Raw genomic sequence first — 144179 nt, 5'->3', positions numbered from 1 at the left:
AAATGCAAAATTCGCCTTGGAGATTTCAACCAATCCACTTTACTAGATTGAGGAAACTCTAACTATTGTTATTTGGAACCTTTAACCTTTTTTGGTGACGTAGAGTACGCGTAGAGAGGTTGGGTTTAGTGTGTCGGTCGAGTCTCGGTGTCCTCTGTCCTCCCATACCAAAATAAACATAGGTCATCATGGAACAAAAAAAAAATGTACCGAAAATTTTCTAAGTTCAGCGTTAAAAAAAATCTTAAATTGCAAATATCTCGAAAATAGTAAGAGCTATCGAAAAAATATATCGAAAAACACCCCCATACGGCATCGATTTTGGAGGTGTAGAATACGTATACCAAGTTTTGGTGGTCCTGGGGTCAAGGGGTAAGAAGTTAGCCCACCCCCTTCCAAAAACTTTGATCACTCGTAACTTTTGAACGAATAGTCGTAGAGAGGTCGGGTTTAGTGCGTCGGTCGAGTCTCGGTGTCCGCACATCGTTCGCGAGAGGTTTACAAAGGTCACGATATATAAACATGGTCCCGGACTTGGAAAATTACGATAAGGTGCACTCATCCTTGAAGGATGAGAGGATGAGAGTGCATCTTTCACTCATGACTTGATGAAACATCGTCAGCGCAATAAATGAGGTGCGGAACGTGGAGAGAAAGTGAGTTTTTGAGGTTTTTGTGGTCGTTTGGTCAAGAAATCAGGGTTGTCGTGGGAGTCACGTTTGTGATACTACTAACCTATGCTCGGAAATCCAAAATAGCGACCGGAAGTGGGGTTATCTTGGAAACGGTAAGACTTAGGAGAAACCTGTTTGCGGATTCATCACGTACGCCTATAAGTGAGAAAAAGTATGAATAGAACCTATGCTCGGAAATCCAAAATGGCGACCGGAAGTGGGGTTATCTTGGAAACGGTAAGACTTAGGAAAAATCTGTTTGGTGATTCATCATGTACACCTATATGTGAGAAAAAGTATGAATAGAACCTATGATCGGAAATCCAAAATGGCGACCGGAAGTGGGGTTATCTTGGAAACGGTAAGACTTAGGAAAAATCTGTTTGGTGATTCATCATGTACACCTATATGTAAGTAAAATATGAATAGAACCTATGATCGGAAATCCAAAATGGCGACCAGAAGTGGGGTTATCTTGGAAACGGTAAGACTTAGGAAAAATCTGTTTGCGAATTCGACGACTGCAAGATCAAAAATATTTATCTCAAGAAAAAAAAGAATAGGTTAAGTTATATCACGTAAGATCGTGGCAAGTGTGAGGTGGGAAAAAAGGGAAATTTTACTAAAACATCGCTAAACGCTAAAACATCGACAAAAAATTGTCACAATATGTCAAAAACTGATATTTAATTGATAAAAAAAGAGGCTAAGAGACAATACCTACTAAGTGTGAGTTAGAAACGAGTGGGAAAAAAGGGAAATTTTACTAAAACATCGCTAAACGCAAAAACATCGACAAAAAATTTTCAAAATATGTCAAAAACTGATATTCGATTGGTAAAAAACAGAGGCTACAAATGCATACCTACAAAGTGTGACTTTGAAACAACCCAATTACACTACTATTATCTGAGTTCAAACTCATACTTGGTACGAGGCCTATTATTTTTATTAATTTAAGCACAATGGTAAACCTATTTTGATGATGTTTTTGTCGATTTTATACTATTGCAAATCTGTGTTTTTTCATTTCATACTTGGTACGAGTGTCATAATTTTTTCGAGTTAAAGTACGTAACACCCACGCACACCCATACACACCCACACCTACACCTACACCCACGCACACCCTCACCTACGCCTATTGCAAATCTGTGATTTTTCACCTCATACTTGGTACGAGGCCTATTGTTTTTCTTAATTTAACCACAGTGGAAAACCTGTATTTACGATGTTTTTGTTGATTTTATACTATTGCAAATCTGTGATTTTTTTCATCTCGTATTTCGTACGAGTGTCTTAATTTCTTACGAGTTAAATTGCGTAACATTACATAATATTGTATTGCCCCTATATTAATCTCCCTTTATTGTATTTTTATAAGGGTAAACTATTGCATCACGCTTATGCAACAGGCTATTACATAACACTACGCAACATTACAATGGTACAGAAGGTAAATTGTTGCATCATGTTTCTGCAAACAGGTTATTACGTAATATTATAACATGGATCATATTCAACATGGTTTTTGCCCTTAGAGACCTGCACAAGACCTTGAGCAGACCCGTTCGCGAAACATCGCTCCTAAAATGCCAAGCAACCTGTGCAACACCCTCGCTTGAGCAGCTTGTATGCCCACCTGCCTAGATCGTTCCTGGCAGGCATTGTAGACCCGCCGGGTACCCGCAGTCTTACGATACCTAGTAGGTCTCAGATCGTTCTTTCCATCAACTGCAGGCCACTCCCTCTGCATGACGTACTTGCTTCGAGTAGAAACTGCACAGGTCGCACACCTGTCTGAAGTGACCTGCAATAGATTTCCACTATTTAGAAAGGGAACTCAAAGCCACATCGCCAATGAAATAAGATTTAAAAATGTTGCTACTTTTGCCCCTACACACATTGAAATAGGTTTTCCGTGGTATGGGCTTCATAAGAATATGTCGTAAACAACCAATAATTCAGGGCACTACTGGAACATGTCACGTTCGACGCCGAGGTCGCGAGTAGAGCCACACACTGTTCTACTGCGAACACCAGAGCCGTAGCCAGGTAGGGTCCAGGAGCATTGCCGTTTATCCCCCCCCCCTTCTGAAGTTTGGTAAACTACTTTGTAAAATTTGTTTACAGTGACGAGAGAAAATATAGACTGCAGATATTATTTTACTCAAAACTTGATACAGGTTAAATTCACAGAATACAAAGAACAGATAGGCGTAAAATGATTTCATTTGATTTACGAACCGAAGTCAAACTAGCAGGTAGTAATTAGAAATCTTTTCTCGGCTTCAGCTATGAATGGAAAGATATTGAAAATATATTGTAAGTATTTGAACAATATTTCTAGATTTTCTGTGTCCTATATTAACTTAATGATTAGGCTACACACACAACACATACATATAATTTACTTTTATATAATGCTATTAAACCTTTGAAAATTGACTTGGTTTATGAAGCCCTCCCTGATAACCCATGAGCGCCCCCCCACCCCCGCAAATCAATTCTGGCTACGGGCCTGCAGAGGCGCAACCACGAATTTTAATTTGTAGGGGCAAGTACCTGGATAAACATGCCAACAACAATAACAATAATAGTAATAAAGTAACATCAATGGCATTTTTATTCTCATAAATCATGCAAAAAGGGGGTGGGTAGAAGTCGGTTCTAACGCATTTGTGTTGAAACAAAGGATTTGAAATATTTTTTTAACACCTTAATTTCACATTAGCTAATAATGGAAAACAAGCACACAAACTGTTTTCGAAACGAAGAAAGTGCATGATAAATGCATTCCGAATGTTCATATGTCATGTAAAATTTTCATGTACAATATTTTCTTTTCACATATGCAACATGGAGCGACATAAAATAAGAAAATACATATGCAACATGTTAACACTAAATTGTGTACGTATTCAAAGTTGTTTTATTGCATATTTAAATACATTACATAATCAATTAATCAATCTTATAACAAACCAACATTGATAGCAATGTTGGCATTGGGCCGCCATGACATTCTCTGTTTTAAAACGTTTTTCATTTAGATCGTTCGGCTCCCAGGGCCGACCTCAGCTACCACCTAGCTACGTCATTGAACTTGATGAGACTGTATAATATATTATAATATATTTCTACTTTCATAAAATTTGAAATCAAGGGATTGCAATTGCCCCTCCGTTCCCCTCTGCAGGTGCCCTTTGCCGTCTGGAAGGAATAATACAAGAAAAATATGAAAACTAATTCCATCTTCAGTATCCTTTAGCCTGGTTTTTCTTGTACTTTAATGTTTCAAGAGTGGTAATTTGTAACGTAATATTAGAAATAATCTCCTGTAAATTTTCTACAAGTTTCAATTCAGAACTCTGAGTAGCAAGATCGTGTACTTGACTTCTGATTTCTGTAAATAATGCATGTAGTTTGTTAATTATTTGATTGTTGGGGAGACTAGCAACAGTTTTTCTGATTTGCGCAAATTCTTCTTGAATATTTTTCATATCCTCAGATTTTAAAATTCGATGTACTGCTCTTCTCATAGCTTTGATTTCCTGAGAAGTAGGCAAAGCAGGTACAGTATTTTGAAGTGTGGTAACAGTTAATTTTATAGCATCGAGTTCTGTTGCATCAGATGCATTTTTCAAAATTTCTTGCAGTTGCGTTATGTCATCCTGCGTAGGTGTAGACTGTTGCGGTGTCTCTAATTTACTCTGAATGTCGTCAATAAGATGATGGAAATGCGATAATTCTGATTCAGTATTCAAGCTTCAAAGCTTAGTAACTTGCTGTTGAACTATAGCTAGAATATCAGTAATGCCAGGCAGTTTCGATTCCAGAATTTCCTGTACACTTGTTAGCTCATTTCTCATAGTTGCCATAGTATCTTCTATGTGAGCTATGGTACCGTGTATCTTCCCAAAATCTTCATAAGTCTCCAACTGTAATTTGATGCTGGCAACGCTCCGAGCAATAGCATTTAATTCAGAAGATGAAGGTAAATTACTGATAAAATCTTCCAATGCCTGTAGTTTCGATAGAACTTCTGTTATAGCTGTATGCAGTTCATCTGTCTGTAATTCAGATTTGATACTTTGCAATGTAGGAACTTCGAAAGAATGAAACTGTTCTTGCAATTTAGCAATACTAGCATTTACCTGCTCATATGCTTCTTGAGTTTTGATATTCTGGATGATAGTTTTCACTTCAGTACGAATACTATTTGCCTGTTCATTTAATTGCTGTTTCAGCTGTTCGGTATTCGTTCTCTGGATTTGTCTAAATTTATCAAGTTCTTTTTTTAAGTTGGCAATATTCTCTTCTAAGTTCTGAAGATTATCTATTGCAGCTAAATTAGTATATTTCTCAAGCAAAGATTTAAGTTCTCCATCAATTTTTACTATAGGATCAATCAGTTGAGTTTGATGATTTGTAATCTCTGATTGAATATTTAGATTTAGCGAATTCTGTAATATGAGTAAATCTGATTTCAGTTTCTTTAGAGGTACATCTAAACTAGCAATCTCGCTGGAATTATCTGGAATCTCCTGTCGCCTTCTATTACCAAATATATCTATGTTTTCTTTTTTTTGTTTTTAGGTGTTTTATATATTAATAAGAAGATAGATTATTCTTATTTCTATAAACAGAGAAATCAATTTATCATACTCTGCAATTATCTCAGCATACAAAAATTCACCAGCTTCCACATCATAAGACGTATCAGGAAGTAATGTACTATGTTTAACTCTATACAAATTTCGACCTATGTGCTAAACTGCCGCATTGGGTGGTGAAATGTTTATTTGAATTTTCCCACTAACAGGTAACTTATATGACGATAAGTTATTATTAAATACAAGTAAGTGCTTTCCAGTATCCTATTCAACATGAGACCAAATACTATTCAAGTGAACAAGAAGTAACCCTTTCAATTGATGATAAATTTCTCTAAATACATCCATGTTTACTGGAATTCTCTCTACAGGCTGATTATGTTGTTGCTTTTTAAACCCAAAAATATTCATGACGTTATATTTTATATTAGCTATTTTTTTATTATATATAAAATATATATTTGTACTAAGTATAAAAAAATAATAAGTACATATAGTAAAAAAATATCACCCTGTGCTTAGCACATGAAAAAAATGTATAGAGAAGCAATGCAACAACACATCCGTACTCTTCAACTGATCTCGCAAAACTGACTAATCTGTCACGTCACATCTTATTATGACAGGTTAGTATTTTATTGAGTTTCAGTTTTGTATGACTATGCCTCAGTATGTTTGGTCTTTAGTGTTATTTTTCATGTTGGTATATATTGTAAAATGTCAAGAAAATGTCAGACTCTGCAACTGTCGCAGAGTATTTTGGTGTGGTATTTACATTCAAATAATGTAATGCAAAAAACCTTTTAAGTAACCTAAAAACATCTGAGACAAAAAGCTAACCAGAAGACACCACTTCAGATACAAGTCATCATGACATTACGTAATAACCTGTTTGCATGATGCAAACAGGTTAATTTCTGTACCATTGTAATATAGCGTAATGTTATGTAATAGCCTGTTGCATAAGCGCGATGCAATAGTTTACACTTATAAAATACAATAAAGGGAGATTAATATAGGGGCATCAAAATATTATGTAATGTTACGCAATTAAACTCGTAAGAAATTAAGACACTCGTACGAAATACGAGATGAAAAAAATCACAGATTTGCAATAGTATAAAATCAACAAAAACATCGTAAAAATAGGTTTTCCACTGTGGTTAAATTAATAAAAACAATAGACTTCGTACCAAGTATGAAGTGAAAAATCACAGATTTGCAATAGTCGTAGGTGTGGGTGTGCGTGGGTGTAGGTGGGTGTGCGTGGGTGTAGGTGTGGGTGTGCGTTGGTGTGCGTGGGTGTAGGTGTGGGTGTGCATGGGTGTGCGTGGGTGTTACGTACTTTAACTCGAAAAAAATTATGACACTCGTACCAAGTATGAGATGAAAAAACACAGATTTGCAATAGTATAAAATCGACAAAAACATCATCGAAATAGGTTTACCATTGTGCTTAAATTAATAAAAATAATAGGCCTCGTACCAAGTATGAGTTTGAACTCACAAAATATATGTACTTATTGGTTTTACAAATTGTACCTATAGTTGCATCTATTAGTTATAAGTGCAATAAAATGCCCTTACACTTTCTTGATCTTGATGTACCTTTCAATAACATTACATAATAATTCCAATTTTGTAGTAAAGTGTTTATTTCATAAAAATCGCTCGCATATGTTTTTCTGTTTGTCTGAAAAATACATGACAAGTTGGTCTTAAACTTAAAATTACCAATGCAAACGGTAGAGCAGAATTTACATTTAAATAATTTTAATTAAGTCTGGTCTATTGTTCCTGAATCTATGATTCTAATTTAGGCGTCTACTATGTTATTTGCATAAGCTAAACAAGACTAAATTGTGAATATCCAATGTAAATATAAACTGTTTATAAATATCAAGTGATTTTATAATTTTATGAAGACTCCCACATCAGACATCAAGTACCAAGTATGAGTTTGAACTCCCAAAATATATGTACTTCAATAAATCGGATCTTTGAAAATATACTTCCAAACAAACATTTCTCCTGAAATTAGATGAATGAAGTGTGAAATGTTAATAGTCAGTAGTTCCACTTTTAAGTTTCAAGCACATTTACATACGACGCACTCAAATTCTTGGGGCGTAATCTCATTCCATACTTCGGAGATCTGTTCATGAAGTTCCTAGACATTTCTTGGCTGCCGTCTGGCTACACAAAGACCAATGGTATTCCATAGGTTTTTTTATAGTATTCAGGTCCGGACTTTGTGCTGGCCAAGGCAACAATGGGAGTTCCCTCGCTTGAATCCAAGCCATTGTTGATGCTGACGTGTGGCAAGTCGCGTTGTCCTGCTGGGAGACGAAGTACCCGTTGTGGAGCTTCTGGGCGAACGGGACCACGTTATATTTCATTGTTTCGATCTATTCTCGTGAATCCATGGAGCCAGGAATGAATCTCAAAATCCCGGTCCCAGCAGCAGACATGAATCCCCAGATCATGACTGATTGACACCCACCCTGAACAGCTTGCACGAGACAATCGGGGAGAAGTTTATCGGTTGCTGTTCTCCGAACCCTCACTTTTCGGGCGGTGTACAGCACGAATCTCGATTCATCACTGAAAAGGACCTTACCCCAATGTACCATGGACCAGTTTCTCATAGTTTTGCACCACATCACAAGATTTCTCTTATGTAAATTGTTGAGCAATGGCTTTTTGAGAGGAGCGTAAGACGCAAGTCTACATTCTCCCAGACGACGCGAAAAGGTCATCCTAGAGACCTTTTTATTAGTGGAATCTTCAAATTCCCGCATTATTGCTTGGAAGAGAGGTTTTACGGTTATTTTTTGCCACTCTCGCGATAATCCGGTTCTCGCGTACAGACGTTACCCTGGAACGGCCGCAACGTGGTTTATCAACCACTGTACCTTGCTGCTTGAATTTTGTTTATTTGTTCGCCACGAAGGTTTCACTCACATTCAATGCGACTGCAATTTCTCTATGAGACCTATTGCATCTGTACATACCAATTATTTTCCATTTCACGGCCACGGGCACACATTTTTCAACATTATCACGGAGCTTGGGATTCAAACAACCTGTTTATTTCAAGCGTAAGGAAAACAGGTTTGGACTTGCACAATACTACTACTCGAGATGTGCCTTTCTGCGCCATCTATTGACACACATTTCAACTAATGACTGATAAAATTTGTTCGCTCCAGCGCAGCCGCTGAAGAAAATATTTTTATCTGAAGATCTCTCAGTTTTCGCTGTATTTTTTTTAAAATTTTGCGAATGTTAGAAAAAAAAATACAAAACACGATAATTTTTTTTGCATTTTTCTTGCGCCAAAACCTTCGTACATGTTCCACAATAGTGCAAAACTTAGTACTGTCTTAACGACGTCGGTTATGTGTCTACACATTTATCTGTACTTCAAAATGCTGGATTTTTCAGTTAAGAAATTTGATATTCACACTTTCATATCTCAAGAACCACAAGACGGATACCAACATTTTTTCGGCAATATATGCCTCACACACTATATTACTTCCATACAATTTCACTCCATATTTGTACGAAAAACTTTCAGTCAGGATTAATTTGTATGAAAAAAGTTGGTGATCTGAAACTTTTGGTAGGGACTGTATATATATTCTTCATTGTTCTCTAAAAAATGGGTATGTTTTCCACTACAATCAGGTCCTTTTGATCTAACTTATAACGTCATAGCAGAATTAGTAGAATTTTGTTTGTATCATTCCATATCTTCTTCTTTCTTAGCATTTTATATTTTAACCGTTTCTCCCAGGCACTTCTTTCTTCCTCAGTGTTCTAGCTAATGTCTAATCCTTTTCTTGATCATTCCCAGCACAATCTCTTTTCACCAACTTTTCACAATAATGTTTCATTTCATACCTTGCCCATTTCATACGTAACTTTCCACTACAAAGTTATTTCTAATCGTTCTAGCATGTTTCCTTCGGCATCATGCAATCCAACACTCTCTATTTTAGTTTTTCTTTCAAACGTCAGCAAGGTCATCTGCGTATTTTTAAAGTATTTGGTAAATTACGCATTTTACTTCAGTTTAGACAAAGTTTGTAAATTTGTCAAGAGATGGCGCTGATGTCTCAATTTTATAAATTAGTTACGGTATTTGTCATAATTTTTCGTCGAATATCTACATATTTGTTTGTTAAATTGTTAATAAAAACAGCAAGGGGATTTTATTTTTATCCATTTGAAAATATTTATGATAGGGATCTTTGAGAATCGGAAATGGTGATGAATCAGGTTGCTATTCTGTAGATGTCAACCGAAACAGGGGGAAATTAATCCAGCACGAGATCAAGTAGTAATCCCGCTGTGGTGGCCTTTTAAAGCAGACGAAAACTTTAGTTTTAGCGCTGAAAGCAGTGGAGGGCAATTGATGCGAAGATGTCGAACAGTTCGAGATGTGTAGGAGTAACGATTACAGTGATTGAGATTTCGTGTAGCGGCATAGTCTGCTTAAGCAGTTACGACGTCCGTCTTTACTTCAAGGTAAGATGTTAGCATTTGCTCTTACAGATACCAGGGTAGGTCAAGAAATGGAAAGTTAAAAGGAAGTCATGGTTTTCGTCGTTGCAAGAATTCCGTTTTTCGTCATGAAATACAATTTTCCATCGACCGCAAGTCATATTTGTAAGGTTGGAACATGAAAAAGGACCTGTTCTACATAAACTTGACATTGCTTTATGTTATTTATGATAATTACTTCTAAGTAAAGTTCAGTGTAAAAATAACTATCTTCGGGCGAAACATGTCCGTGTGCTTTATGTGTTTAAATGCATGCACTTAGTATGTAGTTGCATAGTGTATTGCAAGTGGTTGGAAAGAAAACTTTTATATGCTACATGTTGGAAAGTAAAGAATTTTTACAAATGGCTGGATCAGTATCGAAAGTTTGGTATTACAATGCTAATATTATAAAAATCAAGAAACAAATACAGTTAAATTTTAACTCATAAGACGAAAACTTTGAATGCCATTTTCAGGAAAATGTATATCTAAAGACAGGAAACAGCTTTGTACTAAAATTTTGAAAACGAGAATGATCATAATATTTGAATATGAATAATAGGTCAACTTTTGTGTATAATGCGTAAAATTAAAACAAAAACTTCTCAGGCTGAGTATATTTTTTCTCGTTCAAAACAAAGTACAAAAAATAAAATAATTTTCTGTAAAATAAAATCATGTGAAATATATCAGATTTCAAATCTTCGGACCAAGTCTGAAGAGCGTTCAGCTGGTTGTTAATGTGATGAGGATATAAAAATCAATGGTTCGGAACCGTCAAGGGCAAGAAATTAGAATAAATTAGTTGTGTCATCCTGTTTGTAAATATGGAATGTAATGTGAGTGAGGGTGAAATATTTAGTACAAATATAATACGAAGTTGATTTAAAAAGTAAGGTAACAAGACCTCTCATGGACAAACTTTAATTCACAGACAGATGTATGATACACAGTAGTATGGCATTGATACACATTACTATTCAACCATGGTTGTCCAAACATTTATTCAAACGGCACACCAAGGCATGGAGAAATCTGCGTCAAATCCCTTAAGCCACATCATGACGGTTTGCTGAACTGCCGTATGGCTTGTGAATCGCCTTCAACCCAGATGGTTCTTCAATAGTTCGAAAAGATGAAAATCACTTTGTTCCAGGTCGGGGTTTTAGGGAGGATGGTCAAGTACCTTCCACCGGAAACGCCATAACAATTAACGCGTACTGTTGGCTCAGTATTGTCGGGCATTGTCGTGCAGCAACACACCGTTGGTTGAGAGAAGTCCAGGTCGTTTTCTGCGAAGTGACTCCCGCAACCGCCTCAGTGTGTGACAATTGCTTCCACGCTCGACAATGTTTCCATGAGCATATCTTCCTACTGATATTGCGACGGTCTGACGCCATCTAACGCCTGTATGATAAAGCTGTGCTCTTCTGCTGTGAGCTTGGCGGAAAAATCGAAGAACATGATACTCGTAAGAGCTCTTTTTACCTTACGTTTAAATTACCCTCGTATGATACCATACGAGTTAACCATGTTAACCAAGGCAAAAGGGCATCAGCTTTAATCAAAATTACAGTTTTATATAAAGCGTACACTGCATTGTGGGACAGTGGAGCTGAATTCAACCACATGCTACTTAATGCTTGGATATCTCTCAGCGTTTATTTCGAAACTTAAATTGGAGCCTTCGACCAGTAGATTAGTTGGGCACTAAATTATTGATGCGTTCACTGACTGGTTTCATGAGCTTAAACTACAGGGATCGTGACGGTGAACGCTAGGAGTCAGACGGTAGAGCAAGGTTACGTTTTATGTTCCCCATACAATCTCACTAACAGGTCAGCGGCAGAGAGTGGAAAGATATCAAGGGATGTCGATTAAGTACATCATACCTCTCGGCCAAGCGGATGCTTTGTAGACGTCAGGCGAAAGAGCACGGAGTCCTGAGTTCGACGGCTCACGGTCTTCTTTCCAGTGGCAGGTGACGATGCACAAGCTGGTTTTGGAGAGATGGCCCTTGATAAGGCGTCCGAACGACGGTCTGACCGACGACTGTAGCTTATAAGCCATGGTACTGAAGCTGGTCAACTCGCATGTGTACTTTGCAGTTGCCGTTGGCGAAAGCGGTGTCTCGGAGTCCCGAGCCGGTGAAGAGACCTAATAGTGCATAAGAGGTCTACGCCAGGTAGCTGGTATCGCTCGCGAGGTATTTCTGAATTCTGAGAGCTGAGCGATCGACATCTAAATACTGAGAGATCAACCTTTAAATGTCGAGCGGTGAATACTGAAACAGAATTCAAGTGCCTACCTCTTTTAAGCTGCTGGCAAATACTTCCTACCTGCATGCTCAGCTCTTCCGTATTTGCCAGCCGATGACGGGTTTGAACCCGGTAATGATGGAGAATGCAGTGTCACCTGACGTCATGTGCTTCGCTATTTGTGGAATGTTGCCTTGTACATTGAATTGTAGCTTGGCCGAGTACCGATGTCTGGAGAGATTTCTTTACCTTTATACATAGTATCTCTTGAATCGATCCGCATTCTCCTGCTCTTTTTAGTATCCACGCTTCGCGTGGTTACCGATAACCTGGATAATGATTATAGGAGGAGAATTTATTTGATGCAAAAAAAATGTTACATAGGAGTATGACGTAAGGTACCTGTTGACCGATATTTTATTGTACCTTCACCGGTTGAGAAAAAGAAAAGGAAAGACATATTGCTGACATACACAAATTAAATTATTGCTTATGTTTGCACTGTCCTTTTACCGGTAATGTCTCTGTGCTAGTGGCACTGATTATATTTTGTTTTGGATTGTTTATTTGTATTCAGTCTGTTATGAATATACACGTCATAATTGTTCGTAATTCTACAGCAGCTTTCCTGTATATCATGCATAAGACTTTAGCAATGCCCAAATGTCATGATGAGAATTGCAACTCGAGAAACTGAAATTTATTGTTTAAAGCTTGGCTGCAGGAGTTAATAGGAATTATAATTTCTTGATCACACTCCGTGGTTCGAAGAACTCACACATTGTTGTTCGAAGCACTCATACATTGTTTTTCGAAGCATTCATGCATTGTTGTTCGAAGCAGTCATACATTGTTGCTTTGATTGAATGGCGTGATTATGTGAGACAAACACTGTGTGGCATAGATAGCTCAGGCGTCGCTTTGCTATAGGTGATGACAAGTAGCTGCAACTCGGTGCACTGATTGAAACACGGGCGGGGGGGATGGCAGTCCTGGCTTCGGTGATGCTGATATTGTTGTGGCCTGATTACTGATGGAATGAAATCTGTCCCTTAGCCGAGAGTTGCGGTGATTAGAGAAGGAGGATGTGAGAAATGTATTCTTTGTAGTAGATAGACTGTGGGGGGGGGTGACTTTCACTTTGAGGGTGTGAGTTTGGGGAGTTATTGAGGGGACTGGAGGAGCTTGATGTTTTGGGACTGCTATAGAGATTGTTTTGGAGGGTGGGGGGGTGTTACTAATGGGCGAGATAACGACGTCAGAGTTGCAATTATTGTTGGAATTTCGTATTCGTTAACCTTTCGAATGGGTTTTCTACAAGTACTGATTGTGTAAAATAAGTAAACAAGGATTATACTAAGCGTTAAAATGACAAATAAGGCAATGTGTAAATAAGGGGCAATATGACTGGGGGATAGGACGTAGAGTGATAATGCATTAGCTTTCTTTGGACATAAAATGATGGGATAGAATGAAATATTCGTTTTAACGATGATGAGCGGCTGAGGGGTGGGGTGTTGCAGAATAATTAATTTTCACTGTTATATTCTTACTTCTTTATTACTGATTTACTTGGTGACTTGTTGTAATGAATGAATAAATAGCACTAAAACAATCATAAGTTTATACACTATTGACATTTGTGCATAATGTTAGTGTCGTTAATGTTAATATTATTATTTATCACTTTTGATTTTTTATTATTTTACGTAATTTAACTCGAAAGAAATTATGACACTCGTACCAAGTGTGAGGTGAAAAAACACAGATTTGCAATAGTATAAAATCAACAAAAACCTCATCAAAATAGGTTTACCATTGTGGTTAAATTAATAAAAACAATAGGCCTCGTACCAAGTGTTACTTTGAACCCCCAAAATATATGTACTCGTACGAAGTATGAGACGAAAAATCACAGAGTTGCAATACTATAAAGTCAACAGAAACATCGTCAAAATAGGTTTTCCATTGTGCTTAAATTAATAAAAATAATAGGCCTCGTAACAAGTATTACTCTGAACATACATGATTACACTACTTATGCTTTTCCATACGTGGTTCTCAAGTAAGTAAGTAAGTTTTGTGAAGTAAGCATATACGTACGTGTTGCACGCTCTTTCAAACTAATTCGTATGAATCGCTAGTCTAAAACAATTCATCGTGCTTTCTGTGTCATTTGTTTTATGTCTTGCGCGTGTGTAAAAACTACTGTTTCTTGTAGCCAAGCTACAAGCGATGAGGGGGGGGGCGGTATTGAAGCATGTGCGACGTAAGTAACTATATATATATATATATATATATATATATATATATATTAATCTGCAGTGCTATTTGGGAAGTCTGTGTCAGAAGAATCACCTACGAAGCGAGGCTTGAGCCTAGCTATTGTAATTGTATCTACTTTCTCTCTATTTCGCCCATCCTTAAATGAAACCTTGTAAGAGTTCGCGTCCATCTTCTCGACGATTTTATCTCTAAATTTGTAATAGATGGCAAAAGCACGGGGTGTGTTTGGGGAGGGGTATTTTCTAAAATCTCAACATCTTGCCCGATCGCATATTCGGTTTGTTGGGTTATCCTATCAGAATATTTTTTCTGTTGTAAAAACCGGCTCTTTAAATTATCGTGCGCTAAGTTGCGAATTTCTTTTAACTGTACCAGCCGTTTTTAATTTCTAGGGGCCGTTGTTTATGGGGGAGATAGAATCACTTCGTTACATATTAAGTCACGATTATTTTAGGATAGTATGAAAATGTGGGGTGTTCGGGTTTATTCTGGCATATTATCCATGCTCTAACATGGTGGAAAAGTATCGTGACGAGTTGATTGATAGATCGATGAGAGTACTATCTTCTTTAAATCATGTCAAGTGGCCAGAGTTCATTGAAATAGCTCTGCATCTGTTAAATCACTCCATTTCGTCACAGACAACTTTCTCACGTTCCAAGTTTAGGTTAAATCACACAATGGAAACAGTAAGTACTGATTTCCTTGGAAAGACAACTATCTCTTTTTCTCTTTGAACTTAAAATTGATTATTGCTCCATAATTTGGTTTAAAATGCATGAGTGCTATGAGAGGGTATGATATACGAATACAAGTACAATATATTATAAATGACTTATTCTAAATATGAATCATGTGGGCAAATTCTGCAAACTTTCCTTATTTTTGTATGCGTATTCAGAAGTGTTCTACAGTGTAGTTTACATAAATTATGTTTTTTGTATGCTGCATTTTCAAAATATTCTAAGGCAATATAAAAAATTAATTTTCTGTAATACTGCCTTACTTGTGCACTTAAGTAATATATCTATGGTACCTAATTATGATAATTATAATCAGATTTTTTTTTACTTTCAGCATCCTTTGGTGGAACAATTGGCTTATTTACCGGCAGCAGCTTCATTTCTTTGGTGGAAATTTTGTTCTTCGTTGTGAGAGAAGCAACGCCATGGGAAAGGATAAGGAGATTCTTCAAAGCCTGTAGTAACTTCTTTCACGAATTAATAACCAGAGACAGAAGAAGGTTGAGACATCGAAGAATAGGCAGCAAGGGAGATAAAGTAATGGTGAAGAAACTTACCTACACTTCGGCACTCGATTCGGATGAAATAACAAGGTATACTGTCATCTGAAAAAAGTACTTGTTGTGTTACTTATTACGAAGATATCGTAGCATTCATATTGTGATGAAAACACCAAGTTGACATATTGTTGTGGCTCCAGCAAAATCAACTAATTCTTCTTTTTCATTAGTGACCATCAACTCAATGTAATCTATTCTATTATGGCACACAGGAAAATATAATGTTGGTGATGGAGTGTAGATGATGGGCTCCATAAATTCAGAGTTAGGCTTGAATGTTGCAATGATGCCAGTTTGTTTGTGAGTGCCTATGCCATTTGATTTGGTGATCATACCCTGGACCACATTACAGTGAATATTTAGAGTCTCTATGGCTAAGAATTTAGGTATATTAATAGCAGTGTGTTTTATGGCTGGTTCAAGTTTTGTGTTGTTCTCAAATCCTAACAGCTCTCCTATAGTACCCAGATCCACTGTTTCTGTAGCAGATACAATCTCTACTCTGTGAGTGACAGAATTTTGAGTTAAAACTATACCTCTGGGTAACTGAGCATTTAAAGTGGACAGATTATACTGCCCTGGAGTGATGACAATTTTTTGATCACCAACTGCAATTGTGTTGTTGTGGTGTGTAATATTAGGGATCAAGTACATGCCATAAAATGCTCTGAGAGCTATTGTTTTGGGATACACTATATCATCATGTAATCTAAGTTTCAATATTGAATTTTGGCTGGTGAGATGGAATACCCCCATGATGCTTCAGATACCACAGGGCTTTTTGAAAATCTTCAATTGATGGTTTATTTATTTGAGACAGATATCTAAGAACAGATAAACACAGATGTCCACAATTAACATCTTTGAAGTTTTGAACACGGGCATTATTGTAATAAAGATTAGTTGATTTTAGATATTTTACTAAATTTTCAGGTGGAACACCTCCAAATGAATCAAACATAAATGCCTCATTTTTTAAATATTTAAGATAACAAATCCAGTGAGTGCCCTGATTTTTGTACTTATCCAAACTAACTATGCCACACTCTTTGTTGAGTGGTTGTTCTGGTAAAAAATCAGACATGTACACACCTCTAAAACTTTTGATGTACAATGGCTTGATTAAAGCTTCAATATCTTGGATTGTAAGCGGCTCTTGTTTTTTTAAAACTTATTCATGGCTCTCTTAACACCTTTGCCTTGTTTTTCCATGGCCAGGTTGTGGTGCTTCAATTCATCTAATTCTGCCCTTTCTTCTTGGCATCTATTACTGTTTTTGCTATGGCAGCTGATCCCCCAGCCAAGCTCCCAACAGCCCCGAGAGCTGCTAAGATGGCCGGGATAGTAAATATAAATCCACCCACATGTGATTTTTTTCTAGATTGCTGTAATTTTTTTAATTGGGGGGTACTAAGTAACAATTTCATATCATGGCCCTTGGCAAGACAAGAATTTTTTTTCTTGCGCTGCTTTTTGGTTAAAAGACTATCAATAGTTTTAAGAGATTTAAGACCTGCATAAGGTATCTGATACATAACACCCTTGGCCTTCATCCTAGGTTTATTATATACATATTCACAACCCCCACCCCAGTTTTTGTTTGGTGTTCATAGCTATGGTGGTCCCCAATGCTGCTATTCTCTCACTTAAAGAAGCATCTTTGCTTACAAATCTACCAAATCCAGCCTCTTCTAATTTTTTTGTCTGCAACATGTCTCTTGTCAAGATCAGAATGTGTGTTGTATGCTATGTCATGGTCTCTAAAAGCAGCATCTAGGGGATTAACACCAGGATCACCTCTGTTTAATGTATGGTCCAATTTTGTACCGGGACCACAATACTGATAGCCTGGAATGTGTAGTTCAAATGGCAGCTTGTTTATGATGTCAATAACCAGCCCCCGACCCTCAGAGATATTCCAAAATTTAGGTGGTAGAGTATCAATAATTTTTATAAGATATCCAATCCCCTTAGTGTCATTCACTATAAAATTAGACAATTTTGTGCTTATCATGTCCATAATTCCAACCTTTTCATTGTAAAAATTGTGGTTGCCAGCATTTTCCTCCCCAGCTATCACCAGCAACCTATCTACAAGTTTACTGACATCATCAACCCACACAAATTCTTTAGGCAGGGTGTTGTATTGTTTGATTCCACTACCTGTCTTGATCTGTGACCATATGGGCTTGATTAAGTTGTTGTATTTTGCTCCACTGCTAGACTTGACTCCTTTTTGTGTGGGATCATTGTTCTGGTATAGAGCATCTGATTTTATTAATATTTCTTTGTAATGCTCATAATCTTGATCTGTATAGCTGCCAGGTCTCTTCCTAGTCATCAGTTCCCACAATCCAGGTGTGCCGGGATACTTAACAAAAGCACCTCTTTCTCCAAGATGAGATTCTGAATATACAATCAGATCATCTCCCATAAATGTTACTCTAAAATTGCCAATTCTATGTATGATGCTACCATCACGCTCTGTGTCAGCATATAAGCCAAAGACCTCATCATTGTTGTCTTTAGGTGTGCTTAAATATTTTTGAGCAAGAAGACCCAATTCAATAGGATCCTGAGTAGCTTCAATTCTTCGAGGAGCAACAGGACTAGGTGTATGAATACTAGAAAGTGGGGTGATTGGATAATCCAATATGTTCCTAGCAGCTACAGGTACAAGCTCTGTGATCAAATTTTGATTTTGCTCTGTAACAGTTTTGATATTTTTACCTAATTCACTAATAGCATCAATAATAGGCTGTTCTGTGCGCTTGTGTTGTTCATAGATTCCTCGGTTCTCTGATTTTCATCCCTTAAATCTTTTTAAAAGATAATCTCTTAATTTAAGATCATCAATGATTGGCCTTTTCATGGTTATTTATATATGTTTCAATGTCTAGAAAATTGTTAATTTTATTTCTGTATTTGCCACTATTGGGTTTCCTTGTCATATCAATTGTGACAAACCCATAGCTGTCCTGGTTCCAGCACGTACTGCAAAACTTAGAAAAATCATTGTAGCTCAAGTCCCCACCTACATATTCATCATGTATGTGTTTGAGGTTGGTATGATCTTGATGAAACACACATATAAAATTGCTGTTGTCTCGGATCAGCTGCTTCGGTATTTTAGAAAAAGTCTGTGCCAGGTAGAAGCAATCAATGTTTTTGTGCCGCCCCTGTGTAAAGAAATTTCTAACCTTGTTTTGATTATCCAGTATAATCTCATCAAACACAACAACAGAGTTATCAAGACAGTCATGGAGTGGCTTAACATCTGAGTCAAAAGTGGCTATATCCAGTCCATCATATACGTAGATTCATCAGATGCTGATATTTTAATTGTTCCAAGCTCTTAGAGAAAACATACAAGTGCCTGTTTTTCCAGTCTAACCAGTTGGGTGCCAATAAAAAATTATCAATCATTAGTGTAGTTTTACCACAAGCCGATGGCCCAACAATAAGACATCTAATATTATCAGGCAGTAACTTGCCATTTCTCTTAATCTGGTGTTCAGGTTCTGGCAGCCTCTTTATAACATCCCAGGTGTTCATAGTATCACTTTGTTTGCCTCGATCCAGCTGTGTTATGGAAGTCCTAGCCATTTGACATGTAACTTGTTGCCTTTTCTGCCGACGATTTTTTCTATGAGATATGTGTCAGGCTGCTTAGTTTTGCTTAGTTCTTCTTCATAAAACCTGCCTTTGAGAATTTCTCCTCGGTGATCTTTCATTATATATGTGTTAAGGGTCCCAGGTTTAATTTGAACCACTGTAAATAATTCAGTGCTCCAGTTTCTTGTAAAGCCTCTTTTGAATAAGTGCTTATATTTGCTGATTCTTACTTGATCACCAATCTTGTATTTGGCCTTTCTTGTTGTTGGCTGGTATCTAGGATAATAAACTGTGCTGATCAATTTTTGCTCATCAGATGAAGTTACCTCAGAGGGTTTCATGTTGATTGTGGAATGGACCGAGTTGTTATATTTATGTAGAAGTTCCGGAAGAATATTAAGCCATTTATAATTATCTTGGAGGGTAAATTATTTATACATATGATTTGTTAGGGTTTTGTTGAATCTCTCTACAATTGAGGCCTTGAGATCACTGTAACTCGAGTAATGTTGTATTGACTGGCTTTTAATAAATTGTTGGAACACAGAATTATAGAATTCTTTGCCATTATCTGTTTGCAAATAGCGCGGTGATCTTCCACTCTGATTGATGATTGTCCTGAAGGCTTCTGTAACACATTTTCCAGTCTTGGATTTGAGTGGCACAGCCCAGGCAAATTTTGAAAATGTATCTATGACAGTGAGTAGATACTTGTAGCCCTTGTTCATCTTGTCTAAGTTTTTCAGCTGTCCACTTGCCATCTCAACCAAGTCACACTGCCATAAATCATCTATGCCTTTTGTAACCACTGGCAGTCTCTTATAATTATGTCTGGCTTGTCTGTGTAATTCATCAACAATAATGTGTCTAGACATAGTATGTAAACAAGAATATTGCAACTATGGGGTGTTCAGCAGCTGATACTACAGGATTTTCTAAATACAGTTTGTGTCCTATTTGTATATTAAATTCCAGAGAGCCATCATCTTCAGCATAAGATGTTTCTAATGTATTCGGGTCTGTAAAATCCTCTAACTCTACACTGGTGATTTTTGCTTTGTTGTCAGCATTTGTTATTGATAAGGTAGGGTAGTGGTGTGCCTGTGGTTGTAGCCAATATTTGATCTTGATTGGTCTAAGTGTGCCCCCAACAAAAAAATGGTAATAAAATTGTGCAGGGGACAGCATATATATTTTGCCACCTGGTGTAAATGGTAAATTATATTCTTTGTTGGGGATACTGTACAATTCAAGAATTACTGTATGTTTAGGATTCTCGATTATGCCAGTTATTTCTTTTTCTGCTGTAAGCAATCTACTCTTTACAGATTCAAGGTGCTCATTGATAGTCCTAGCAACATCATCATGGCCTGGCTTGATTTTTATGTCCACAACAAGTTTTTTGTATTGTTGCACAATTTCTTGTAGCTGGGTGGCAAAAACAGACAAAGCATTTGCTTGATTGGATTCCATGCTTCCTAGCTGTTGCTTGATATTAGCTACAATTTGCTGTAAATTTTCAACAACTGCCAATTTTGAATTTTGAGCAGTAAGATCATGGACCTGTCTTCTGATATCCTCAAACAGGGCATGCAGTTCATTAATATGTTGATTGGTTGGTAGAGTGGCCACTGTCTGAGTAAGGTGTTTGATCTCTGTCTGGATATTCTTGATATCTTCTGATTTCAATATGCGATTCACAGCTCTCTTAATATTTTTAAGTTCCTGTGATGTAGGCAGATTTGATACAGTATTCTGCAAAGATTCAAGTGCCAATTTCACATTATTTAATTCAGAAGCATCAGCCACACTTTGCATAGCATCTTGAAGCAGGGTTATGTCTGCCAGAGTAGGTGTTGATTGTTGTAAAATTTCAAGCTTTGTTTGGATATCATCGATCAAGTGATGAAAATGAGATAGCTCAGATTCAGTGTTGAGGTTTTCAAGTTTTGTGATCTGTTGCTGGACACTGACAAGTGTGTCTACAATACCAGGAAGGTGAGATTCTAGAGATTCTTGTACATTTGACAGATCACTTTGCACTGCTGCTATTGTACCCTCAAGATGGGTTATGGTACTCTGAATTTTTCCAAAATCTTCATATGTCTCGAGATGCAGCTTAATGTTGGCAACACTCCGAGTTATTGCACTCAAAGCATCAGAAGATGGCAAGTTGTTCATAAAATTTTCAAGTGTCTCAATTTTTTCTTTAACCTCGGCTATGGCATTGCTCAGAGGGTCCAGATTAGGTATCTCCAGTGATTGAATCTGTTCCTTTAGAGTGGAAATCACTAGATCAAAATCTTCTTGTGATTTTATGCTTTTGACAATTGTTTGGAGCTGTGTCTGGACATTATTTATTTGCTCTTCCAATTGTTGTTTCAATTGCTCAGAGTTGGTAGCCTGAGTCTTAAATTTGGCTTGAAGAGCTGCAACAGCCTCCTCTAAATTTTGAAAATTATCCAATGTGGCCAGGTCAGTATATTTTTGAAGCAGCAATTTGAGTTCTGAGTCAATTTTAAGAAGAGGGTCCATGCATTGTGATTGTAAATTTGTAATTTCTAGTTGAAGACTGGCATTGAGTGTGGTTTGTAAAGCTTGTAAATCACTTCTTAATTTCTTGACTCTGACATCAAGCATCAGAATCTCATCACTGTGATATTCATGTCTTGTATGGCCAAATATATCATTAGGCATTTTGATTTAGTGGTTATTTATTATTGAATATCTAATTCTTAATTCTATAAAAAAAGGTATAAGCTTGTCATAGGATCCCGGGACCTCAATATATAAGCAGTCACCAGCAGAAACAGTATAAACAGTGCCAGAAATCATGTTTGAGTGCTTAATTCTATAAATATTTCTCCCTATTTAAATCTTGACATTACCCTCGGGAGTTGTAATAAATTGTAATTGACCACCTACAGGTAATTGGTAATGATTTATATTATTGTTAAATATGTACAATGTTTTACCTGTTTCATCATCAACATCTGTAAGTATGCTGTTCAGATGAATAATTAACAAAGCACTTAGTTTAGATATTATATCAGAAGAGGGTTGTGGTGTTGGCAGGTCCATAATAGCCTGTTTTTTGAACCCAAATAAGTTCATAGGCATGTTTATTTATTTCAAATCATGCTCTGTAATTGGGCATTGATTGCCATTTTTCAAATCACAATGACCCCATGGTAGAGTATGTATGCCACATGACAAAATGCATCTCTTATCATCATGTGGGTCCAGAGCAATTTTTCTTACAACATTTGTAGTCAACAAGTGATCCACACTCTGAATTCTGCATTCTGATGTTCTCATTAAACTCTGGGTTTTGAGACAATCTTCATAATCTTTAAATTGGAGCTCTTTGTCCACAGTTACTCTGCCAAGGCCCTTGGCTTTTTTGGCAACAGCACCACTACATGTTTCAAAACTGTACATCTTGGCCCTTAACCCAGCAAATGCCACAATAACATCACCAAGTGTCTCATCTTTTAACTTGCCAGGCACTTTTTTGTTGTGGGGTTGAATCTTTGTAAGTTCACTGGTATCAAAATATTCAAGCAATGCAGGCTGTGACATATCTTGATAAACATCTTCTGTCTGAATATCAAGAATAAAACTATCTGTGCCCATGTACATCAATTTTACACAATCTTTATAAAAAGGCTTCAACACATTATAATAGAGCTCCAGCATGTGTAATTTGGCCAATTCCAATATCACAGCCCCTACATAAATAGGCTTATCAAACTTAATCTTTGTTTTTTTCATGTTGAAGAGTGCCATATTTTCATCATAAATTCTTCTATAATTGAAATTAGGCTTTGCAATCAATTTTTTGCTCAGGCTGGGGTCAGTAATTATTTTAACATCAGTATATTTTCTGACATTTTCTATGGTTTGCCATACACAGAATTGACCATCAATTTAAACAAAGATTTATCAAATTGGCTCATTGCAGATGTTCGAAGCTCTGTGTTTGTATCAATATATGGTTTCAACCATCTTGAGTGCCTGAACCTCAAAACTTTGCCAACTATGGTCACTTGAACACCATGATTCATCAGGAACTGGAGGTTTTTGTAATATATGACATAACCCTGTTTTGGCTCTAGAGTCATCATCAATTTCTTCTGTTTAGTACCAGGTGAGCACTCAACCTCAGGAATTGGGGGCAGATCAGAAAATGTGTTGTGTAAATTATCTGGAATTGTCAGATCAACCTCTAAGAATAGGCCATAATTACTGTCATCAAAATCCTTAAGATCTTCAATATTGAAATCTTCAACCCACTCAAGCCCTGCATGTGGGAATTTATCCATCATAGCATAACCATACAGGCTATTGGCATCCACATACAGTATATAATTTGATGGCAGTGCTGGATCATAATTGAGAATATATTTTTTATTTGTTCTGGCATATCTCTCAGAACATTGCACCATGCCTCCTCTTATACATTGCTCCATAAACAGATACATGTCCTGATCCTGGATCAGATCCAATTGCATTTTAGTGTTTAAAAACATTGCAGACCATCCTAGGCCTGGTGCACTGTAAAAATACATTGGATCCAGTTTATAATTTTGCATGGAAGATTTTCTGAATGCCTGCAGTATATCGGCTAAGAGAGCCACATCAAGTTTTAAATATGCCTTGTGATAATCACCAAATGTCTGGCATTTTAAGTTGTTCCACATCAATTGGGCATGGTGATAATCTTCATCAGTGATTCCAGATGCTCTGAGTTTGCTGTAGAACTCTTGTTGTGGTGGCAGAGAACACTCATCAAATTTAGAAAAATCTGTAACATAGTCATATGGATATACACCCTTCCGCCTAATTAATTTCAGGTCCTGATTTGGAAACAAAGCACATGTGATTTTGAATTGATCATCAGATAATTGAGTGGCCAGTGTAGCCAGGCTAGCGGACAGAATTCTGTATGAATCAAGAAATCTTAAGTGAATAAAAACACCATTAACTTTAATTATCTTGCTAATAGCAATATATTTCTCATTATTTTCTGCTAAAATATTTAAATTCTGCTTGTCAAATCCCTCGTATCTGATCAAATGATGAAAATCATAATTGGATGCACCATGGCAAAATATGGGGACAAATTTTGGTCTCTGGATCTTAATATTACAGCTATTACACAGGGGCATTAAGAATTTACCATCTGTATGAGAATGGTGTTTCACCTTGATATTTGTATCTGAAAATTCAGAATCACATACCGGGCATTTTTCTGCATTGTTGAAATCTTCAATCTGTTTCTCTGTTAAAGGCAACATAAGTTTTGATTTTAATAAGACATTAGATGCTATGTCACGGCACTCATTTTCTATTCTATGTGCAAATTCTTTGATGGCATCTGGTCCCATGTATAAATATTCTTCACTAACAACACCATCCTGTACAACAACATAATAAAAACTAGAAGGTTTATGTAGTTGGTATGATGTAATTGAAGATTCATCAGGATCTGGGCTGCATAATGCAAGGGGTTTGAGGTTTGATTCAAAATCACAAACTATATATGCTGGGTGTTCCAACAAGGCTTCAAATTTTTTGAATTTGGCATTTTCACTTGGATTAGGCATTACCATATGAATAGGTTTATGGTTGCCACAGTATTTTAAATGTTCAATTAATTTGTTTTTAGCAATTTCTGCATTCTTTTCACGAACCCCATTTACCATTTTTTGACCATCAAATACAGTCAAACATCTTCTGCACAACTTGAATATTGTATTGGATTTGCCTTGTTGTTTTCTGACTAAAGCTTCAGGACTGTGTATCAGAGTATAATGATATGTGTCATCCCCTTCAATTAAGAGCAGATCAATCGGAACAGCAGAATCATCATCAAGTGTATTGATTCTGAGAGGTGCTATCAAGCAATTGCCACGGCCAGTAGAACAAATAAAAACATTAATAGATAATTGTTTACCATTGATATCCCTGGCCTTTTTTTCAAATTTATCAATATTCTGAACAGACATTGGATATTCTAAGCCCTCCATTGCATCATCAAAATCATGTTCATGATGTATATAATAATTTATTCTCTCTGGATGATCTAATGATGGAAACAAAGCAGCTAAAATACACCACAGAAAGCATTTCTCATCATTATTTTTTATGTTAACCACGGCTTTTTTGTTTTTAATATTGGCAGGTAATGGCAGATATGTAGAACCTTGTAATGGGCTGAATTCAGAAATATTAATATATAACTTGTGTGGAGATCCGAATAGGCTCCATCCTGACTCTTTTCCAGCAAATTCAGAGTGTTTAATATTCAATTGATCTATCAAACTGCTTATTATTTTGTCCGAATTAGCATTTGAATATATAGGTACAGTTTCTGTTATGTGGGGCTGTGTAAATTTTGTGCCATTTGGCTTCTTATATTGTGTAAACAATTTGAGGGACAGCTTATAAGAGCCATTTTGTGCATTTAGAATTGCCTGCACATCAGAATTTATACTGTTCAAAAATTTCTTAATATCACATTTTGGCTCTGATACAAACCGGTAATCCCTAAGTTGGCCAGCAAAACTGCTATGGATGGGTTCATAGCGTGGCTGCTTTGCCGGTCTAGCATTAACAGGTGTTTCAAGCTTCCTTTTCAGACCAGATGTAGATGGTTGTGGGGGCAATGTTGATAACTGTATAGAACAAGTACCCATATGTTTATATGTGAAATATTCCATGCTATATTTTCTATGGCATTTTGGACATATTTTTGTGGGAGTTCTGCATTTGTCTGGGTTACAATTCTTTTGATGCTTAGCCCAATTGGGGCTGGATATATTCTTATTGCATTGATTACAATATTTTTGATTTGGCATTTTTGTTGTTGGTTTATTATATAAAATTTCTTGGGGTTCAAATCAAAATTCTATGCTTAATAAAAAATATCAGTTAGGTTCAGCAGTGTGCTTTGTATACTTAGTGTGTGTGTGTGTGTGTATGTGTCTTAATATTTTTGGCTTTGGTATTTATATAAAATTTCTTGGGGTTCAAATCAAAACTCTATACTTAATAAACCTATGACAGGTTGTATAAAGCTGATAGCCTACATGCACAAAGTTAGAATAAGTACAGAAGCACTGCCCTAGCACAAAAGCAAGTCTACACAGGCATGTCCTAGAAAGGCAATGACCTAATACCATGTATCATGTAACAAACTGGGGCAGATATAAACCTTTTTTTCAATATATTACAAATATGTTTGATATGAATAATAAAAAATTCTGTATATTAAATCAAACAAACCTATAATTGAATTTATACAAATCTGCTATATTTCTGTGTTTAAAAAATATGAGGAGCACTGCAACAACACATCTGTACTCTTCAACAACTCTCACAATACTGGCTGATATGAAATGCAAAATCTCTTTATATAGCCTAAGCACGGACCGCATTGAAAACATCTGAAACAATAAGCCAATCAGAATATAACACATCATCACATTATGTCATAACCAACCAATCAGAAAACAACACATGCCTAATAATTTATTGCATAATATTGGATAATAATTTGTTGCACAACATGATGCAATAGAAATAAACCAGAAATAAGCCACAAGTGGACCGGAAGTGAACCGGAAGTATGCAAACCGGAAGTAAGTGGACCGGAAGTGGACCGGAAGTGGACCGGAAGTAAATATGTGTGGGTGGGTGTGGGTGTGTGTGGCTGGCTTTTTGGCTTAGTTTTAGGTGTAGCCAAAAAAATATCAAGAGGGGCATATTTTAAACAGGCTTATGGACAACAATCTCACAGATGTAGATTTTGTAAGTGTAGGCAAATCAATCTGAGGGGGGTCATACTTTCACGGGAAATTCCCGAAGGCATTTTTACAAAAATCTTGGATTAAACAGAGTACCACACTTGAGCAATAAGCTCATATGCACATCTTGAGCTAGTTTTAAGTGTAGCCAAATCAATCTGAGGGGGCTCATACTTTCTCGTCCCAGTAATATTATCAATTACACTACTCCCAAAAAAGCGATTGTATATAGAAAAGAGAATTTGGAATTCTCCTTCGATTTTACGTAACTAGAGAATATATTTTGAATAGTGTACATTATTCGGTTCCATTAGATATGAAATTACATGTTTACAAAGCAGATGTATCGCGAGCACATGTTACGTTCCCAGTCTTTATCACTCTTAATATACTTACTATTACTCCGGAGAACATAAGACTTTAGATCCTACTGCCACAAGACCTTTGTGTGTTCGTGCAGACGAGATCCTGTCAACACTTGCTGCTCATAGCGATCTGCCTAGCGTCTCACAACTTTTACTGTCTGTACATCCCAAAGGCAGAAACACCAATGGCCGAATACCAGAATAGGTTTTTAGAATTTCGTGCGCAGTACCTTAATTTTAACGAGTTTTATACAGGTGGGTCCAAGACGCTTAATCACTTAGTTGTGCCTTTATTGTGGACTCTCAAAGTTGCAGTTTCGTCCTACACCCTGTCTGTTCCTTCTACACGGTAGAAATGGGGTGTAAGAGATGACGTTCCACTTAGTACACCCAATTGTCAACCTCACTTCCACGTAATACACCCTGGGCTGCATGTTGCAGACGAACGAGGCTCTAGCGACTGGCTCTGGCCAGTATCATTCTGTGTATTGTCTTGTGTTTTGTTCTTGTGTGTGCTGAGTACCCCTTTGCAGCCTCAGCTTTTAATCGAGGTCAGGTTTATTTACGACGCGACATTACAGTTACGTTTATTGTAGTTCTGTTACCCTAAGCCAGAATATTTTAGTCTTCCAATGTTACAGTTATCTTTTTAGTTATATTTTAGTTAAGGGAAGGAGCTGGACCCTGTACGGAGTTTTAGCGTTCCATCATGAACGTTTGCATCTTAAATAAGGGATGTAACTTTCCTCTCCCAATTACTACTATTGATGGTAGAGACAGCCCTGAACGGGCCAGGTATTAATATATACGTAGATTAATATTAATACAAACTAATGGTTAGGTTTTACACTAAACTGAGCAACGCGAATGGCAGGAAAGGGTGAAGGATAGCTTACCCTGATCGGTTTAGGAAATAAACCAATAGCTCCTGCTTCACCAACGATTCCAAGCAAAAAGATCCCGTGTCGCTTTCATCACACCTTTTAATTCCTCGCTTGACCTCCCGTCACCTCTCGCCAAAGGCCAGTGGTCTTACCATTTCCTGTAAAAGTCTTATGCTACACATTTCCGAGCAGGATCTGGCAAGGTATGCCAGGGTCAATATTTCTTAAACCGAGTGGATTGCAAACAATTTCCCAAATTGAAATTGTAATAATTAAAAACTTAAATTGAACATTCTACCATTCCTCAAAATTTAAAATGTATTTTATTGCATGAAAAAAAAAGGTTACATAAAATGAAGTAATAATGTCGGAAACCCTTCACCTAAAAAATAAATTGGTTTAACAAAATTGAAGCTCAGGGCTTGACTGCAGATGGAAAGTCTTTTATTTTCTTTAGCCACACGCTGGAATAGTCTCTTGTAATCTATATACTGACGTTTGATCAACATGCGATAGCAAGTGTTGTTAATAGGCCAGCGGAGTCAGCGGGAAGTTCAACACATTGTATCGTAACTCGAGCCATATGCCAATGGCTCCTGCGTTTCACATAACAAAACGGAGAAATAAATAACGGCAACTTAGCTAGTGATGGCGTAAGCGGCGATATGTTCGCGGTCTTTCTTCTCATCTGGACGATAGTTCAACAGGCGAGAGAAAATGAACGTATTAAAGACCAATCTCCGCTTGGATTGCTCTGTATTGAAACGGATGCACTGAAGCCAATAAAATAAACAATACACTCAGTATTGATATCCACAACTACTCGAAGAAAAATGAGATAGATGAAGATTATATTTAAATTATCATTGGCGTTCGTAACACACTATGTAGAGGATATCGGGAAACACAAGACTACTCGTTGCATAACATTTAAAGTCAAAAGGCGGCGGCAAAACAGACACATGCAAATCCCGGAGTCCTGGGGTACGAGGCACTGTGCCGGAGAGGCATGTTAAATGTTCGATCTCAATTGCATCCGGTGTGGAAAGTTCTGGAATACAGTCCATCAGATGAAAACACATTGCCAGTGAGGAGGCGAACACAGGGCAATCCATGAAGAGCCACTCCAAGTAGCTTTAGCAAGCCCCAAAATATGCGTTGTCCAATGGCGGTCACTGGGGGAGGGGTTTATGACAGTCCTCCGAAAGTTCAAAGCACACGTCATTTCATATTTCAAGCACACATCTTTGCCGACACTGGAGAGAGATAAAAATGTTGCTGGTTGCATACGAGAACGGAACTGTACGTTGCCGTTTCATACGGTATGCAGGTGTCCAGGGGTTTCGACGCCTCAACTATTCCAAGAAGGGGAACACTAACATGACCACTGCTAGGGTGAAACTGTGCAGAGGTGGCCTGGCAGGTTGCATATCCACAGGGGTGGGGTGTCAACATATTTGGGTCGTTGACTGTACCCGGAAAGTTCCAATATGTCGTTAAGACATATTGTTGATCTGGCAGGACAAAGCAAAAGATGGAGGATGGACATGAAAGTTGCTCTTTTTAGGGGAGGTTAGAGCTGTTGGCGGTTTTGCTCTGTACCATTAGGTTTCCTCAATGTTCAGTCTATGTTCCGATCCTGGAATGTCACGTGAGGTAGGATATTCGTTGCTGCCTCACTGGTCCCAATTGTTGGTAGATAATAGGGAACAGGGGCGGAGACGACCAAGGGGATAGGTCGTACTGGTGGCAGTGAGCGTCGAGATCCATGACAGGAACAGGGGCGTCTTGAGGGAGGAAATCGCTGGAGATTTCAGATCTCGCATCAGTGACATACACTGCTGGTATCCAAAAGGAGGCTGTGTAGATCCTCTAGAGTCTGGAATTCCAGAAATCGAGATAACCTGTATTGCAACATATCCTTCGACGGCTAGCGTCCTTGTATGTAGGTCAGAAGTTCACTTCTGTTAGACCCCTAGTCACGTGGGCATCAAGGGGAAAGAAGCCGCTGACGCTGCAGCTAAGTCTGCTGATAAAGACGGCGACGTTCTCGTCCACCTTTTGCCAGCTAGGGACTTGCAGAATTTTTGTTTAGTTCCAGGCAGAGTGGGATGTGATAAGAGGGAACAAGCTTCGAGCTGTCAAGCACATCACTGGTGCTCGGCGTTCCTTGTTCCGTCCCTCGCATCGAGAAGAAGCGATCCTAACGCGGCTCCGAATTGGACACAGCCGTCTGACACATAGTCAATTGCTGTAAGGACAGAAACCTCCGTTGTACCGTACTTCGTAATAGTCACGTTGCTTTAAGTGTTGGACTAATTCTTCTCGAATGAGCCGATTTTGATAAACTCAGACAGAGTTTTAACCTTTCGAACGATTTGTCATCCATGTTGGGTAACAATAACAGTGATTTAGCCAATATTTTTTGATTTTTGAGAAGAGCAGGCCTCTTCCATTCTTTCTGAGGTAGTTTTTAAACGTCGTTTTTGTTTAAGGTGTTGTGTTTGTGCTATGGGAAATCCATTTACAACTTATATTTTTATACTTTCCAAGGAGCTTTCTACAACTTTCTTTAATTCTTTTCGTAACGATTTTAGATAAAGTGATCTTCCACATATATATTGAAAGATGCCAAATGGGCCATACGTGCTGAACTGACCCAAAACTTTTATATGAAATAATCAGTCAGTTTCCAGCCAAGTATGAGGCCATTTGAGGTGTGGGATACACTTTAAGGCTTTTCATAAAAAATATCAAATGATTACACAATCAGGACTCCACAAAACTTCTGCTGATGTTAATTCCGCACAAAGTGCACTCACAAACAAAATTCTTGTTCGATATAAAACTGTATAAAACGTGAGAATATTTGCTTCAGTACAGAAACTAAATCATACATTTTAAAACAACTCACTTCAAGATTATTAATTCATTCCTTATTGGATTTAGTTGTTATACCGGCTCCACACCACACAAATCATCAAATCAATAATTCAAATCACCTAGCAAACTGAACTGAACTTAACTTTCATGGATAGTCAATAATCATTGGAGCAGATTACAAAATTGCAGCTATCAAACTATGACGTCATACTGTGACAGAAGTATCTACTTTTACATTTAACATATTGAACATTGAATTTTAAATATATATGAGGACGTAACACACATTTAACATAAAGGTAAATTACTAATAAATTGGGTGAAGTATGACGATTTTCCCCTGTTTTCTACGACTTGAAAACTCCCTGTAATGCATTTTCCTTCCTTACAGTTCTCGAAGTACACATTGCTATGTGGGGGGATGCTTCGTCGTTTTTGGAGATATCCGATTCTTGCTTACGTAATTATCGAAGCTGTAGTTCACGCAAATTTTCTATACTGAAGGAGCCACACTCCTCCTAACTTCGACAAGTTCACCGTTGTTGTTGTTGTTGTTGTCGATTTAGTTTATTTTACTTCGCTTTTTGTGCCTCTATAATTTGCGAATATGGGGATGAGTGTTGAAATGACGAAATTGATGAATGCACATTCGCAAACAACCAAGCCGGAGTGGGATTCGAACCCGGGACCTTTGGTGTGGCAGCGCGATGTACTTACCACTCGGCCACAGGGTCCGGCTAGTTCAACTTTGTACTAATTTCTCTCTCCTCTTCTCATTCGTGACAGTTGACTTCTCTCTGTGTCTTAGTTACAGATAAAAGTCACAGGAGGAAGGAAAAATCGGAGATTACGGAGGGTTAGTTAAGTAGACTGAATAGGAACATTATCACAGGTATCAGCAGAAACAAATACAGGCCGAAATAAAGGACGTATTTAGGGGGTACCGGACCCCCTCGAAAGACTTACGAAGTAGTAAAATTCAATAATGAAAATAATAAAATAATTAACTAAAATTAAAAATTGACAATATATTTGTTTAATCAAAGGGTATTTACTTACCGCCGAACTTATTGGAAGTCAAGGTTTTTTTTGGGGGATTATACAACTTATACAATATATTTCTAGATACGTGCCTGGTACAGGTAAACTAGACAGCTACCTAGGACTGCAGTTTTGAGGGGTTGTAGATTTTTAAACTAGTATGTTCTATTATTACACAATTTTAAAACTCTCTTTATTTATAATATAAAGAAAACTCAAATTACTTATAAATTAGGCACAGAATCATAACTGCAAGCGTACTATCCACTATATTTCTAACTCACTTTAACTCTCATCAACAGCAATCTCTGTCTAAGTGGATAAATTCAACATCGACGCTGTTGAATGCAGCACGACGATTTACCCCAGTAGTGTAAAGAGAACATTCAAGATCACTAATAAAAAAAACGTAATTTTAAATTGAAATATTACAGCCAAAAACACCACACCTACAAAACGGACCCTTTCATCTGTGACTACGAACCTAACTAGCCATTTTTTTTTTAAAAAAAATGAGGTTCGTCTCAGCCGTTTTTCACAACCTTGATTGCAAACGAGCATTCTTCTAGATGTGATGCGTTTTTGCGTAGCGTTCTTGATATTCGACATTCGGGACTTTCCCCGTTCGCGTCACGCGTAACGCATGGCAGTAACGTGGCGAGTTCGGATTGGCTGGAAAGTAAGTTAGGGGAGGATGGCCCATGACCTCCGCTGAGTATATATAAAGGCTCGCATCAGTCATTTTTTTATCTTCGTTGGATCGGTGAGGGAACGCACTCGTGGGTGGTAAAACCTGAACGGACTCCACCAAGGCGACGGAGACTTGAAGCAGTTGACTTGGCGGACAATCCTAAGTCGGGTCATAGGGGTAACAAATTTGTTAAAGGAACACACTCATGCACACGGCATCCCCCCCACACACATACACATACAAAGCTGGAGCAGTCGACAGCCTCGCCAAGTTCGTGACCATTTTATCACAGTGTGCTATTCACCCAGAATAATTGCAATAGTATATATAATTTCACAACACTATCCCCCATATATAAGCCGTACAAAATGACCACTCCGCTACTAAACAAAAGCAGGGAATGGAGCATGGTAATGATATATTGTTTGAACATGCCTTCTCCTCGTTGAACCCAATATCAGATATGCCGTGTTTTCTTCGTAGCCTGAAACAGCAGATCGCATTCACAGTGTCCTACACCAGCACTCTATCAAAATATATGTTATTCTATCGGCGGTCTACACAAACCCTCGCGAGGAAATACAAAAATATCACTACCAAACAAGTGTCAAGGCTCTCCTTCAAAGTGACGCCTCGCGAGTGGATGACGTTCACTGCGATGTAGCCCATGCCCTTCAAGCAATACAACAGCAGTTCTAAGGGCGCGGGTCCAGGTGGTCCCTCTGCTGTAACAGCTACGAGCTCCGTGTCAAAATAGCAAAACATGTCCCTTATGGTGCAAAGGGCTACATCAAGCTGCCTAAGAAACTGGTAAACAAAAAAGCTGTTGTGAATATCCAGAACGCCAAAAACACGTGTTTCTCCTGGTGTGTCATTGCTCATTTCCATCCAGCTGATAACAATAAACATCGCGTCAGCCATTGCCAGCGCCCACAGTATATTGCCGAGTTTAGAAAGGCGATGGGTCTAGCAGATATGGACAAATTTGAACGACAATCAAAGCAGGACAAGATACAGGCCATAACTCTTCACGTCTACCGCTACGATAAAAATGAGCAGTGTAACGTTTATGTGCTGAGACACCACCCACCCCCCTCACAATGCACATGTCATTCGTTTTCTGTAATTTGAAATGCGAAAGAAGCAGCAATATTGCCTCATACAGGATCTGGTTCGCCTGGTTGAGAGGCAGGTTAAATCACATGGCCATATAATTGACATATGTGATCGTTGCCTCACGACGATTTACGGACGGGACATGAAGACGAGTAATGGGCAATTGGAGGACCATGTTAAACACTGCAATTGGTATCCTGTTGTAACCTAAAAGTTTCTTCGCCTCCCGATGATCAAGTTTAATAGATTCCCAGCCTTTATGCAGCACCCTTTCGTGATCTATGCTGACTTCGAAACTCTGGTCCGTCCCATTGCCACCTGCCTCTCCAAGCATGTGGCATGCGGTTTTGCCATGAATCTGGTGAACACATATATGAAAACCGCAGTGTATACTTATATCGAGTCCAAGGTGCCCCCAAAAGGTTCATCGAAACCCTTCGCGAGTGGGTGAAGGCCCTCGCCCTGCGATTACACAGTGTGGAACTGATGAAGCAACTGGCGCCAGGACAGCAGGACAGGCACGAGGAGGCTACGCAAGGCGAACAATGTGACAGGGCCTTCATTGGTTCATGCGGGTGAAGCGAGGTTCGCCCCCACAACCATTACACAGGTGATTACATCGGTACCCTCTGCGATGACTGCAACCTGAGGATCAGCAAACCCACCTTCATACCAGTGTTCATCCACAACATGCAAAACTTCGACGCCCACCTGTTTATAATTCTATGACAACAGTAATATATCACAAAAACAGTGCACATATTGTCGTATAAAAAGGACAACCTCATCCATTGGAGCCAACGAGGATCCCACAATATAGCCTAAACAACACATTTGGAAGGAATTTCATTTGGAACAATACCTAATGAACGAACCGTCTTCTTCACACCACACTAAGTTGCATAAACTTTTTTTAATTGCATCAATAGGCATGTCACCACGCATATAGAAAAAACAGTTGCCCTGACTAAAATATACAACGCCATGATAAGGATATTCTACTTCCCACAATAATGGAAAGTGGTAGTTGTTTGCCCGATACTAGAGCCTGTACCTCAGAGGACTGCAGGAACACGCACTCAGGGAAAGCCTGCTTCTTGGTTTTCAATATGGATCAAGCTCAGCACGGTCACCCAATTTTTGAGAGTGGCGGAGAAGATGGCTGGTAACTGCAATAAGAAACCATTCACGCTGATAGGGTTCATCATCAAGGATGTTACAGTCTCTAAGGCGACCATAATATTTTGACCCAAAAAACGGGACATCCGAAGGAAATCAGTTTACCCCAACTTTCCTGAGAAATCTGTTCTGCCTAATTATAAATTTATTGCAATTAGCGAGGTATTGTTAATATTTATTAAATGATAAATCGCATAAATGGTACATCATAAACAATAAAGGAAATAGTATGATCTCCCGTCATCAAAAGGTATAAATAGTATAATCTCGGTACAATTTACATGGCTTTTCTCGTCCTTTCTGATCAACTTTTGATGTTAGTCGTATGCTCATATGCACAGAACTGTCTCTTGATACAATCTTTTTTCGTGATTTCTTAAATAATTCATTGATTCTGAATCTCTTTTATCACCACAAATTGGGCTCCTTTTTATTTGTGCCACGAATGAATTGTAATAACTAATAATCAGTTTCGGATCTACAAACATTGGGCCCTTCCGCAAAATGTTACTAGATGTATGTGCATTTAAAATACACGTAATAACGAAAAGAAATATCAAAGTTTTTGCTGTTATTCGGTTTCTTCAAAGTGTTTTTGTGACGGGACTAGGTTATAAATTGCTAGATTTTTATAAAATTGGACAAATAGTGGATGTTTTATAAATGAACGCCGCTGAAACGGAACTGTCCCGGTCTTATGGGACCACATATTACAAGTGCAATTGGTTCAAAATCCACACCAAAGGAAGTAACTGCAAGGTTCCAAATAACTCAACATTTTTCCATAATTGTATGCATTTCATGTACACCCTGAAGGATCATCTTCCTCGAAATCCAACTACTTGCTCATCAATGGTGCAATATGAAGTAGGTTTATAAATTCCTTCTCGGTTTCGGTATAGCAGCCTGTGGCCGAGTGGTCAGTCTCGTGCCCAGCGCGGAATAGATAGGTCGTGCCGTGTGAGCTCTGTGCTTTGAGGAAAGTGAAAGTCCAGCGCGATATCGTTACGTACGTGTGGGAGAGGGTGTGCTGTTGAACTGTGCTAGTGAAGAATTGGACAAAAATAAAGTATATAATGGATCGCTAAAATACGATACAAATCAGTTTTGAAACGGGAACTTTGAAACCTAGTCCTTTGAATGTACATGAATTTATTCATGAAAAATTCAAACTAAGTGTGGATGAAATTTCAGCTATACAAATTCCCACGACGATTAAATGTGTATTTTTGAAATTAGTGCGTCCTGGAAAAATGAAAAAAATATTAGAAGAAAATACTGGTGAAGTGAATTTTTATTATAGTAATGGGTCTGTGACACAAGTGAAACTGAGTGATGCGAATCGAATTGTGAAGCCGGTTCGAGTGTTTAATATTCCTTTGGAAGTACCAGAACGACAAATTCGTGAAAAACTAAGTGAATATGGGACAATCGATGAACTGATAGCAGAAACATGGAGTGACAAATTTAGGTATAAAGTGACAATATACGACACATGTAGTATATAATGGTGAAATCCCGACGTGTGAATGGTGTGGTAGCAGTGACCACATGCATTTTAATTGTAACCTACGAAACCCAACAGTGTTCAAAGTCATGGGTCGTGCAGTTCGGTCCTATAGTGAAGCAATTGCACCATATACACACGAAGTACAAATGTGGGTCAACCTAGTGCGACAAAGAGTCAAGAATCAGCACAATTGACAATGAAAGAAGGGCTTCTACAGGGAATGCATATACAGGAAGAGAAAAATGTTAACAAGAATGATCAACAACAGACTTTGACCAAGGAAGGAACTGAATAAAGTATGCAAGAGCAACCAAAAGATCCTGTGTCAAATGTTCAACTTACGCGACAAAGTGAAGACATTTTCCTGGATACTATGTACTCCATTGCTCTTTAATTTTGCCTTAGAATATGCTGTTAGGAAGGTAAAAGAAACTAAAGAAGGACTAAAATTAAATGGTGTGACTCAGTTGTTAGCATATGCAGATGATGTAGACTTACTGGGGGATGATGTGGATACAATTAAGAATAATGCTAAAATATTTTTCAAAACTGCTAAAGAGATAGGTTTGGAAGTTAACAAAGAGAAAACTAAATATATGCTTACAGGCCGAAACCAAGTGTTAGGTAATAATCAAAATCTAATTATTGATAACAACTCGTTTGAACCAGTTTCCAAATTCAAATACTTAGGAGTAATATTAACAAATGAAAATTATATTAAAGAGGAAATAAAAAGTAGGCTTAATTCAGGAAATGCATGTTACTTCTCTCTTCATAAACTTTTGTCTTCTCGTTTAATATCTAAGAAACTAAAAGTTAAAATATACAAAACAGTAATTTTGCCTGTAGTATTATATGGATGTGAAACTTGGTCCCTTACATTGAAAGAGGAACATAAATTGAGAGTATTTGAAAATAAGATCCTTAGGAAAATCTTTGTACCTAAAAGGGATGAGGAGACAGGTGAGTGGAGAAGGTTACATAATTTAGAACTACATAATTTATATTCATGTCCAGATATTATTAGAATAATTAAATCAAGAAGACTTAGGTGGGCAGGCCATGTGGCACGAATGGGAGAGGAAAGAGGAGTTTACAGGATTCTTGTTTGGAGACCTGATGGTAAGAGACCTGTAGGAAGGCCAAGACGAAGATGGAGGGACAACGTTGAGATGGACCTAAAGGAAATCGGTAGGGATGGAAAAGAGTATATAGATCTTGCTCAATATAGGGAAACATGGAAGGCCTGTGTTGCTGCAGCCATGAACCTTCGGGTTTAAGAAGGCTAGAGAGTTAGTTAGTTAGTTAGTTAGTTACTATGTACCAGAAGAAGGGTGGACCACTAAGACGACAAGAAGACATAACTAAATTGCAAGAGGAATCGAGAGATAAAGTGCTACAGAGCAAGAAGGAGTGGAAGCAGAATAACACCAAGCAAAAAATTTCCGACAAGAAGCTGAAAAGGAAAAAGATTCGGAAACTGATAGTGAAAGTGGAAGTGCCCAAAGTAGTACGGGTCGTTCGGTTTCCGGCTCACAAAAAGGAAAGAGTCAGGCAGCAATCGGACGAAAAGATGATCATTGAGACTGGTAAAAACAAATATACAAGATATGGTTATTGATACGAGTCCGATAGGCCATGAAAGTTTGTGAATACTGGGTATAGGTAATCACTTTAAGATTAGAAACTAGTATTATTTGGAATGAACACTTTTATATGGACTGCCAGTAAGATAATGATAGTGAATTGTGTGGTGGTAGTTATTTATGGATTAAGGTAAAATAATATTATTAGTGTGTTTGTTAATTTTTGGTGTATAACATTAGGGGTACATAAAAATAGTGTAAGAGGTATTACTCTTAGATGGGGCAAAGGTGGCAATATAAGTATTGAGAATACCCAATCCCAAAAATTTTGATCATAGTATTTATGATCACGGCCCTTCGCTTTGCGACGATAAATATAAACAAAATGAGACCCCTCACAAAACAGGCGGCGTTAGATGACTTTATTATACAATCATCATTAGATATTGTATTTCTCCAAGAATGTGGACAAGAGAAATTCAATTTTCCCCCAACGATAAGAGTTCATAATAATACGAATTTTCAATCGACAGGAACAGCTTTGTTAACACGTAATACGGTTCCCCTTACAAATGTTGTATGTCATCCTAATAATAGAATCATATCAGCAAAAGTTTGCAAATGTATGGATATATAATATATATGCCCCATCCGGGTCCCAGTGTAGGAAATAAAGGGGTGAGTTTGTTTGCGCAGGAAGTTGCGGTTGTAATTCAGGGTAGAAGAAAACACATAATATATGGCGGAGATTTCAATTGTGTATTGTATCGGCAGGATCAAAGACCTGGATTTAACACGTCGAATTATTGCAAAAATTAGTAACTGGATCTAACTTCACAGATGTCTGGAGTGATATATATGTCGGGCAAAAAGGTTTCACGTATAGTGCAAGGAATTAACATACAATCTACTACCATTAAGGTATTAGCGTATGCTGGCAATATTACTGAATTAATCAATGACCAGTCTGATGTCGATGCAACGTGTAAGGCATTACAGAAATTTGGAATATGGTCGGGATTAAAAATAAACCAAGAAAAATCATTACTTTCGAATTTGAATTTGGTTCAATGTCACTCGCAGCGAGGTAATTTTAAGGTTGTACAAACGATACGCATAGTAGGTATAATATATACGCACTCTATTCAAAGTATGATCAAATTACATTATGATAGAGTAACAACTGGGGTTAAAGCGATATTACAAACAAATAAATTTGGCAGCCTTAATTTACAGTCAAGAGTGACCTTTGTACAGATCTATGCACTGTCAAAGTTATGGTACGTGGCAAAAATCCTCCCAGTACGGAAGTTAGATATAAATAAACTTAAGAGTGCAGTAAATTGGTTTATTTGGAATACTCAGATTTTGGGGGTAAAACATGTGTTCTTCGTCATACACCCTGCTACTTTTACTTATTCATAGTTACTGAACATGAGTCGGATGTGCACCCAAATATGCATATCAATAAAGCTAAACATTAATTAAATTTTACCCAAGTACATGAACAAAAATACTAACTATGAGTAAAATATACTCAACATATTTTCTACACATGCTAACTGTGAGTAAAAACTACTTGTAGCTTACCTTAGGAAAGCAATAGTACACAGAGAGTAAGTGACACACACCTCTCCATATGGCGTCTTGCTGCTAACTAGTGGTGCAAGGTATATCTGGGAGGGGATGCCACGGAAGGGAGGATCAACCAGAAATGTTGGATAGTACTCTAGGGCTAATCTAATCATAGCTTATTTTTATCGTCTCGATTAGCCAAAAATGCAGGAAAACCCCTAAATAACAAATATACAAATACTGATAGGCTGGTTGACGAGAGGATACAAGTATATGGACAGAAGAATAACATGGTTGCCCCTGACCTACATATCTTTTAAATTTCTACTTTTTATACATATTATTAGTTAAAGGTACCTGAACCCAATATGACCTAGTATCCAATATGGCGTATTTCTTCTTCCCAAGTTATTACATGGTTAATTCACAAATGATGTTAGTATGTCATTTAGACTGTCCGGATGAAGTGATTCAACCTGTTGGTTGTACGTATAGTACAGTAACTTGAAGACAAAGAAGGATAATAACTGAACCTCGTGAATATGTTCTACGTGATCTAATATTGCATAGTCAAGTTATTGCTTACTTCATCCTTCAAGTGATAGGTGTGTATATTATTATGATAGCTCAAAATTTATACTTTACAACAAGGTACCTAGTCTAGACTTTAATTTGAAGTACTGCTTGTTACGAAGAAAAAACGAACACTATATAACGTGAACTCAACATGGCCTACATAGAAATATATCGTGAAATACATTCGCAAGTATGACGTTAGTTACTCTTGTGTTCACGTAATGTGTGTGGAACTCACTCAGGATGAACAAGGACCTTTCATTTGCTCAGACTGTGATGTGTTATCCATCGTCTTCTGGTAACAAATTGTGACATGTCACTCCCTTGTTTATTGGTTTGCAAAGAATATTATTTCTTTGAACAAATCTCGCGTCATTATGTAAATAAATATAAGTGTATCAATACACTTTCTACAAACGTCAATAAAAGTTCCCACGTTTGAATCTTGCCACTAGTTTTACCGTACTGACTTTGTACCCCAGTAGAAACAATCCAAAACCTTATGAGTAGTACTAATTAGTTGTTTCTACGCCATACTTTGTAGGTATCCTTTTTTTTATCAATTGAATATCAGTTTTTGACATATTTTGACAATTTTTTGTCGATGTTTTAGCGCTTAGCGATGTTTTAGTACAATTTTCAATGAACTTCTTTTTTTTTCCACCTCATACTTGTAGGTATATCACGATCTTACGTGATATAACTTAACCTATCCTTTTTTTCTTACTTATTGTTTCAAAATAGTACTTTGTAGGTATCCTCTTTTTTATCAATTGAATATCAGTTTTTGACATATTTTGACAATTTTTTGTCGATGTTTTAGCGTTTAGCGATGTTTTAGTACAATTTTCAATGCACTTTTTTTTTCCCACCTCATACTTGGTACGAATGCCACGATCTTACGTGATATAACTTAACCTATTCATTTCTTTATTACGTGCTAAACTACACGAGAGCCTCTATGTGCTTTGACCTATTTTAGAGTAGTGTATTTTAGAGAGTTCTGCGTCATCAAGTGAGCCACAGTGTTGCCAACCCACCCCAAGAAAATTTCACCATGGTGATATTTTACAGGCGAAGCTATCTTACAATTAGGAGTTGGCAACACTGACTAGTTGCTTCACAAACCTCTTGTTTTTTTAAACATATGATATTTCACAGGCGAGGCTAACCTACAAGTTACAAGTTGACGGCGTAGCCTTCTATAAGATGATAACTTTGCAGTAAGATAAAGAAGAAGACGCCAACTGGCAATAGCGGTGTTAGTGCTTCCTCCTCTCTACACCCCACCCTCTTACCGGGCCTCCTCCCTTATGGCGGGAACCCAAAGTTCTGGCTGGGTCCTTTGATCTACTTTTTTTTTATTTTACGACGTTTTTTACGGAGTAAACTAACCTACAATGAGAGAAAAGTGGACAGAAGAAGCTCTGGCATCACTTTTTAAGCTATTTTTTACCTCCTGCTCTTATGCTAACCTCGCCCTTTGACCTACTCTTGAAATGACTTTCCTATAAGTCTGCTGTCTCCTCTTACTGTAAGGTCCCTCAGTGTAATCTACTACGACTTTGCTCTCAGCTTAATCTGCCACAATGTTTTTTTAAAACTCATGTGTGATCTTCTACAATGTGTGGCCCCCTGCTACGACCTAAACGGGACCTCTCTCCTACGATGTTTTGGGCCCCCTCCTCCTGCTACGATGTTTTGGGCCCCCTCCTCCTGCTACGATGTTTTTCTCCTCATGATGCAAAAAAATGGTATTGTAGCTGTATTTGCAATTTAACGCAGGACTTGGAAAATTTTCGATTGATGAAAAAAATTGGTTCCATGACGACCTATGTTTATTTTGGTATGGGTGGACAGAGGGCACCGAGACTCGACCAACGCACTAAACCCGACCTTTCTACGACTATTCGTTCTTAAGTTACGAGTGATCAAAGTTTTGGGGGGTGGGTTAACTTCTTACCCCTTGACCCCAGATTAGTTATGGGACCGCGTTTGAGCCGATAAATCAATTGATTGGAAAAGATCGATCAAAGATCAATTGATGATGTAGGTGTGTGGGCAAGCAAGTGTGGGTGTTTTGAGAGTTTTGATTGGCTTTTGGGAAAAAGGGGGCGTGGCATAATGATATGGGTTTCCTGTTGTTAATGAGCAGATTGATAGGTGTTTCCGGTCGGGAGTTGAATTATGTTTTTTTGGGGGGCGTTTGTGGTTTGAAGGCTTTGATAAGCTTGAGATTACGGGAAGTGTTTCCTGTTGTTAATGAGGGATTGATATGGGTTTCCTGTCGTTGATGAGATGGACGGTTATTTTTGGGGGGAGCGTTTCCGGTTGTTTTGATGAGTCTGAAATTGCTGGAATTGTGTGTAACGGTTTTCTGCGTGCCGGAACATGTTTTGGGCGTAGTTTTGGACGAGTTTGAAATATCTGGGGGGAAATTGGGTGGCGGTTGTTTTTCTTGGAATTGTGATACGTGTTTCCGGTGATGGCGTTGATGTGCGTTTAATTAGGGAGATAGGATGGTAAATGTCTTGTTTGCTAATCGGGGCAAGTTTGAACATGTTTTGAGCGTTTACGACCGTTGGAGGATGTGACGTAGATACAAGAAGGTATAAATAGAAGAGTTGGAAAATAGTTATGTTAGAATGGACGTGTGTGGCACAGGATTGTTTAGTAGAGGACTGAATTTTTACGAATATAGTTACGAGGAGTTCTGGGAAATTGTTCGATCTTGCGGGGAGCTGGATAGTGACCGAACAGCCCTGCACCGTCTGTTGAACTATTTTCCGTTTATGTATGTGGGGCTACGTGAACCTCCCTGGTGTGGATGTTACCTGTTCGACGAATTAGGAAATGGTGTCCATGAATATTGCGAGACGCTAAAGAAGATAGACGAGAGAAAAAAAAGAGTGGATGAAAAAACAGGATTCCCAAGTCACAGGTGTATGTGCAAACTACGTCGCAGGAAGGATGAGGATGAGATCCATGAAGCATTGAAGGGAAGAGTGAAAGAGTGGCTTGTTTTGCTGGAGAACAGAAGTTCCGTGTGGTGTTCAGCCTGCGACCGCCCTTTGTTACGTAAATTAGAAGGACATCCCTGTTTCCCTGTGTTTTCTTCCGGTGTTCGCAGATCACTGTTTCCTGTTGATGGTGAGGATAACCAGATTGAACATTTATCGCCGATACCTACAACGCCGTCACCTACAGTATCAGAAGAGTTTTCTTTGTTCGACATATGAGAGTGTATACTTACCATACTCGTCTGATAGCAGGCGGTCCTTTTACCACCGATTATATGTCGGTGAATGCGAGATACAAGACTTGCAGAAAGTGGCCAATAGGATTACGTCAGACTGCTGAAGAATTAGTCACTGCAGGTTTTTATTATTCAGGATTCAGTGATAGGGTAATATGTTTCCATTGTGGGTACGGAGCGTGTGATTGGACATCCGAAGATTGCCCGATTCTAGAACATTACCAGGCAATACCAGCCTGTAGTTACATACAGAGTGTTGCAGCGTTACACAGTGATTCGAAAAGTTGCAAATATTGCGACAGTGTGGAAACTACTGAAAAAACATCCGATAATCAGAGTGTGGATTCTGTGCTACTCTGTAAAATATGTTTTGAAAACTCTTGCAGTGTGGTAATTCTTCCGTGTCGACATTTTGTAGCCTGTGGTCTCTGTGTCTCTCAATTGGACAAGTGTGCGGTATGTCGGGGCAGTATTGATGATACATTGACAGTGTTCACCTGTTGAACAAAATGGATGCCTGTTTTTTGGACATTCAAGGTTTTCGAGGAGTCGAAGGAGAATTTGTGTGTAAAGAAGTAGGAATTTTAAAATTTCCTTTCGACAGTGCATTTGACTGTTTAGTGAAACCTCCATATGGTTTACACTTGTTGAGTGAAAAGTATCACCGAGTGAATTACTGACTCCGTACCAACAAACATGGTCTCGATTGGAATGATGGATGGCTACCGTACGTGAAATTAGAAGATCTTCTGTATTTAGTGCTTATGAATCAGCAAGTTTATGTTAAAGGTACGGAGAAAATGGAATGGGTGAAAACATTAGTGGGGAAAAAAGGTGAGGGTAAGATGACTGTATGCAATATCGAAGAACTTGAATGTCCAAAGTTAAGCAGTGTCAAAAACAGTTCAGAAAGTTTAAAATGTAAAGAACATGGTAAAGGTGAAAAAACCTGTGCAGTTGAAAATGTCTGGAAAATGTACACTTTTTATTGTAATAAATAAAAGAAGTTCAAAATATACAAATGTTTTATTTATAATTGATAGTATGGATATAGAATAACACAAATGTTTTATTTACAATTGATGATATAGAAGGTTTACAATACCTGAAGGGTTATATTACAATACATAAAATAACAAAGACTGATTTACAATACATAAAATAACAAAGACTGATTTACAATACATAAAAATAACAATGGAATACAATATGGAATAGATTTACAATGGATACTTTACAGCATCAGATACATAACATAACTTATTTACAATATCAATGTGTGTCCAAGATTGTTCTGAAGATATATTTCAATCATCAATTCGTTGTACCAGAATACATAAAAATAGTTCACTACATCGGGTACTTCTTTTTTTTCTGAACTCATATTTTTTTTTGACACAATATACAAAAGTCTCCATTTCTGGTTGTAATTTATGATAACGGTCGTTCATTAATTTTTGCAGAGGTCTAAAAAGGTTACACAAAAATAAGTGTAGTTCAGAATCTGTGAAAATAAAAGCATCTGGTGAATGATGTTGATACATTGAAACACACCGTTTCCCGAAAAAATTTACACCACTAACGGTGATATTTCCTGTAACCAAATAATTGAATCGTCGACCTGTTTCGACGTAATTTAATAAGTCAGATTTCGAAGCACACAGTTCTCTAATCTGTTTAGAATCGATACGTACGGGTGATCTCCCCTGTTGCGAAAAGTCCCACACTAAATTGAAAGGGGATTCCTTTTCGAATCCTATTGCTACGTACTTGCTCTTCTCTTTGTTCAGAAAATATGTGTTCGCAAGATAGAGATCGAAACATGTCTCTACGGCATGTAGTTCAGGACACTGAATTGTATCTGTGGAAAAGCCTATTTCCCTACGTCTTTTTATGAAATCACAATCCGTAGCCACATCCATTCCCCCGTCCACCGTCTCGTTCTTGATAGTGACAGTCTCGAATTTAACAGGTTGCACACGTTTGCGAGTTTTACGTTTGGAAGCCTCATCCTGACAGGTCATACGTTTCACAAGTTTGTCGTGTTTTTCTATTGTAGAATCCACAGTGGGTTCCATGATGTGTTAGCTGGAGCTGTCTCGATGACACTGAGAGAAACATAAGGCAGCACACATTTTATATAGCTTTTTTCATGGCACAACACCGGGTCGCGTGGATAGAACAACACCCTTGTTCCCCTCTGACCCACGTGGAATGTGGTAAACATTTGACGATCTGACGGAAACGGTGTAGGATATATCCATCTTTACTGATGCCTGGTGGAAATGCCTGAATGAAATCCTTGGTTGTAACATGGCGCACTTTGTAATAAGCATACACGCAACAGTAATGTCCGCATGTTTTGGCCAATACTCCCTGTAAGGGAATGTTGTTGTAAGTCCAAACCGAGGAATGACGATTCAGGAAAGTTACGAATTCTTGATAGAAAGGATGAAATCCGTATGAATCGAAATACTCGGCCACATTGTTTTTGTCGAAATAGAAGGCCACCCAGTGTGTACCCCGGGAGTCGGACTTCTCAGTGTTTGCGATGATCAAGGCCGGGGTAGAAAACGTCCGAGGTAAAAGATCTCTCGGGTAAACACCGTAGAAAATGTTTCTGGTGGAACAGTTACGAGATAGAATCTGTCTGATCTGCGACGTGTTCATGCTGCTTATGTTTTGAATAATGTATAATAATGTGTCTGTCTTTGGTCATTTCTACGGTTCCAGGGCTGCTGTCAAGTAGTTCGGGAAACGATGGTATGTTCACAGGTTTTGAAGTTGTCACTTTCGAAGAAACACTACTATGCTTAATAGTACGGGTTATCACTTTGGTAGGTTTTCCCATCACAAGCAGTATAATGTTTACATCGGAGCTGTTTCGGTAACACTGTGAGTCAGAAACACAGGCACACATATTTATAGAAAATTCTGTCTCACTGATGGACGATAACACTTCTATCTTTAGGTATATCTACTGCAGATTCAAATTCAGCATACAAAAGGCATGTTATATTTTCCGTCAGCTGAGGAGAAAACTGCATCTCGGCTCCGATGATACCTTGTTCCTGGAGACTAGTGTGCGTGTCGTTTCCTGAAGAGTCTGGCGTTATGTCGTAAATCAGGAAAAAGAATCCGTTCTCGAACATTTTCCGTGTGATCTGGTGTCCGTAATTGGCGTGGTGAATGCCTGTACCGGAAAATAGAGTTTGATAGGCACGTGTTATCAATCCGCTGTTTCCTCCTGTGGTGATCCGTAAAGGTTCGGAAGGTACGAGTTCTCCATTTTTCACAAGATGGAAAGAAGATAGGTTATAACTTCTAAAGTCGAACGGATTTTTCTTACTGTCTCCGAGAAAGCTGGCGGTGGATACCATAGCAAAAAGAACAACATTCGGAAAAGGACCTTGAAAAGCATTATCGATCGAAATCTGCTGCGTTCCGGCGACGTAAGAATAAGCTTTGATGACGCTTCTGGTGAACGGATAATGAGCAGGAGCGTAAGTGAGTGCTCTGTCTATGGCCAAACTGGTGGTAGGAGTAGGAATGACGTGATTTATTTCGAGAACAGCCTTTAAAATTTTTATTCTGACTGTAGGTGATGCCTGGTCTCCCCAGATGTAAAAAGCGTCACGTGATCTAGCTAGATCGATACGTACTTCAACACCGTTGATCAGGTATTTAGACTGGTGGAAGAAATCTATGTGAAGTTTTCCCATAAGTTCGACCACGGCTGTCACTTCCGTAGGATTTCCAGTCGTCGGAACGTACTGGAAAAATTCTTTCCTGGTGGTGAAACCTGTGTTGTCGGCAGTGATTTTATCTTGATGTTCAGGTGTGTCCAAATACCACAGGGCATTCGTCAGATGAGTGTTTGCGGCATCGCTTCCGTAATTGATAGCTGCTTCGAAGATCGCTTTATATGCGTAATTGTTATCGGCGGTTGTTACAGCAATGCCGTTGAGAGTCGCTGTACATTGAGAAAAAAGTGAATGGAGAAGATAATTCACGACCCCGCAGTTTTTTGTGAGGGCATTTTCGGTTTCGGAAGCACTCATGGGACTTCCATCCTGTTTAACCATTTGCGTTTGCAGACGGAGATAGGCAGATGAAAGATCGAGAAAATCAGTTCCTCCCCCGACCAATTGTTGTTTCACCAGATCGGAGTAAATGAATATATAGTTTTTTTTATCCACAACGCTATTGGACATTGCGTGCGTAGAATAAATGTCAATATGTCATATCGAAATTTAGCATAGTCATCAGTTTCGTCTATGGGTGTAACGGTATTTGTTGGAGCATCGTCAGGTTCAGGCTTCGGAACCCCTATCACGGATAGATGTTTGTACACGGCCTCTTTGAAGAAAAACCTGAGATGAGTAGGAACAGCTACATTAGCAGGGTCTGTTTTCAGGAAATAAATCAGATCCTCTATCGTATATGTTGTTGCAGGAAAATAAAACGGTTGTTCGTTAATATAGAGTGTGTTATCCGGACAAACTGTAGATCCAAATGTTCCCCATTGCGGTTCCGTCAAAAAATGCCAGAATTTCTCGAGAACGGATCTCCTTATTTCCAGGTCGTCGGGGAGAGATTCTGTGATGGTAGAGATCAGGTCCTCAGCACTTGCATATGTCCGAACAGGAAAAGTTAACATTCCAGAATCAGTTTCCAAAACATTGTTGTATAGAGTTGAATAATGTAGTTCTGCCAATCCGACTTCCCACAATTCTGGAGACAGATCGATCCGTTTAGCAAGTTTTACGGTGAAATGGGTGAGGGTGTTGGTTGGAAAATATTCCTCCGATGCAGATGATAGGAGATAAACATAGAAATTATCGTCCATTCTCGCCGAACACAGAGGACTCACTGGATCGCAGTAACGTTATATTTTGATATAAATATGTTGTGGAAATTATTTTTCCGACAACTGTTTTATTGAAGATGCCTTGATCCACGAATCGAAACTAGGTGGATATCCGAGCCAACGAACCAGGTATTCCAAATTTCTACCTTTTCCCCGGGTGTTCAAAATCTTATCAATTTTATACTCTTCTTCAGGATCCGAATAAACTTTCTGCAGTTCATGTTTGTAAAATGTACCTTTTACTGGTTCTTCATTTAAGTCGTCTAATATGTATACAGGTACAGGTGTTCGCTGAACGAGGGAATGGATTTTGAAAAGTTCTCGTGACCACGATTGTTCGTATCCTTTCTCGAAATGTCCTTTGACTACAGAAATTCGTACGATATCCCCAACATTCAGATCTGAAGATGGTTGCGAAACATGTTTGTCAGGTTTGTTGAGTCTTTTCCACACAATGTAAACATTTGTCTCGTTGACATCTCGAGGGGCCATTCCTATGGAACTATGGATTGCCGTATTGTAACCTTCGAGAAGTTGCGGTAAAATATCTACATAACGTCTTGTTTGTTTTGAGGTGAAATATTTCCACATCCGTTCTTTTAATGTTCTGTTGAAACGTTCCACTACACTAGCTTTCACAGGATAATTTGTAGCTGTCGAAAATTGTATATGTTCATTTTTTAAAAATTTCTGGAATGTAGAATTTGTAAATTCCGTTCCTTGATCGGTCTGCAGTGTTACAGGTTTCCGTTTGTTTTGTTCGAAAATAGTTTTGAAAGCTTCGGTTACCGAATTGCTTGTTTTATTTTTTAGCGGTAATGCAAAGGCATATTTTGAAAATACGTCGATCACTGTCAGAAGATATTTGTACCCGTCGTTATGTTTTTGTATCGATGCCATGTCGTTGAGATAAGCTTCCCAAAGCATGTCTATGTTCCACACATTGTAACGATTTCGAGGGAACCTTTTTCTCGCCGGTTTGTGGAAAGTGTAGGTTTCCTGATGCATCAGCCACTTTTTCACCGTATCGCGGGATATATTTTTATCCCGTACCGCTTTCCACAGACGATCTACAGATGAGAATGAAGCGTGGTGTCGGGGATCGTAATATATTTTGGTGAGAATTTTATTGTGATTCAACTTAGGGACTCCCATGACCGATCTCTCTGTCTACGGCTCTTTCTCAGAGGAACCAGTTTGTAAGCGTCACGTGTTCTCAGAAAAGGTGTAGTTTTTCTGGAAACACGGAAGGTCACTTTCTTCTTCTTTTTCTGTTTCTGTCGACGAGACGGTCCAGGGCTTTCCGTTGGCGACGATGAGAAGTTCAACGTTTTCGGATCCGGAAGTGTTTTTTCCTGACGTTCGTCTATCAAATGTTGTGCCGTAGATTGGTACTCATCGATGATATTCTGTAACTGATGACGTGTATTACGGAGTAACGTCTCTGCCAGGTTCTGAGGAAAATACGTCGATTCTGGTGAAATAGTAGAAGAACCGTCGTTATCTTGAACAATGGGAATCTGTAATGGTTCTTTGGATTTTCGACTCAGCCATAAATACTCGTCCAGTTCTTTTCTGTAAAGACGCCATTTTTTATCGTCTTATATATTTTTCATTTTTAGAATATCATTCATCTTCTTATCTAGAACGGATAATTTTTGAGTTACAGACAATTCGGAACCACGAATACGTGCTAACTGTTCCGGTGAAAGGACGATCATTTTTTTGTAAGAAGATGTAATTTCTCAATGAGGAATGAGAGTACCGAGAAGACCCGATAACAAGGAGCCTAGAAGTAAATGTAGAAATCCTCCTTTCTGAACAAGAAGCTTTCTGCATTTCTCGATGTTCACTTTCGGTTTCACAAGATTGCGTATGACCGACTTGTAAGGTGTAAGACGGCGTTTTGCAGATGGTTTAATTTTCACGTTTCCTTTTAAAACGTTCAAGCAGCATTCGCTGATGAAACGTATTGTCTTTTTCGGAGCACTTTTCAATAATGATTTACGGATTTTGGTAGGTGAATTTTTCAACACGTGCAAGAAAGGTGAATGTTTCTTGAAAGAAGTCGAATGACTATTCCTGTTAGAACGTGAGTTGGTACGTATCTTCCTCGTTTTCCTCATCTCGATGTTTTAAACATTCCTGAGGAAGATATGCAGTTGAGAAATTCTGGTTAAAAATGTCTGTCTGATAACGTAAAGGATCCGGTGTTGACTGTGAAAGATCAATATACAAATAACTGAAAGGTTGCGTCGTAGCATCTATATATACTTTTTCGAGTTCCTTCATGCGGTGAGGATGAAGTTGTCGTGCAAAAACAGTAAATTGGTTCATATCTCGTGGATTTTTAAAAATAACAAAATGCTTCACGTTCAACGAAATATCCCTGCAATTTTTTCCTTGATGAAAAAGATTCTGTGTTATGAACACCACCGAAATGTTTTTGTGATGGCTACCTTTTGTGAAAAGGTCGGCGACTTTTTCTCCCTGAGCAGCCATCATAAGATCGTCCAGGATTATGAGAGTGGGGGTTTTTCCGATCCACGACTGCCAATCGACGATACCTTTATGATATTGCACATCTCGAAGATTTTGCGGAAGACTGTTTTCCTGATCGTAACACCATATGATTTTCTTCACGGATCCTTCGACGAGATGAACAATAGAGTCGACTATGTTTGTCACAAAGGTAGTTTTTCCACTTCCTGATGCTCCGCAAACCATCATGGTGAAAGGATGGGAAAGTTTAGGAAACATGTTTTTTGCTGAAGAAACGTCTTACAGGTTCTGAAGAAAAATGAAGATCTGCCAGTCTGTAAACACATTTTACATACTGATCGTCCGAAGAAGGGTTCGAACTCTGGACCACTACATACATATTTTAGTCTGTGCAGTATCCGAAAGGAAACGATAAATGTTCAGCAATACTGGTTGAAACAGCTTTCTTTCATTTGTACTGATAACCTGGAACTGTTTTGTTCTTCTAATTCTGAAAATATTTTCCACTATAACTTCAGGTTTCTCATTATTTATCATGTCGCACATAGTATCAAAACTAACCAATTCCGATTTGGTGGTATTCAATGTAATCCCTTTCACTTTACAGATATACCGTGATTCGGAGAATGGTTTAGTTATTTTCATGCTGTAACTTTTCGGTCCCGTTGAAACAAACTGTTCACAAACTGCATCGGGGCCGAAATCGGTCAATTCATTGGTGAGTTCTCCTAATGCGTCACCTGTCTGGGGGTGATATTCCATTTCAGGGCTATCTATGTAAATGACAGAATCTGTATCACAATAACATATTCTGTCACCCAACTTTTCGAGAAGTTCATACAATTTGAGGCGAGCGTGGCATGTCGTGAAGGCTGCAATAGGAACATTTACTTTCCTGTTCAGACTGACAGCCTCTTCAACATATTTCCAGTTCACTAAAACAGTATCCTGATTGATGAACACAACTCCTCCGATCATTATATTTGGGTCAGTCATTTTATCGAGACAATCTGTCGATTCCTTGATGATGGTTGTTTGGGAAAGATTGTCCCGTTGACAGAATTTGCCCCATAAAGAATTAAGGCAGAGTTTAGCCAGAGTACTTGTTCCAGGATTAACTTCTATACTGTTTTCTTCCAATAGAATACCCTCCCTATCAAAATATTCCTGTATGTATTTCTTCTTATCCTCATCGTTCTGACACCATGAAGGCCAACCGCTCGCTTCCTGTTTTATTTTCAAGAAGGTGTTGACATATCCTGCAAAAAGTCCTCCAGTTTGTGTGACAGGGTTGTACATGGATGTTTCATATTTCCACACTTCCGACATCGACAACACTTCGTAACCTAAACTGCATGCTTTACGTACCTCGGCAATGACCCAAGTTCCCGAAAGTGCGCGTTGTTCATCGGAATGCTGGCATGTACCTTCACATTTCAATTTGATAGCACACTCCTTACACAATACAAACATGAGTTTTCCATGCATTTTTGTAGGCAACACAGGATGTAAAAGAGTTTTTGGCGGCAGAATAGTACATTTGATGAGGCCCTCCATGTTCAGAACGTCATTTACGGACGGAATAGAATTTCCTAGAAATATGGTAGGATGTCCGACAGGATAAGCACAATATTTGTTCACATAAGGGTACAAACTTGTGAAATCATTGTACTGCAATTTCTCATTCTCTTTGATCTTGTAGTAAGTCCTGACACTTTCAATTCTTCCTCCATATAAGGCGTCTCGTGGATTTAAAGGAATGCAGCAAACAATAGGATGTGTCGATAGATATCTATCGAGTTCAGGATCTGCTTTCAATATTTTGTTGAAATCGCATTCCCACATTGTGACGACATGGTATCCTTCCGAACGTAAAGCAGCAAGTTTACGGCATGTTGTTTCGTATCTGAAGGCTGCAGTGTTCAACATGTCACTATGTTTCTGACTGCTACTATCCTGATCGGTTTCATCTTCATCGTCATTTTTCGGATACATATCCCTGTTAATTGATATGCAGCGTTGACAACCATGCCAGTAGCATCCAAGCGCCTCATACACTGTCTGCGTCTCCTCGTGATATCCGTCCACTCTGTAACGTCCTCCTATGACATATTTTTCACGAGTACGTCCACCGTGAAGAAGTATTACATGATTCTGTTCTTCAACATAGGTTAACCATTTCAATGCAAACTTGGACATCTGATCTGCATGATGGTAACCTCCTTTAGGAATTATCCCTATAGTATTAGCCGGCATAAATTTCCCTCTGTAAATCAGGGAACAGGCAGATGCTATTGTGATGCAATCCTTGAAAATATCTATTTTGCATATATCTAGAAAATTCTGTCTTAACTTCAAACATCCTTGTCTCAACAAGACAACATCCTTGATGCAGTATTGGAGAAGTTGGTTTTTGTTGTTGAAAGGTATATTCTTATTGCATTCAATGTCATACCAAGACATAAAACGGTGTTGATCTTCAACTGTTTTCATATATTCATATCCGTATGCAGAAGGAGGAGTCATGGGCCCTATGTAATTTCTGTTCTTGTAGGTGTTCCACAAATGTGGATAATATCCTTTCTGCACCGGCAAACCAAAAAGTTTTGAAAATCCTGCAAGATTTGTCTGAACGTAGTTGAGACTATCCACAAAATGAAGATTTTGGTATGTCATACTAATAATTTTGGTTCCATCTAAGATGACACGAGGTTTCATTTCTCTTTCCAACATTCTCCTTAATAGAAATGTGCAATCATAACCTCGTGCATTGAGTGCACAGATTGTTATGTTGGTAAACTTATGTTGCAATTCGAGATAGGACACAAATGTGTCTACAGGATCATTACAGAATACAAACTCTCTTGTTCCACAGACAGAACATGGAACCGTTAAATCCTCTTTTTTGTAACATGCGTGACAGGCTGTCTGCACTACAATAAGATTCGGAACATGCAGAAAAATTTTTCTTTCTCAGAGTAAGGAATATCTGTATAACATTCAAAATCGTAAAATATATATAGAAATTTTGAATTCAGTTTAGGTTTCGGTATAGCCATGTGACAGAAATGATTGATAGGCTTCACACAGTTACATACAGTACAGTACTTCATGTTACATTTATGCACTTTTTCATATGTATTGTGAGTTAGAATAATTCTGAAACATCGGGGACACTGTTGTATTTCACTACAGACTGTACCGTTTCGGAATGGTGTAGAAACGTGATTCGTGAAGCAGTTTTCATTTTTGAAAATTCTGTGACATGTCTGGCATATTCTGCGAACCCCCGTTCAGGTACACACGGGGGAATTGAACGGCACAAAGAACACAATTGTTTACACAGATGGTTATGAGGTCTACGAAATATGAGTTTGTTACATCCACGACATTCTTGTTTTGCCGCAAATGCTCCAACACGGTTCACTATCACATCATAATGCTGTCTGGTATTATCATAGAGAAGGTATATAAAGTTTGAAGCATTTTCAACCTGTCCTTCAAACAAAACATCTTTAACATCACGAAGATTGTTGTGTACAATAATTTTATATTCTGGGAGAACTTGCTGACATTTTCTGAGTTCCGGAATTCCACTTCCGGCACACGTATTGTCTGTCAGATCTACATCTGCTTTTCGCATCAGTTCGAAAACTGGTTTAAGAAGGTTTCTATTTTTTCTATATTGAGTATAGGACGGGTCGTTATCAGCATTGGCTTTCCCTATGACCAAAGCTTCAGCTAAACACAGGGTTTTTTTTCTATTTGGCACACCGACGATACTTTTTTTTCTGCGTGCTTAACATATAATTAGGTAAACAATATGCTCGACTACCCCCACCACCTCCAAGGGGTATATTGACATGGTCTGCTCGCAAAATTAAATTATCTGTAGCTGTGAATGTTTTCGCACTCTGCAATATTTTATACATAATGTTCCGCACCATATCACTGTGTAACTGATCACATCTATGCCATCCAATATAAATATCTTTCACAGTTGGATCAGATATGTTAGACAGAGTTAAACCTATTTTGTCTTCATTCTTGATGTATTTTTTAACATAGGTGAGAAGATTTTCAACACCTTCAAGGATCCAAGTGTGAGGATCGACATTCTCTGGAGGGTGTGAGAAACTGAATTCAACACGTCGTCCCTTGGAACGGAATTTAGGATTTTCGCGTTCTTGAATGTTGTGTAATATTATATTCCCTATCTGTTCACGGGACACTGAAGCACGTTTTCTTTTCTTACCTTTCCCATCTGATACAGAAACATTCTGGGATGATTGTTCTGCTGCTGGTAAGGGATCCGGTCTCCATGACGGTCCTGGTAAAGGTTCCGGGTGTAATCCTGATGCAGTGTTCCTAGAAGTTCCTGGTGATGTAACGTAGTCGGATGCAACGGCTATCTGCTTCTCCTTGGTGACTGGTGACGCAGGATCGGGTGTCGATGATTTTCTGCGCAATGTTCACCAACACTTCCCGCAACTGTCTAGGTGTTGTGTAATATCCATCACGATATAGCACTAACAGATCGTCAGCGGATAACTGTACGTCCATGATAGTAGGATGACTATTTCACGAAGACTGTCTTGTGGAGACAACTCCTTTCTTTATATACGCAAGCATGCCGAAGCAGTTATTTCCGTTCCTAACGGTTCTACCGTCTAATCTGTAAACTTCCAGGAAATTTGTAACAGTCTTCTGATGTTTATCTATAACTAATATGAAGCCTATGTAATTTTCCGGAAATGGTTAACCGTCTTCATCACATGTTTTCCTGGCTCATATCAAAGAGATTACGTATACGAAATAGCGTAGGCAAATAAAGGAAAAATGTAGATTCGGAATATGTATGTCGAGACCTATCAGTAGAGCGTTGGATGTCGAGACCTATCAGTAAAGCGTTGGAAGGGAATCTACTATTGAAAATAAAGAAAGTAGAAAACAGCCGAACCTAGAACGCTGACCTAGTTCTTCGGAAAAAGGACTTCATTCCGAGTCCGAAAAGCTATCGATCATCCTTCTAGCTCAATTAGGGACGGAGATATATCGATTTGAAATTTTCGCAAATATAATCGAAAAATAATCGAAAAAATAATCGAAAAATAATCGAAAACTAATCGAAAAATAATCGACAAAAAATCAAAATTTGTTTTGAAAAATTGAAAATTTGTTTGAAAAAAGTTGAAATAAAATACCCTCAGTCACAATCCTCTTTGTCCCAAACCTCATGCATCAAAGGGTCCTTAGTTACGGCTCTGTTGTCCTCAGACCTCAAGTTTCTAGGGGCCCTCAGTTACTGGCCCTGTTTGGTTCCGGACCTCATGTTTCAAAGGGTCCTCAATTACGGGCATGTTTGCCTAAGAGTAAAACTAATTGTATATTCGAAATCTACACATCCCCACTTTTAAAACTGTAGGCCCCTGTACTCATGTTTCAAAAAACCCAGTTCCGGTCCTGTTTGACCCCCCAGTAAAACATACTGCAGATAAACCCCTTTCACAGGCATGTTCTCCATTTCCAGTTATAAGTGTTTAACGCTGGGGAAATTGTGACAGGATGTAACAAGGAAATAGTGTTTCTATGAATAGGTTCTCTATCGCATTCCAGGCGGAAATCGTTATATGATAACGATAGCCGCTACTAATTAGTCTCCATCGAACAAAGAAGTCGGTTATCGCGGGCATACATAATCAGCAAGGAAGTTGCAGTCTGATATGCATGTGTTGGGACTTTCAGTGGAAAGTTTTCATTCTTCTATACACTCTTTACAAGTACGGTGGTGTATTAATGGAAGGCGAGAATTTTGTAAGTATATTACATCTATTTATTTCGATACAATAATAACATTTACTTGTATTTACAAATGTTTTATTACTTCAACTCATAGTACATGATTTTCATATATATTTTTTACATTTTGTTAAAATACTGGTACTTTAGTATAGGTTTATCGCAGTGTCGGCGATTAGGTTCCAAAAGCAGTTCATTTTCCCTCGTAAATAAGGTTTAGCATAGTGCGGGGCAGAAATGGGGGGGGGTCTGATATATAGCTTTTTTATTTTGGAATACATTCCATTTTCTACAATATTAACAGTTTACTTTTCATTGGTAAATAAGGTTTAGCATAGTGAGGGGCAAAATAAGGGGGGGGGGATTTTTATTTTGGAACACATCTCATTTTCTACAATAATTAAACAATTTCGGTTATCCAGCAGGACCCCACAATATCTACAGTCACGGACATTTTCGACTTGCAACAACTTGGTTATACAAGTGTTACAAGCCTAAAATGTCCGTGACCGGTCAGAAAACTGAACAAACAGGTGTTAATGTATTAGTGATTGTTAGTTTATTCGTTCAGTTTTCTCTTTTTTAACATCTCCACCATCCGTTCCTCTAGCTCTTTCCCCGTTCCTCCTGTTTTCTTATTTTCTGCTCTTTCATTCCTCACACTTTTAAATAGTTCCATTAACTCGAAACAGATTCTTAACGATAAATGCGAGGGTACATATTGGACTCTCTGTATGTTTTCTACAAAATCACCAAACACTGCCGCGTTTCTTTTTTTTTCAATAATGAAGCTGAATATTTTCACCAATGTGTCCACCTTCACTTCAAAATCTTTACACGTTTCTTCTAGTCGGCGCAATAAATCTTCGGCCAACCCGTTTTCTTCGCAGAAATTGACGTAGCTGGCTACATGCTTTTCTACTTGGCGTGCGTGAACTTTGCTCCACAAATTTCTTCTCTCTTCTGTTGTAGTCCCCGTCTCCTCTTTTACGTCACCATACAGTAGACTGAACCCTAGTGGAAGTGTAGTCATCTGAAAATAGACAGAAAATATATTAGTTATATATATATATTACACAAACTGTAATCACTGTTATATATATTAATTCACACATATTTTCAGGAACGTAACATGCAGCGAGGAGAGGCTCTGCGAAATGCTTTTCTTCAATATCAAATAGGAGTAGAAGAACAAGAGCAATTCGCAGAGCTCACCAGGGGTGTTAGGAGGTGCCTGGAGGAGCAGGATGAAATAAATCGGCAATACGAATACACCTTTGCCGTATTCTCGGTTCGGCGTAACCGAAATCGGCAAAGGATGCAAGACATTTTTCATCAATATCGTCAAAGGTAATTATTTTTCAATTTATTTCTCATAACATTGTATATTTTGACATTGTCCGACAATAAAACTTTCTTCTTTATAGCCGACATCTACATGAAACACAATATATATTTTTTTTAAATTATTATATATTGTTTTTCAGAATGGATCGACGCAATAATCGTAGAGCTGACAACCTGCTTCTACTGCCACCTCCTGCGGTCCTCAGGGGCTATGTTCGTCCTCCTTCTCCTGCTCCGGAAGAGGTGGAGGTCCATTTAGTGCAACACGAGGAGGAGGAGGAGGAGGGACATATTACGCCTCCATTACCTCCAGCTGGAGGAGAGGACCGGGAAGAGCCACCCCCCTCACCATAGCCTGTATCTTCTCAAGTTCAAAATAAACCTCTGCTGCCATAGGTAATATTTTTATTTTCTCACCTTTCAAGTTGTATCGCTTTCTGCTTCCGACGTGTCGGTATCCTCTATTATATCCGGGAATTCACGATGCGGGTTTCTGTTGCCGAACTGCTCTTCCACTTTGCCGATGCTGGAAAGAAACAAATATTTTCGTTTACGATTCTTGTGACTTGAATTGATTGATTGATTGGGTGTTTTAAGTCCACTTTATGCACGGTACGACTAATCGGGACTGGACCTACAGTTTAAAGTGGGAGCCGAACCCCTATGTGCCTCCACCGTGAATCGAATCAAGGACCCATTGATTACAAGGCGACGACGCTACCACTGCGCCATCGGGCAGGCTACTTGTGACTTGAAGGACGGTCGGAATATCCGACCATCTCTTCCAGATCTAATTCAGGACCTTTTATTACTAGTGTCAGCCACGATACTACATTTGTACTTACCTTAGGGTTCTTCACTCACTAATCGCAACAAATTCAAAGACAATCTAAAAACTCTATTGTTAAATGAACAATATCTGTGTTCCAGCACTCACGAATAATAGCTCGCATATCTGAACCAACTTCCTAATAACAAGTATTTTCATCTTCATTTTTTTTCTTGCTTGTTTACTTTTCCCCTTACATGTTGCCAACCCTTAACAATATTTTGTCCTTTCTCGCATATTAAGAACATTTATATGTTTTATACACATAACATTAATATTAATTTGTATTATTCTTAACCATATCACACCAAGCACAATTGTGTCAATTAATTTGTGTATCCTTGTGTATTTGTTTTCAATCTTCTTCTTCTTATTATTATTTTTAATGTGTAGACGAGATTTTGTTCTCAATTTTGTATTTGTTCTTTTTGTGTCTTCTTTATGTTTCTCTTTTTCTTCCTTGTTTGTTATTGTACAAACATTTAGTAGGTAGAATGTATTTAGTATGTATACCATCGGGGTTAGGTGGTAGAACAGCCACAGGCTGAACCTCGCCCTTTAATAAAGGAAAATTGAAATTGAAATTGAAAATACCTGCTCGGATTTCAGACAGATAGCAACGACTCTGATGATCTTTCGACGGTGTTCCAATATCTGCTGCTCCTGGTGAAAAGCGACTCTGCTGATTGATTCTACAATGGAGATGGTGATTTTGGTAACAACACAATCCACTAGCCCCTTATATACCTTCCTTCCGATCTACGTTATCAATACATTCCGTGCGAATTCGTTCGCGCAGAGCGTCCAACGCCCACGTGCCTCTCCTATCTTCTTCCTGTCCTGGTACACTATCCACAGTCACCTCTCCCGAGAAACCTACTCTTTTTGCTCTATTTTTTTTCTTTACATCCTGCTTCTCAGACTTCTTTCTTTTCTTTTGCTCTTCCTCCATCACATGCTATCCGACAAAGACTCCTATCTCCTTTTATTCAACACCACAAGGATTCTTATCATACACCTTCCACGATTTCTTATCTCAGCATTTCCGGACCACCACACATAGCACTCTGCCGAAAGTTTCGTAACCCTCTCCCTTAATCACCAGACTCATTAACAGCCGGAAACCCATATCTCCAGCCCGACAAACACACCACACATATCACTCAACAGTTCCACGAATTTCATAACAACCGGAAACCCCATATCTCCACCACAACAAACACGCCACACTCCTTCCCGTCCTTTTCAATTAACGACCAACAAAATGATAATACCAAGCAACCTATCGTCGCCGGATTTCCTCCCTCACCACAATTTCATCAACGCCAATTACCATCCTATCTCCCTAATTAAAGGCATATTTTTATCTTATTCACCCCTCCCAATTCTCAGAATTTCAAAATCATCGACGCCACACACAACGGGCTCAAACCGCAAACTTCCCGTTGCCCGCAGACTCAACGCGGAAGTTGTGGTTGGTTATCTCTGGCATGCATAATCAGCAAAAAAGTTGCATTCGTTCCGCTAATGACCAAACCCTACACAGAACTGATATGTATGTGTTGTGACCATCACTGCAGATTTTTTATTCTGCCGTAACGCCTCGACTGGTACAGTGTCGTATTGGTGGAGGGAGAGAATTTTGTACGTATATTACATCTATTTATTTCGATACAATAATAATATTTACTTGTATGTACAAACGGTTTTATTACTTCAACTCCTAGTACAGTTTTAGACGCCATCTCTCCTCAAACAACGGAAACACGTATCACGATTCCCAGAATTTCAAACTCATCAACGCCATTTTTCCTCAGACACCGGAAACACGTACTCCAATTCCGAGAAAACCAACCGTCACAGGAATCCACTACTTTTCCTCCCCAACAACCAATCAAAATCCTAATCAACTCATGACCGGAAACACTTATCACTCTCCTCATTAACAACAGGAAACCCATATCATTATGCCACGCCCCCTTTTTCCCAACAGCCAATCAAAACCCTCAAAAAACCCACACTTGCTTGCCCACACACCTACATCATCAATTGATCTTTGATCGATCTTTTCCAATCAATTGATTTATCGGCTCAAACGCGGTCCCATAACTACTCCCAGGACCACCAAAACTTGGTATACGTATTCTACACCTCCAAAATCGACAGGGGGTATCTAACGATACCGGATGGGGGTGTTTTTCGATATATTTTTTCGATAACTCTTACCATTTTCGACATATTTGCAATTTAAGATTTTTTAACGCTATATAAAATAACATACCTGAAAATTGTATCGCTATATACTAGATTTTTTGATTTCTGTGATTTTGGAGAAAGCAATGGCATGCACCAACAGTTTCAATCGTAAAAATGATAAAACTGAATGTGTTACTTGTGGGAAGCTAATCTGAAGGAACAATTTATCGGTACACAGGGCAAGATGTAACGAAACAGCTTCGAGTTTAAATCGTTCGTTACCTTCTAAGTCTTGTGCTCGATGCGGAAAGATGATCAGCATTGCAAATTTAAGTAAACACCTGAAAATTTGCAAACCATCGACCGAACAAGGAACATTGAAAAGAAAAATCGATGATCCAGGAACCGAAGCTTCCACTTCGAAACAAGTTAAATTATCCGATGAACGAAAACCAATTAGATCTGCATTCAACGACCAACTCCAGGATTTTTCAATTAAGTCAGAACCAGGCCGTGACATCCTTAGTTTCTTGGATGAAACGAAAACATGTGTACTAAATATTTTAAAAGATAAACTTGAAAACAACTCTATAAAAGTATATGTTGTTCTGTTTTCTGAATACGAGAAAGTTGATGGCACAACGAGTATTTTTTATCATCGTACAAAAAACCAGACTCTTTATTTTACTGACGTCGAAAATTTAGACAACTTTTATTATAAAGTTACCAATGAGCTGGTTAAGAAACATGACGATTTCGAGGCTAATGGGTCGGGATGGTCTCTGTGTGGAAGTCCTCACACGTTAACTGTTTACGTAAACCAATTCTCGCCTCTTCGGGCATCCATCTACGTTCCTCTTCCAGTGGATATTAAAAATAAAAAAGCCGTGCTGAACATTCAAAATATAGATGATAAATGTTTTCTTTGGTGTGCGTTGGCGAAACTTCACCCGATTCATTGGTCAAATCATCCAGAACGGGTTTATTATTACAAGCAGCATGAACCTGAACTGGAAAATGCAATGGCTGGCATCGAATACCCGGTGACCATTTCTGATATATCAAAATTCGAAACACGAGCACGAGATGCAGAAGGAAAACGCTTAATCATCAACGTGTATTCCTATACGTTGGATAAACATGTCGTGCATCCCGTCAGGATAAGCGATATCGACGATGACGATGCTCGTGTAATAAATCTTCTTCTTATTTCAAACGACAGTGTTCACCATTACTGTGTCATACGTTCACTATCACGTTTGGTCAGAAGTCAAACTACCAAGCATGCAAACCACATCGAAGTTTGCCCGAGATGCCTAACCACGTTCGACGATCAAAAACAAGTCGATTATCGAAAATACACCGGACGTCATATGGCTATCGATAAACTTGTTCAACATAAAATATATTGCGGCAACAACAGACCGGTTCGAATGTTGATTCACGAAAAGAACGAAGTGGAAGAATTCAAAATGCACAAGGCATTGTTGGAACATCCGGCCATCATCGTTGCTGATTTCGAGGCGTTCCTCAAACCACTCTCATACTGCGATCCGGATCCCGAAGTTTCTTCCACGACACCTTACCAGCTTCACGAACCAAACAGTTTCGGTTATGTTGTCGTGCGACAGGATAAAATAGATGAACCGTACGTATACCGAGGACCCGATGCAATCGAACGCTTCTTCGAAAATATGATCGAGGAGGTTGGGAAAATTGGATGCATGCTGCAAACATCGAAACCGATGCTTCCGTTATCTGCTATGGAACTTCAAAATTACTATGACACTGTCAAGTGTCCTGTGTGTGATAACTACTTCACAGACGACAATCGTAAAGTGTTTCACCATTCGCATACGGACGGTCGCTTCATAAGCGGAATCTGTAATGCATGCAACCTCAAAATCCAAAAACCAAAATTAGTCCCCATATTCTTTCACAATGGCTCCAATTACGACTTTCATCCCTTAATTAGGAAACTCGGATACGACACTCAAGAAATAGATATTCTTGCTCAAAACGAAGAACGATTCATCTCTATAAGTAAGAAAGTTATGAAACCTGAGACTAAAAATACCATCGAGATGAGGTTTCTGGATTCATACAGATTTCTCTCTGCCAGCCTGGACGCTCTTGCCAGCAAACTTTTAGACGAACAATTCAAAATTACAAAAGCTAGTTTTCCCAACGTAGACATAGAACTCTTTAGACGTAAAGGGATTTATCCTTACGAATACGTTAGTGATAATTCTAAATTTAATGACGACGCTCTCCCACTTCCAAGAGAATTTTACAGCAGACTCAGAGAGAAAGGAATTACGGACGAAGAATACCACCACGCGCAACTCATGTAGGAGAAATTAGAATGTAGGACACTCGGGGACTACCACGATGCCTACTTAAAATTAGACGTAAAGATACTCGCGGATGTTTTTCAAGCGTTCAGGAAAACGGCAACGAATATTTATAAATTAGATCCAGCGTATTTCTACAGCCTACCGGGATTAGCGTGGTCGGCAATGTTATTCCAGACAAAGGTCAAGCTGGAACTGATATCGGACGTGGACATGTTACTTTTCATCGAGAGGGGGATTCTTAGCGGGATGGTACAATGTGTACAGAGATATGGAAAAGCCAACAACGTGCACATGAAAGAAGATTATGATTCAAATCGAGCATCGAATTACATCTTCTACGCCGACGTTAATAATCTCTACGGACATGCCATGGTACAGAAACTTCCTTACGGGGGATTCGAATGGGCATCAATAGATATAGAAAATTTCGATGATAGTGAGTATGGCTTCTTCGCAGAGGTGGATATCGAATTCCCCGACCATTTGTACGATCTGTTCAGCGATTTACCACCGGCATCCGAGTTCAAATCTTCGCCTCATTCTAATCAATGCAAGCTTTTATTGAGTCTAGAGGGGAAAAAGAGATACGTTGTTCATTACTCGAATCTCCGATTCTTGATCGCGAAGGGTGCTAAGGTAGCGAATATTAGAAGAGTCCTTAGGTTTAAACATTCCGAGTGGCTCAAACCGTACATTGAAACAAACACGCAACATAGGACAGTTGCCACTTCCGATTTGGACAAAGATTTTTTTAAATTGATGAATAACGCGGTGTATGGCAAGACGATGGAAAACGTGCGGAATCATGTAGACGTGAAATTGGTTTCAGATAAAAATAAATGCATGAAGTGGGTGGCCGATCCTAGATTCAAGTCGAGAAAAATTTACAATGAGAATTTGGCACTTTTCAATCTAGATATAAAATTGATGAAATTCAGAAAACCAATTTACGTTTGCGCAACGGTTCTCGACTTGTCGAAACTTTACATGTTCGAATTTCATTATGACGTGATGAAACCCTTCTTCAATGATAAGATATCACTTTTGTACACGGACACCGACAGCTTCATTTACAGCATACATACACCTAACCTCTATGAAGACATAAAAAATCCTTCCATGCTTGAGTATTTCGATACTTCTGCATATCCTCAACCCAACAGATTTGTGATTCTTTCCCTCAACAAAAAAAGTCCTAGGTAAACTGAAAGATGAATGTAACGGGGATATTATTGTCGAGTTCGCGGGTTTGCGTTCGAAAATGTATGCCATGAGAACAGAAAGTAGCGTCACGAAGAAAGCAAAAGGTGTGTGCAAGAATACGGTGGAGAACAAACTCACCTTCCACGATTACATCGATTGCCTTTACTCACAATCGACGATACTAAGTATAGAACAAAGAATCCAAAGTGTAGACCATGTGATTACAACAAACAAAGTTAGGAAAGTAGCATTAGATCCGCATGACGATAAAATATGTATTTTGTCTTGTGGAATCCACATGTTGCCTTGAGGACACTATCGTTTAGAAATTAGTAAAAATTGTAGGCAATGCAAATGAAAAAAAATAAACTTAAATAACTATAACTAAAATAAAAAAAAACTTTAACTGTCTCAAATTATCACATACACAATAAATAACTACCAAGGACAATGAATCTCTTTGGTTTCCGAAAGCAAACAATGGAGAGTGTACACCGCACGGCAGATCATGAATTTCTACCTTCCATGTTATCTAAACTCAACGGCCTGTTGATCAATCAATTTTCGGAACGTTGCTCTTCTTGCTGGAACAGTGACGATTTCGGATTCGCGACGATCGACATGACGAGGAAACCCCACGACGGAAAATACAGAAACAAAATCAACGACTTTCTAAACGTTTCAACGTTGTGAGAAACGTTTCATTACAGCTCATTGGTAACTTTATAATAAAAGTTGTCTAAATTTTCGACGTCAGTAAAATAAAGAGTCTGGTTTTTTGTACGATGATAAAAAATACTCTTTGTGCCATCAACTTTCTCGTATTCAGAAAACAGAACAACATATACTTTTATAGAGTTGTTTTCAAGTTTATTTTTAAAATATTTAGTACACATGTTTTCGTTTCATCCAAGAAACTAAGGATGTCACGGCCTGGTTCTGACTTAATTGAAAAATCCTGGAGTTGGTCGTTGAATGCAGATCTAATTGGTTTTCGTTCATCGGATAATTTAACTTGTTTCGAAGTGGAAGCTTCGGTTCCTGGATCATCGATTTTTCTTTTCAATGTTCCTTGTTCGGTCGATGGTTTGCAAATTTTCAGGTGTTTACTTAAATTTGCAATGCTGATCATCTTTCCGCATCGAGCACAAGACTTAGAAGGTAACGAACGATTTAAACTCGAAGCTGTTTCGTTACATCTTGCCCTGTGTACCGATAAATTGTTCCTTCAGATTAGCTTCCCACAAGTAACACATTCAGTTTTATCATTTTTACGATTGAAACTGTTGGTGCATGCCATTGCTTTCTCCAAAATCACAGAAATCAAAAAATCTAGTATATAGCGATACAATTTTCAGGTATGTTATTTTATATAGCGTTAAAAAATCTTAAATTGCAAATATGTCGAAAATGGTAAGAGTTATCGAAAAAATATATCGAAAAACACCCCCATCCGGTATCGTTAGATACCCCCTGTCGATTTTGGAGGTGTAGAATACGTATACCAAGTTTTGGTGGTCCTGGGGTCAAAGGGTAAGAAGTTAACCCACCCCCCAAAACTTTGATCACTCGTAACTTAAGAACGAATAGTCGTAGAAAGGTCGGGTTTAGTGCGTTGGTCGAGTCTCGGTTTCCTCTGTCCTCCCATACCAAAATAATCATAGGTCGTCATGGAACCAATTTTTTTCATCAATCGAAAATTTTCCAAGTCCTGCGTTAAATTGCAAATACCGCTACAATACCATTTTTTTGCATCATGAGGAGAAAAACATCGTAGCAGGAGGAGGGGGCCCAAAACATCGTAGGAGAGAGGTCCCGTTTAGGTCGTAGCAGGGGGCCACACATTGTAGAAGATCACACATGAGTTTTAAAAAATCATCGTGGCAGATTATGCTGAGAGCAAGGTCGTAGTAGATTACACTGAGGGACCTTACAGTAAGAGGAGACAGCAGACTTATAGGAAAGTCATTTCAAGAGTAGGTCAAAGGGCGAGGTTAGCATAAGAGCAGGAGGTAAAAAATAGCTTAAAAAGTGATGCCAGTGCTTCTTCTGTCCACTTTTCTCTCATTGTAGGTGAGATTAGTCCGTAAAAAACGTCGTAAAATAAAAAAAAAGTAGATCAAAGGACCCAGCCAGAACTTTGGGTTCCCGCCATAAGGGAGGAGGCCCGGTAAGAGGGTGGGGTGTAGAGAGGAGGAAGCATTAACACCGCAATTGCCAGTTGGCGTCTTCTTCTTTATCTTACTGCAAAGTTATCATCTTATAGAAGGCTACGCCGTCAACTTGTAACTTGTAGGTTAGCCTCGCCTGTGAAATATCATATGTTTAAAAAAACAAGAGGTTTGTGAAGCAACTAGTCAGTGTTGCCAACTCCTAATTGTAAGATAGCTTCGCCTGTAAAATATCACCATGGTGAAATTTTCTTGGGGTGGGTTGGCAACACTGTGGCTCACTTGATGACGCAGAACTCTCTAAAATACACTACTCTAAAATAGGTCAAAACACGTAGAGGCTCTCGTGTAGTTTAGCACGTAATAAAGAAATGAATAGGTTAAGTTATATCACGTAAGATCGTGGCATTCGTACCAAGTATGAGGTGGAAAAAAAAAGTGTATTGAAAATTGTACTAAAACATTGCTAAACGCTAAAACATCGACAAAAAATTGTCAAAATATGTCAAAAACTGATATTCAATTGATAAAAAAAGAGGATACCTACAAAGTACTATTTTGAAACAATAAGTAAGAAAAAAAGGATAGGTTAAGTTATATCACGTAAGATCGTGATATACCTACAAGTATGAGGTGGGAAAAAAAGAAGTCCATTGAAAATTGTACTAAAACATCGCTAAGCGCTAAAGCATCGACAAAAATTGTCAAAATATGTCAAAAACTGAGATTCAATTGATAAAAAAAAGGATACCTACAAAGTATGGCGTAGAAACAACTAATTAGTACTACTCTTATGTAGGTCATATTGTGTTCAGGTACCTTACTTTTAAATAGCATTTATTCAAGAACATGCAAATAAACAGACACTCGTTCCAGTTAATTGATAATTACTAATTAGAGCGGCATGATAATTACCTTTCCTAAACGAATTTGAATTGTAAAAACTATCCCTTTATCCCGGTGTCACACTTCAGATAAAGAAAGGTTCAGTTCTCAAAACATTATCAACTTGAACAGTGTAAAAACATACGGTGGAATATGCTCTTTCATATTGCTACGAACAATTCCAATTCCATGGTAAGGTTACGCGAAATAATGGAGGTATTGTCAAAACAAGAGAGAGACAGAAACAATCTAACAATGACTCATAATTACGCATAAGTAATCAGTAGGGCTAGGACAGCATATTTAGTATATTATTATTATTATTATTATTATAATTATTATTATTTTGGTAAGGGTGCTGTGTTTGTTCCCTAAATGTATAGAAATCCATATTGAGCAGAATCTAATTGAATTAACGTGCTTTTTAAGGGCATATTTGGGCACATTTCCCCATTTCTACGTGATAGAGCATATTTTGATAGCTTTTCGGTCATATTCAGCATATTCTTACTCCCACGTTCACTTGAGTTTTTTTTTAAGTGCGCCGAAATCTTTTTCACTTTTATTTGAAAATTTAAAGAAAGTATTCAGTGTAAATTTAACTAAAAATAGTACGTTTGTGAAAATATTTCTTCATATGTTAGATATGGACGTTTGAAACAGTCCAGTTATAAGGGCATCTTTTTCAAATTAAAGTGCATATATTGTAACATGTTAGGTAATTAGAGCATATTTCATTTTGCATATTTTGGTCATTTCTTAGGTCATAACAATCCCAGCCTTAATCAATGAAAAAAAGAGTTCAACCTTTTGCTTGCGCGACTTTTGAAACACAATGTGCATATACATCTGGCATTCCCAACGTGCCTATATCTATCTTGTTTTGTGCAATTGATCACCGACTGATTAATATACTAAATATATTAATTCATTTACTACATACAATGCTATTAATAAATAGTATTTATTTAGTGAAACCTAGGTTTTGTAATTATAAGTAAAGATAGTCTTCAACTGTCACACATTTTTGTAGAGTGCCTTGGCCAGAAAATGCTTCAGAAATATCTACAAACAGAATCTCTTCCATACTTCGGTATTCATATATGGCAATGAAAAATATTTTTGAAGATTACTGCAGGAACACAACTCTTCATGGATTCAAATACATAGCCTCAACTAGAGAAAATTGGGTTTCAAGGTTAGTGAAACTTTGAATGTTTATTAAAAGTCTAATATTTTGTAAAGTATGAAGAGGAAGAAGTGTATTGTAAAGTTGCTCAGTAAATCATGAACTGTAAAACAACTTGAAATATCGTAATTGAAAATAATTATATAAAATGGCTTCAGATATTCAACATGTAGTCAGCGCATCGAGTTCCACCTGAATTTCGAGACATGGGTCCGCTTTGATGCTGCGAACTAGTTGACCAATTGTTCTCAAGATTCTGGGTCAACACCGAAAATTTTTGAAATTCCACCGAGAGTCGAAGCCAAAATTAGGGGACTAAAGATTACGTTACTTCGGAGCTCCCATAACAATTGTAATCCCATAACCTAATCCGCAAACAAAACACGTCGAAGTTAGATCGCAACGTGGCAACAGCGTCTACGTTGAGAATTAAGTTTTTGCACTTTGAAACCGAGACTGCAGATCAGTGTAGAACGTAAAATGTAAAATGTACAATTTGGAAATGAAAAAGGGGAACTTGCTCCTGTGTGCCCTCCCTGTCGATGCAACTGATTGCTCATGTAAGAGTGAAAGTTAAAAATATATTAGAAGATATTATGGCACCTGATTATGACTGGTGAAAACTAGTTTTAGTCTAATTAGTCACATATGCCAACAGGATTGCTTTATGAAATTCAATTTCCGGACAAATTTTTGTTTGAATCTTAATATAAATTTGGATTTCAAGTATGACCCCAGTTTACTTCATCATAAATTCTTGTAGTTTGTTTTTGCTTCTTTTCCTTCTATTAGGCAGTAACCTTCCTTGGCTCTACCAGTCACTTGCTTCGATACTGTCACAGGCGAATAAATTGCAAACACATAAAAAAACTAACAATACGGTTTATTCGAAATACACATCTTAGAATAATTACCATACAGTTTTCTTGTTATTATTCTGTACCATGGATATAGGGTGATACGTTCGAGTGAAGGACATGGTAATGTAGATTAATATAAGTTGCACAAGATAAAAACCAGAACGTGAACAATAGGGGACTAACGATTACGTTACTTCGGAGCTCCCATAACAATTGTAACCCCATAACCTAATAGTTAGTCCCGTAATTTTGGGTTCGATTCCCGGTGGAATTTCAAAAAATTTCGATGTTGACCCAGAATCTTGAGAACAATTGGTCAACTATTTCGCAGCTACAAAGCGGACCCATGTCTCGAAATCAAGATGGAACTCGATGCACTGACTACATGTCACAACACGAAAAGCTGATTGGCAGGAAATTACCCTCAACGAGGTTTTTGTAGCTTAGCATTTGTTTATGTATAGGCTGGACCATTTAATTTGTTAACTCGCAATATCTTACATACGAAGCGTTTTGAAATAAATATTTGAAATTTTTAAATTTACTTCAAGTGGGGAAGTGAATGTCATTATGTATGTTTTAGTTGGTGGCCATTTTGAAGGTCATTTGAAAATGCTTTACACAAAAGTTGTTCATTTTAGAAAGACCAAGAACATTATAAAACAAAAATAAATAGGTTTCTATTTTAAAATTTTTAGTGACCAATTGACCTTGAAAATGGCTGCCACTAACACATACACTATGGCATTCTGTTTCCCTCTTAAAGTCAAATAACTTTTATTTGAAGCATTTATTTCGAAAGCGCTTCATTTGTAATATATTCAAATTATAAACTTAAAATGAACCACCCAGAATGTAATCATTTATGCCGAGGGTGTTGAGTCTGAATTGGTATATAAGTCCACTTTATGCGCAGAAATACTAATCATAACTGGACCATTAGATTAAAGTTGAAACCGAATCATTATGCACTTCCACAGGGTACGTATAACTAATTTTGTATGAGATGTGGGTGCACAACATTGTTATAAGAATCAGAGTTGTGCTTGAAAGTTCTCTACGGCCGGACAATTTATTTCATGTCAAACTTATAAACAAAAAATCACTTTAAACATCTTCCTTTCCTAATGTTCATTTTTTTCAATATTTTTGGTAATTTTTGTACCTATTTATTACATAAAATGTCCTATTGTTAACTTTTTGAACAAGTGCTTTTTGTAAAATTTATGTTTGGACATATTCCCATCCATATATCTTTACTACTCGATCGTAAATACCACATTGTGCTTGCATTCAAGCTATAGTAATTATAAATGTGTAATGTGATAATACTAATTTGAAGCAAGTGTTTTTCAAATTTCTTTCAAAACTTTTATTTAAGAAAAATTCTCAAAGGTATAGATTGTTTAGAAAAATTGACGCAATTCGTAGGTTTATTTTGTGATGGTAGATTTTTATGATTAATTGAATTTTCTTTACTTTACTTCGCTTCTTGTGCCACTTTTGGCTAATTCACGAAGATGGGGATGAGTGATGATATGATGAAATTGATGAATAGATACTCACAAACATCCATGCCCAGGCCAGGATTCGAACACCGGACCACTGGCGTCTTAGCGCGATGTGCTAACCACTCTGCCACGGGGGCCAAACTTAATGGTAGAACCAGTACATGATCCTTTTATTTATTGGATGTTGGTATATGTTCATTATTATTATTTTTTATGGATTGGTGAAGGTAATACCGGGTGTCCGAATCAAAACGCCCTAATTTCAAATACTTATATTAAAGATAATATACAGGCAAGAAAAGTGTGGTAGGTGGTATATTGTAGCTTAGCTGTGGAAATTTTAAATATGTAATGAATATAAAGTATTTTTTTTTTTATCGTTCTAGGGGATGAAAAGTGAAAGTGACAACCAATGCTGAAAAAGCGAAAACTGTGTGGTGGTACGCAGAATTGGAATCCATTATTGCAAGAAATCCGTTCGTACACAAAATTTGGGAGAGCAATCTCACGTGACGACGTACGAACGGATTTCTTGGGACTTCGTGCAAATGCATCTGCAATGCTCTGAATGTTTTCCTCTGATGTTCCTGATCGACCACCACCATGCCTCTTAGCGACTGATCCTGTCTCTAGAAACACTGCTTTCCACGCCTTGATTCTCTTGGCATCTGGAGGGTCTCTGTGATACTCTGCACGAAACCATCGTTGAACTGCAATAATGGATCCCAATTCTGCGTACAACCACACAGTTTGCGGTTTTTCAGCATTGGTTGTCATTTTCACTTTTCACACCTCTGGAACGATACCAAATAAACGAATCCTTAGTCTTCGTTACCTATTTAAGATTTATACAGCTAAGCTACCATATACCACCTACCATACTGTTCTTGCTTGTATATTATGTTTAATATAATTATTTGAAATTAGGGCGTTTCAATTCGGACACCCTGTATTTGTTATTCAGTTTATAATGTAACCTGCTACCGAGCTAGCTGGCCTACTTGTCTGGGACGGCCAGTTTTCCAGAAGGCGGATAGTTTAAAAACTTGTGCTTTGAAAAACCGGAGGGCTGAAAAAACAAGTCGTTTACTGGCTGTTTTCGAATCCCCTATATAAGGGATTCTTTTGAGTAGTGGGGTTCGTTGCTCGGGCAAGAGGAGAGACCTTGGAAGTTCTTTCTGTACCGGCAATGGCTGTGGCTAGTCTAGGAGGCTAGCGGTCACGGATCAAGCATTTTTATGGAGATGGTACTGATGGTCTCGACCAACGTTGTACAAATCTCGTTTGCACCCAAGTTTTAATTTTATATATATATATATAGGGTGTCATTTTAATGGCGCCCACGGACCACAGATTCGTATAGAGAACATCAAGACAAACAACGTTTGGCAGTAACATTTTTCTCGTTGGTGCGTCGATTCGATGCTACAGCCGTTCAAAAAAGACCGTCTTGCCGCCTGGATGCTGGCAACCCAACACAACATTTGACCGTACCTGTGACGTCATATCCTACGGCAAAACAGCTCACGGCAGAGTTGCAAGAAACACACAAATTTTGTGAAAAATGACAACTACCAACCACATTATGAGCTGTAAAAGGAAGAGAGAAACGCGTCCAACAGACCGAACATCATAGCCTACCAGCCTGAACATCAGCAGTCATCTCAGGGGAAGGGGGAAGTGAACCAACAATATTAAATGGTAAAAAACGTATTCATAATGAAATGTCAATGTCGGATTTTTTCTCAGCCTATATCTAAAATATCAACAACAATACATTTTATTGGAATTACAGCTTACACGTGGCTGTTTACGCCCAACTACATGTCAAATATTTGCAAATCTCATTGCAAGATTGATATCTACAAGTTTGTGTCCAGATGCCATGCGGTACTTTTGTGCTGATAACGGAAGTATCCGAGGTTTGTAATGACCCCGAGTTTGCCATTACTTCGTGGTTTTATATTATTATTATTATATCTTATATTATTATTTCATGCTTATTATAGTTGAACGTATTATACAGTTAATAATTCATATATATATATTCATAAATCTATTTATGCCTTCAGCCAATTTTCAAATATGGCCGCCTTTATAATCGTTAACATTATACACTGATATATCTACAAGTATGAATAGCGGCAAACTTAAACAATTTATATAGATTCAAAATTAATAGTTTCATTTGTCTTTAAATGTTCTAAAGATTGTTGTAAGTTTCATTTTAATCAAGTTAGTGAAGCCTAAGTTAATAATTTCTGAGTTAAATTCTTTATATCTATTTGTTGTTTCATGTTTCTGGCAAACGCCGTTCGTTTCTCTTATATTTTTTAAGCTATTGTTGATATATTTAAACTCTTGTGGTGTGAGAAGATCACGCGCTTTTCATTGCATTGTTGCCACCACATACCTAAATTCTCTGTGCCAGATTACTGTACATTTCTAATATATTACTGATTGCTCTTATCAACTTCCTAGTATTAAAAGGTTATTGTGTCTGGTAAACTGTGTAACTGGGGAGGTGTTATCGCCTTCCAGAAAAACGGTTAGCCGTTGCGCGGAGAGATTTGAAGTAGCAAGAGGTGATTCGCGTTACAGAAAAGATAGGCTTACGCATCTCGTGCTGTACCGTTCGAAAGTATTTAATTGTAATTTTAGTTGTACATGATATACGTGCGTGTCTATAAAAAAAGTAAAGTTGAACATATTGCTGTTTTTCTTTATTTCGAAAGTGTATTTGGTAGTTATGGATATCTGCATCAGGAGGACAACCTCGTAGGTTGTCATTGGACTTCACCTGTGGATCCAAGGGGAAGGAACGCAGTATCTCAACCCAAACCCTGAGATTATTCAGCATGCTCTGCTGAGCTTATAAGGTAAGTGTACTTGTGAAGTGCACCGCTACACGGGACGTAGCAGGTTTTTGACGCCACATCGCTGGGCTCGTGAAGACTGAAGATTGTCCTTTCTCCCATTGTGTGAGGTGCTCCCCAGTGGTCCCGTGTGTTTTGTGTCCTCCCAAAATTTATACCACTTTCCCAGAAGATGGATATAAATAACCTAAGGAGCCAATCACGCAGCGGAGTACATAGGACGACAGGGGCGTGTTGCAGCATGACCTCGACAGAAGAATTTTGATACCGATGTCAAAATTGTGACAATTTATTCCACACTGGGTGTGTGGCACGAGCAGAGACTGTGGTCGGCGAGATTGACAAGTAGTTGCTGTGTCAAACGTGCTTTGAACAGAGGATGCGGCAGGTGGAAAATGTGCTAGGCACCGTGTCAGTGATCCCTGATTGGATAAGGCCGTGATGGAGAGACAGGATCAGATGATTGCTGCCATTGCTTAAAAAGAACGTGAGCGGTTAGCCCAGGAACATGAGCTGGAAGAGAGAGACCGGCAACGACAAGAATAGTTCGTCACCGCATTATCGGAAAAACAAAGGGAGAGTAATAAACAGATAGCGGGAAAGCTTGGTGACATTATGCAACAACTGAGTGCTCTTCCTGTTCAAATACAGCTTACATCTGAACGTATAAGTCGAAGAAGCACAACAGGGTCTAGTGTCCAAACAGACTCTACTTGAGTCCGATGTAGGTGTGTTGAAGGATCAAGTGACCGAACTTTCGCAGGACATTTCTGGTCTGCGGACCCTACTACGAGAGACTGTGACGGAGACCCACACGAACCTACAAAACGACATTGCAGACCTTCGGCAGCGTGTGACAAATTTAGTTGTTCGAGAGGATACTGTTACCCCTCCAGTAGGCGAAAACATGGGCCACCACATTACCTCGTCGCCCCGTGACACTGCAGAAATATACGTACAACACCAGTCCTTGCACATTGAGAGAAATCATCGACCTTCTGTGCGCGAGTCTGTTGTACCTGCTCGAGAGACAGTTCGTGTTGGACAGTACGACGTTGACGAACGACGAGTAAGTGATGAAGTGTCCGATTCGGATAGTGCCCCTTTAAGAGAGTGGAATCTTCGTTTGCCACGCATGACAGACATAAATCAGATACCTAAATTTGACGGAAACATTGAAGCGTACTCAGCGGAAAAATTTCTGACAGGCCTAAACCTTAGCGTCCACCTAATGCATGTACCTTATGAATGTCGAGTAGGTTTGCTGTCACGAATCTTTGTGGGAACGGCTGAACATTGGCTTTCCGCGAACCGTGACCAGTTCCGAAACTATGAGGACTTTTGTGAACAGTTCCGGGCACAGTTTGCTTCCCCGGAAACTAAACAACGACAACTTGCTACTTTGCGACGGCGTCGTTATTCTAGGCAAACTAATTCGTCCATGGAAAGCTATGCCTGGAGTACCTACGCTGCTTTCAAGAACGTGTCTGACAGTTTATGGGAAAATGAAGTGGTGACTTTGATAATCGAACAGCTCCCTTTCCGAGTGCGACATCTGTGCCTTGCCAACGCTCCTAGGAATATTCGTGACCTGACAACATTTCTTAAAATTTACGAAGTGTGTAAAGAACCAATGGGTTGGCAAACGGATGACAACACGGCTGGCGTACGACGACAGGAAGACTCTAACTTTCGTCGTACACAAAATAATCGAGCTCCACATGTAAGGATGGTAAGACAAAATAACCGTCCTAACAACCAAAACCAGAATTCATTTCATCCGTACAATACTTCTCGACGGCAGAATCAACAGAATCGGACGTCTCAAACAGGTGATCGGTAAGAAAGAACGAGGCAATGGACACCACCTGCTCGTCGACGACGGCGATGCAGGCCGAGCTACCAACGGTCAAGATCGGACTCTCCTTTTCATAACCCGATGGTGAACGCTGAAACAAACAATGATGAGCCGCCGTTAAGTCACGAACAGCAACAGGCCATAAATGACACTCAAAACTACTACTGGAACATGAATCAGGCTGGTGGGAATTCTACGGAAAACTCTTTTTAAGCAATGGCAGCAATCATCTGATCCTGTCTCTCCATCACGGCCTTATCCAATCAGGGATCACTGACACGGTGCCTAGCACATTTTCCACCTGCCGCATCCTCTGTTCAAAGCACGTTTGACACAGCAACTACTTGTCAATCTCGCCGACCACAGTCTCTGCTCGTGCCACACACCCAGTGTGGAATAAATTGTCACAATTTTGACATCGGTATCAAAATTCTTCTGTCGAGGTCATGCTGCAACACGCCCCTGTCGTCCTATGTACTCCGCTGCGTGATTGGCTCCTTAGGTTATTTATATCCATCTTCTGGGAAAGTGGTATAAATTTTGGGAGGACACAAAACACACGGGACCACTGGGGAGCACCTCACACAATGGGAGAAAGGACAATCTTCAGTCTTCACGAGCCCAGCGATGTGGCGTCAAAAACCTGCTACGTCCCGTGTAGCGGTGCACTTCACAAGTACACTTACCTTATAAGCTCAGCAGAGCATGCTGAATAATCTCAGGGTTTGGGTTGAGATACTGCGTTCCTTCCCCTTGGATCCACAGGTGAAGTCCAATGACAACCTACGAGGTTGTCCTCCTGATGCAGGTATCCATAACTACCAAATACACTTTCGAAATAAAGAAAAACAGCAATATGTTCAACTTTACTTTTTTTATAGACACGCACGTATATCATGTACAACTAAAATTACAATTAAAATACTTTCGAACGGTACAGCACGAGATGCGTAAGCCTATCTTTTCTGTAACGCGAATTACCTCTTGCTACTTCAAATCTCTCCGCGCAACGGCTAACCGTTTTTCTGGAAGGCGATAACACCTCCCCAGTTACACAGTTTACCAGACACAATAACCTTTTAATACTAGGAAGTTGATAAGAGCAATCAGTAATATATTAGAAATGTACAGTAATCTGGCACAGAGAATTTAGGTATATGGTGGCAACAATGCAATGAAAAGCGCGTGATCTTCTCACACCACAAGAGTTTAAATATATCAACAATAGCTTAAAAAATATAAGAGAAACGAACGGCGTTTGCCAGAAACATGAAACAACAAATAGATATAAAGAATTTAACTCAGAAATTATTAACTTAGGCTTCACTAACTTGATTAAAATGAAACTTACAACAATCTTTAGAACATTTAAAGGCAAATCAAACTATTAATTTTGAATCTATATAAATTGTTTAAATTTGCCGCTATTCATACTTGTAGATATATCAGTGTATAATGTTAACGATTATAAAGGCGGCCATATTTGAAAATTGGCTGAAGGCATAAATAGATTTATGAATATATATATATGAATTATTAACTGTATAATACGTTCAACTATAATAAGCATGAAATAATAATATAAGATATAATAATAATAATATAAAACCACGAAGTAATGGCAAACTCGGGGTCATTACAAACCTCGGATACTTCCGTTATCAGCACAAAAGTACCGCATGGCATCTGGACACAAACTTGTAGATATCAATCTTGCAATGAGATTTGCAAATATTTGACATGTAGTTGGGCGTAAACAGCCACGTGTAAGCTGTAATTCCAATAAAATGTATTGTTGTTGATATTTTAGATATAGGCTGAGAAAAAATCCGACATTGACATTTCATTATGAATACGTTTTTTACCATTTAATATTGTTGGTTCACTTCCCCCTTCCCCTGAGATGACTGCTGATGTTCAGGCTGGTAGGCTATGATGTTCGGTCTGTTGGACGCGTTTCTCTCTTCCTTTTACAGCTCATAATGTGGTTGGTAGTTGTCATTTTTCACAAAATTTGTGTGTTTCTTGCAACTCTGCCGTGAGCTGTTTTGCCGTAGGATATGACGTCACAGGTACGGTCAAATGTTGTGTTGGGTTGCCAGCATCCAGGCGGCAAGACGGTCTTTTTTGAACGGCTGTAGCGTCGAATCGACGCACCAACGAGAAAAATGTTACTGCCAAACGTTGTTTGTCTTGATGTTCTCTATACGAATCTGTGGTCCGTGGGCGCCATTAAAATGACACCCTGTATATACAGGGTGTTTCTAAAGGTCGTTTACAACGCTTGGGAGGTGATTCCTCACACGAAAAGAAGCAAAAAGTCTAAGTTCCATTTTTACGACTGAGGCTTCGTTTCCGAGATAGGAGCCTCGCAAAAGGTGACAAAGTGATCGTCACACCTGACTGGGACGAATACTAACACAGATAGAGAGGCGGTTCCAAGGGAATCATAAATGAATCGTGTGTGCTCAGTCCGGAAGTCACTATGAAAAGTTCACTGCACGCATGCGCAATGGAGTCCTCAAAGGAATTGGGGGTTTCCAGCAAGAAGAATGCATGGAAAAGGTATGTAACGCAGCAAGAAGGGCCGTGACAATGAGAAATGCGTTAAAGACAACACATCCTGACCTCAAACATCAAAATATGAGCACGGAACACAAAATCCGAAAGGTTGAGCACGGTTGCATACCCCAGTTACACGCGAGGAATGAACGAATCATGTCATGTGGCATACGAGAGACACATTACTCCACCAGGAGGAGGGAAAGAAAACACAATATCAGATGATTGCGACAAGGTGAATTTTTACAAGCGACAACTACGTAATCCCCCCCCCCCCACACACACAACAAACAACAAATGCTACAATGTCTTATGCACAGACAGTGCGTGTCACTGTACACCAACTGAAGATGTCACTTTCACCACACAAAGGGGTTGGGGAGCAATACCAAGAGTGTTCGTAATCGATCACTGTGACGTAAACGAGACCAGTTTTGAAGGCGTTGTGCAGGCAAGTCTGGCTCTCGTAGTCTACTTTTGCCCTTCATGACTGCTGTACCCGCGAGAGGTTCTCGAAGGGTTGGTTCTCTCCGGCAGTCGTCCCAGACGTGTTGCATATGCTGGGATATGATCAGCAGTTCGCTTTAGGTTGCCATACGCATTGAAAGGTACTAGTATGTTGTATTATAAGAAGTTGACGTGGTGGAGTGGGCAAGTCAAATATCGCAACATTGATCTGTGGTGTTCGTACGGTGATACGGCCAATATGTGCAGTGTGCCAGTGTTAAACAAAAACGATACTTTGCAGTTCCAGCTCCCTATTACACAGATGGCTGCGTATACGACCCAGCAGATAGCAGACATGCATCTCATGTATGGGGAGGCACGTGGTAATAGCCGTGAGGCAAGGCGTCTTTATGGAGAACGCTTTCCACATAGACGTTTACCGTCTCACGCCTTCTTTCAGGTAGTGAACAGTCGATTGCGTGAAACAAGGTCAGTGTTTCCACCGCGGCAAGAAGTTGGAAGACCCCGAAGTGTACGCACACATCAGTTTGCAGAAGATGTGTTAACAGCGGTCGCAGAACATCCTGGCACCAGTACGCGCGTGCTCGCTTGGCCACGAAACACGTCTCATGTGAATGTTTGGCGTGTGTTGTCAGAGGAAAGAATGCACCCTTCTAAATTGCAGAAAGTAAAGAACTGTTACCTCGTGACTTTTGCCCTCTTATGGAGTTTTGCCAATGTTTTTGCATCAGCTGGACACAAACCCTCACTTCGGGGCAAAGGTATTGTGGACAGATGAAGCCATTTTCACCAGGATGGATGTCTTCAATAGTAGAAACAGTAATGTGTGGGACTTTGACAACCCACATGCAATTTTTTGTGGCCCATCAACATCACAGGTTTTCAGTGAATGTGTGGTGGGAGATAGTACATGATCATTTAATTGGATCATACATTCTCCCTGTTCGCCTGAATGGTCGCACGTATCATGCATTTCTTAGTGAGGTTCTGCCTGAACTGTTGGATACCGTACCTTTGGCACTGCGGCAAGAAATGTGATACCAACACGATGGGGCACCAGCTCATTTCGATCGTAATGTACGACATTTTCTGCATGACGAGTTTCGCAATAGGTTCATTGGTAGGGATGAGCCTGTGCTTTGGCCACCGAGGTCGCCAGATCTCAACCCTTTAGTTTTTTTCTTCTGTTGAGAAATGAAAACCCTCGTATAAGACACAACTGTCACATCAGCTGAGGACCTTGTTGCTCGCATCAACGTCACCGCCGCGACGGTAGCAGATACACCAGACTTGTTTGCTCGTAATCGACAATCCTTGATTCGTCACTGTCATCTCTGCGTAGACGTGAACGGCAGACATTTTTAAAACCGTCCGTGATTATCGCCCTCGGCAAATCCCAGTGAGAATACTCTTGGTATTGCTCCCCACCCCCTTTGTGTGGTGAAAGTGACATCTTCAATTGTTGTACAATGACACACACTGTCTGTGCGTAACACATTGTAGCATTTGTTGTTTGTTGTGTGTGTGGGGGGGGGGGGATATTACGTAGTTGTCGCGTGTAAAAATACACGTTGTCGTAATCATCTGATATTGTGTTTTTCTTTCCCTCCTCCTGGTGTAGTAATGTGACTCTCGTATGCCACATGACATGATTCGTTCATTCCTCGCGTGTAACTGGGGTATGCAACCGTGCTCAGCTTTTCGGATTTTGTGTTCCGTGCTCATGTTTTGATGTTTGAGTTCGGGGTATGTTGTCTTTAACGCATTTCTCATTGTCACGGCCCTTCTTGCTGCGTTACATACCTTTTCCATGCATTCTTCTTGCTGGAAATCCCCAATTCCTTTGAGGACTCCATTGCGCATGCGTGCAGTGAACTTTTCATAGTGACTTCCGGACTGAGCACATACGATTCCTTTATGGTTCCCTCGGAACCGCCTCTCTATCTGTGTTAGTATTCGTCCCAGTCAAGTGTGACGTTCACTTTGTCACCTTTTGCGAGGCTCCTATCTCGGAAACGAAGCCTCAGTCATAAAAATGGAACTTAGACTTTTTGGTTGTTTTCGTGTGAGGAATCACCTCCCAAGCGTTGTAAACGACCTTTAGAAACACCCTGTATATATAAAATTAAAACTTGGGTGCAAACGAGATTTGTACAACGTTGGTCGAGACCATCAGTACCATCTCCATAAAAATGCTTGATCCGTGACCGCTAGCCTCCTAGACTAGCCACAGCCATTGCCGGTACAGAAAGAACTTCCAAGGTCTCTCCTCTTGCCCGAGCAACGAACCCCACTACTCAAAAGAATCCCTTATATAGGGGATTCGAAAACAGCCAGTAAACGACTTGTTTTTTCAGCCCTCCGGTTTTTCAAAGCACAAGTTTTTAAACTATCCGCCTTCTGGAAAACTGGCCGTCCCAGACAAGTAGGCCAGCTAGCTCGGTAGCAGGTTACATTATAAACTGAATAACAAATACAGGGTGTCCGAATTGAAACGAACGGATTTCTTGCAATAATGGATTCCAATTCTGCGTACCACCACACAGTTTGCGCTTTTTCAGCATTGGTTGTCACTTTCACTTTTCATCCCCTAGAACGATAAAAAAAAAAAATACTTTATATTCATTACATATTTAAAATTTCCACAGCTAAGCTACAATATACCACCTACCACACTTTTCTTGCCTGTATATTATCTTTAATATAAGTATTTGAAATTAGGGCGTTTTGATTCGGACACCCGGTATTACCTTCACCAATCCATAAAAAATAATAATAATGAACATATACCAACATCCAATAAATAAAAGGATCATGTACTGGTTCTACCATTAAGTTTGGCCCCCGTGGCAGAGTGGTTAGCACATCGCGCTAAGACGCCAGTGGTCCGGTGTTCGAATCCTGGCCTGGGCATGGATGTTTGTGAGTATCTATTCATCAATTTCATCATATCATCACTCATCCCCATCTTCGTGAATTAGCCAAAAGTGGCACAAGAAGCGAAGTAAAGTAAAGAAAATTCAATTAATCATAAAAATCTACCATCACAAAATAAACCTACGAATTGCGTCAATTTTTCTAAACAATCTATACCTTTGAGAATTTTTCTTAAATAAAAGTTTTGAAAGAAATTTGAAAAACACTTGCTTCAAATTAGTATTATCACATTACACATTTATAATTACTATAGCTTGAATGCAAGCACAATGTGGTATTTACGATCGAGTAGTAAAGATATATGGATGGGAATATGTCCAAACATAAATTTTACAAAAAGCACTTGTTCAAAAAGTTAACAATAGGACATTTTATGTAATAAATAGGTACAAAAATTACCAAAAATATTGAAAAAAATGAACATTAGGAAAGGAAGATGTTTAAAGTGATTTTTTGTTTATAAGTTTGACATGAAATAAAATGTCCGGCCGTAGAGAACTTTCAAGCACAACTCTGATTCTTATAACAATGTTGTGCACCCACATCTCATACAAAATTAGTTATACGTACCCTGTGGAAGTGCATAATGATTCGGTTTCAACTTTAATCTAATGGTCCAGTTATGATTAGTATTTCTGCGCATAAAGTGGACTTATATACCAATTCAGACTCAACACCCTCGGCATAAATGATTACATTCTGGGTGGTTCATTTTAAGTTTATAATTTGAATATATTACAAATGAAGCGCTTTCGAAATAAATGCTTCAAATAAAAGTTATTTGACTTTAAGAGGGAAACAGAATGCCATAGTGTATGTGTTAGTGGCAGCCATTTTCAAGGTCAATTGGTCACTAAAAATTTTAAAATAGAAACCTATTTATTTTTGTTTTATAATGTTCTTGGTCTTTCTAAAATGAACAACTTTTGTGTAAAGCATTTTCAAATGACCTTCAAAATGGCCACCAACTAAAACATACATAATGACATTCACTTCCCCACTTGAAGTAAATTTAAAAATTTCAAATATTTATTTCAAAACGCTTCGTTTGTAAGATATTGCGAGTTAACAAATTAAATGGTCCAGCCTATACATAAACAAATGCTAAGCTACAAAAACCTCGTTGAGGGTAATTTCCTGCCAATCAGCTTTTCGTGTTGTGACATGTAGTCAGTGCATCGAGTTCCATCTTGATTTCGAGACATGGGTCCGCTTTGTAGCTGCGAAATAGTTGACCAATTGTTCTCAAGATTCTGGGTCAACATCGAAATTTTTTGAAATTCCACCGGGAATCGAACCCAAAATTACGGGACTAACTATTAGGTTATGGGGTTACAATTGTTATGGGAGCTCCGAAGTAACGTAATCGTTAGTCCCCTATTGTTCACGTTCTGGTTTTTATCTTGTGCAACTTATATTAATCTACATTACCATGTCCTTCACTCGAACGTATCACCCTATATCCATGGTACAGAATAATAACAAGAAAACTGTATGGTAATTATTCTAAGATGTGTATTTCGAATAAACCGTATTGTTAGTTTTTTTATGTGTTTGCAATTTATTCGCCTGTGACAGTATCGAAGCAAGTGACTGGTAGAGCCAAGGAAGGTTACTGCCTAATAGAAGGAAAAGAAGCAAAAACAAACTACAAGAATTTATGATGAAGTAAACTGGGGTCATACTTGAAATCCAAATTTATATTAAGATTCAAACAAAAATTTGTCCGGAAATTGAATTTCATAAAGCAATCCTGTTGGCATATGTGACTAATTAGACTAAAACTAGTTTTCACCAGTCATAATCAGGTGCCATAATATCTTCTAATATATTTTTAACTTTCACTCTTACATGAGCAATCAGTTGCATCGACAGGGAGGGCACACAGGAGCAAGTTCCCCTTTTTCATTTCCAAATTGTACATTTTACATTTTACGTTCTACACTGATCTGCAGTCTCGGTTTCAAAGTGCAAAAACTTAATCCTCAACGTAGACGCTGTTGCCACGTTGCGATCTAACTTCGACGTGTTTTGTTTGCGGATTGAAGACGCTTATCTTCTACGCAGCCTGGTTTCGGCTTTACCAAAAGTGGGGTTCACTCGATCTAAAGCGTGTTCCTTCTGGAAATGCCAACGATCTGCAAGCGCGGGAAGCGTGACAGGATTTAATAAACGCTGTTTCGTGTATACCCTGTCCCATCTATCTCTTAAGCAATCGAGCGAAAACTAGTTCTGGGCAAGTATTGAGACGAGACGGCTTCACCAATCAACACGCGAGAGGGAACGGTATTACGTGGAGGGGGCAAAGCGACTGCAGTTACCAGCCTTCGAGCAGCGTCCTACTGGTTCGCTCGGCTCACTCGATTTCCCCCTTCTTTCTCTGCCGCTATGCATGGCCTTGCTCCAGACATACCTGAGGCAGGGTATACACGAAGAAGTTTGTTATTAAAAGGAATTAACATTAAGAGTTGATTACATCTAAGGTGTAATGTTGTCCAATGTCTAGGAATAGAAAAATTTCACAGAGCTATTAAGAATGACACTGTAGAACAACTTTAGTCAAATTTATAATATTTTCACAGGGTCTTCTGGTTTATAGTACTCCTTTCACACGTTGTTCTGGCTTCAGCTTCCATATATTGGCTGTATGATACATACCTACACGGATCCTTGAAGTATAGGCTGGACACAAACTACCAGGACTGGAATATATCGGCTCCATCTTTTCATATCTGCATTCCGTACAATTTTTATCCACGGTACGTATAGAACCTATTATCAAAATGTCTCTATTTATCTGTAAAAATTACAGCACAGAATTTTAAAATTGTTTAGTTTGAGTGGTAATTTAAATGAGTTCTGTTACCTTTATTCATATTTCACTGCAGACAGTAACATACTTTCAGCAGAAATATAGTTACGTTTCATGTGAGGTCAGGATGCGCACAGCTGCCACGTTTGCGGCGAATTTTATTTGACGTTTGCAAGGAAATATCCACCACTTAGCGTTCGATGCATCTGCACCAACTGCACGTTTGTTTCAAATCACGAATGTCTGTGTTAGTATATCCCGCCCGCATGCTTGAATTCCGTATGTTTACAACAACTGGCCTCAATCATGGCTGCTCGAAACCACAATGCAACAGTTTGTAACGTAGGTTAAATACACCTAGTGTACGAAATAAGTACTTTGCTTTGAGGGCGGACGGGATGACCACTAATTTCGCATTTGTGATTTCATTTCCTGAGTATTATTTTGTTTTAAGTATGCAAATTTATATATATCTATATATACAATTTCTTTTTAAGTAAGGTTCGTTTTGCAATATAAATGAAGTAAGTAAATGTTTTTCAAAGAACAATTCATTTTCTGAATTTACATACACTTCTCTATTTTGTACATAATTTCCTTGCCTGTTTAAACATTTATCGTAACGAACTACGAGTTTTTGGATAATCTCCTCATATAACTATGCTGCCTTCGATGATAGAAGAAAACCAAAACCCATACACAGAAGAAAGCTATTGAACTAGTAACATCGACCAAATATCTATTGCGTTTTCAAATCAAGAACGGCTATTGTCATCGCCTTGTAATCAAGGTGTCCGGGGTGCAATACCTGGTGGAGGCACATATTGGTTAGTATCTTACTTTGAACTGTAGGTCCAGTCCCGATTAGCCTTACTGTGCATAAAGTGGACTTAAAACACCAAATCAATCAATCAATCAAATCAATAACGCGTGCGGCGAGAAATGTGGCCCACGTAACGGAGTTACTCTAAGAGCTATTTGTAAAATCTCTGCACCCGACAACAAAAAACAAATAAACAATGAGTTATTTGGACCTCCCCGATGGCGCAGTGGTAGTGTCGTTACCTTGTAAACAAGGGGTCTCATGTTCGATACCCGGTGAAAGCACAAGTGCTTAGGATCCCACTTGAAACCATAGGTCCAGTTTCGATTAGCCTTACTGTGCATAAAGTGGACTTAAAACAACAAATCAATCAATGAGCTATTTAAAAATAGAAATTCAGACGTGTAGTAAGGCTGCATTGTTTTAAAGGTCAATTCACTGTTCTTCCGTATGATTTTTCTGTGGTGTTTGCTCCAGCGTTAGAAAATGTTTTAATATATTTTCAATTTAATTTTCTTTGGCAAGGTTAAAAATCTTCCTGGCAGGGATAACAAAAGTTTTGTTCTTCCGGGGATAACAATGCCCGGGATCATCCCCGCTATATTGCACAATGAACACACCTAAAGTTAAGTGGATTTTTGTGCTAACTGATATTATATAAAAATGGTGAAACAATGCAACAGGGGTTTCTATTATGCTAATTTAACAATGAAAAGAGAACATACAATAATAAGTAAATGTATTCATGCAATTGTGGATTCAAACAAACAACTCTGCACTTCTAACCACTGAAAATAAACGACTAATTTTTCACGCCTAAGGGTAATTAAAAACAACTATTTAATGTCTGTGTTTATTTATGAATGAGAAGTGTACGAAATTTATGGCGGAACGATGACACAGAAATACATGTCATTTACGAAACAATGAAATCCTAGTCCCTCGTCTTACGGTACCTGAACTCAATATGACCTATTTTCTGTTCCCAAGTAGTCACATGGTTAATTCAACAAATGACGTCAGTATGCCATTTAGAGGACCTTTTATTTGCCCAGACTGTGATGTATCATCCATGGTCTTCTGGTAGCAAATTATGACATGTCACTCCCTTGTTTATTGATTTGTATACAATTTCTTTGTGCAAATCTCATATGTCATTATGTAAATAAACATATAAGTGTATGAATGTATACACTTACGTACCATAAAAACAACATAGTTGTACTTTCGTTGCAATGTCTATTGCATATTTTGATGTGAAGGAACAACATGTATGAACAAAATATATGTACTCATATTGGTACATAAATGCTACAACCAACCTTAGAGCAGGCTGTACAAAACATGAATTTACATTTTTTTTTATTTTCTTTAAGCAGTTTAATCCTCAACAAATTAAACTAGGGCAAATTAAATTTATTATGTACAAATTTTACTTCAATCCCCAAATATATGCAGATATAAAGAGGTGAAACAAAATACAATACCTCCAAATTTACATATTTCTGGCTAAACCATTGTTCCAGGCACATGGTCAGTCATTCTCAAAATATTGTTAATTAAGCACTGACTCACAAGGTTACAGAGCCAAAAACACTTTGAAAATATTTTTTTAACTGTTAACATTTCATTCCAGGCAATCACATTCATTAAAAGCAAAAAATGTAAAATCACGAAATTCTTACACTAAAAATAAACAAATTCGGCCATTCTGGGAATATTACATACAACAACAACATGAGCAGGGCAACCGCCATTACTGCTGGTCACACCAACCAATCAGAGCTCTTCCAGCAGTAACATGACTTCAAAGGAGGAAGTCTGTAGTCTGTGCAGTGGCTGGGAGGCTTGTTCAGTTCTTTTGTGTTGCTTGGAGTGTGAGGAAGTGAGAAACAGTGCGTCCTGATAATCCATGTGGTCAATGAGGCACATGGTAGACAAAGCCAAGTCTGTAGTCTGTGCAATGGCTGGAAAGTTTCACCAGTTCTTTTGTGTTGTTTGGAGTGTGAGGAAGTGAGAAACAGTGTGTCCTGAAAATCCATGTGGTCAATGAGGCACATGGTAGACAAAGCAAAGTCTGTAGTCTGTGCGCTGGCTGGAAATCTTCCTCTATTCTTTAGTGTTGCTTGAAGTGTTGTTGTGGGTTGCTTAAACCTTTTCGTGTAATATACAGCCGAGTGATTCCCGCACTCCTTACATATAAATCTAAATAATATACTAGCCCACTCATTGTAATTGTGTGATACAAGTGCATCAGGAGGAGGCTAATGATTGTAACTACAATAATTTTGAATATAATATAAATGTGTTACTTGAGAGATCCTGTGTCTTTTTCCATATTGAGAGATTAAATGCACCAAGGTTTGTAAGCTCCGACCTGCTATTGAGGCACTGATTGGCCCGGTTTTGGTTATGGTAACCAGAGGCGACCCCATCATACCCAATATGGCCTAAACGTAACTTTTTAATAAAATCTTCCCTGAACCCATATTATTATTTGGAATTGGCTCCAATTTTCTGTAAACATCCGGAATTGTTCCCTCTTTGGAATATTGCGATTAGTTTTATCTTTCTGACTTTGTACACTTTTAGAAACAATCGCAAAACTTACGTAGGCCATATTGGGTTCAGGTCAGAGGCGTATATTCGGGGCTATCTAGGCTATCTGCGAAGCCCAGACTTGGGGAATAAAATACAGAAAAAATATATATCAGAAAATGTGCATAAAATTGTTCATTTCAATAAGAAGATGAACCTGATTTCTTAGAAGTTGGAAACATTGCCCGCTTTCTTTGAATTCGCGAGACGCCTGGCTAAGCTTGACAGGGCTCCAATGAATGTTGCAAACCAATTTTTCCCAACATGTAATTTCCCCAGGATCGGGGAATTGTGGAGTCAAACTGTTACAGGAGAGAGAACAGGGTTGCATGTAGCGGGGAAAAAACCCTCTGAACTTCCTCAACAATCTGGGTCAATGTTGCAAACCAATTCTTCCCAGCATGTAATCTTCCCAGGAATGGGGAATTTTCAAGCCAAATTATCGCGACCAAAGGGGAAAGTTGATTGATTGATTGATTTAGTTTATTTTACTTCGCGTTTTGTGCCTCTTGGCTAATTTGCGAAGATGGCGATGAGTGATGAAATGATGAAATTGATGAATGGACATTCACAAACAACCAAACCCGACCGGGATTCGAACCCGGGACCCTTAGCGTCACAGCGCGCAAAGGGGAAAGTGTCGTGGAAGGGACACGAATATCATTAAACGCTTACAGAGGAGTTGAAAACAGGTCGTTGACCTTCAAACAACTAGATACAGTGGGGAGTAGAAAATTGTTGGCTGAGCGGGAATGGTTTACCGAAATGACAAGGACCAGTTCTAGTCTAGATCGCGTCGAGTGGTCTTGGTGCGTAGAATTTATTTAGAGGCAGCGTGTGAATACAGTAGTGAGTGGATTGTATTTTCTTCAATGATATGTGCTGTGTGTTGTGTAGTGAACTGAAATGAGGGACATAATTAACAAGCTGTCTTTTCGGCTTACGAATGACGACAAGCTCCAAATCGTTGTGGATTTTTCTTGTATGTCCACTTTATGAACAGATAAGCTAATGGGGATCGGACCTACAGTTAAAGTGGTATCTAAACCACCATGCATCGTACCCGGGATCCCTTAGTTTCAAGGCAACGACGTTATTACTGCGTTAACAAGGAGTACCCGAACTTAAAATCGTGAAAATAGGTAGGTTGAAATGTTATTTTTATTCTCGTATATAGGCCTACATAATATTTCACAATATGTGCCTCTCATTTATGCAAATAAGAATGAAATTCTTGAAATCCTTTCCTTACTGACAGTATACATGTCCATGTTTTATTTATGAGGTATATATTTTTAATCACAGAGTCACATCACATTAACCAGCCACCCCAAATGAGTTAAGAAAACAAAAACATCCCCACCAGCAAATTTTTGTCCATTCGAACACAATGATATGGTGCGATAGCCCAGGTTCTTAACCCAGTATACGCCACTGGTTCAGGAACATAATCTATTGTATGAAAGCCGATAGTATTTTACTGCTCGCGCGGAATAATGCGACTGACAGTTAAAATTTATCAGCACCATCAACATGACTATCTTTAGGTTGGTCACAGTGCCTTCAGCGCTCGCTTGCTGAAAGGTGGTACTCTGTTGATTACGTGGCTGAGGTTTCATCTTAATCGCTCCATTTTTCTTTCTTTTCTTACAGAGTAAACGTAGCTACTACATTTACAGTGTGCACTATAAAAACAGGGATGAGTGGTCTGAAGCTTGTCGTGGATAATTTCGCATTCAGAACCATGACTAGCAGTGGCGTACCCAGAATTTTTGAAAGAAGTGAAGTACATATTTTATTTAGTAACCGGTCCTCATTTTGCCATCATACCCTGCCTTTGACGTTCTTCTGTTAGGAATACTGGGCCAAATTGGGGGGAGGTTGTAACTCCCATCACCAAAAACACCCTTGGCATGTCACTGATGACTAATTTAGAGAGAACATTCATCTCATAGACGGGGACACGTCCGTTCGTCAGAATCATCTTTGGAGCTTGTTGAATCTTCCCGTCAGTGGTGGAGGTTGATTGATAGACATCCTGCTCTCGCTTCGATCTTCACGCGTGTCCTGACAATATTAAACCTTCCAATTCACTCGTACAGTCTTGGACAGTTCTGCGTTGTAACGACCCTATTGAAGAAGCACTCAAGCAAGCCATCCATGTCTGGCCACCAAGCGCCTTGTGACTAGACAACCCAAACAACATTGTAATTCTGCGGCTTGTATACCAGTCACGGGTATACATTTCTGTAAATTGAGTAGTGATGCTAAAGAGAAATACGAGATGAAGATTGTCGGAAGTAATGCCTCGTGTTCTCGACATGGAATAATACTCGGTCCACGTTATGTTCCATTAATTAATGTTGTTTGGGAACGAACCTGACGGACTGGGTTTATATTTTCACTCCTTGCATTACAGTAAATTCTATATTTTACAATTATATTCATGCTTTGAACGAAAATAATACCTAGAGTAACATCAAACACACGTGCACACCACTCTTCTCACACACATGCACGTGAAAACAAACACACAAAGCTAAGTTTTAACTTCCAAGTGAATGTCCAAATAACAGTAAACGGAGAAGCACGATGTACGAAACATGGGATATTTCACAGAAAGAATGTGTCTATTTGAGGCATACGTTGTTTCTATTAATAGACAATGAAACAATTATCAGAGAAATTAGATGCATTTGCTTTTTCAGGTGTTGAGGAAGGAAACAGACTGACTGGAAAAAAGAAAACGTAGTGTTATTGATAGTGTGTTGGTTAGCGTGCAGAGCTTTCATCAACGAGGCCTGGGTTCGATCCCCACCTTGGGCAAAACATTTTATCATTTTCTATCAGAGAACAAGTATATTATATTGTTTTCTAGGCATTTTGACTAAAGGATACAAATCAAATTTAATATTTTAATCTGTCCCATGCATCCACTTGTCTTATTTATCTACATTCTTCATATCTACTCACGAAATACCATGAACGTAACGAAAACACACAGATATAGTTAGAACAAGAAACACACCTCGCATCGAAGGTTCCAAGGTCGAGTTCTGGATTTTTTGCGAGGGTGATTACTCCTGTGTGTCTATTTATCATCTTCGTCTAAAAAAAACATTCCTCACTATTCCCGTGATTAACCTAGGGAGAGACCAAAACTACTCAAATAAAAAAAAATACACTGACTGGAAACTAGGCAGTGCAGTGTTATTGTTAGTGTTGGTTAGCGTACCGGGCTCTCACCAGAGGGATCTATGTTCGATCCCAACCAAGGACAATTTTTTTCCATCAACGAAGAAATGTGTAATATTGATTTCCAGGCATTTTGACGAAAATACACACATGAAATTTGATCTATTAATGTATCAATTTGTTCTAATAAATCCTCTGTCACAAGAGGTCATAGAGATTCTCTAGCGAAGACAAATATATGTAATATTTTCTCGAAAAATTCCACAGCTACGATTTTTTACTGCCCTTTACCTGTTGGCTTTATTTACATCGTTTGTTCAAACTAACTCGCGATATATCTTACAAAAATACACACAACAATGGGAACATTATCCCTCTGATAGTGAGAACCATAGAACCCCGAAAATTACCAATATAAACAAAATACTCCAGAATAGAAAATATTTCAAAGTAGCACGTTTTACAGTAATATCCGAATTATTATCAAAATAGTTTTATTCAGTCCACTACTTGACTACACACGTCACCGTGTCTCTTTTCGAGTGTTGGTTATCATGTCAGGCTACCATCCGGACAACCTGTGTTCGATTCCAAGAATAAGAATGAATTTGTTTCCTAATTATCTCGCTTGTAATACTTTTAAAAGTGTGTATTTTAGTTGTTTTATTTAACTTTTAATTTATGTTGCACTTCGCATTTTGGCTATCTAAAACCTGTAAAGATGAAAATTTGCAAACATGTGCATCGTTTCGATGAAGTGAATGAAAAGTTGCAGTGTATTCATGTAAGTGCTGGAACAAGATAATGTTTTATTAGCGCAAAGGATGCAAACACAATTGAGATTCTCTCCTGGATGTGGGTGGTAACATCAAAGCGAAAACGTCATCTCTAGTGACGATACTTCACTTAGCACTGACAGTAGCTTTCTTCTTTCAACCTATCAATTTCCACTTCACAACGAAACCGTTAGGGGTTGTGAGGAGTGGTCGTGCCTGCTACGGCATCGAACTTCCATGCTCACGATCGCAGGTTCGAGTCCAACTCTGCGCGAGTGCTCTTTTTCTTTCTTAGAAAATCACGTGGGAACTATTAACGATTTCTGCTTTTTTAATATTTTTTTTTTATTTAACCAAACGATGCGCACATCTACCCGCATACATTCCGTGGTAGGCGCGTATTGCCCTAGCTGGTAATGTGGTACACTAGGATGTCAGTTTTACATCGTGTTTTGTTATATTTTCCCCTTTTTTGTTTTATTTCTTTTACATACAAGATTCAAGACAGATTTACATACTGGTTTGTATAGTTTGTTTAATGTCGCATTTTTACAACTTTTAGCTAATCACGACGAGGAACCATTAACTTCTTGCAATGTGTTTTTGATATAGTTTGAAAGATTAAAAGGAGAACTTCGAATAAGGTTTCTTGGAGTTTTATTCTGTGAGAACTCATGAGAGAATGTCGTGTCTCATCTAGAATGAGTAGAAATACAGTATAAGGTTATAATATAATTGTTGTTGTGTTGCACAATCGTATGCTTACCGGTTCGACCTTATAATTTTCAAACTTGAATGTCAATAGTTATAGAAGAAAAAAAATCATGTATCTGCTGCACTTTTGCACTCACAATATGACAGTCGATATTTGATACACGGAAAACATAACTTTGCTTAACATAAGTATTTTTCATTTTATTAGAAGCAACTCATCCTACCAGGGTTTGAATTCAACTCTTGCAAGCTACTAATTTACCCAAGCAAAACGTCAGTACCACTAGACGCATGCGCTTTATTCGTACTGCGAAGGAAACCGGCAAACTTAGTAGCTTCTTCCTGCCTGCTAGTAGACAGGTTCTCTACGTTAGACAGTGAGTCACGTGGTCGATTCTTATCATTGGAACACGACCTTGGGCATGCAAAAACACACTCCCACCAAAAGAGAGAAATCTAAGGAAGTTGTTTCGATTCGTGTGGAGAAACAGAACACTGCACGGGATATAACCGATCGAGGTTTGTCTTCAGCGTACTTTATAAAGGCAGAACGACGATACGGGACATAGCAAATATAATGTGAGGCAATTATTTGTCCATTTTCCTATACGGGCAACTTTATTGCCTTTTCGGGAGTTACTCGTCATAGTAGCTGTTGCATTATTATTGAATTTCTTCAGTATACTGACAACATTTTGAGACAGGAAAAGCAATTCATCATATTTATACTACCGCTTTAATCTGCTTCCTTCCCCCACTTCATTTCAAATACATACGAGCGCGCGCGCACAAACACACACACACTCACATAATACAGTTATGACATTGGTTTTATTAAGAGCTGTAATAAAAGATTTCATTACTAAATAATTAAGTAATAATTGGAAGGTATAGTTCGCAGTTCAAAATCAAGTCATAAAATTCAGACCACGTGCAAGTAAAAATACCTCCTCCTGTCCATCTAACTTCCTGAACAGTTGCGATTTCTAATTTAGGCGTAGTAGCTACCACAGTAACACGCAGTAGTAGTCCACTTACATCGTCATCTCTGCCATTTGTGAGGCATTCGTAGAGGCATAGCAGACATGTCCTACACACATATCGTAACGAACCGTGAAGTTCGTGGGATCTTACCAAGAACATTAACCAATTAATCAATGGGTGATGTAACTTATTCATCCTTCATCCTCGATGATGAGAGTATGACGAGTTAAACGCTTGGCAGTGCGAAAGGCACAACTAAAACTAAACCCCTAGCAACTCAAACTAACAACTAGAAAAGACAATGGTCACTCATTGGGTTTTATGAACCTTTGAACCTGAATCATGGCTGGGTTAGGATAATTACCTGTCTATCTGAAGAATGAAGATAATTTCGAAGAATAAAATAAACTAAGTCCTCTCTAGGCTGCGTTGCAGGTTGACCAGGCCTCGCCTCACTTTCCCTCAACTTCTTTCTCAACTCTTCTCTCTCCTCAATCCAAATCAAAAGTCAGTCCCCTCTCAGCCTCTCTCACCTCTATATCACCCAGGCCATGGGGACCTCCCTCCATGCCGAATTGTGACTTTTACTGCCTCTATTGCAAACAGCTGACTCCATAGGCTGATGGAACTTCCTACATCCTGAATACATCAGGAAGTTTGCAAAGCACAACACTGTGCATTATTTACATACCACAGAGGTTGAGACAACTGAGATAAACAAGTGAATGCCCTGGTCAACATCAAGCATCAGAGAGGCTTTTAATAAAATATAATCTTATGGATTGATACGTTCTACCGCCGCGGAAAAAAATGTTCCATTTTGAAAATTTATAATTCAAATCTCAAAGCTTGACATGGCCCAGGTTCTCCAGTTTGATATATTTTCTTAAAAAAAGACAAACAAAAAATATAAAAACAACAGGATAAAATTAATTGAATAACAAAGTATAACTTTCTCTTTGCTTCCTTACCCATAGGAGATGGGTTAGCTGTTGAATTTGTTTGTTTTTAAGGCCACCTCAAGCACAGATAGCCTAATCAGGACTGGACTTAAAGATTATAATAGGATCCAGAGATAGGTTCGCTCCACTCAACTAAATATCTGCTCTTAGGTACAATAAAAATTAAACTGTGGTTTTAATGCCAAATATGGAACTTAAGTTGAGCAATACTACTACTCAATCAATAAAATCCAAAATATGTCACACACCATCTAAGAAATTGAAACACTGCACGCAACTTTATGATTTCTCAAAACCATGTCCCCTATCTTATCCATCTTATCCATAAAACTAGAATGAAAATGTGATATTTAAGGACTAAGAAAGAAGATATGGCACAATCGATTATTCTGGTTGTAGTTATGAAAAACACTGTCACTATGTAAATAAACGATAATATTGTTGCTTTTTCCTTCTTGTTCGAGAAGAAAAAAAAGTTTTAAATTAGTGACCATTAAAAAGAATTTGATTTTCATTTGATTCTGTTGCATGTGATCCATGGGCGTTTCCTCTATTTTTTTAAAATTTTAACACTAGATAAAACATAACCTTCTTCTTGAATTTTAAACTATCTATTGCCATCCAATTCTTGGATCATTGTTTATTTTGGTTATTTTGTTATTAAGGAGAAAAAGAAAAATCTTACCGATATTTGGGTAACTTGAAATAAAGGATCATAATTGTTAAGAGAGGTCGGCGTTTTAACTGAAAATACATATCTTGATGACATCACTTTCTTTTGTGAAGCAACTCTCATATATACGGTATTATCCGCGATATTAATAACTTAAATAAATCAGCCAATCCTGGATGAAAACATGATATATATTGTGTCCGTAAAACTATTTTCTGGCAATCCCTTTGACATAATTCAATTGTCACAGATATTATAACACAAAACAAATGTATGTCAACATAAATGCATATCCCCTTGCGACAGAATCCATGTGAAAAACTCAGAATATACTACACTAATCCAATTCTTGAGAGCAGAATTTACAAGACAGTACTGTTGCTATTTTTAAAGTTGGCAACTTGTCACACAATTGTAATTCCAATTGCACGCGCCCAAAAAGGAAATTCAGAGCAAAATAATTAAAATATAAACACCTAAATGGAAAGAAAATAACCTGAGGAAGTGTTTAATAATGGGTCCACCATCCTTCATTTTCGATTACTTCCTGCAGACGTTGTGGCATGTTAGACACCATCCTCGAACATAGTTGAGGACGCCGACGCATACTGTCCCAAACTTCGTGCACGTGTTGTTTCAAATTTTCCAAAGAATGGTATTGCCTTGGATCCCAATCCCTGCTGATTATTCCCCATATGTTCTCGATGGGATTAAGATCCGGTGACTTGGCTGGCCATTTCAAAAGTTCAATTTCAGGATCTTCCTGGAACCAATTTATCGTGCCTCGTGATGTATGCACGCTACTGTTATCTTGCATGAAGGTTATAGTTGGCATTTCCTCTGCTGGAAAGAGTGCTCGAACACTAGGAATCATAGAGTCATCTAGTAAACTGGTGTATTCATCTGTGTTCATGGTAGAACATACATCGACAAGTTCTCCAACACCAGAGGCAGAAATCCATCCCCAGCAACACAGTGATATCCTTCCCTGTCTGTAGGTGGGCACTACGTGTTCGGCCTCGTATCTGGTATTGTCTGGCCGCCAGAGTGTAAGCTGTCCAGATGAATCGGAACGGAAAACTTTCTCATCTGTCCATATTACCTTTTTCCAGAATTCTAGAGGTTTATTAATATATTCTCTAGCAAACTGAAGACGAGCCTCTCTGTGTCTTTGTGTGAGATTGACCTGTAAGCAAAGAGGAACAGTACTTTTAATATCATACCCACCAATCTCATTACGCGAGAGTGTGTTGTTATGAGACTAAAATACGGGTGCACCGTGTCTTCTCAGAATTTCGAATATTTGTCTTGAAACCAAGCTTTGTCGAACCATATTATTATTACAACATATAACTTTACAACAATCCCCATGCAATAGTCTTCCATGTCTCTTCTGAACACTAAGTCTTGGAGTATTTCTCTAATGTGGTAAAAAGAAAAGTGTATTATTGTCAAGCATTGTTTTTCGATCTATCATGGCAAAATTCTAATTTATTGTTTGTGTCTAAAGTATTAAATAATATATATATATGAAATTTATATTAAATGCAAACTGTGTAATCTCTGAGAATAATAAAACCGTTGTCCCATTCGGCATCAGATCTCGGAACCGCAAGCAATTGGCGGCGCCGCCGCTGTGGTCACGTGAAGCTGCTGTGCTCCCAGCAGCCTCCACGGAAGCGGGCAACTAGGTGGAATGCAGCTACGGGATCCGGTGGATGGCTGGTGAGCCAGGAAGACATGCATATTGAAATTAACTCGACAAATTGTAAATAGCTACATGTCACGAGACAACGATATAATTCGAATGGAACTTGCCCCATTTTAAAGACAAAATTTCCTTATCTTTCCACTCCATGTAATAAATATTCAACACAACTCCAATAACGATGAACTCAAAAATAACAGTAATAATAACATGTATTACTAAGAAAAGTGATGTTAGGATATTTTGGGTCTGAAATTCGATTCAATGAAATATTCTGTATCGGATTTTGATGACTGGAAAATGAGAATATAAGCATTATTAGTATTAATTGGGGAATTCAGGATTATATACTCTTGAGTGTATTCTAATTAGATATGACAGAGCATTCAATTTAAGGGGTAATATCCAGCTCTTGCACATTAATATTAATTGGAGCGTAATATATGTAGAGGGTGGTTTATAGTTCAATTGTTGTTCAGTACTATTTACGTATTGCTCTTTTGTGTAAATAACATAGCAATCTCTACAGAAGCAGACAAAGATTTAGAACGAAACTGAAGGGAGATACGTAATATCAAGCATTGCATTCAAAAAATAATATACTCCAAGAATAATTTCTAATTTGCGGAAGTTAGTGAGAGATTTACTACACGTAGAGAAGATTAATATTATTTTCATATGTTGATTACAGAGTTTCTAGCAGATACAGTAGACCATTTCAAAATGGAGGTCTTTGGAATTCGCAACGAGTAAAAGATAACAAATAAAAAAAAAAATTCTATTAGTGAAATATACTGGGAATTAATATGTTTACACCTGGTTATGTAATAGTTACCTACGATTTTCGTTTGTCTAATAACTGTATGATTATCTGAAAAGAAGGAACGGCAAAATACCAGGAGGTTAGGGAGAGATGTCATGCAACACTGGAGACTAACTACAGCAGTAAAACTAAATTTCACAAATACTTCTTATACTGTACTTTGAGTTCAGTATATTTTGAGAATTCAATTTCACATCTAATGATGAAATGAACCACAATGGTCGTTAGAAATTCTTATTTCTCTACGAAACACCAGATATCCTACACATGACGTCTCTTTCTCATTTGCTGACGTTGGTATATCAAGCGAATCAAAACTAAATTACATTTATTGTAATGTCCTGTGGTGAAACATGTTTCATGAAAATGTATCTCCCCTCGGAATTTATTAGACTAAAATAACTCTATCTTCCATCTATCGTACCGATTAAAGACCAATCAGAGTGCTTCAATAGTTACCTAAACCTTGAAAGTACACAACTAGTGTGACGATTTTTATGTTGTTTTTTTTCATTTATTTTTCCATTTTAGTATGTCACACTTCAAGACTTCCTAGAGCTTATTATTGGCAGGTCTACTGAATGGTAATACCTTGTATTTGCAGAATGATACGGCAAATATTGGCACAGAGAATTATAAAGGAACAAAACGTGAATTTGCAAGAATTTTGCTCACGAATGGTGCACATTTATCTGCAAAATGTAAACAGTTGCAAAAAAAACTTTCGTAAACTTAAATATTTGTAACAAAGAGGAAATTCAAATTCTATGCATAACATTTTATCCTTTACGATCTGATCATTTAAAGGTAAAACATACAAATTAGTAACTTTGTTTGTATGGGTGTAAAACGTAATCCGTTATACTATAAGACGGCCTGGCCATAGCTTAGCTTACATTCAAAGTTTTTAGAATAAAATCTTAATAAACAAATGTAGACATGGGAGAGATTAAACAAGACGTGAGTAGAGAAAGAGACATAATGCTGCACTAAGTAATCTGTTTGCACGCCCCCCACCAAATTAGAATATTAAAATTCAATACACCTTGATGTATGTCCTAAAAATATATAGCAGCTAGGTTGATCTTCCAGAGTGTTTGGGAGTATTTTCGCTTTGGTTTTATGTTTTTTTCTTCATGAGATTGGAACAAAAATATAATTGTTCATTGCTACGGAAAATCTAAACTGTTACTGACATCTGATTTTTATTAACTTTTTTTTAAAAAATATATTGTTATGATTTCTATTTTTTTCCCTGATACTGGATTATTGACCTGATGTTGCGAAATAATATTACTTTCAAAATCTCATTCGTGAAACATGCCCAAATATTCAGTCCATTTTTATTTACGATTTAGTTATAGCGTACTTGCATATATACATATGCATTGCTTATGCCAGAATTTTATTTCGGGAGAGGGATCATCCCTTATCACCAGCCGCCAACTGAAGGCGAGAAAGTGGGGTAGAACCACTGTAGCTGATTTTCTCCGTGCATTACAACTTATTATACTACAATATGTTTAATCAAGGGGTTGCGAGTTCGTTACCTGGTGGAGGAACATTGCACAGTGGTTCGGATCCCACTTTAAACTGCAGATCGAGTCCCGATTAGCTTATCTGTGCATATAATGGACTTGAAACATAATTTCTATTCAAACAAGATGTTTAATCCTGCAAATGAAGTAAAATTAATTACCACTATACATTATTTAAAGTAGATATTTTATAAGATATTAAGAGGGGGCTTGAGCTCCACAAGCCCTCCCCTTCGCTACGTGCAAGATTACTTACCTTCCTTGCAGCAATGCGTTTCCGAAGCCCGTTCTCCCTTAGTCTTCGTCGGACAGTCCGTTCCGAGCAATCCAGTTGCAAAGACCGCAAAATAGCTGTTGCGGGCTTAAAAGGATCTCGCCTACTTTCCTCAACAATTGCATCTATTTCCTGTTGAGTGGTTGACTTTTGTCTGAAACGCCTCTGTTTGGTTTTCAATCCACCTTCTCCTTCTTCTTCATATCTCCGTACCCACTTACACACAGTGTTTAAAGATATCCCCATTTCTTCCGAGATACTCTTTTTGCTTCGGCCTGCTTCCCATTGCCCAATTATTCTTCCCCGAGTCACCAACGATATGTTAGCCATTGCTGTGTATCACGAACTGATTGCGATTCACTTTCCTTTGCTGCATTCGTGTCATTGCCCTTCTCATCACGTGGCTTCCGAATTCACCAATGAATTATTTTCTGTGGTTCATAAATTAGAATTCAATAAGTAAAAAAGTACGCACATTGTGAACCAGATTCGAACGTACGACCATTGACACCCTATGCAGGTGCGCTAAACCTCACGGCTACTTTTACCACTACCCAGAAGTATCCACAAAATCGAATGAAAGCAATACTGCATTACAGACAGCGTAGTAATGGAAAACGAAATTCCTGATGCGTTCTCTATCATTCGTGTGTATTAGACAGAGTAAAGAAGAAATGTGGACATTAATAAATTAACATTTGTGCTAGGTATCTTATATGTATAACACATTGCAAGAAGTTAATGGTTCCTCGTCGTGATTAGCTAAAAGTTGTAAAAATGCGACATTAAACAAACTATACAAACCAGTATGTAAATCTGTCTTGAATCTTTTATGTAAAAGCAATAAAACAAAAAAGGGGAAAATATAACAAAACACGATGTAAAACTGACATCCTAGTGTACCACATTACCAGCTAGGGCAATACGCGCCTACCACGGAATGTATGCGGGTAGATGTGCGCATCGTTTGGTTAAATAAAAAAAAAATATTAAAAAAGCAGAAATCGTTAATAGTTCCCACGTGATTTTCTAAGAAAGAAAAAGAGCACTCGCGCAGAGTTGGACTCGAACCTGCGATCGTGAGCATGGAAGTTCGATGCCGTACCCCCTAACGGTTTCGTTGTGAAGTGGAAATTGATAGGTTGAAAGAAGAAAGCTACTGTCAGTGCTAAGTGAAGTATCGTCACTAGAGATGACGTTTTCGCTTTGATGTTACCACCCACATCCAGGAGAGAATCTCAATTGTGTTTGCATCCTTTGCGCTAATAAAACATTATCTTGTTCCAGCACTTACATGAATACACTGCAACTTTTCATTCACTTCATCGGAACGATGCACATGTTTGCAAATTTTCATCTTTACAGGTTTTAGATAGCCAACCTGCGAAGTGCAACATAAATTAAAAGTTAAATAAAACAACTAAAATACACACTTTTAAAAGTATTACAAGCGAGATAATTAGGAAACAAATTCATTCTTATTCTTGGAATCGAACACAGGTTGTCCGGATGGTAGCCTGACATGATAACCAACACTCGAAAAGAGACACGGTGACGTGTGTAGTCAAGTAGTGGACTGAATAAAACTATTTTGATAATAATTCGGATATTACTGTAAAACGTGCTACTTTGAAATATTTTCTATTCTGGAGTATTTTGTTTATATTGGTAATTTTCGGGGTTCTATGGTTCTCACTATCAGAGGGATAATGTTCCCATTGTTGTGTGTATTTTTGTAAGATATATCGCGAGTTAGTTTGAACAAACGATGTAAATAAAGCCAACAGGTGAAGGGCAGTAAAAAATCGTAGCTGTGGAATTTTTCGAGAAAATATTACATATATTTGTCTTCGCTAGAGAATCTCTATGACCTCTTGTGACAGAGGATTTATTAGAACAAATTGATACATTAATAGATCAAATTTCATGTGTGTATTTTCGTCAAAATGCCTGGAAATCAATATTACACATTTCTTCGTTGATGGAAAAAAATTGTCCTTGGTTGGGATCGAACATAGATCCCTCTGGTGAGAGCCCGGTACGCTAACCAACACTAACAATAACACTGCACTGCCTTGTTTCCAGTCAGTGTATTTTTTTTTATTTGAGTAGTTTTGGTCTCTCCCTAGGTTAATCACGGGAATAGTGAGGAATGTTTTTTTTAGACGAAGATGATAAATAGACACACAGGAGTAATCACCCTCGCAAAAAATCCAGAACTCGACCTTGGAACCTTCGATGCGAGGTGTGTTTCTTGTTCTAACTATATCTGTGTGTTTTCGTTACATTCATGGTATTTCGTGAGTAGATATGAAGAATGTAGATAAATAAGACAAGTGGATGCATGGGACAGATTAAAATATTAAATTTGATTTCTATCCTTTAGTCAAAATGCCTAGAAAACAATATAATATACTTGTTCTCCGATAGAAAATAATAAAATGTTTTGCCCAAGGTGGGGATCGAACCCAGGCCTCGTTGATGAAAGCTCTGCACGCTAACCAACACACTATCAATAACACTACGTTTTCTTTTTTCCAGTCAGTCTGTTTCCTTCCTCAACACCTGAACAAGCAAATGCATCTAATTTCTCTGATAATTGTTTCATTGTCTATTAATAGAAACAACGTATGTCTCAAATAGACACATTCTTTCTGTGAAATATCCCATGTTTCGCACATCGTGCTTCTCCATTTACTGTTATTTGGACATTCACTTGGAAGTTAAAACTTAGCTTTGTGTGTTTGTTTTCACGTGCATGTGTGTGAGAAGAGTGGTGTGCACGTGTGTTTGATGTTACTCTAGGTATTATTTTCGTTCAAAGCATGAATATAATTGTAAAATATAGAATTTACTGTAATGCAAGGAGTGAAAATATAAACCCAGTCCGTCAGGTTCGTTCCCAAACAACATTAATTAATGGAACATAACGTGGACCGAGTATTATTCCTTGTCGAGAACACGAGACATTACTTCCGACAATCTTCATCTCGTTTTTCTCTTTAGCATCACTACTCAATTTACAGAAATGTATACCCGTGACTGGTATACAAGCCGCAGAATTACAATGTTGTTTGGGTTGTCTGGTCACAAGGCGCTTGGTGGCCAGACATGGATGGCTTGCTTCAGTGCTTCTTCAATAGGGTCGTTACAACGCAGAACTGTCCAAGACTGTACACACTTGTACGCCATGGAGCACTATCCCCGTATTGTCCTGAAATCCTGCGATGAATTTCAGGCCTTCACACACCTTCAAACCAGAGAAAGTGATCACTTATCTCTGTTGTTCCTTGGTGCACACTGCCAGCAGAGCGGCCGTGTTTACTCTTCTTCTTCTCCCTTATGCCCACTTAGGCGTCGGGTCATTTCAGCCACTTCTTGAAAGAAGTTCTATCCTGTGCCAGTCTTCTCACTTCGTCCGGTGTCTTCCCTCTCTTCTGTGCCAGTCCATAAATGTACTGGTTCCAGTTCAACCTGGGTCGTCCCCTTCCTCTCTTTCCTTCTGGTCGGGCTTCAAATATTTGTTTCGGTTTACGCTCTTCCTCCATCCTAATAAGATGTCCCAGCCAGCCTAATTCCCTCTTCTCGATTATTTCAATCAGTGGTTCCTGATTCAGGCATTCTCTTCTTATCGTTGTGTTTCGTATCATATCTCTCCTTGTCTTTCCTACAGTTTTTCTTAAGAATTTCATTTCAGTAGCAGTAAGTCTGCTCTCCAATTTAGTTTGCATTATCCAGCTTTCTGATCCATATAATAGCGTGGGGAGATAGACTGTTTTATATATTTTCATTTTTGTTTCTTTACTAATCTCCTTTTTACCTATAAAGGGATCAAGAAAGGGATCACTTATTTCTGTTGTTCCTTGGTGCACACTGCCAGCACAGCGGCCATGTTTACTCTGTAAAAAAATAAATAATAATGGAGCGATTAAGATGAAACCTTGGCCACGTAAACGAAAGAGTACCACCATTCAGCCCGCGAGCGCTGAAAGCAGTGTAGTCAACCTAAAGAAAGATATGGTGAAAGTTCCGAGAATATTTTACTTCCCCTCGTACTTATATTAGTGGGATAAATATGGCGAAAAGCTTAATCAAGTTATTTTGCTGCGCTAATGTCGCAATTCACCTTATGTACGAGTATATATATTTATATATATCAAATATTGCCGCAAGAAGGAAATGTAATGACTTCGGTGTATTTTCATGGCTGATTTCAATTTATTTCAGACAAGATGTAAAATACAAGGAATGCTCCAAGGTATTGGCCTACTGTGCAATAAATGGACAACCTTTCAACTGCGAAAAGCACATGGCCTTGATTCATTCTGGATTCACTTACTGCTGTGTCTTCAATTCAAGACAGGTGAAGTAAGTGAAATAACACGCACACAACGAAACCTGAAACGAAATTTTGAGCAACATTTTATTATGTTTGAAATATGATAATCGTTCGTTAAGAGCTTTTAACGCACGACGGGTTATTTCTTCTAAAATCAAATAAATGCTTTATATTATATCTCAATAGCGTGTCTATGAAATTTGTAATGAATTGTATGGTGGAGAAAGGGGTTATTGAGTCTTATTGAGTTGTCAATGAACCATTTTAAAACTTTTTTTTATATCTGAGGTCCTTTTGAAGAACGCTATGCCATTGGCAGAATATAAACTTTTCATCTCTCCACCCTACCAGATTTTCTGTTGATGCTAACATGTCCTCCATGGAGAAAATGGCTACCGATTAAGAGGATAAAATTGAAAATCGGTCATGAATGTGAAATGGGCATCGTTGTTGTCAAAAGACGATGTGCTGTACGGATATTCATAACACCTTATGTAGATGAAGGGAATTTGTGATACATTACTATTTTAAAATGGGTTGCTTGAAACCCGTTTCACTTTTGGCACTCCCTCAACGTGTAGGTGATGGAAAATCAACTTCAAGCTTCATGCTGTCCATGAACGAGTAAAAATCTATGTGGTTTACAACACATCCTTCACTCATATATACAAACGATTTCAATGCCAAAACCATTCAGAAATCTAAAGTTCCGGCTGTAAAAGTTCCCTTTACCAACCAGTATAGTATTGTTGAATCATTTAAAAAAAACAACAAAAAAACACGTGATACCTGGTATGAAGTATGTGTTGCAAGAAGTGAGTAGTACGTACACCTGCTTCTGTTTGGACCATGCCATGGTGACCTTTGAAATCTAGCACAGGGGTACGATGGAGACCATTAAGTTTTAAATGGCAACAATCTGTTTGAATCATGTGTTCTCGTTGAAGAGTGGGCGCGACACCTCTGGATTGTACAATTTGATCTCTTGATGCTAGGTATATTTGTCAGCTACACTGGAGTATTTTATAGTTTCTTGTGAAACGAAATGCGGTAAAATAGAAAACTGTGCAATTTCGATTTTACGTTATTGAGGGTACCAAACTAAAAAAACTTAAAATGCAGCGAAATGTAAAATTTAGGACAATTTATTAACATTTTACTATGTTGGGATTATCAAGCTTGAATGTATAATGCGGAAAAATGTAAAATTCCACAACGTAAAATCTGGGTTTCCCTCTAATTGCAAAGAAACGACTGCGTTGGATTTTCTACTTAGCAATCGGCTTATGCCGTACAACCAATATATCTGTTCAGCTTTCTACCATTCTTCTGTTTATGGTCATGATGTAATCCGAACTGCACGGAAATAATATTCCACTAGATATAATGTGAAACATGTATATAAATTTACCATCATTTCAGAAAGTGGTTGACAAAATGTATCTCCAATTTCAAAGGCTGCAGAACAGCATCCATGTGTTTAGAATTTTTTGGGAGTAATTTCTACAAAAATGCAGTAATATTCCTCTACGTCCCCTAGTAAACAACATACGCATTGGTGATAAAGTTAATAATATTGCTTGTAAAAACCGTCTTGTAGATTCCGTTTGTAGTTGGCATTCTTCTTGAGAGTTCAATTTCTCATCACATTTTTGTACAAGACAAGATGTTGAACTATACTGTATACCACTAATGGTAGACCTAGACTATAGGCGCGTTAACAATTCGTGTAAGAGGAATATGACCATATGAGAGAGGTTGGTGTATTTTAAAACAATAACAATATGAAAAGGAGCCAGGCTTACAGAGGAGGCTTGGGATATATATCCCAACCAACCAAACACTGACCTAGATCTATATATTCGGTATTAGTAATGTGTTCATATTTTATTTTTCAATCCTTGGTGGGTAATATGAATAGTCTGTTTGAAAATATAAGTTCATTTTTATTAAATGTAAATTTTGGCTTGAAAATTAAGCATGTTGAAATATTTCCTAATATGTGGGCTATAAAAAGTCCATAGTTTTCAGTAATGAACAATATAATAACATAAAAAAACACATGAAACCATATGTTTCAACCTTTAGGGGACGGAGCAACACTGTTCTGTTCTTCAAAATTTCCTCAAGAAGACGATGACACTATATGTAATCCATATCACTTCTGACGTCATATAAAAAAGATGGTAATAACTGTGGAACTATGTGATAGTTATTAGTACAGTGCAAAACATGAGGTAAAGAGAGATAACAACGGAAAGTGACTAATTACTATAAACTGATATTCATCTCATTAGCTTGCTTCAACGCTTCAACAGTGCCCTCTTCCATATCACAGATAAGGAACCATGGTCGCTGCAAATGTCATACACCAACAAACAAAATAATTTAGGAAATATCTGTATTTCGAAAGGTGGTCTCTCTCTCTCTCTCTCTCTCTGAATACACTGTTGGGCCTGAATACACTGTTCCACATGAGAAATAACATCATCCCTCGTGTCAAAGTGGCGTCCTTTGAGTGGACGCTTCATTTCATGAAAGAGGAAGAAGTCACTCGGTGTCAGGTCTGGGGAATATGAGGGGGGGGGGGGGGCAAAATTTCATATCCTAATTAAAGTGTTTTCGAAATGGATGCATGGGCAGAATGAGCTGGTGCGTTGTCTGCCAATAGAAGCACTACTTTTGTGAGCTTCCTCGCCTTTTCACCTTCAATTTTTGACGTAACAGAGCTAGGAGATCGCAATAACAGTCACTTGTGATTCTGTGAGCCTGTGGCAGGTAGTCCGTCAGGATGACTCCCTCACATGCCCAGTAAACGGAGAGCATCACCTTAGCAGCTGACTTTTGCACTCTTGCCGTTTTGGGGGGTGGTGAGGAGCTGTGTTTCCACTGCTTGCTCATCTCCTTTGTTTCTGGGTCATAAAGGTCGATCCAGCTTTCGTCCATTGTAACCAGTCTGCTGAAAAAATTCTCTTCATCCAGCTCACAGCGGTCTAACATCTCTAGCGCTGCTTCCTCTCTAGTCCTCTTCTGGAATGGGGTGAGCAATCGTGGAACCCACTGTGCCGACACTTTGTGAAGGTGCAGCTAGTGATGGATGATATTCTAGATGGACCCATAACTAATACCGATTACAGTCATCACACTTTCAATGGTGATCCTCCTGTCTTTCATTATCATCTTCTCCACTTTCTCGATCAATGTGGCATCATTTATGAAGGACGGTCTCCCTGTCCTAGTGGCATCGGAAATTACCATGTGACCGGTTTGGAACTGCCGTTTCCACTTGGAAACCATATCATAGGACGGGCTTTCCTCCCCTTACAGTGCCTTCATCTCATAGTGAATTTGCTTCGCTGCTTTCCCCTGGAGATACATGAATTTGATGACGTTCCGTACCTCAATTTTGTAAATTATGACGCCTTCCTTTATTTACCTGTTAAAAAGGAGAGCAATAAACATCCAAAACAGACAAAAATTTGTGTGCTTAACCTAGATGGACCATTGTACAATACACATATCCGAGAGGGTTTCTAGTTTGTTTCCTTCCAGGAGATTGCCTTTTTGATACCCCCTCGTATATATTATGTGTGTGTGTGCGTGTGTGTGATATACAGTAGCTATAGTATAGGACCGTAAAGAACCTTCATGCGGATCAATTTAAATACGGTCAAGGTACTTTTCTTCCGGATGATTTTAAATACGGTCCAGGAACCTTTTTTACAATTAAACAACTTGGACCGAATTTAAATTATGTGAGAGAAATGTTCCGGTCCCGTTGCGGAACCCAATAGAACCCATTAGAAGTAATGGGTTCCGGGACCTTTAACAACCGTGTCTAATACAATAATGGTGCAAACATATCTTGAATCTGAACCATTCCTACTGTAAAAAAATATATTTTAGTGTATCATGCTATTTGTAAAACAGAAAATACAAAGCAAGAGATAAATAATATATTCACTCATTCCAGGAATTACCAACCTATTCTCGATAAATTAGTACCTGGGACTACAACAGAGGTTCTCTTTCACTACACAGGGAAAGGCGAGGTATGCATTTAGTCTATTCACAACTATTTTTATTGTGTATTGAATTCATTGTAAAGCTGTCAAAATGTAACATCATTACACCACTTTTTGAGAGCTTTGTAAATAGGGTGACCATACGTCCTGTTTTGACCTGAACAGTTCCATTTCGGAGGTGTGTCCCGATCGTCCCGTTGATATCATTAAAGAACCCCTATTTGTCACATTGTATAAATGTATAGGAGTTAGCTATAAAGCGAAATCTAAATTTGAGAAACATTATTCATGCTAAAAATAACAGTTGAGGAAATTTTTAAACCATTGTCATGACAACACCGTGGCAAAACCACAGTTGTTCATTTTCTTTCTTTTCTTCTATTCAGGAACAGTGATTTGTGGAAATGTAGAGTCTTAGCCTAATGATGGAACTTGTTAATTTTGGCAAGTTTGTCATTTCTGTATGAGTTGGGAAAGTCTGCGTTGACAAGGAAGACGAATTTTGGCTTAGTCCCTTGTTGGGTGAGAGTGTATTCGGCCGAGTCTCATGGATGCTGGTTCACTTGGGCTATTGTCATCCGATCTTCTGGCAAACGTGAAGTTGCTAGATTTCCTGTATGTGGATTCAAGTTCAAATCTCGTCCTTCTCTTATGTTGCTGGCAAGAGCTGCGGAATGTTGGTTCCCAAGTAGATGCGCTGACAAAATCCTTGTCTTGTGGTTAGTTCCTTACTTGTGTGATAAGTCAACAGGCATAGGGTGAAAGGATACGTTGTAATTTATTAGGCAGGAGATGCGGAAAGGGGTATTGATGCAGACTTATTATTACAAATATAGTAATTCCAATATCTTGCCATTCCTCGTGTGAACATTTATAAGTTATCGATATAATACAAATTAAAGAAAACTAATAACAAAAAAAATGATAAGGTATGTAGGTAAATTTATAACGAATAAAATTTATCACATTTATTTGAGAATTCATAAAGAAATATTTGTTGAAATTATCGCAATTGTTACTTCTATTTCATTTGTGCTACGAAAAAATGTCTTGTTTTCAATTAAAAGAACAGGGTTGTAGCTAATCTTGCTGGATTCGTTGCTGATGCTGTCGATTCTTGATAACAAAATATGCGAAGGCGATCTTTAGAATTATGTTCCATACAGCGCAAGAAATTGTGGAGATAGGTAAGGGAGAAGGTAAGATTTCGTGAAATGGAAAACTGTCTGTTAAAGACTGATTTAGTTTCTTCAGTGATAAATTCATTTCTGTCTAATCGGGTAGTGTTAATTTGGAAAAATTTAAAGGGATGTCGATTGTTAACTGTACAATTCTCTAAAAGTTAATTAACCGATCTGAAAGTTTTCTAAATCCAGAAATTGTTAATTTGGCAACGTAGCTCTTGAGAACGAGTAGAGAGTAGTCAACTTTACTGCAATTACATCTACTAGGCGAGAAACTCTCTCGTGAAAGATTTACATTCTTTTTAATAATATGAAGTCAGAAACTATAATTGCTTAACATATTAATAGAGAACAATACGGAAAACGTAAGTATGAGGAATAATTTTAGATAATACTTGCTATTCAGCATGTTAAAATAGGAATCAGATAAACTGTTGTGAGGTTGCCAACACTGCACTCGCTCGTAGTACACCTGGAGGAAATCGCTGTCAAGTTTGAACCCAAAAGAGCATAATTACGAGCACCATATGCAAATAAAATATAACAATAACTTGGAAGGTACTGTGCAATGAGCGAAAATTATGGAATCTTGCAATTTGCAGGGAAAATGTGTTCGTCGCATAGAATGGTTGTAAATTCAGCAATAATCAACATTTGCTATAAAAGATGTTGTAGAGTATTGGTAAAGTACTTGCCTCACAAATATATTTTCCTAAGAACTAAGGGACGCTGGTTCAAATCCAAAGCACTCCAATTTTTTTTCGTCTTTTATTTTGTAGGTAAGTGTGGCATCAGATACATTGAGCATGGAGTTTAGTAATTTCGTTGAATATTTTTGTTTCAGAATGTTCGCAAAAATAATTCGTTGTTGAAATTAACGAATGCGTCCAGCAGCTCAATGCATTAGTTTCTTGTTTCTGGCACTAACACTCATCAATTTGGAGCGTAAAATACCTAAACTGTTGTCGTATTCCAGCAGACAGTATTTGGGCATACAAGGAATGTGCTAACTATGGCTCGAAAGTTGATGAAGAATCATCTTCTTTTCTGAACCTACACAAAAATGCTAAACCGAATATCAGTACATTTGCCTTCAGCTAAAACCAGAAAACATAATTTATTTGCGTTTGTCGGCCTTCTTTGGCTTTTAGGTCATTTTCAGTAGTTATTGTTTTCTTCGTTACATTTTACTTAATTTTATGGCTAATTTGTATCCTTCCTTTCTTGTCTCGTGAATTTTAAGTGCATTTGCTTGCATTATGGCCAGTCTACACGCTACGTCTTAATTTGCAGTGAATATATGTTCGTCGCATAGATAGCTTTAGCAATCATCAACATGTTTCGAAGCATTTGCTCCAAGAGTTTCTGTAGAGTGTTGGTAAAGTACTCGGCTCACAATTATCCTTTTCCTAAGAATTAAGGGTCGCTGGTTGTTTTTTTTTTTTGTAAGTGTGGTATCAGATACATTGGCATGGAGTTTAGTAAAGAAGTTGAATAATTTTTGTTTCAGAATGTCTACAAAAATAATTCCGCTCGTTCCTCATAACTGATAGTGTTTACAAATACAAGATTTTGTTTAACAAAAATATGTAAATATTTTACTGTCAAATTTTAAACTAAATGTTGAGTACAAGTGCTCTCTGTTGTGTAGTGGTATCGTGTGTGACAGAGGTCGTAAGATCGTTTCCCAACCTCAACAGAAACAATTTCACATGGCGAAATGTATAAATTATTCGCCTCCTTTGAGAATGGATCTTCCACGATACTGTAGACGGCCAGCAAGGGAATCTGCAAGTAGAGTTCACACAACGAATGTTAAGTTTGGAGTATGAAAAACACATTTATCACAATTAATTATTTAATACATTGTCAAACCTGAAAATGATACTGTTCTTTTCCATTCCTAAATGGACCATGTCAGAAAATCTAAATCTACATGCTATGCTAGCAAATTCATTTAAAATTCACGAAACCACAAGCAAGGAGAAAGATAAGCAATAGAATTAAGTTTAAATGTAACAAAAACTACTGAAAATAACCTAAAAGCCATAGGAATGCCGACAAATGCAAAATAATATTGTTTTCTTGTTCTAGCTGAAGACAGAGTGATATTCGGTTTAGCATTGTTGTATAGGCTCAGAAAAGAAGATGATTTTTAATTAACTACCGAGGCATAGTCAGCACATTCCATGCTTGACAAAATACTATCTGTTGGTATACGACAACAATTTATGTATATTTCGATCCAAATTGATGAATGTTCCAATTGTTTCTCAAAGAATAATAAAAGTCATTACTTATTGTGAATGGTAATAATGAAGGATGTGTTGTGTAATTTAGTTTCTAAATAATTACAGACTTTTCACATGTAGCATGTTTAGATTGGGTTGAAAGTTACTGCTTTGAAATAAATCTCATCCGGGTCAATCCATAAGAAGTCATTTAACATGGTTGCTTGACCATTTTTAAAAAAAGTTTATTTTTGTGTGGTGTGAGCCTCATATGTTGACAGTTCAGAACCACTGCTATTTTATTTTTACTATCACCGATTTGAAGATGGCGGGCACTTTTTTATCATGGCGCGCGTCATTTTCTCCATTCGTAAGCATCAGCGGCAACTTTTTTTGTCAGCTCTGGTAAGTCCTACGACAACGAGACAAATTCTGTGATGATGTGATATTGAGCTGCTGGAAATAATCGTCTAATTCCACACCGAATTACTTTTTGCGAACATTCTGAAAAAAATATGAATTTAATTACTAAACTACATACTCAATGTTTCTGTACTTACAAAATATAAGAAAGAAAGATATAGAAAGAAAGAAAATTGTGGAGGGTGTTGGATTTGAACCCAAGACCGATCATCTGTAGGAAGAAAAAGATATCTGTGATGAGAGTACTCTGCCAATACTCTACACCATTGCTTGAGGCAAATGCCTTGAAACGTGTTGATGATTGAGCAACCTACCACATTTCTAAACGACGTACACATTTTCACTGTAAATTGTGAGAATTATTCCTTTTCGCTCATTCCACTGTACTTTACAAGGTGTTATTATAGTTAGTTTGCTTAAAATATTCAGGATTATGCCCTTTTGTGTTCAAACGTGACAGCGATTTTCTCCAGGTGTTTCACGAGCGAGTGCAGTGTTTCGAGCCTCACAAAAGTTTCTCTGATTGCAATTTCAACATGCCGAATACAAGTATTCATTTACTTCTCGTAATTGAGTTTCCCGTTTTGTTATTTATGAACATGTTGGGCGAATATAGTTTCTGACAGTTTCACCACAGTGTTTCTCGCCTATACTGCAGAAGGTTTAACCTGGCACAGTTCGCCCCAAACCATAGGTTTCCTTCTGCTAGCCGACTATCAAGGGCGTCACGTGAGTGTTTTCAACCATTGGCATAAGCCTTGGAGACAGCATGTGCTTTGTCCTCTGCCTACCACGGGTCGCCGCTGCCTTCGCGTGTCCTTTGTTGACACGTTCTCAAGAACGTGAATGTTCTGGTGGCGAAGACATCTGTGCTTGCACCTCAAAATGACAGCTCGCAGTCCGGCCTTCGCCATATTTGCTTGCTTGCGCCGAAATCAGTGGCAACAACGTCGTGCAGACCAAGGAGAAGGAAGCCGTGCCAGGTTATACCTTTTACTCTATAGTAGAGGGACCTGAAGTAAAGTTGGGTAGTATCTGCTGGTTCTTAAGAGCTATGTTGTCAATTTCCGATTTCGGGACTTATAAATATTTCAGGGCGGTAAAGTAACAATTGGAGAAGTGTACTACCACCTGGTTTATGCTGCCTGTACAATAATCCGTTCTCCAACAAGTGAAGGTGAGTTTTTCTTTGTACTGAAGGGAGTTCGTGCCCCCCATTTTCGGTGTTTTCCAAAACTCTGCTCATTGGGCCGAAGAAAAAGATCTCGCGCTGGTGGTTCGCCATATCTACAGTGTCGTCCATAAGTATTAGTGTCCTGGGTTCTAGAGGCTGTTCTTCAGTGTCGTCATTCTCGGGGCTAATTCCACATTCTCTGCTCAGTGTGTCCGTGATGTTCTGCGTAGTCTTCACATGGATGAGGGTAAACGAGAAATCTTCAAGCAAATTGTTCAACCTAATTAATTTGGACGAAAATTTGTGGTTAAATTATACATGTAATTGCTTTATTGTGCGTGTTGATGTCAAAGTGACGCCCTAACAAGTAACAGCGAAAATATTTAAAAGCTTTCAAAATCGCTGTCAACTCTTCCTCGATCACCCTTAGCTTTTTCGCTTTCACTGAGTAAACGGCTACAATAACATACTGTATGATACTCGCCTTGTGCGTTGGATTGCATAAGAACGCCACTGATGGCATGCGAGCTTGCTTTGGAAAATACCTTCGTATTTTTCTCGGGATCGTATGGTAGTAGAACGGAAGCCGACATTAATGCTTCTTTCAGTTTTTCAAAGGCGGTCTTCTGTTCCGGGTTCCAAACAAACTTTTTTCCTTTACCAATCAACTTTTGTAATAGCATCGCTATGTCTGAAAAAATGTCTGGTGTATTTTCTAACGTATGAACATAAACTAAGGAACATTCTAATTTTCTTTGTGATGGTTGGAGTCTTGTAGTTTTTTTATGGATGCTATTATTTTGTTTTACCTTTTAAACCCATACTGACTGACAGAATGGCCTAAGCGATGACTTCAGAAAACTCAAATTTGCATTTTGCAAAATTTAATTATAAGCCAGCTTTCTGTAGGCATAACAACATCTGTTCGTGGGTCTTTATCATTTTTTCGAACGTTTACGGGAAAGTAAACAAGTCATCTACATAGAATGCAAAATTATTGCTGTCTAGACCGGAAAACGCCAGCTTTACAAAACGCGTCATTGCTGCTGATACCCAATACGACCAAGATTCATGACGTATTGTCCTGTGGATGGTATAGTGAAAGTTCTGTACTGTTTTCAGCCTTCAGTTAACGGTATTTGAAAGTAGCCACTTTTTATATCCGCGCTACAATAATACCTTTAAATCCCGCATTGTGAAGAATCTCAGAAATTTCCGGCAGAGTGCACACAACACTCCTCTAACAGCATTCACCGAAGGGAATATATAAAGAGTAAAACACGTTTGCATGGATTTCGAGAGGAATGAAGGACTTACCAAAGTGTGGTCGAAGTCTGGTCAAAATTTCACTTGGTTTTACCCCTTCGTTTGTACGAAATTTGATAATGATGCGTTCCGCAATGGACGGGCGTACCTCCTGCTCACTCATCGTGCTACTGACTGATGTTAAAAGTTGACAAGGACTCCAGGGAAAGAACAGACTCCAGATACACCTACTATCATCACCTCAAGGCCACAGGACTCCACCCCACTTTCCCTGCAAGTAGGAAATAAATTCACGTTTATATTTGATTCACCCACGTATAAAGAAAACAGATACTACTTTTAACACAACATGTCTTTCATTCTCATTTGCCGTGACTCAACATTGGGACATACTATCTATTGTTAACCTACACATATTAGTATTGATCCAGTCTGGAGTTCCTTGCACAAGGTTGTACGCATGTGTATTGACTTTTTAGTTTTTTTTCTTTTGCACATGTGTCATTAGTGGAATTCCTTTCTCCAACATGCTTGAACATGTTACCTCGGTGGAATGTTTTCTTTTTGTTATTCATGGAAGTTTTTAAGGTTGGATATTGACAGAGTTTGTTAAATTGTTGGTTTAAGTAAGTTTTTTCTATAGAATATTATACTAGTATTGTCTAGTAAATTAGAAGAGTTTCTAAATTTGATTTATTTGCAACATTTCACTATTTTGAGTGGTCTGGAAATCTATTATATACAATTTTGGTTAATGTATAGTGTGTTTAATTTGCTTGAAGAGCTCGTATACAAAGTTTTAGTTACTATAGAAGCTCTAAGGCTCAAATATTGCCAAGGTTTGTATGTATGGTATTTTCTCTATATATATACACATATATTTACATAAATACTAATATAAAATATTTTACTATTTTTGATACACTTAAGCATAGACTTGTGTTTCCAGCAAAATCTATATACATACAATAACCAAAATAATTTACTATTCTTGATATACTTAAACAAAGATTAGTTTCTATTTAATTTTTTAAAAGTATTTGTGCTAATTATGTTATCTCCAAGTGAGATTGAAATATTGACACCCTCTAGAGTTGTGATATATCCAGAAAAATGTATATATAAGTACCAAATAAAAACAAATGGTTAATCCTACTTGTAAAACTGAATGCCACATTTGTGGTAAATTCGTATCTAAGACAAATTTGTCAAAACACTTGGCAATATGCACTGGCGAACGCAAAACTCCTATATTACCAACCCAACCCTCCCAATATTGTGGAAATCGTATTAGGATACCTCATATGAACAAAAATAAGAAGATGAGTTGAAAATCTCAACCTACAATCTGCCAGACTTGTCCTAGAAAACGACAAGCAGATGTAGATTCAACTGATGATCCTAAACCGAAACAAAGTCAATTTTTGACTACACCTAGTGCAACAGCTTTTAGTGGTCGTCTCAATGATTACTCTTTTGAATCAGAGCCACATTGTGATATTAACAATTTCTTGAAGAACATAAACTTCAATAATAGAACTTCTGAGAAATGAACTCCTAAGAAATAAACTTAAAAATAAATCTATCAAGATTTATACTACTCTATCCTCTGAATATAAGAAACCTGATGAAACACATCATATACATCACCATCGTTCTAAGACTCAGTCTCTATATTTGAGTGATATAGTTAATTTGGAACAAATTTATGCCCCGCTTATGGACATATTACTCACAAAACATGAGGAATTTGAGGCTAAACGATATGGTTGGGAATTATGTGGACTTCCACATAAACTAGAACTGAAAATAAGTCAATATCCACCTCTCTCTGCTTCTACTTATGTTTTTCTTCCAGTAGATATTCAGAACAAAAAAGCTGAAGTCAATATAAAGAAATGAATACAACAAGTGTTTTCTGTGGTGTCTTGGCTAAACTTTACCCAGTTGATAGGAATCCACAGCTAGTTCACCATTATATACAGTATGAGACAAAGTTTAAGCAAGCTATGTCAGGTATCCAATATCCTGTTGCTATATCTGATAAAGAAAAATTTCATAAACAAGTAAAATAATTTTTCTTGGCAATCGATGTATATGCTTATACAGAAAATAATTTTGTATATCTTCTCAGAATAAGTAATATTAATAATGATAATGCTACTGAGATTGGTTTGTTACTTATTTTATATGACAAGAATTTCCATTACTGTGTCATTCGTAATCTCTCTCGTTTGGTTAGAAGTCAAATAAGTAAATATCACGGGGAAATCAAAATTTGTCGTAGGTGTTTGACTACATTTGAAACTCGTAAACAACAGAACTATGTTAAATATAATAATCCAGAAATTGCTGAGAAAAACTTAAAGAACACAAACAATACTGTGGTGAGAACAAACCTGTACGTATGATTATGCCCAAACCAAAAGAAGTTGAGAAATTAAAACAACACAAGGAGCTGTTGGACCATCCAGCTATAATAATAGCAGAGTTTGAGGCATTTCTCAAACCATTTACCTATTCAGACCATGATCCTGAAATATCTTGTACTACACCTTATCAACTCCATGAAGTCTGTAGTTATGGTTACATAGTCGTGGGGCGTAATTCATTAAAAAATAATGAACTTTATTTATACAGAGGATCTAATGCTGTCAAAAACTTTTTCCAAAAAATGAAAGAAGAAGTAAGGAAAATTGGTAAAGTATTATCTGTGCCAAAACGAAGAGTACCATTATCTGCTGCTAAAGAACAATTATATGATGCTACTGAGATTGACCCACAGTGTAATTCATATCTTACAGATGATAATAAGAAATTATCTGAATTTGTTCCAAGTCCTGCGTTAAAAAAAAACATAAAATAGCAAATATCTCGAAAACGGTGAGAGATAGCGCAAAAATAAATCGAAAAATCTCCTCGTTGGACACTCTTAGGCGGACCTTGTTGATTTTAAAATTCTAGAATACATACGTATACCAAGTTTGGTGGTCCTAACTTCAAGTGGGAGGGGGGTTGGTCCAAACACCAATTGCCGAATTTTTTTTCCATCGCTCGTAACCTTCGAAAGGATGATCGTAGAGAGCTCAGGTTTTTTGTGTTAGCATCGTGTCGATGTCCTCCCTTTCATAATGGCCACTAAAAGTGGGTGTATATCTTTTGGTCAAAATCTTTTTCTTGCGAATTAGATTAGTTTACGTATCTACGCATACACAGATTAGTTTAGTCAGTAACAGGTCGTAAAAAATGTTCTCATGACAGATTACAATTGGAGTGAATGTACGTTACCTAACTCGTGAACAATCGAAAAAATAATAATAATAGGTTAAGTTATATCACGTAAGATCGTGGCATACCTACAAAGTATGAGGTGGAGAAAACCGAGATGCGATGAAAATTGTACTGGAACGTCGTCGAACGGCATGAAATACAGATAAAAATACAGAAAATACAGATCATAGTATGATAGAACTGAGGCTAAATGCATATAAAAAGAATGATACCTACAAAGTATTTGTTTTAACTGTATAAAACACACTACTACTCTCGTCCTCCTCGTGGCGATGAAGACGAAAATCCACGCGAAATCGATCCGCGCACACGCACCTCTGTGCGTTGATTGTAATATCTGTTTGTTGATTGTGATATCTGTCGCGATTGTCAAAATTCGGAAATTTATTCCCTGGTCCTCTATGATAGTTTGATCTCCCATAATTGTCCTGCTTTGCTTCTTGTCATAGTTATTTCAATGAGCTTCTCTTCTATTTGAATTCTCTCTACTTTGGTTTTGGATTACTGAATCAGTAATCGTTTGCTTTTCCTATTTTTCAATGATTTGATTTAAGTTTAGAGTAAGGCTGGCTAATTGCAATTCTAGTCCAGTTTCCTGAGACTGGGCTCCTATGTTCGATTTTCTATGTTCGTTGCTTTTAACTGCTTCATTTTATCTTGCAATGACTTCACTCTTGCGTTCAAGTCGAAATATATTGTTTGTTATTGTTTATTTTTGCGTGTTCGTGAAGTGTAATTGATTTGTGATGAAAATTCCGTACTACAAGAATATGGATAAGAAAATGTTGAGAAGTGTAAGTAAATCGTCGGCTGAGGAGAGTGAATCTTCAGTTCCAGGTACAGCAGATCTGCTTTCTTCATTACGGATTATGTTGCAAGAAAACTTCAGTGTTCTGGAAACAAGATTTCAGAAAAATATTAGGGAAAATTCCAGAAATCTGGAAACCAAGATGCAAGAAAACTCCAGCAATCTGGAAGCCAAGTTTCAGGAGAATGTAACCATGTTGGAACGCAATTTGCAATTAAAGTTAAAGGATGATAAATCTTGCAGAAGCGGAAATCGCGCTTAGAAGAAAAGTTTTCACAGGGTTATTCGAAGCTCACAGAATCTGATTTGGAGATGGGACAGAGACTGGAGAATTTGACTGCAAAAATGGAAGAAAATCAACAGAAGATAAGAGAAAGCATTCAAACAGAGATCGTTAACTTACGTCAGATATGTGAAACAAACTCTCTACAAGTGGAATCAAACGTGCAAAAGAATTGCCCTATTGAGAGAAGAGGTTGAACTGTCCCAGGAAAACTTCCGTAAACAAATAGCTAAAGAACAGTGCAGTTTCAGGAAGGAAGTGTTTGAAAATGTGAATCACCAGGTAACTCTTTTCACAGATACGTTAGAAGATACAGTTAACAAGAAAGTGGCAGAGGAATTTGCTGAGAATATAAAATTAACAGAGGGATACAGAAATTCAGATGTAGAATGGATAAAAACTGTTGAAACTAAACAAGACAAATTTTTCTCAGATGTTGGTCAAATCTGTAGTGAAATTGCACATATTTCTGCTCAACTGAATAGGCTACAGATCCAAACAATCATCCTCGAATCCATCGTGTAAATAAAGGTTCTGGAAGATCGACATTTTCTTCCATCTGTTCAGATGAAGAAAACCCAACTGAAATAGAGATACAAGAAGATGAACAAAGCCAGCTCTTCGGATAGAGAATCAACAACTCGAAACATAAGGAACAGAAGAGAGCATCCTTCGTGCAGTGTACACACTGGTCTAACTCCTAGGATGGCAGATATAAATTATATGCGAAAGGTCTTCGGCAATATTATCTCTATTTCAGTTGAAATATATTTAAAGGAATTTAATACTAATCTTCAAATTCTACATATTCCTCAACATTACAGCCTTGAATTCATTCCACGTTTGTTAACTCGAAAGGCCTACCACTGTTGTCATTCGCATAAGAACTATTTCCGCACTTACTCTGATTTTTGCAGAGAATTCAAGAAGCGTTTTGCTTCAACAACACATGCGAAAGAGAGAGAATTGGCGTCTGTGAGTACTAGGCGGTATAATAAGCAGAATGATAATACTATGGAGGAATATGTTTGGTCCGTGTGTTTGCCTATAGGAATCTGAGTAATCATTACACCGAGCAGGAAGTAGTTAATCTAATCATCTGACAGCTACCATGTAGAGTAAAGCAATTGTGCCTGGCTCATTCTCCGAGAACTGTGGATCTTTTAGCGGATTTTGTTAAGAGGTATAAGCAAGCAGAGAACCAAAATGCTTGGCGGTCAACATGGAGAACAAAACAGCAGAGATGTTGAAAGAACGTCTAGAGTTCTCTTATCTCAGCAGCAAAACAGGAGTACCCAAGCTGAGAGTTCATACCCTAGAAATGGAAATAATTACCGTCAGTAACGTCAGTTAAGCACGACGAGAATATCCGGCATCCAGAGGTAATCCTAACGATAGACTGTATCCTAACAACGGTTTTTTCTCACCAAGACAACGTTTATCTCCACCGAGAGGTAGCAATAATTCTCCCAGGGCTCAAATGACTAGCAGTGGTGTGCAGACAGACATCGTTGGAATATATCCCAGCCCTTAACAATAGCGTAGTGTGGAATAAACGAGGAAGCATATGCGTGTTTTTACCACTCGCCTAGCATAGAAACATCCCTTTATGTTAGGAAGTCTCAGGTGAAACTGGGGCAACGTGAGATTTGTCCCATTCTGGAGATGAATATAAGAAACTGATACTTGTAATAAGTCACTAGCAAATGGAATTTAGATGTAAATTAAGGCAAGCCGTTTGGTGTAAACATTCAGTGAGAGCCCCAGAAATTAAAGGGCGTGTGGCAAATGTAGACATAATCTCTGTAGTCGACACTGGAGCGGAGGTTCCAGTGATGAGTTTAAATATTTTTGTTAAAAGTAAAGAAAAATTTACACGGGGCTACTTTGCAATCTGTACCTGAAGTTAGACTCGTTGCCTTTGCTGGCAAAAGTAGCACTAGAGTTGTTGGCAAATGTAATATTGTGCTGGAAATTGCTGAGAGCGCCATTCAAATGGAAATCTTTATTGTTAAGGGTTTGCCTTCTGATTTGCTTTTGGGTTACTCGTTTGTGCAAAAGTTTGAGGCGCAGATCAATCTTAAAGATAGAAAATTATATTGAAAGATGAATGGCGAGTCGATTGAAAAGGAGCTAGAAGAGGATAATTCCCTGGATATGTAGATGAGCATCCGGAAACTTGAAGTTAGCTATGACAAGTGGACCACTTCCGCCGAAGATATAAAAAAAGAAGATTGATTTGTTGGTAAACATGGAACAAAAAGCCCAACTTTATAAGATTTTCATGACTCAGAAGAAGGTGTTTTCAGAAAGGGCTGGCACAGTCAAAGGCTTAGAATGTGAAATTGAATGACTGAGTAATGTTCTAGTAAGCCATAGACCATATCCAATTCCTGTAGCAAAAAGAGAGAAATTGCTAACATGGGTGTCATTGTGCCATGTAACTCGCCTTTTTTAAATCTTCTTATTGTGGTAGATAAGCCAGACGGAGCAGTAAGACCTTGTGTCGATTTTAGATATCTCAAACTGATTATTGTTCCCAAAAGTTCAGTGGAACCAATAGATGAAGCTCTCCAGAAGTTCAAAGGTACAAAGTATTTTACCTCTTTTGATTTAATATGTGGGTATCTTCAGATTCTAGTTAAGCCTGAGTGTCAGCGAAAACACCAATTTAGATTGTAAATTATCTACTGGACACGAATCTAGTGGGTGGGTTTACGGAAATATATAAATGAGCAGTGTTGATAGCAACAATTCCTTCCACGACGTCATCTGTGGAGAGATCGTTCTCATCACTGAAGAGGATCCACACATTCTGCCGCTCTACTCAAACTCAGAACAGGATGACGAATTTAAGTCTTATCTCCATCGAGAAAGAATTACTTTCTAAGCTGCGAGAAGGGGATAAATCCAAGTTTTATGAGGCGGTGATCAGCGCATTTCTCTCTAAAGAAAGAAGAATAGAGCTGGAATTCAAGTAACTGTAAGTAATGAGCAGTTGATTTTTCAAAATTACTTTTTGGAAGGATAAATCAAGGGTAAGGGGAAAACCGGGAATGTGCATGTGCATTTTAGCAATTTTTCAATGAACGAGTCATTGTTATGTAGGGTGTGTTTTTTGTAGGGGGTGGTGGGAGTTCCAGACTCCTCTTGTTGCAAATTTTAACCAAAGTAGCTTGTTAAATATACCTAGTCTGGCCATAAATACTGTTACAAACTTTCGGAAAGTGTACATTTTCAAAACTGATTGGTGCTATTTGTGTGTAATATATGTAAATGTAACATCCTAAAAGAACATTTAAAAATCATAATCAATTTATTCACAAAATAGTGTGTAACAGTATTTATGGCCAGACTAGGTATAATACATACTATATCCCAATGTACTAGAATTTCTCCCCCACTGGAATTAGAAATGTCCACATACGTTAAGATCATTGAAACGCGTGATTTAAAAATTAATTGTATGTCGAAGTTTTGAAAATTAATTTTCTCGTTTAAACTGTTCTTTTGCAGTCCTTGTTTCTCCTTACCCTTCAAATACGATTAATATTTTAAATGATGTATTTACTTCATTTAAAATAATTTATGTAATTTAATGTTTTTCTAAATATTTCTAAATTTACACCAAAAATGTGCAGGCAAAATTTGTAACATTTGTTCACAGAAATGAGAGGGGGAGGGGTTAACACTCCTTCATTGCCAACGCCTTAAGTTCAGGGTCAGGGGACGCCACTGCTCAGTACATAGATGACTTGTTAGTCTACGACAGTAATCTGCGCACGCATTTTCATCATGTTAATTATGTTTTGTCTAGATTGAAGGATGTCGGAATGACTCTAAAACTAAAAAAAATATGATCTGTTCAAATCCGAGATTTTAGTTTTGGGTCACGTTGTCTTCGAGGATTCCATCCGTGTAGATCCGAAAAAAAATTATGCTCTTTTAAAGTTTCGTAGACCTAGATGTCGAAAGGATTTTCGAAATTTTTAGGACTTGCTGGTTGGAGAAGGAAATATACTGACAATTTCGCTGTGAAGGTCGAGCTCCTCTGTCAGCTTCAGTCGAAAGATAACACATTTCAGTGGACACATTTAGAAGATGAGGTTTTCTGAGTTGATGAAACGAGAACTGATTAGTGAAGATGCCCTGTGGCAGCCTGATTTTTCAAAGGTATTTCGTTTACAAAAGGATGATTGTGCGAAAGGATTTGGCTGCGTACGTTACCAAAATTTTGGTCCAGATATTCATGTTATCCAGTATACCAGCAGGAAGTTACGAAACAACTAACTCCATTTCTCCACCCATGAATTAGAGTGTCTTTCAGTTTATCTTAAAGGACGAAAGTTCAAAATGAAAACCGATCACAAAGAGCTGTAGTGGCTGCAGAATAGTAAGAATTGGAACAGTCGCTTGGCCCGCTGGTCGCTTAAAATACAATCTTATCAATTCGAAATACGAGGGTTATTTTTTAAGTAAGGTCTATTTTGCAATTAAACCAAAGTTAGTAAATGTTTTTTTCAAAAAAACATTTATTTTCGGAATTTACATACACTTCTTTATTTTTCTACATAATTTTCTTGCCGGTTTAAACATTTATCGTAACGAACTACTAGTTTTTGGATACCCTATTCATAGAACTCTGCCGCCTGTGATGGTAGCCAGTTACTCAGGGTCGTTTTCATTTCTTCATCAGTGTCTAAACGCTTGCCGCCCAGGAAGGTCTTAAGATCAGAGAAGAGGGTATTCGCTAGGCGCAAGGTCTGTTTGTGAATACCGTTTGAAATGGCGTGTGAGCTTGGGAATGAGTGCGCGCGCAATTACCGGCATCCTTTGAGCAGCATCATGGCAACTGTGTTTTGGGACAGGCAGGGTGTTTTGTTAGTGGATTTTTGCCGCAAGGAACAACAATTATCTCAGCTTCCGTGAGTAACTGGCTATCATCACAGGCGGCAGAGTTCTAGGAGGAGGGTATCCAAAAACTCGTAGTTCGTTACGATAAATGTTTAAACCGGCAAGGAAATTATGTAGAAAACTATAGAAGTGTATGTAAATTCAGGAAATAAATGGTTTCTTGAAAACGTTTACTTACTTCGTTTTATTGTAAAACGGACCTTACTTAAAAAATAAACCTCGTAGTATATATAACGGAAAAATCTTATTTCGTTCCTGATGCCTTATCAAGCTACCATTTAATATTAGAGAATGAAATAAATTTGGAGACAGATGTGCAATATTATCTTATCAATCTTCCCTGGGAGGAGGATGAAGATAAGGAAGTGAGTGAATGGAAGGTCGCTCAAGCCAATAATCATTTCTGCTCTGAAACCATGTTCCGATTAAAAAAACGCAGCCAAGACGATGATTTGTCGCTTACTAGATTATGAAAATCATTTAAAATTCATCATGAATTACCATTTAGATGTTATAGTGGTGATTCACCACAATAAAATTGTGTGTTCCTAGTTCGAAACGACAACAGTTGTTAAAAACCATTCATGATGATTCTTGTCATTTTGGCATGGGAAAGTGTTACAGACAGTTGCAGTCGAGATACTATTGGAAATATATGAAAGCTGATCTTTCAAATTACATACAGATTGCCTCTTATGTGCTAAGAACAAGCCTGACAAATTAGGGATAATGAAAGAGAAGCTTCACATCAGTGGCAAGAAATTTCATGAGATGCTTTCCGTTAATATTATTGGAAAGTTACTTCCTTCTTCTGGTTACTATTATATACTTAGCCTCTCCTAATTTGCTACGATTTACACTGCGAAGAGCCAGTAGCGCTGAGTTCGTCAGAATAATGAAGGAGAGATATCTTGTTCATTATCCAATTGTGAGACTTATATTGTCTGACCAAGGAACCCAATTCACTTCAAAATCTTGGAAAGATTTTAATGATTCTTTGGGAATAAGAGATGTATGTAGAACACCTTATCATCCCCAAGGATATCCAGTTGAGAGAACTAACCAGTAGTACGTGTACTTCGTGTGTACTGTCAACATGACCATCAGACATGGTCCAAGCATCTATCTATATGCTGTAGCTTGGATGTTAAATAATTATTTGTCAGATATCACTGGCTGCTGTCCACACCTGAGTTATTCTTCATACATCCAATTTCATCTCAAGTGCTGAGAAATTCTCCATGGCCTGGGTTGAAGGAGAAGGACGAAGAATGGGCGGATAAAATCATACAGGCACAGTTAAGAGAGTGACACGCTCTTAAGAGGAGGAAATTAAAACAGGGAGTTGCATGCTCTGAACTTAGAGGAAAACGATCTTGTGTTACTGAGATGTCATCGGCTCAGTTCTGCAGTCAACAAAATTATTTCCAAGTTGTTCTATTCATGGACCGGCCCATTCGCAGCTAGTCAATTAAAATATTACACTGCTCTTCTGTTGGACCCCAAAACAAGGAAAGAAGTGAAGAGGGTTAATTTTGACAACCTCAAGAAATTCAACTGTTCTCCTGAGATGAAGAGGAAAATCGTAGGTGACTGAATTCAAAATTTCCAAGTGTTCAGACGAATTGTCATTCTCATTAAGCTTTTTGCCATGCAGTATATGCATGCGCAATGTGAGTCCGAGTTGAGTCGTGGGCGACGTACGTACGTGTGTTGTACGGCTCGTCATATTCGTGTACATTTGTGTGGAACCCTTCATTATATTTAGTGTTATATAGATGCTTCGTGTTATTAAAGTATAAGTTAATCTACATATATGTTTCATTTGTACCAGAGTGAAACTGACATACGCGAAACCACACACCCATGAACTAGGAAGCTAATCACCTAGAGTGTAGAAAGTTTTCCAGTTCGTCGTCGATTTTGTTTGTCTTTTGGCAATTGACACGTACTTTCCTCTTGTACAAATATATATTGATTATAATTACCGTTCTCATTGTACAAATGTTTATTGTTATTATCTTAATGTCTGATATTCATTTTGTAAATCTTATGGTATTTAATATTTAAACTTATCACTGATAATGTCAGGATAGTGACTAATCATTATGTACATATCTTGTATGGGCTCTTGCAATGGGAAATACTATTGAGTTTTGGTCTATACTTTCTGTTTTAAAGAGTCATCAAGAGGAATTGTAAGAAGTTGTCATTTCTTTGAGTGAAATTGATTTGATGCACATAGGTTTGGTTTGAGTTGGTGTTTTAAGTCCACTTTATGCACAGTAAGGCTAATCAGGACTGAACCTACAGTTTAAAGTCTGATCTGAACTATTGTTCATGTGCCTCTACTAGGTATCGAACCCGGGACTCTTTGATTACAAGGCGACGACGCTACCATAACTCTTTCTTTTGCTAAGAAGTAAAATATACTTCTTTCCTCTTAGTGAAAACTTGACTTTGATTTTTAGTTGACGAACGAACAGAAATATATTATTACCCAATAACCTGAGAGGCATAACATGAATGCTACGAGTCTTCATGTGATCATTTTTATTGTGTTTTGGTTAAATAACCATGTACTTTTGACTGAAAGAACATGTCACACTGATGATGAAGATCCTCGCAGATAGCACTTAAAGTAAGCTCGTACTGGATCACTCAAATCTCTTATTTGCTTCCTCCTCCAAGACCAAAGACCAAATACTTCTCACCACCCGTTGCTATGTATCTTATTCCTTCCTCAGTTTCCCTGGGCATTGCCCCTGAAATACTCGTTGATCAGCACCTTAATTGCCAACAATCCACAAAGGTTTCTTAATTACTGACATGACAATCTGGCTTGATACAATTCTCTATTTTGAGGAGATTGACACGAAATGAACAAGCATGACAAATAGACAAATTCTAATCTTCTGTGTCAGATATATGAACGGTTGGTGAAGTTTAAAGTTGTTCTCAAGAAGATTGGTTCTTCTCATAATTTCTTGTGGCATTCCTCAGCTTCAGCGTAGATGTTATCGTAGGTTATCAAAAGGGACCAGAAACACTTCGTAAATGTATTATAATTAGACCTAACCGACTTTTCAGGAAAAGGGAGGAGAGAGAGTCAATCGACTTCCTTTGGAGGTTTTGGGGCCAAGATATTATGGTCACCCTATTTGTAAAGGTTAATGTATTTAATCACCCCGCCAAATATACAATTCTAGAAGTCTGAATTTGGATTCTCTTCCAGATAGAATTCTTGTCGGAATTCAATGTAATCCACGAGTTCACCTGGCACGATGTGCAAAGCGACGACCATAATCCTGGGCAGGTGTATTTAACGATAGACGTGATGGATCTTGCTGCAGAGGATAATGTGAGGGACTTCCCTTTGAATGTGAGGAAGTGCAAGTTTCCTGACGAGAACGATGAATTCACTACTTTTACGTACTACAGTTATGGATCATGTCACGCTGAATGCATGATAAAAAGAAGTTTCGCCAAATGCAATTGCAGCATATTCAGATATGGACACATGCCTGGTAATTTTTATTACTACCAATATAATTTTTTTCCGAAAAGTGTGTGTGTGTGTGTGTGTGTGTGTGTATGTGTATGAATGGCTTGGTGCAACAACATGCCAAACCACATCCGGTAAATTTTTCGGTAGAGTAACTTTCAACTTTTGAAAAATCCCATAATTTTTACTATGAATTGAATATTTTTCAGGATTCATAATTTTTGAACAGGCTAAAACTAAAGTATGGTTTAAGTGTTACCTTACTAATATTTTATAATTTTCTAAACCAATAGACGTGAATTTTTTGGCATGTCCTGTTGCTGCCCTCATGTAATAAACCAACTGGAAGTGTTGCGGCAAAAATATGATAAGCCACAATCTCTAAATAACTTTGATGCTACTAAAATATTAAATATTTTTAAAATGTCATCTGCTCCTAATCATTGTTGTAATTTTACGAAAGAATCGAAGAACTTGAGAATAAAATGTCATCTATTTGATGTTTTAGAAATTACAGACACAATAGCATGACAAGGCACAAATTATTGTATTGCTCAATTACTAGATTTGAAAACGAAGAACTATCATCTGATGGTCGAGAGTCAATATCGCCATCAATATCATTACTGGAACCATCACTAGAATTAGGCAATGAAGTGCCAAAATTAAACAATTGCCTCCTTGGATATAGAAACCCGTCACTGGATGATACCATCTTACAAAATGACTTGTCATGTCCTTCTCAATAAAAGATAGGTAAAATCAATTCGTCATGAAAGTGATATTCTGCATGGTGCAGCTATCTCCTAGAAATTTTCGGAATTTGCAAAATTGATCAAAATATTCATTAAAATTAGTAAGTAATTCACTCTAATTATGATATAAGCGCTCATTTCTCAAACGTTTGCTTTAAAATATTCACCAATTACATTTGAATATTAAATTTGATGTTTTATCACAAAATTAATTTCTTCTCACACATAACTGGTGCAAAATACAGTCCCTACCAAAAGTTTAAGAACACCAACTTTTTTCATATAAATCAATCCTGACCGAACGTTTTTGGTAGAAATATAGAGTGAAATTGTATGGAAGTAATATAGTGTGTGAGGCATATATTGGCGAAAAAAATTGGTATACGTCTTGTGGTTCTTGAGATACGAAAGTGAAAAATCAAACTTTTTAACTGAAAAATCCAGCATTCTGAAGTACAAATGAATGTGTATACACGTAACAGACGTCGTTATGACAGTACTGATTTTTTTCTAGTATTGTGCAACATGGACGAAGGTTTTGGCGCAAAAAGAAATCCAAAAAATGTTTTCTGCTGTTTTATATTTTTTATCTAAAATTCGCAAAATTGAGAAAATACAGCGTAAACTGACAGGTCTTCAGATAACAATATCTTCCTCAGCGACCGCTCTGGAGTGAACAAATTTTATCAGTCATTAGTTGAAATGTGTGTCGATAGATGGCGCAGAAAGACATATCTCGAGTAGCAGCATTGTGCAAGTCCAAGCATGTTTTCGTTACGCTTGATAACAAACAGGCTGTTTGAATCTTAAGCTACGCGATAATGAGAAAAAATGTGTGCCCGTGGCCGTGAAATGGTAAATAATTGGTATGTACAGATCCGATACGTCTCATAGAGAAATTGCAGTCGCATTGAATGTGAGTAAACTCTTCGTAGCGAACACAATAAACAAAATTCAAGGAGCAAGGTACAGTGGTAGATACGCGAGAACCGGATTATCGCGAGAGTGGCAAAGATTAACCGTAAAGCCTCTCTTCCAGCGATAATGAGGGAATTTGAAGATTCCACTAATAAAAGGTCTCAGATGACCATTTCTCGTCCTCTGGGAGAATGTGGACTTGCATCTTACGCTCCTCTCAAAAAGGCATTGCTCAGCAATGTACATAAGAGAAATCGTGTGAAGTGGTGCAAAAATAAAAGAAACTGGTCCATGGAACATTGGGGTAAGGTCCTTTTGAGTGATGAATCGAGATTCGTGCTGTACAGCTCTCGAAAAGTGAGAGTTCGGAGGACAGCAACCGAGAAACTTCTCCCCGAATGTCTCGTGCAAACTGTTCAGGGTGGGGGTCAATCAGTCATGATCTGGGGATGCATGTCTGCTGCAGGGACCGGAATTTTGAGATTCATTCCTTGCTCCATACTCCTGTCCCTGTAATAGAGTCCCGTAAAAATTTTATTTATGATTTGTCTATCCAATGGAACCTAGTAGAATACATGTAGGAGAGTCAGAAAAACTTGGGTAGACATCACCATATTCTGGCCAACAGCGACAATATTTTGCTTTTATTTCCGCTCCTAAAACCGTTAAAGTCATAATTGTGGTGTCTAAATACATGTTTTGAAGGGTGTGGAATCGAATAAAATGGTTCTTGAAGTTGTCTTATTGTTATTTATTTCAGAAAATCTGTTTTCCTTTGCATCTATAAAGGATAATGTGAACAAAAACTGACCAATTATTTGACCAACTGACCAACTACGATAGCAGTATTCATGACTTCACGTTCTTGAAAACTGTAATCAGTTGGATCTAGTGTTTTCTCCAGTTCAGACAACAGTAGATACTTTACAGGTTTGGTTGTGTAGCCATTATCATCTCATGACATATTAGTTGGCAGCAGATCATATTTCAAAATACCTTTCATTGTTTCTCCTCGTGCTTTAGCTATGTGTATACTTCTATCAGATGCAGCAATATTATTATTTGGGAAGCAAGTGTTGTCTTCGATTTCGGAGTAGGCACTACTGTTTCACCCTTCATTGTTGGAAGTTTTACTTTCGTGATGACACCAGAAAGTTCTGTAGTTTTCTTAACGAAACGTTCACTTCGGAATAGTTCATAACTCTCCTCTCCATGCTCTCTCACTTTCAACAGGCGGATCTCTCTAGGTACACATTGTTTACTGATAATATTATGAAGTTGAGTCTGGCTGGATGTTTCATATGGATTGCCTCTATTGTTCATAAATTCAAATACTGCATTCACAAACATTAACATCTTGGAACTCAAGTTTCCTCATAATTCATGATGAAGAGTTACCTCACTGTAACTTGTATCATCAGCACCAAGTATTTCTCGGAAACAGTTGCTTATTCCTAGTACCTCGTGATATACCAACTCCCATTCAGTGACATGAATTTGTTGCTTTGTTTGTCCAATTATTCCTTTAGAGCTCTTTCGAGATCGTTGGATAGTTTGCTCCAATTTCATGACTGGTGACACAGCACTAAATGATTTATTGGTTTGTCTAACTACATAATGGCCTGTTTGAAATTTCTGATACACTTCAGGATGCTGTTCCTCCAATCATCGCATTTTTTCAGATACCATGATGCATATCTTAAATAGTTAATACTGTCAAATTCACAGAATACAGGTAGAATGTTGTGAATAGCTTGAAGGTGGCTATTTGAATCGCCATCTCAGTCAGATGCTATGAGAAATTTCAACAAGTTTACCAAGTAAAGGAATGTATTCCAATATTTGCACATTTCGGACTTAGTGGAACAATCATTGGAAAATTTCTGAATGTCATTGTACAAAACTGCTAAGGTTGCTATAAGTTCATTAAACTCTGTTGGGCTTGTTTTCACATTCTTAGTTGAAATACTTATTTACAATTTCTGGGCTTGTTGAATGGTAATAGCATATTTTTCTTTGGGGTTACATTTCCAAAATGCTGACCATTTCATCTTCAATATAGCTTCTTCAAGTATCAGTAATCCCTTGAGCGATCTGACATAATGACTTCCTTTCATTACTGATTCTGCAGTTTTAACACCAAACACTTTGCACTCAATACGTGCATCCTTTGCACCACTACCACACAGATATTTTTCAATAATGTGCAGGACGACCTTTGCGCAATGGAAGTTTCCGATCATTGGAATGATGTCAGAAAACTCAGAAGGGCTACTCATCATAATATCAGCAATGATATGGAATACACCCTCATCTGAAAATACTCGTAAGGCTGATTATTTTAATTGTGAGCAAACATTCTGCAAAATTTTTCAATGCTAAGAAAACTGTAGCATGTTCTGTAACTGTCCTGGGGATGAATGGAAGAAATCCCACATGCATGAGAGATGGTGTAGCTGTTGATACCAAAGCACGACATCCAGCCCATGTTGGAACAATTAGATCATCAGTTGTTTCTTCAGGAATTCCATGTTTAATTAAAGTGATTTCAAATTCAGTTTCAGCATGTCTTTTTTCAGTGCTCTTATTACAGAGCAGGTCTTCCTTAACTTGGAAACTTTCATGAAAACATGGTTTGCTGTCTGGTCTCTTGTAATGACATGGTAATTCATTTCGTATGTAGTGACTTCATTGGATAAGATTACTCTGAGATATTCTTGATTTGACTGGCAGTTTTGTTGGATTTGGACAAACTTGAAATAGAACACTGACTGTGTCATGCGCATCATGAATACCAGATATACTTGAACAATCTTGATGATCAAAATTATCAATGGCGGCGGTAGTGAGCTGTTAGTATCAACATAGCTTGGAAAAGGTGTGTTCCCATTTCCACTTGCTTGTATAGCATATGCTGCTAATAGCTGTCTTTTACGTAACACTTCGTTGTAGCTCACGGACACTAATGCTCTGTTCATCCAAGTAATTAAGTTGATACTTTTGCACTTATCATATACGATATGAACGACCATGAGATGCAGAGGCGTTTGTTTCTTGCCGTGATGGAGAGAGTAATACAGTATTTGGAACATTATGTTTGCAGATACATATATTTTACTTTCATTAAAGGTTGCATCATGTTCACCCTCATTTTCTTCATCATTGTCTTGTGTATCAAGTTCGGATTGATCTAAATTGGAATAGTCTTCATTTGTAATTGATAACAGCAGGTCTTGGTTAATATTTCAAAACACAGACAAGAATGTTAACATTTCATCAGGCTTCTCAGAGGCCTTCCATGACCTCTTCAGTTCTTCGGAATCACAGAATTTATCTGAAAGTCCAAAGTCAACTTTCTTTAAAGCCTCTCTGATGTCCTTTGCAGCTGATTTGATGTTATGTACTTTCCGCATACGTTTGACTCTTTCATCAAACCCTAGATTTTCTGGAAAAAAAAACCCACTAAGAACTCGTTTTTTCTACCAGAAGAACTGAAGCTCATCTCCTCCCCATAATGTTCTCTAAGTCTCAATTCAACTTCATTGTTTCTAATTATATCTTCACCAGCCAATTCATTGATCAGATCACGGATTTCCGTTAGAGTGAAGCCATATCCTTCTTTCAACTTAGGGACAATAATTTCATTTCCTTTTTCAAATGCTTCAGCTTTGGCTGAAATGGTTTTCTGTTCTTTTACATTTTTCATAGCATATTCATATTTCATTAAATATGCATCTAAACATGCCTTATGGTACAGTAAGTCTGCACCAAACACTTGAGTATCTGATTCCAGATCTGCCGCACGGGTATAAACGTCATCTTGGAAATAGATTGCTGCAGATAAAAAATATTTTGCTCGTTCAGATTCACTTATACGAAACTTATCCCGCATACCATTGTGACTTTGATGACCACAGACAATTCATCGGATGTGTGTTGGGCGTACAAATGACGAAGGAGACTCTCGTGGCGAAATTGTTGACCTCGTTTTCATTGAAGTTTGTGCAGTTCATTTTCATTGCTCTCAGGTTCTTCACATACTGTTATATCCTTTTCGACCCCTATTTTATCAAGAGATTTTTTTTAAAGTATACGTTTTATAGCACTGGTTTGTCACATGATACACAAACACTTCTTCAGCCGCAACACTTTTCAGTCTTTTTGCCACTATGTCATCTCTTATGTCGGCTGCTTCGTGAATTATTTTTCTACCATTAACTGTGGTAACTCTCTTGTTACTGTCCACAGTCTGACAATAATGCACTTCTGCACATAAAACAATATATTTTGTTCTTTCTGTTGAATATTTCCAAGTTTAGTTGCTACCGGTATCCGTCTTTGCTCATCCATTTTTAATTAATGGTAGTTAATCTGTAAATAACAGAAACTATTATTAGAATTTTGAATTATATAATTCAGTTCTAACAGCTGTATTACCCTAAACATACAGTTAAGTAGGCCTCTTGTTTAATTGTGTAATAAATTAAAACAAAATTATACTCTTGTCCCTGTAATAGAGTTCAGTAGACATTTCTCGAAAACAAAAAACCGATTTTCTGAAATAAATAACAATCAGACAACTTCAGGAACCATTTTATTAGATTCCTCACCCTTCAACTCATATATTTAAACACCAAAATTATGACTTTAACGGTTTCAGGAGCGGAAATAAAAGCAAAATATTTTCGCTGTCGGCCATTTTAAAAAGTGGCGTCTAAAACACCCGGTCCAGAATATGGTGATGTCTACCCAAGTTTCTCTGACTCTCCTATATGTATTCCAGTGGCGTCTCGTCCCTTGGGGCTTCCGGGGCTTAGCCCTTAAAGAAAAACGGACGTATCGACGTAATTCTCAATCACCATAACGCATAACTATCACACCGTCTTTTAAAAGGCGATTTTTACCAACGTAAATTCATCGTCTGCTGCGATGGATACGACAGTGCTCCTAGCGGCATTGATGTCAATTTCGGTCTGCGGGGCACGTCGCAAAGGAAGGCGTGGCCTACACCCACCTAAGCGACAGTGAAGGTCACATGTTAGCAGAGAGGGAAGGGGATAGTGCAATGGCTTTGAGTGCTGATTCGAGACTAGCTCCGTTGCGTCGCGTTCGATCTCGCGTGTTGTTCTGTAGTGTTTTGGTGGCTTTCATTTGCTATGTTTGAGTGAGTTCAGTAGATTGCATTCATTTCTTATTTAAAATTATTTAGAGGGTACCTTTTCAGAAACAGTAAAAATGACAAACATAGTTTTAATAACTCCAGTGGCAACAGCTGAATCTGAACGATGTTTCAGCACATTGAAGCGTATTAAAACCTTCTTAAGAAATGCAATGGGACAAGAGAGACCAAATGCCTTGGCACTTGCTTACAATAGAGAAAGAATACATTTCAAACATAGAGGGCTTCAACGAAAAAGTAATAACAAAATTTGCTGAGCAGGAGAACAGGAGTCAACGTTCGTAGAAAGGTATGTTTCACAACAATACCTGTTTCTTTTGTAATCATGTGAATTGTCATTATATTTTAAATTCTTTGAAAAAATAAATCCAGTTTTGTAGTTTAGAAAAAGATAAATACCCGTTTTTTTGTAATTCATGTAATTTGTCCTTACATTTTAAATTCTTTCAAAAAAGTAAGTCCAGTTTTATAGTCTAGAAGAAAAAAATACCTATTTTTTGTAATTCATGTGAATTGTCATTATATTTTAAATTCTTTAAAAAATAAGCCCCGCCCAAATTTGAGGCCACGAGACGCCACTGATGTATTCTACTAGGTTCCATTGGTTAGACAAATCATAACTAATTTTTTTACGGGACTCTATTACAGGGACTGGCTTACCATGGATTCACGAGAATACATCGCAAAAATGAAAGATAACATGCTCCCGTCCGCCCAGAAGCTCAACAACGTGTACTTCGTCTTCCAACAGTACAACGCGATTTGCCACAGAATTTGAGTGTGAAATGCGTCGTGGAGGACATTTTGTCAGATAATCTCTTCCACATTTAATAGGAATGTTCACTCTTTCATATAATGTAATAACTTTGCCAACTAATAAATATATGAAATGTTTTTTCCTTAAATTAAATCCTGCGTTACTTTTGGGACACCCTAAATATCCTATTAATCTACGTTCAAATTAAAAAAGGCAATCTCATAATCTAAACATTCTCATTATTATCAGAATCGGATTATCTACCGTAATTGGAGCCTTGGGAATATGATGAGCGATTTTGGGGGGAGATTTGATGAACGACTTTGGGGGAAGCCTCCACGGCTTTGGAAGGATGCGACACACTGGACCCCGGTGATCACATTGTTGAAGAATGCCTGACTGTTATTCAGCATGAAATGCATCCAGGAGATATTAATACGAGGGCCGCACTGAAAGTTTCGGGAAAATGACATAACGAAGAAGAATGAAAGTACATAAATTTTTTATTGCTTTTCAAAATATTCACTCTTTACAGCAATGCATTGTTTTATGCAATGGAACCAATTGTTGAAACAGTTACGTCAGTCTGAAGTTGGTACCTGCGAGACATGCATTTCGTATGCGTCGATAGCCTCATCGGGAGTGAAAAATCGCTGACCACGCAACTTGTTCTTGATTGTTGGGAACAAAAAAATCACATGGAGCTAAGTCAAGTGAATAAGCTGGATGAGTCATGAGTTCAACTTGTTCATGATCCAGAAAGTTCCTTGTGTCAGATGCTGTGTGCGAGCTGGCATTGTAGTGATGCAGAATGATTCCACGATTGGGGTTTGAAGTTCTGAGCACGTGGAGTACTTGTGGCAGGCAAATTGTGGTATACCAATCTGCATTGACTGTTCTACGATTCTCTAGTGCAACAGTCGAAATGTTACCTGATTTACCGAAAAAAGAGGCAACCATTTTTTTCGACACACTGTGTGCACGAACAATTTTCGTTGGTTTAGGCTCATCCTGGAACACCCACACGGCAGATTGTCGCTTTGTTTCAGGTTCATAAGAGTAAATCCATGATTCATCGCCTGTGACGATGTTAAATACAAGATTTGATGATCCCGACTTGAACCGTTTGATCATAGCCTTGCACCACTTCACACGGTCGTCTTTTGTGCTTTTGTTAAATTGTGTGCGACCCAACAGGTACAAAGCTTTTTCGCACCTAAATGATTTTGCAAAATTGTTTGTATTTGACTCATGCCAATACCTAAGGAAACATGAATTTTGCGATAAGTCACGTGTCGATCACTGTTGATTAGTTCACGAACTGCATCAATGTTTTCTGGCACATGGCCGTCGATGGGCGGCCTTCACGAATTTCATCACTAAGGCTAACCCGGCCACATCTGAATTCTTGAAACCAGAGATAAATTGTCGTCTTCGTGAAAAGTTTCGATCATTCGAGTAACACACTGTTGCTGTGTTAAACCTTGCCGAAAATCATAATAAATCATGGCACGTAAGTTCTCTCTTGTTAATTCCATTTTTTTTACGAACACCTCGCTTCAAACTTCTATCCTGAAACGGAAACGAATCCGTGTTACGTATTTACATTCGACAAATATCACAGTTTATAAATATAACAAAATCTACCAGATTGCATAGTTGCCAGTACCTGATTCATGAAACTATCAGTGCGGCCCTCGTACACCACAACCCGCCTCCTCCGATTATCAACTACTTTGAAGCCCACTTAGCACAAATTTTGTGGTACCCCAAGTTAGGTATACCAACACCAAATGACACGTTTATAGCATCAGCAACATTCTGGGCTTCTTGCACATCAGAACTTGGACGGTTCTTATCGTTGACTGATATTGACGGACGACCACGCATCGGCCTTATCTACTATTTAACAACCCAGAAACCAGGATGCTTAAATCTCCCTATCAGAATTCGAGAACGGAACTGTACATTTCGCCATAAGCGATTTTGAAACAGGACAACGGTTCTGCGACTTGGATAGCCAAGCTGTAGCGCCAGCGATTTTGCAATTTGGCTAAAGATGTCTTGAGACGCAAGTGTAAAATGAATAGTTTCCAATATTTCAGATTCTTTATGAAGGTTTGATTTTTTTGTGAGTGTCCAACAATGCCTATTATATTTAAAAAAATTTAGTTCAGCTTATTTTATATCAAAAAGTATATTTTTTCACCATGGTCAACTTGAAATTAAGCAGGCTGACGTTAACATTCCCGCCGAATCGATGTTCCGAGGAATTTCACCAATTTAATAGAATTGTATGTTGTTTCCACACAAGTCTCTCTGTACAGAATGGGCATCACTGGCATCTTCAATCACAATTAATTCGAGCGTATAAAATAAATGTCATATTTTTATTTCGTCTTGCTTGTAGTATGATTACTGAAATAATATATCATGCATAATATTAACTAACTTCATAAGGAACTATTAAACATACGTTTTACTATTAACATTGAAACAATATGATACGACTTAAAATGTACTACTTAATATTACTTCTATTGTTACAGACGAATCGAAATTATGTACATGGGAACGGTGCAAGTATACAATCCATGAATCACATATATGGAGTAAGTATAATGTACTTTTGCATGTCATTAGAAATTATGTTTGTTGGAAGGAACACTGGTCAATATGGAAAAGATAACAACGTCATAAACATTTTTAATTTTGTTATCATTAACTAGAATTCTCGCCACGAAAACAGTCCAGTGAAGATCACGCCGCCAACCTACAGTGTTGCCAATGAGAGACAATTTCAAACGACATAATCAAACGCACAAAGTGAAATCAAACGCGCGAAGTGTCGACTGAGCACCTTAGAAGAAGTGTGTCAATCCTGGAGAGGCAGGGGTGTTGAGGACTGTCTTCGTGGCGAGAGCTATTGCTTAAATAATTTCAGATACTTAGCTCCATCACTCTCAGAGTGCTATTCCGGGCTGAATATTGAATGGTTGTTTGCAGGGTGTGGCATAATAATGAGCTTTTTAAATGCAAGGAATCTAATTCTGCTTTTCATGAGAAAAAACACATACACATCAACTACACCCTTACACATTGCAATTTGCGGAATACACACAGTCATAACAAATCACGTTCGTGTTTTAAAAATTACGTCTTGCATGTGACCACCATTTGGTAGTTTCCATTCAGTCAATCTGTTATGCTAATACTCCAGCACACCAACATATGATATATTTTTTCTAAAGGCCGAATCACACGGAACTGGGAAACCAGCAGGAATGCCCTAGTTGCCGCCGGAGTGGCTACCTGGCTGGAAATGATGGCTACCGGCCTAACTGCTAGACTAGTTTTGACAACTACACCGTGTTCTAAATGCAACAGGCTTCCTCTGAAAGATATTGTATAAAGGCCAATCAGGGCGAATGATTTGTCATGTGAAGATAATCTGTGAGCTTGGAAGAGAAAGTTTTTGTCTGTGGCTTCCGAGTATTGGTTGTCTTTCTCGCTGAAAACTGAAGTGTGAACTTTGATATGATGAGAATGATTAAGAAGAATGAAGAATATGACCACAACCTTATGGAATGAAGAAAAAGCCATTGGAACTTCCTTCTCTTCTGGAAGTCCATTTCATTTGATTCTTTTATGAGGCTCAAGGTCTACGGACTTATAATTTGGTACGTTCTAATTATTTAATATATATAAAATTTCTCTTTCATTACTTATTCATTATTTATTCTTAGTGAAAAAGTAAAATAAGAAGAAGCCTTTGGAACGACCTATTTCTGGAAGACCAGATACTTGCAAGCCCTGTTCCTTTGGGAGGCTTAAGGTCTAAGGACCTATATTGCTCAATAAATTTACTAGATAATATCATATATTCCAAGTTAGAATTTTGTTATATTTATCATTATACATTTCCGTAAGATTTTCAAGCTGAAAATCAGCACCAAGCAAATCCTTAACATATACAAGTCAATTTAGAAATTTTGGAAACACTGGTCAAACATATATATGGTTTTGTTTGTTATATTTTATATTCATATTCTGTGTATACTTTTCTTTTATTATAATTATTCCTCAAGTACAATAATCTTAGAAAACACAATCATATATATACACACCTTGGTTTTATTAATAGGTACCAAGGTCAGAAACTTATCCCTACAAATACTCGAATCCTCTTCCTAATTCCAATCCTAAACGGGACACTACCGCTCTTGGCGAAATAACAGCTATGATAAGCAATCTACGCAAAAGTATACCAACAGAGAGGGTTGCGTAGTGTGAGTGGCGAGAGGAGGCTGGAGGACCTCGTCCCTCAGTGTCCCGATCCTGTCTTTCTCGCTGCTCGATGAAAGAAAAAGAAGCAGAGATGTTGTGCATTCGTGTTCATTAATATTTAGGAATTTATCCAAAGCAATAAGATTTGTACACGACAAATTTGATCAGCCGATAATGAAAATTATTATTATTATTATTATTAATATAATTGTATTAAATGTTTTACAGATTTAGTTCAACAAAATATTTTTTATGAATGAATCTTACAATTCTCATTCATGAAGAATAAATATACACACAAGAGTTCATTAAAAACACTATATTTTTCTTTCGAGACAATTTTCAGCCCTTACGTTTCTATTAAATTTAAATAATAGCATAGCTGCGTGCAACGATCTTCAAATCGCTCGTCCAACTTTTTAACTTGCCAGGTCTACAAAGCCGTAGCTAGAGATTTCTGCGTCCGGGGCGAGAATAAATTACGGCGCCCCCTACACTCGACTTCTCGAACTTCTACCATTGTTTTTATTTTTTTAAGGGTGGGGTAGAAACATTTGTTGTTGTGCCTTATTTAAATAATGTCGTTCATTGAAATTGACGTTTCATTTATGCTAATAAATTGTAGAAATTGTATGTAATTGTAGCAATTACAACTATCGAGTTGTTTGTACGTATACACATATTCTTCTGAATCAAGGATCATGATTGACCTCTCGGTGTGTAATGATAAAGAATCCTAGAAATGAAACTAACCCATGCAAAAAAAAATATCTTACCATATGAATAGCATATGTATTTCTTAGGCAGCAGAAAAATCTCTAAGAAAGATCATTAACGTAATGTAATGTTTTCTTTTATTACATGAAACCCTTTCAAATACCCTGCAAAGTACAAAGTAACTAAAATCGTTCAGTATTAATGTAATGTTTATAAAATAAAATCTATTTACACTTCAAAAAGTTATACTGATCAACTGAAATGAACCGTAATAAAAACAAAATCTTCTTAAGAACTACAATCTGTACATGATTATTTGACAATTCTCCTGTGCGAACATATAGCTACAGTTTCATTCTTCTTGTCTTTCGAGTAGCAAAGTCATTAATAACATTATCGAGCAGAAGTGATTGAACTCTGTACTTCTCAACAGACAAAATAGCCACGTTAGTCAGCTTTTCTTGACTCAAGGAAGAACGCATGTAATCTTTCATAAGCTTGGCTTTTTCGGCAATGATTGAGTATTGACAGCAGCGTGAGCCATACCCTCAGGCCCAGCCAAAACAAACAACAGCTAGGTGCCGTAAGACCTCCAAAAATAGTTTCAGGAATTGGTTTCTTAACAACAACTACTTGTAAGGAAATGCTTTCTTTACTAATTTTGTAATCAATGTCAAGAAAGTTTACTGAAGTGGTGGTTTTCATCAAATCACCATTGCACAAATTTGATCAAACAAAATGGTTATCTCAATATATTATGAAAATACAAACAATCGAATACAAACAAATTCTAAAATTTTGAAAGATCTTTATAAATTAATAATTAATGCCATATATGGAAATTTTTAGAGAACAAAAGAAATCGATTGAAGTGTAGTTTGGTGACCAATTGGAAAATAACTTTTGAAACCTATTGCTGATCCTACATACAAAAGTTTTATAGAAATTACTAAAATATGACTCTTATTGAAAAAAGTAACACCGATGTAGTGTATGATGTGCCAATAGCTGTGAGTGTTACAATTCTTGAATTATCTAAATTAGAAATGTATAAATTTCATTATGATGTGATGCAAGCTAGATACGAAAACATAAAAGTAGCATACATGGATACTGATAGTTTTATATATGAAATAGAAACAGAGGATTTGTACAAAGATTTACTAGATATGAAAGAACATTTTGATTTTAGTAACTATCCAAAAGATTGTCTATTATATAATTTATTATACAGTGTTGATAACAAGATGACTCCTGGGAAAATGAAAGACGAAGCAGCAGGATCTATAATATCAGAATTTGCTGGACTTAGAGCAAAAATGTATTGTATCAAAATAGATGAAAAAAAGAAGAAATTAAAAAAGCTAAGGGTATAAAAGGACCAAACATAGAAAGACTGACAATGGATAATTTTAAACATTGTTTATTTGAAAATAAAAATGAAAAAAAAATAATGTCTGCATATTATCTTACCAACAAAAATCATACTGTTTATACTACAATAAAAAATAAAATAGCTTTCGATGGCCATGACAATAAATTAGAAATATTAGATTTTAACATCCATACTAGAGAATATGGACACTACGAAAATGTTGACACAAAGCATTGTAATAAATGTAAATTAAAAAGTTGATAAAAAATATTTATATTTAATTTTTTTAAGATTATATATAATTATTCATACATTTTTATCGAGCCTAAGGCTCTGAAGTAAATAATAAAATAATAAAATTCTATATTCTATTCTACTCTATTTAAAATTGTTCTATCACTCTCTCATTCTTTACATCATATACATATGACTTTTCTACTATTAATGTAGTACTTACATTTAGTATTTTCTTGTAGAGTTTCATGAAATTCACATATCAATTTTATATTAGTTCGATCATTTATAACTACCAATTTTCTTTTTGACGCATTTATGAAAAACATTGGTCTGTAAATTATGAACTCATCTGGATTATAATACATGTGTATTTTACCTTCAGTTACTCGCTTAAAAGCACTAAATGCTTCATATAAGTTCAAATAATATTGTTCTGCAATGTTTAAATTATAATTTTCACGAGGGAACACCTCATTTCTGCCATTCTTCAGATACACATTTTTAATTCTACAATTATCAAACTGGCTGCTATCCTTTTCCTGATTGTCATCTCTCCCTGTTTGAAACAGCACAGCTACCAACTCTGGCATGTCATATTGCAAAGATTGGAACTGATTAGTAATGTCAAATTCAAACAATGTACCCTCCACAGGCTTCTGAATGCATTGGTATGTATAACACTCTATCGTAATTAGGGGATTTTTCAAAATGTTGGCTTTGTATTTGAGAGCATAATTCCATTCATACATATTCAACTACATGCATTCGCAACTCCATAGACTGGATCACACATTTTACAGCTTCGGGTAAACTAGCCTCATTAGCTGTTCCATCTGCATTCAAAGTTTTGTATCTCATGATGGCATTATGATCATTGGGTGCTCTGCGAAAAATGACACTCAAACCACCTTTCCACATAATTTCTTTATAATCAGAGAAAAATCCAAATAGCAATCTCATATGGAACAGTACTGTGTGACTTTTTGCTTGAATTTTTGTTCCAGCTTCGAACCCACCAACTTTATAATATGCACTCTCTGATTTGGACAGTTTCAATGTCCCCACTGTAGTGGATGTAATTCCAGGGTAATCAATCCTGTCAATCACTGTACCATGCTTTCTGACTTCAATTTGAGAAAATAAGAATGGAACAAAATTATTTATAAGTTTTACATTAGCCCCAGGGAGGGGATATTCTTCACCATTACTTTCTTTTACAATATCAAATTTTATACTCAAATCAGATCTATGTGGATGAATGAATACGTCCCCCACCGTAATGTCATATTGTATTTCTTTGTTGGCCTGATTCAAATTTGCAAATGTCCTCCTGTTTGGAGGGAAGGACTGTAATTCATAACTCTCAATATTTTCCATCTTAGCATTTTTTAATATTTTTAAAATATTAATTTCTATTATCGCAGTGATATTAGCACCGGCAAAATCGATGATTTCATTTTCTCATTCGTATTTGTTATTTCTATATAATTAACTTTATCAATAGAAACAGGGAAATAGACTGGTGGGATTGTGGAATAGAAGATAGGTTCCATAAATTCCGAATTCGGTTTAAATGTAGCAATGATACCTGTCTCCTTGTGACTGCCAATCGAATTTTCTTCTGCTTTGATAATCATACCTTTGGCAATATTACAGTGAATACAATGTCTCAATAGCTAAGAATTTTGGTATAAATTTACCTATGTGCCTAACACTAGGATCTAATTTCCTATTGTTCTGAAATCCTAAAAGTTCTCCCATGGTAGATAAGTCCACTGTTTGATTGGTAGGCACAATCTCTTCTCTGTGTGCTACAGAATTTTGAGAAAGCAAGACAGTGTTTGGAAGTTCAAATTGTATAGTAGATAAGTTATACTGTCCAGGAGTAATAATTATTTTTTCATTACCTACTAATATAGTATTGTTGTAGGTAAATTCGGAATCAGATACATGCTTTAGAATGCTCTTAGAGCTATGGATTTTGGATAGATAATATGATCGTGAAGATGTAGTTTCAAAACCGAAGTCTCGCTGGAGAGATGAAATATTCCCATATTTAATATATAATACAGCTTTTTGAAAATCTTTTAATTTGATGTTTGGTATTTTATTTAAAATTCTGAGCATCGTAATGCAAACATGGCCACATATAATTTGATCGAAATCTGGAATACGATCGTCGTTGTAATAAATTTTAACATGTTTCAAGTAACGAATTAATTCTGTAGGGGGTACCCCTTCGAAAAAATCGAAAATAAAAGCATTGTCATTTTGTTTATAATAGCATATCCAGTGAGTACCAACGTTTTAGGACTTATCCAAATAGACCACGCCACATTCTCGAGAGTGAGGACTACCTTACGGAGAGAATCAGACATGAAAACCCCCCTGAAGTGTTTAATTTTAAATACTTTAATTAAAGATTTAATGTC

The sequence above is a fragment of the Lepisma saccharinum genome, chromosome 16, assembly GCF_977018435.1.
Source record: "Lepisma saccharinum chromosome 16, izLepSacc3.1, whole genome shotgun sequence".
Taxonomy (NCBI): domain Eukaryota; kingdom Metazoa; phylum Arthropoda; class Insecta; order Zygentoma; family Lepismatidae; genus Lepisma; species Lepisma saccharinum.
The sequence above is the reverse complement of the archived record's forward strand: the minus strand, read 5'-3'. Positions refer to the sequence as shown.